Source organism: Rhipicephalus sanguineus, chromosome 6 (assembly GCF_013339695.2).
Source record: "Rhipicephalus sanguineus isolate Rsan-2018 chromosome 6, BIME_Rsan_1.4, whole genome shotgun sequence".
Lineage (NCBI taxonomy): Eukaryota > Metazoa > Arthropoda > Arachnida > Ixodida > Ixodidae > Rhipicephalus > Rhipicephalus sanguineus.
Window position 1 is genome coordinate 45,503,089 of NC_051181.1, and position 117,452 is coordinate 45,620,540.

Sequence of the window (117,452 nt, forward strand, 5' to 3'; positions counted from 1 at the left end):
GAAGTCTCAAAACGATACGGGATGTCGTAACGTTGCTGCACGCTTTCCTGAGCCTATAAAAACAATCGCCCTCCAAAGCGCCGTGCGTCTGCGGCCGGGAGACACTAGCGAGGCGAGCGAGCTGGACCATTTATGTGGCGAAGCCGCCGAAAGGGCGCGGCGGCGAAGAGAAAAGGAACGCGGTACTTTTCCCGTTACAGTGACTTTAAGTAAGCGATGCGTCGAGCGCCACCGCGTAGCAGGAGACGCGGAGGGGTCACTCCGCGCGCCGCAGTTTTAAAGGAAAAGGAAGTCTAAAGGCCTGAACACACGTATGTGTTACGGCGCGTCAGCGCGTGACATTTTGACGCGCCCTCTCCCTATGGAGAGGGAGGGCGCGCAGCTTCGCGTAGCCGCACGCCCTCTCCTCCCATAGGGAGAGGGCGCGACGCCGCGTCAAAAGTCACGCGCTGACGCGCTGCAACGCGTACGTGTGTTCAGGCCTTAAAGGGGCCCTCCAACACTTTTTGTGAAGCGCCTACATCGCTGCCGACCGCATCAACGCGTAGTGGCGCTCGCCAGAACTATTGCGGGCGGAAATGACGAAGATGGGCGCTGGCCTATGATTGGATAAATGTAACGTTAGAAGTAATAACGGCGTTGCCTCACAAAAGGGGTTATTATTGGGTTTAGTTTTTCTTTAGCATGCTTTTTTCACTGAGCTTTAAAACTGCAGCGCCCGGCAAAGAATGCGCCGAACGCCACGGCGCTGGAGGAAACGCACTGGGGACGCTCCAGGCGCCGTTGTTTGAAGAAACTGAAGGAAAGAAAATGTAAGAGCGTTGATATAGACGCCGTTGCAACAAGAAAGATGACTAAAATTACAAAAAAATGATAGAGGCGTTCGCAAATCTGCCTCGTTTCGCATGTGCTGTTCACTCTTAATGCACCACATTGTTTGTTACTACCGCAACGGCGTCATCATTATGTTGTAAAGCACGGCAACATTGTATGCAAGCTTCCCGTACATGGCATCTTTCAGTTCATTTCATTGGGGCGCCATCAGACGTCACAGGGCGAGTGAAACGTGGTCTGGTGACCCCGCGAAACTCGAGTTGAGGGTAGGCCTGCATTTTATTGTATTTTTAGTGTTCTAGGCTGAATAACTTCGGACTGCGTGCCCCTATCGCTGCCGTTCTTGCTGCTCTAATCTCTTTAGCCTTCAGTCTACGCAACACTAAAGTAAAAAATGTAAAACAATGAGGTCTGGAAAAGTGTTGGAGGGTCCCTTTAAGAGCGTTGGTTTGTAGCGCGCTGCTCAAACATGGAGAAGTAACAACCGTAACAGTAGTTCGCGCTCATCCTGTGTGTACCTGTGTGTTCTTTTCGAGTGTCCTACCTTGTGTTTGAGCAGTGCGCTGCAAGTGTCGAGCTGTGGCCGTTGTTAATTCGCGGTCGTCCTGTGTGTGTTCTTTTCGCCAGTCCTTTGGGCTCGAGCGGCGCGTTGCAAGTATCGAGCTGCTTGCCGTCCTTCGTGTGACATTCTAATTTGTTGCTATCGCATTCATTACTTCGCCGTTGCGGCGAAACTGTGACTTTTATTTTTCTCTGTTTTACAGCCAAGCTGTTTAGCTGACGGTTATGCTGTGTGGTGACACCAGAAAAGTATCATCAGTAGCGTAGCCAGAAATTTTTTCGTAGGGGGGGGGGGGGCATCAACTACCCTATGTGCATGCTCGTGCGCGTTTGCAAGTGTGCGAGTATGCATACACATGCAAAATTTAAAAGTCTCGAGGGTGTTTGAACCCCCCATTTCCCCACCTGGCTACGCCGGTTATCATCATCATGAACCGGCACATGCTCTCTTCATCCCCTTCTTCATCCTTTGCTTCGCTCCCGTATCAGGTGCGCCAATTTGTCCGGTGTGGGATGCAATAACTCTGATGGGCGAGAGGACGAGTACACAGAGAGAACAAAAGGAAAGAGAGAAATATAGCGTAAGAGATAGAAAGAAAGAGACACAAAAAAAGAGATAAGAAAAAGAGACAGCAAGCATAGCCATGCATAGTGCGGTATAGCAAGGGGTGGGAAAGGGAAGTGATGGTGAGGAGAAGAGAAAGGAGGAGGGCAATGCCATCAGCTCCACTGCTTACTCAGTCTTCGCACCACTTTTTGTCTCTGTTTCTTTCTATTTCTTCCTCTCTATTCTAGCATTCTTTTTCTTCCTATCTCTTTCTTTTTCTCTCTATTTACTTCGTTCTCTTTGTTTCTTTGTGTTTCTGTCTTGCTCTCTGTTTTTTTCTATTTTTTTGTGTTTATTTCGATCTCTTTCTCCCTGTATTTCTTCTTTCTCTGTCCATCTATCGATTTTTCTCTTTCTAGCTCTCTCTTTCTGTCTCTCTCTTTCTGCACTTATTTTCTCGCCCATCCCAGTTATTGCATCCCACGCCGGACAAATCGGTGAAGCGGGAGAGCGCGCACGTGGCGCACGTGTGGTGAGCGAAACAGAAGATGACGAAGAGGACAAAGAGAGCGCGTGCCGGCCGAGTTATTGCGTTGCACGCGCTAGGCGCAGCTATGCCAGGTGCTAGGCGACACGAGATTCCATATCAGGTAGATGCCGTTAATGACGATGATTGTTTTTGTTACCACCTTATAGCGAACCTCGAGCTTAAACAGCTCCGCTGCTAAAAACATACTTTGCGCCGGGCGTGCACCAAGTCGTCGTTGCAGATCTTATGCAAAATCTGCTGCCATCTAGCGGCCGCCGTGTGCATTTCCGCAATGTTGAAGCCTAAGCGCTCTCCGCATGTGCACACACGGAGCGTACGTATCAACGTGTGGCGGCTGATAGGAACGGCAATGCCGACATATTTTCGTGTGCCACGTTGCTCAGATTGAGGAAACTGGGATGCTGAAAAAAGGTTTGCAGTAAACTAACCACCATGTTATTAGACTTCCTTGCGTCCGCCGCGGTGGTGTAGCGGTTACGGGGCTCGGTTGCTGACCCGAAGTCATTGATTGGATCCCGGCCGCGGCTGTCGCATTTCGATGGAGGCGAAACGCTAGAGGCCCGTGTACTGCGCGATGTCAGCGCACGTTAAAGAACACCAGATGGTCGAAATTTCCGGAGCCCTCCATACGGCGTGCCGCATAATCAGATCGCGGTTTTGGCACGTAAAACCCCAGATATTATTAGACTTCCTCGCTGCCTAGGAGACGCAGCAGATCGTTCCATTGTTACTGCTTACGACTAACGGCATGCTTACGTTCGCCGTTGTTAATATATGCGGTTGTGATAGCATCGGCGCTCACCAAAGAACAATCTTTCGTGTTATGCCGGAACGAGACAGTTCCGTGCGCCACGGACAGGCAAACCGACTTCGTGTACAAGCTCTTCAAAGCTGCATCGCGGCTACTCGCGCATACCTGCGCTGCTGTTGACGGCGTTATTTTGTTTATTACATTGTGATAACAATTGAATATTAGACAGATAGGTCGTGCGCGTATTTTTGTTCTCAGCGAACGGACCGATTGTGCTGGAACGTGTTGTTTGTAGTTAGTTTTCGATTGTGGAGTTTAACAAGGTAGTGTTTGGTTAGATGCTTTGCGCGCGTATTGCTTCACTATATGCGTATTTTCAAGCATTTCATGTGTGTTATCAGTGGCAAATTCACAGCGGCAGCCTGGATGCCCCCCCCTTAAGTTCTTTATACCCCAAGAAGAGGACATATCATGTTATCCCAAAAGCTGATCTCCCTTCGGAAAAATTCTGTATCCTCCATCTCTGTGCAATGAAATGTTAACAGATGCTTCAAGTGTGAGGCACTTTTCCTACGTAGCAAGAAAAAATGCTATTCCGGGAAGTGTGTTACATTCAACTGTGTGTGCGCTATCGTTGGTTACGCGCTGACGTGGATTCGCAGGTGTTCAGTCGGCGACGCAAAATTGTCTTGCTGCAACGGCTTGAAATTGTAAGGCGCCAGTAGGCCCCGAAAACGACTATGTGCACGCGAATATTATTGGTGTATCGTGTTATTTACGAGCCCATGTCCGAAGGATACTGCATAAAACACCAGCTAATTGGCACCTACTTCTTGGAGCAACTAACACTTTTCATGTTCTCTTTTCACGTGCGTGAGATGCGCAATTTGTTTTTTACATTTTCATTGTACAGAAATACTATGCATAAATTACGTCGGTGACTACAGCAGCGAAATACTTTTTATTTCAAAAATTAAAAAAGTACAACGCTTTATTTCCAATTAGATGCACAATACATCAGGACATAGGCTGCCCCTTATGAAATACAGCACATTCTTACCGTCATCGCTGTGCCTAGTCGTGTCGCGCGCTAAACCCTCTTCCCAATTATCTTACACTACACGCAGGATATTCAGCTAGCTAAGAACGCTTTATTCACTACACTGAAAGCAGAGAGACAAAATTTATAGCCTAGCGCATATCTTAATTCTCAACGACGGCAGGCCTACATGTGCCGAACTTTAGAAGTTCGTTCTCGTGGTCGTGGTGCGGCAGTTATTTACACGTAATAACTGTCAAAGCAGTGACTAGGAAATCCCGGTAACGTGTACAGGCCCTTACACACTTGTCTGACATTTTTATGCCCCGATTGATTACTATCAAATCAGATACACGCGAGAAGTCATAGCAACGAGGGCAATACGAATCTGACACAAGTCTCGAACATGGCGCCGAATCGGTAGCTTCGTCAAACCTCCGACAGACGGCGGCAATTTCGCATGCGGTGTATTGCGGATTTTCAGAGAAAAAGAATACGGAGGGCGCTCGATATCCGTATTCACGTTACCACTGTAATTTCCAGTGGCAATGACAGCAGACGCGCGAGTGGTATGTGATTGAAGTAGTTGCTAGGCGCAACCCTGCCAAACAATTCCAACTAGCCCACATAACGTAAGTCAAGCTTTCTGCTAGACCACACTGCTAGACCACACAAGACCACACTGCGAGATTACGTTATTAAGTTCAGTAAAGAAGTTTGTAACTGTTGTGTATGGAGTTCAGGATGACAGTACTACTTGACGGATTGCATTATTTACAGTGAGCAGTACGTGTAATTGAGCCGATCGTTTCGTTTTAGTTTCTTTTTTAATTTATAGTGCCATTTGTTATAATTTACTTCTACAACAATTCGCGCGCGGCTCTTGAGTGTTAATGTCATACAATGGGCAGACTTCATCGACACTTCTAAGAGCTGCATGCAGTGGACTGTGGGATGTTCCGAGAAAGCATGGTGTCCCAGTGACCCGGTATATATCGGTTGTGTTTCTCGACCGCGGCAACAATTCATGTTTATGTTTTCTTGATCATGACTAGCGAAGCATGAATTCATGACAGTTATTATGATTATCTGCTGGAATCCGACCACTATTTCTTTCTTTCTCTGCCTTATTATTTCCTTTGATGCACTACCTGTGAATATAAGCACCGCAAAAAAGTCTGAAAAACTTCAAAAGCATGGGAAAACAAACAACGCTCCCTTCGCGCAAACCCAAGTAAAATGAATGAGCAAAACACTAGCGTCTATATGTAACCGCTCCTCGAATAGAACGCGTAACATTGTTAACAGGACGTGTCTGCAACTCTTACGACCTTAGCGCATATTTTCCGCTTTAAAAATACTTTTTTTTGCATATTATCTGCATGACGATTCATTGCACTACTGTCCACCTATATTCGTTATCTTTATTCTTCAAAAACCGTCGAAATCCATATCAACCAGGTCACTATTCCCTCCCGTTTTTCATTCTCTCTTATCGCCCTTACGTGTGCAGCAGTGCAACTTTTCCTTGGTGTTTTATGCATATCGACTATCACTTTTCAACGTGCTGTCGTTACCTTTCGACAGCGTGGAAGCACAGAAAAGAAAGACACAACGTCCGTCGTCACCCGTACCGATGCTTACCAGATTTCCAGAGATGTCCCTTGCATCATGCGGCTGTGAACATTTCCTTCCGTTCAGTTTTCATGCTACCGTATATGGGCAACACGGAGCAGCGGGCCGGCGGCCCATGAGTCAGGACTCTGATTCAGAAAGCGTCGCGAAACGTGTCGGTCACTTTCAGGTAGTGATGTTTTATTTAATCAATTTTATACAATTGCAGTCTTGGAACAAAAACAAACAAACACAAACGAAAACAAACCTTGATTCTCTTCACGCTAGTAACAAGATTTTTTTTTATTGTCGGTCGTTCTTGACTCGCATGCGTTTACATAACAGTGATCTTATTCGAAACGAGTACCACACATTCGCATGCAACATTCGGTTAGTACACAACGCCGAAAATCGATACACGTTGAATACACTGTCGGCTGTTCTCTGAGAATGGTAAGCCATCCGCGTAATACTTGGTCATCCGCCACTATGCCTTGTAATGGCCGCGCTCGTGCTCCAAAATGGCGCAGGCGGGACTATTACGCTACGGCTAGAATGGCTATGTTCAATAATACAGGTTTAGAGATGTTACCAGCGATGTTTAGGGGGGTGCGATGAGTCGATCGTCTTAGCGCTTGCGTCAGGTTGAGTTCTTACCGGTAACAACACTGAAAGAAAAAAGCTTTACGGCCGTGATTAGGAATAATAGAGCCCTTTCGGCCAGTTCTTCCCAATAACTCCTTCTCACTAAAAATGCATTCGAAGCATAAGCTGTAGATGAGGATGTGGCGTTAATGTACATTTTTTGCTGCACCGACAGATTATTGCTCCTACACAAAAAAAAAAAAACTTTTTAGGCGGAAAGCATGTACATACGAACGTTGCGTTGGCAAGTGATATAATTGATATAAGGCTACAATACAACACTCGCCGGAAATCCCTGAGATGTTATTGCTTCTCTCGTGTGTTTTACGTATGCTATCACGATCGACTCCGGGCACGCCCACAAAGCAAGCGTGGTACAGAAGAGTGTCGTTTGTCACGAGGCCCTTGTTTGACGCAATGCCCACCTAAGGCCTCAACATGCGACACGGATAGACGCGACCCCAAAATGAATATGCAGCGATCACGAGAGGCGCAAAGCGACCCGTACGCGTGGTAAGTACACAGCGTTTTCTCGCTCCCAACCAGGAAGGTATATATCCTGCTTCATAACGCTCATTATTTAGAAAACGTGACTAGCTTTCTGTTGCGTAGATACTCATGTCGCCTGTGCATTTTACAGTGGGAAAGTATGTAATAGTGTTTGGCAAGGGCGCGTACTCGCAGAGCGGAAACATTAAAGCTTCCCGTACAGTCCTGTAAGATAATGGATAGACGGCTGAAACAAGTGCATTATACTGAATCCGAGTTACAGTGCTTCCTTGGAAAACACCTGCATTCCGTTTTAGGCTGTTCATAGTGGCAATAGCGTGATTTTATGTTCGACTTGGTCCAATTGTCAAACCGTTTCGGAGTGTCAATTTGGCTCAGCGAACAGAGCAAGTGGTCTCTGGTACTTTTATGTTATCCTCTACAACAGTGAGGCATCTTTAGCATAATTTAGGTTCTTGCATTTATACCTACTTTAATAACTTAACTTACAAGCCCTTTCTAGCCCAACTTTGTTTTTTTTTTCTCGAATGCAGAGAAGTTCAGGTTATGTTGCAATGTTCCAGATGGTGTGAATGCTGGTGCCGAGTACGTGTCTGGTGTAGCAGAACATTTCACACAAGTTTAACGCCGAGCAAACTGTCCATTCAGCTCGGAAATTGTTGCACGGGGTAATGAGAGAAGATCCAGTAATTAATGCTTCTGACAGTTTCTCCATATTTACGGAGCTCGGTCCTAAAGTCGTTATCAAAAGACGATTATGTAGCATACTTGTTTTTAAACAGCGCATATCCATGGGATCATATGCCATCGTCGAATACATGAGCCATGTACGCACTATACGTCAATATATGCCTTTATGACGAGTTTTAACAGGGGCGACGTTCCTGCGTCACGGTACAAATTTGTAAGCCCCGCCATTCCCAAATAAAATAAAATAAAGAGGACATGGTACGCCCTGCAAACTCTTGTATATTGATAGCGTAGTGATTCACCGATACCTCTAATGATAGCAATCATTTGTCGTGTATAATAGTCAAGTAATAAGCTTCTACTGCTTTCGTACGACGAGTTGGTGATCAAAAGAAACATCGCATTAAAGAATCCAAGGCGCTCTTTGTGCTACGGAAACGGGTATGCGGACTTGCGGCATACATGGCCTTCGGCAATGTTGGTCTTGCCCTGGTAGAGCATCTGTTCAGCTAGGAAGATGGATCGCCGTAGCAACATATATAGATATGATTCTCTTAGAGCACCTGTTAGTTTGGTAACCACACTTAAGGCAACTTCCGCAATAACTAGACAGCTCATTAGGTTCATAGGCAACTCTGAGTAATGAACTTACTGAATACGCTATGTGAGTCGTAGAGTGAGAATGTGTACGCATACCATCGCATATCCCGCCTCCCCTCCCCGTTAAGATAAAAGGAGCTTAATACACGAGGAGAGGACGAATGTCAGGGTAGAACTTGAGGATACACCTGTATCTGAAGGAGCGAAGCAACCGCATCGACATCGTCGCCGCGGCGGCGTGAAAGTTTTGGTCGAGCGCGCGTCCCGAGCGCAAGCGCTGTTTTGGACATTGTACATGTCCTTTAACGTCTTCGAACTTGCCATCTTGTTGGGTTTGATTTGCTAACAGGGGAGCTAGACCGTGCTTCATCGACCAAAGATGTTAACACGGTGGATTTGAACGCGTTTAGGACAGCCCGTGTGGTATCTCGCAGACCTGCAGACTCTCCTCACCTTGCCCGCTTGAATACTTCGCGTGTCCCGCAGAAGAGGAACCACTATAGGTGAAAGAAAGGGCGCGCTGCCACTCACATCATCTGTACTCGGTATGTCAAGTTGATATGTGTACTGGCAACGATATCCAACTGCCAGCTGATACTGGCAACAGATATACTGACAAGTATCCAAGTAATTCAGCGCTACACGAGCACAAAGACGAGCCGCGACTAAAAATGGCATATCGTGTATACAGCACTGTCACCGGTGTCTGTATTCAACAGTTCCTCGCTTGCGAACATATAAACGATTGTGTCACGTGACCAACGCTCTCACGCACAACAGTTATTCCCGCAGAAGAACTGACATTTGGGCGAGTTTGATTCCGTTAAACGTATTGAGTGGATTCAGCGCGATACAACAAGGACAGAGGTGAAGAAGGGACACGAACACCAGCGCTGTGATATTCCCGGTCACATTCGGCTGCACATGCATGGGATGCACGATGCTCGCGATTATGTACACAAGTTTCAGCGTTGGTCACTCATGTGGCGGGGCGTTCCGCGTATTGTATGAAGTGAGAGATGAGCAAGTTTTTCTGTTTTTTGTTTTTAGTCTTCCGGATAGGACGAGGTACTGGAAGCCTTCATTGAGGACACCTCTGCGGGCCAATTGACCAAGCCAAGGAGAGCGGCCACTTGCTATGTCAGCCGTCGTCCTGCGAGGATAGCTCCGTGTCGCTCGCCTGCGCAAACACACAAAGAAAATACCGTCATGCCACACGGTGCCAAAACGGGACTTCTAACGTGCTTAAGTAGCGAAGTCAAGACACGTTTCAAAATGCGCGGCAGCTGCGTAAGCATAGTACCGACGAGCTTGTGTGCGCACGGCACACATGCTGCGTTTATTTTAGACCGTCCAGATACCAGGCTGCTGCAATGACTACTGTAATGCTGACAGCAGCCTGGACACCATGCTGTTGTAATGCTGTAATCGTGGTACAGATGGATGTCTGTTATTCGTGCTTATTAAAGCTGTACGTTTCGACGCTGGCCAATGACACGCTAGAAATAAGCTTTATATGGCTGCCGCTCCTCGTCCATACAGAAGCCTATGACCACGGCTCTCTTGGGCCAGCATAAGGCGATCAGCCCTAATAACACGTATAGAAATAAAGGCGTTATGACTAGAGGCCGGGTTTTTAGGCATTAAAAAAGCTTGTTTCAGGCACCAGAAATAGGCAGGCAAAACAACATTTTAGACCTTCAGTATATTGTAGGCGCAATAAATTTTTACAATAATGCAAATAAGTTCAAACGAAGACGTGAGCGACCTCTGTCTACGATAGGAAAACAAAAATGTTATTGTTTAAGATGGCACGAGGGCGCCAACAGTTTAACATAGCCGCGCAATTGTGTCCAGCCCGGTTTGCAAAACACGGTCTCTCCCGTATTCTCTGCACGGTGAGTCAATTGAGTGTCCCCTGTATAATCAACACATTCCTGGGTGAACACATTCTAATGGCGAATTCCACTGGGAGATCCGGAGCGGCCGCCGAAATTCTGGAGCGAGCACTCGGATTGCACCGAGCCAAATCTGCCAGTGGAACACGTGAATGCTACGCGCGAGGTCGCTCCGGAAGTTGTTAACGCATACGTCTCGTAAACTGGCTCCGAAAACTATTTCTGCTTCCGCTATGTGCGTTCCCATCGGTCGCCGCTGCAAAGCGCGCGTTTCGACCACGCAGTGACGTTAAGCAGGCGTGCCGTTTTCTTGTGTTGCGCTGACAAATATGGACGAGCACATGGAGATCTCTTTTTCGACGTGGCCGATGATCTCCGGGCATGCGCACAGCGGGCCAGGGAACGTTTCTTTACATATCATTTCATAGAGCACATACGGCTCGTCGTCATCGCTACTGCTCTCGCTACCGCTCAGGGCAAGAAGCAAACTCATCAGAGTCAAATGATGTCATTTTAGGAATGTAAACAAGTGCAGAGGGTGATCAGACAACGCCTCAAAAAACGCTGAAGACAACCGAGTTGCCCGACTGTACCGGAAATGACGACACCGCATTGCCGGAGTTTCCGGCGACATCCGCCTTTGCAAGACGGAGCAACGCGGAACGCTCCGTCGCGGAGTGGGTTGCTCCGAATCTGCCAGTGGAAAACGCGAACTTCGAATCTACCAGTGGAACGCAGATTCTCGGCCGCTGAGCAAGGAAACTTGCTCCAGCTCGACCAGTGCAATTTGACATAAAACAAAATGTTGAGCGTACCATGCCCTAGGTAAAAATTTACGATAATCCCGATATTCAGGAATTAAAAAAAAAGGGAACTGAAAGTTGAAGGAAGAACAACTTAGCGCCGTTGGAAGCCGAACCCACAACTTCAGCACTGCGCGCATGTGGTGCCGTACCACTTCACATGAGAAGGAGAGAATGTCTCCGAGCACTGACGCTCGGGAAGGCGACCGGGCCGTAACGCTTCTCACTATTAGTCTGGCTGCACGGAATACGACGATTGAGTGCCATGGCGCCACAAAACCGGTCCCATTTACTTGTGGGATACATCGCCTCGCATTCTTCCACACTATACGACACATTTTCCGTCCCGTGTTTCCTTCAGCTCCGCATTTGGACTCACAGAAACGAAAAGTTACAGAATAATGTGCGCAGCCAAACGATTGAGGTTTCCCCGCGGCACGAATGAGGAAAAAAGCGACTTCCTGAATCATTGATTTTCCTTGGACCAGTGTTGCAAGTGACGCCGACGCCTGCCTTTGTATAAGTGGTGCCCAACTCTCTATAACCGTCAAACCGACTACGGAAGATGAAAGGTAGCGTCACCTCGCGGAGGGCGATGGGTGGCCTACACGTTCCGCACCAGTGTCACCCCACAGTGCCTCGCCGTGCTAGCTGCGGTAGCTTAACTCCTGAGGTGATAAGCTCGGCGGTTCGATTTCCGACTATAGGGGGCCGTACTTCAATGGAGTCAACAAGAAGAACAACCGTGTACCTAAAATGAGGTGCGTGTTAAAGAACGCCTGGCGGTCAAAATTTATTCAGATTCCCACTATACAGCGTACCTCTTAATCATATGGGGATTTTGACCAGTAAAAGCTCAGAAAAAAAAATTAAAGCCAGTTGCACGCCTGCGTAATCTGAGTAAACAGCTGAGTTGGCAAGCAAGCGCCAACACATGGCGAACGCAGATTGATTTCTTCGTGTCTTCATCTTCTGCTTATTTCTTCTTTCGTTCATGTCTCTTTATGTTTTCTACGTCTTCATCTTCTTTCTCCTTTTTTATCCTTTCTTTAATCTTTTTTCTTTCTTTATCTCTTTCTGTGCGCCCTCTCCACCCTCACATCACTCCTCACCCTCACTTATTTTTCCCACCCATTGCTATGCTGTACTGTACATGACTATGCTGTTGTGTACCATCTCACCTCCTACTTTGCCTCTACGTCATGGTTACGTCATGCTTTACACTCTCCCTTCCTCCTTTCCATCCTCCTCACCCTCAATTCCCTTGCCCACCCCCTCGATATACTATACTATGCATGGATATGCTAAGCTAGGGGCTGCTTGGCACGTACCCGCTTCCTGTGGCGCAAACCTGCTTAGGAGTTTACTGCCAACACCTCAAGCACCAACCGCGAGCTTAAATGGCTCCACTGTTAAAAAATAATTAATGCCGTAGCAATATGCAACCACCAATATGGCGATCAAAGATGTTTTCACTTAATCGACCAATCGCATTTCTTCAAGACTGAGCGATGCCAATGTGATTATTACTCTTTTTTCTGATTTCTCCTCTCTTGTGACGTCGTAATTTCTTTTGGTATACGTGGCTTGCTTTGTTAGCAGTGATTTGCATCGACGTTATCATTTTATTTGAACTAACACGAAATTATCCTTTAGCTCAATGCCTCGTTGAAGGCTATGATGGATTTCTAACCAAATATATATATATACTTATGCTGTAACACACTCTGACTGTGCGTTGGGCGAAGTACCCGAATAAGTGCAGATCGCTTAAAACACACCGCAAAACAAATACATTGTACAGAGTTCTCCTAGAGCAGGACTACGGCTAAGGCGGACTCCTTGACAGGGAGGTGAACGGGATGCAGAGTAGGCTGGCAATGTTGTTGTCGTTGATGTTGTTTTGTTGCCGTTCTTGCTGCTATCCTTCAACAATGGCTCTCACCCACTTCGGGGAAATGGCGAAGAATCGGATGAGCTAAAATAGCTTGTCACATGTAGACCATATCAATAAAATATTTTAGAATAATGCCGCCGCCGCTGCTATTGTTGTTGATGATCATGATGACAATGACTAGAATGATGATGATGATTCTTCATTACTGCTGACTTACAGTCACTAAATAGGCCTAAACAGGCCGTGCGGCAACGTACCCCCTTATTCATCTTCTTCCTCCTTGGTGGTGTCCATGCTGAAGACGGCAATTAAACTAACAACTTGGACGTAAACAATGTGAAAAGCTGAGGTTTTTGTAAAAGTGTAAAACGCACAGGTACCAGAAATGACCAACACGGTTCTGACTCTCAACTGCTTGATTCTTTTCGAAGCATTTGCTCTTATAAGATCGACAGAAAAATCATATACGTACATGCAACAATTGAAACGAAAGAAAACCAAAGGAAGCTGTATGAACGAATATTACAAGAAAGGCAACAAACGTATAAGTAATAATAATTGTTGGCGTTTAACGTCCCATAACCACGATATGATTATGAGAGACGCCGTAGTGGAGGGCTCCGGAAATTTCGACCTCCTGGGGTTCTTTAACGTTCACCCAAATCTAAGTACACGGGCCTCAAGCATTTTCGCCTCCATCGAAAATGCAGCCGCCGCGGCCGGGATTCGATCCCACGACCTTCGAGTCAGCAGTAGAGCACCATAACCACTAGACCACCGTGGCGGATAAAGGCAACGAAAATAAACTTTGTAAATATGCAACGTTAATGACGTTCCACGTTCCACGTTTCTATAATGCTTGCATCTGGACTGCTAGTCTACGTCTAACCAACTATAAATTCGTTAGACGTAGCCCGAACGCCCACCCTGAAGACTGTACACGCTAATCCTCTCTCTTCTTTTGTTGGCCCCGCCACGGTGGTCTTGTGGTTATGGCGCTCGAGTGCTGACCCGAAGGTCGCGGTATCGAATCCCGGCCGCGGCGGCCGCATTTTTGATGGAGGCGAAAATGCTTGAGGCCCGTGCACTTTGATTTGGGTGCAAGTTAAAGAACCCCGGGTGGTCGAAATTTCCGGAGCCCTCCACTACAGCGTCTCTCATAATCATATCTTGGTTTTGGGACGCTAAACCCCAGATATTAAAAAAAAAAAAAAACTCTTTTCGTTTGTTGTGGTGCGCTAGTCGTGAATATATGCACTGGCCTTCGAACGAGTGATATTGTTTGGCGTATTGTTTGGTGTCTATTGACTCTACGTCAGCCTATTTTCCAGGGTTGGTCTAGTAACGAAAAAATATTTACTATAGCTTTCTCGCGCGAAAAGTAACAAAAGCTTCATTCATTTTTTTTTTTGTTATAACTGTGCACATTTTTCCTCACCCTCGAATTTCTGCAGGTTCGGTATTGGTCCGTAGCAGCGGCAAAAGGCGCGGTACATAAAACAATGAGCGGCTCTTCACATCGCTTTCAATTTAGCGGCACGCTCCGCGTGAAAGTGAAATCACTCGAAAACTAGGCCGCTTTCGAGCTTGCCGAGTGTGCAGTCCGGGCTGATGCTGCGCATCAGGACCGACGGATAACACGGATAACAGTTCTGTGCCATGAAAGATGCGAGAGCGGCTCGAAAACATTTCGTCCACCATGCGTGTAAAATAGGTGGGAGGCCTCTTGCTCGTCCTTCGGTTTCCTTGGCATTATTACAAGCAACAAGCTGTGACGAGAGAATTTTCTTCTTTCTTTTTTCTTTTTTGCGGCGCGTTTCAGAAGAATCGGTGTTTCTTCGTCCGTGCAGTTATTCCGTGGACTGCCGAGTGAACCTTTAAGACAACCGTTTCATCTACTCTACCTATTTGTATTCTCTCTCTCACTCTCTCTCTCTCTTTGGCGATATGTTGAGCCGGATGCACACTCGACCGTGACTTTGAAACTCAATGCGGAGCATGCGGTTTCGCATTCTGAATCAATGCTGCCTTACGATACTTAAAGCATCTCTTGCTTCGATTGATGCACCACGTTGCTGAACCTTATGACAAATTCTCTGACTTCAGTGAGAGTCGAAGGTGGTTGCGCAGTGCAATGACTTCGAATGACACGCCTTAAACGAAAGGGGTCACTGTTTTTCCTGACAAATGTTTAGGTTAGTTCACTGTAATCTGTAACGGTGACATCGGTTCTTCTCAAGAATTCAAACGGGAAGCTTCCCCTCTTATTGAGGCCTTGAAAGAATAGTGTTAATTAATACGTACTACAGCTCCGTGGTTATTTGCAGCCCCCTTGGGCTTAAAACAGTAAGGGCGCTTGAAAGCATCCTTTTCAGTTGGGAATATATGTAAAACAACACAAATAAGCACGAGCACTCAAGTGCGATGGTTAGAGCATTGTCCAGGAAGTGCAGTTTCTCTTGCATTTACTTCAATTACATTTTCTAAAATGATGAAAATTAATGACCAGCTTTCCCATTCCGTGCAACTCCCAGACCCCGAGAAAAGAATTACAGCTTTCTCGCCGGATTTATCGTTATTACTGTGGCTTCAGCTGATGCGTCCACTACGTCATAAACGGCTCGAGCAAGACGCACCATTGTTGCTAACTCTTCGACGCGGCGCATTTTGCAGGCAATTCCCATTTACTGTCTACGTAATCTGAGTGCGGGAAAACAGTCTGATTCATTACAACGGCGAATGTGGAATAAATGTGTACCATAATTTGACAGCAGCCATGACATCAGACGTCCTCCTTTCATGATCCCACTTTATCCTTCTGACCACAAAATCACTTTTTCTTCGGAGAATAAGCGCTTTAATGTATCCTTGTGTCTTCTGCAATTGAACACCTTGTGAACACCTATGAACTCGAAGTCTGATCCTCCAGCTTATTCAACAGGCGTTCGCCACCTATTGTGGCTAGGATCATGAATGTGGGGCTGCTCGGTAGAAGATACCGCGAGCTGCGAAGTTATATATGAATGGATTTGACAGTGACAGGCGTTAGCTCATAGACGATACGTTGGCAGAGCTACTACCACAACGCCTGCGGGATGACGAGAGCGTCCGTGTTTTTGTTTCCGAGGGAACTACTATATGCCGTGGGTCAAGCTCAAGGGAGGAGAACAACAACGATAGCTTGTGGTTTGTCAGAGTAACACAGTGATCACAACAAAAAAAAATAAACATGAAACAATTTTGAGGACGCCGAAAATCAAGCCATGTCAAGAAGTTAGCCAGTTTGCAGGTGTGAGACATAGCCATTTAGCCAAGGCAGTGAAATACCTGGAAGTCGGTGGGACGGAATTTCGTCCTTTAGTGTGCATAAAGAAAGGTGACCATGATGACTGACCTTTCTTTTTTTTTGTAAGCGAGGGCTCCGACAGCGAGAATCAAATCCCATAGTGATTGACAGTCAAACACGAGTGACATATCACAGTGTGTTCAGATAGCTTCTTTCGAGAAAGTCGCATCAACGCAACCTATTAAAGCGTTAACGCAACGAACACTTTAGTGCGTGGCTTCGACGGATGCCCGTCTGGTCGGGAAGAATCATTGAATAGAAAGACGAAGACGCCGACCACAAGAGAACAAAAAATGTAATAAGACGTCTTGGCACCCAGAACGGGAGCCTCGTTCAGAAACATTGTGAACAAGGCTCCCATTCTGGGCGCCGAAACGTGTTATTACATTTTTATTCTCTTGTGGTCGGCGTCTTCCGTCTTTTTATTCAGACATTTATTGTAACCAACTACTTTACTACTGGTGTGATTGGGCAAAGAAGTTAAGATCAGTGAAACAAGCATCTGTCGATAAAACATTTGTCACAAACCGCATCCGCCTTGAGGAAAACACTGGTTTTTTGGAGGGATACGACTGCGAATTCAACCTTTAAAAAAAAAAAAATACGTGTTACTCTAGGTATTATATTACTCTTGGTGTTACATTAGCGTCACTTATGGTTAAGATTGTCGCTCACGTAAATATGCTGAGATTAGTATGCATAACATTCATCCTGTTGAGTTTTCATACCCGTACGCTGGGACCAGCCGCGATGACGTCAGAGTGAAACAGAGGAAGACGAAGATAAGTGAAATACGGGGAGGATAACAAGGACTGAACTCGACTCGCTATCCTGCGCCGGGGAAAGGGGAAATTAGAGTAAATTATTAAGACAATGTATAGGAGTCACGGACGTAATGAGAATTCCCAGCGCAGTGCGACACTCACTCAGTCCTGGCCCCGAAATCTTCTCAAGTAAGAAATAAGTTATCCGTCTAGCAGGCTTAAAGTGCTTGGGAAGACCAGGCCTCAGCACTCGGCCCTCATACGGAATGTGCACCGCATGGGCGGACGCGTGAAAAAAAAGCGAGCGTTGTTTTCCGGTGTAACCGCAATCCATGCGGTCAAAACGTTAAAAACTCCAATGTTGTACGAATTGCGTGCTCGTTAAGGAAACCCCAGGTGGTCCACATTTATCCAGGTTTTACCCCTACGGCGTGCCTCATTTCAGATAGCAGGTTTAGCAATTAAATAGTAACAGATGCACCTCATTTTTGTAAGGAATTACTCCGGGGCATATCGATGCTTACCCTCTTTGCGGAAGGAAAGAAACGCAGCCGCAAGATATGAAGACATAAGACGGGGAAGCTATAGCAACGCGAGCTTCGGCGGCCCTCCATATCGCTGAAGAACCACCGCGGACCGTGCTTCTCAAGCCAACCGCTGTGTGTCGTTTGTGCGCGGAGCAGTAAATAGACGCACGCGAAAAACGGGTCGCGTGCGACCCCTTTCAGCGACAGCGTAAAAGGGGGACGTACGGCGTAACACCTTCCCACACCCTGCAGCACCCCCTGAAGGCTCAAACGCAACGCATATATAATACGGAACAAACAAAAGAGCGCAACAACGTGGGAGCGGCACGCAAGGAGAAGTTCGCAGCGAGGCGATAAAAATCACCCAAGCTTGAATGGGAGAGGGGAACCGTAAACAGTGAAAGTGCAGAGGCACACGCTTTAACGGACCAAGGCGGGCCAGTGCGGAGAAGTAGGCATCGAAGAAAGACTGCCCGGAAACGATTATGCCATGCGCGAGTTGTCTTCCTCGAAGCTTATAAAAGGCGCCGACGTTAAACAGCGCCCGCTTCTTTCAGTGCCGAGCCGCCATCCGTGCTAAGTGCGCGAAACATGAAGGGAACGGTGTTTTAGGGCCCTTGAACCAGCTACCAGTGCCTCGGTCTCGGAGGTTGCTATGAAACAAAGGAACCAAAAGAGGAGAAATAAATATCGCCGTACCAGCTTGGTAGACGCGCTGCTCGCAGCAGCGCGCTATGGGCATCAAGAATTAGTGTGTAGTGAGTCTAGTCTAATTCAAGAGTTTTTAAATGCGAAGCATTTCTTAGCGAACCTCTGGCACTTTGAGCGTTTCTATCTACGTATCTATCTATCTATCTATCTATCTATCTATCTAGCCGCCTACGTCTGGGGGCTCTCATGATCGCCTCCTTAACTTAGTGCCGACCAAAATTTGCATGGGAGGGTAACATGATTTGACGAATACGACTGTCGGGTCATGACATGAATAAAGTGAAAATCCTGTCGCGTACGTCGTCGAACCCTTTCCTCCAGACACGTGTGGCACATACTCGCTTACCACGGGCCGCGGTGCATGGGTATGCGCCACAGGTGATTGACAGTTTATATCTACCCAGGAACGGCGCGAACAGACATTAAATGCGAGAGCGTTAAGAAAAACCGACATCGGCAGCGTTGACCCGACGAATGGAAAGATTGAAAATTAGGATCCCAGCAGGAATCGAACCCAAGCATTCTGCGTGGCAATCAGGTATTCTACCAGAGAGCCACGCCAGGTCTATAAACTGGTTTGGAAAACGGCCTCTGTAGGCGTAATGTCGGTGCAACGTCAGTTGTGGTTGTGGTGTTTGCTATGTAATTTTACAAGAAAGCAGTAAACACTATACATGATACTCCTACGATACAGACGTCATATCAGATTAACGTCTGTGGTTCCAATGTTAGCTCCGCTTTTATAGCAGTCTAATAAACATTCCATTTGTATCCCTATGATTCAACTGACTGGATTCCAAGAGAGGGCAAACGCGTGAGGGGAAGACAGAAAATTAGGTGGGTAGATGAGATTAAGAAGTTTGCAGGTATAACGTGGCAACAGAAAGCACAGGACCGGGTTGATTGGCGGAACATGGGAGAGGCCTTTGCCCTGCAGTGGGCGTAGACAGGCTGATGATGATGATGATGATGATGATTCAGCGAGCTATATTCAAGCATTGCTTGACTCCGGAGGAATACATTAACGAAAGTTACGTATGATATTCACATCATCGCACCGTAAAGTGCACGACATGAATAACGTTAGTCATGACATGAATAACGTTAAAATCCTGTCGCGTACGTCGTCAAACCCTTTCCGCTAGACACGTGTGGCACATACCCGTTTGCCACGGGTCGCGGTGTACGGGTATGCGCCACAGGTGATTGACAGTTTATATCTTCCCTGGAACGGCGACAACAGACATTGGTAACTTAAATGCTAGAGCGTCAAAGAAAACCAATATCGGCAGCGTTGACTCAACGAATGGAAAGAATGAAAATTAGGATCCCAGCAGGAATCGAACCCATGCATTCTGCGTGGCAATCAGGTATTCTACCACTGAGCCACGCCAGGTCTATAAACTGGTTTGGGAAAACAGCGTACGCAGACGTAATATCGGTGCAACGTCAATTGTGGTTGTGGTGCTGGCTATCTAATTTTACAATAAAGCAATAGACACTACATGATACTCCTCCGATGTGTACTCCTACGATACAGGCGTCATATCAGATTAACGTCTGTAGTTCCAGTGTTGGCTCCGCTTTTATAGCAGTATAATAAACATTACGTTTGTATTCCTATGATTCAGCAAGCTATATTGAAGCATTGCTTGACCCCGGAGGAATACATTAACGAAAGTTACATATGATATCCACATCACCGCACCGTAAAGTGCACTTCGTCCACCAGAACGACGCAGTGTCCTCTTCATTTCTTACGAGGCTGGGCGATGGCCTCATGCTGACCGAGGATGATGCCAGATTGCTTGATAGCCGCTTTGTAGACTAGGCTACGTAGGCTAGTTACGCCCAGGTAGTCTACGAATACGACAAACACCAACCCCTGATGTTGGTCTACGTAGCACTATTCAGGCCTACCAGCCTCGACGGCCTATACCTCACCAACGCGAAGGGTGGCTTCAGGTTCCAACATGACATGTCGCCGGCTCTGTCGACAGACAGTTCGTCGACGAAATGACCGAGGCATCCACGAATTCCAACAGCTCTACTATACCACATACTTCACTACACATGGACCCCTCGTCACCCCGATCACGACCGGATCCTATAACAAGTCATGACCAGCTGCTGGTGCTCACTGATCACGGTGATGATGCCCTTGTTCAAGAACTGTCAAGAACTTCTGGCACACATGCACACGGGTTAGTGAAACGTGCGTGCGTTCTCGGGACACGTATAAGCACAACATATAAGCTTACCGCTTCTGGTGTTGGTAATACCCACGTTCCCATTGGCAGCGTTACCCTACCGTAAACAACTGGTTATATAACACATATGCGGCTCTTCAACATATATAAGTGTGCGTATGAAAGTTATACAAATCTTTAGCGTCATTTTGTGACGTGTCGCTCGGTAAAAAAAGTTACGCCACAGTCACCTACCCGCCGCATGCTTCGCATACATCGACTCCCACGGTACGTGGGATCTGCCGAATTTTTTCTTGTTCGGTTTGTGTAATTTGCAAAGTATGGAGCACACTGGCTCTCAGAGAGTCATTTCAAAGGCGTTGGCGTGGGGCTCAACGAAACAGAAATCTCGAGGGGAATTTGCCGAAAGCCGACCGACGCGTTTGCTGACACATTAGTGAGACATACTGCTGCTCGTTTCTCGCATTTCATTGACCTCAATCGACGTGGAGTCTTCCAGGGGCGAAGCTCTATTACCTAGCGGAGAGCTTCAAGTCAAGTTCTGCCTAATATTAATCCGCAGGTGTTACTTCGAAAAGTTGTTCTTTTTATCTTTTTGTTCTGGCACTATTGATACATTAGACTTTCATTTCCGAGAAATATAGCTGTGGCAATGTGAAAGGTCGACCTGACCTGCTGCCGTAGTATGTGATAAATAGCTGCCTTCCTGATGCGGCGTTTCATGTTTTCTGCAATTCTCTTCATCACGAAGATGAAGTTGCAACGGCTGCGCGGAAGTCATTTAGTACAAGAGTCCATTAGCAACCGCATCTGTGCGTTTCGTACGTTTTTACCTTCCTATTGTGCCTGATCGAATTACTGCGCCCCAATAACTGCGCAAGGCCTGGCATGTAAAGGCGTGGCCCGGGAAATTAGCAAGAGGACAACGAAAGATAGACGGCATTCGCAATATTAATGGTGCGCAGGCGTCACTATAATTTTTCACGGTGTATGCAATGAGGCTACGAAGTTTTCCGAGCAGAGTTCAGCGTGTTCAAAAATGAAGCGCTGCCTCGGGATATGTACTACGTTCTCGGAGGTATTGCTGCAACTGACCTCAATTATACTCCACGCACCGATCATGTGCGACTTACAGCAGGAATAAGAAACTGTCTGCGAAGCAAATGAGAGGCGCTCACCTTGGGGTACCGGCTGAACTTTATCTCCCGGCTGTTCTTGCTGGTGAGGATGTTGAGAGCATTGCCGTCCACGGTTCCTGGTCCCAGGCGGGGCACGTGGGTTCGGCAGTAGACGTCGGTGTCCCGCGTGTCCCGCTGGTTCGTGAAGAACGTCTGCAGCGTCAACTTGACGCCGCACTCGCGACACTTGAAGCAGCCGCTATGCAGGAGCACGCCCGGCTTGGGCGTCACCATCTCCTTGGGATAGACGCGATCGCCACAACGCGTGCAGCCCAGCGGCCGCACGCTGCTATCGGTGGCCTGCACCGGCTGGTGTTGCTGCTGGGTGTGAGGCGGGCTCCTGGGCTCCTGGTCAGCACGGACGTCCCTGCGTTGATGCTGCGGCGGCATCTGCTGTTGGCGGCCATCCCTGTCACTCCACTCGTCGTGATCCTTGTTCCTTTCTGCGGTGTCCTCCCTGAAGATGTGCGATTGCCTGTCAGCCCTGTTTGACACGCGGGGCTCTCTATCGACCTGTGGTCGGTTTTTAAAAGACATCGACTCGAGGCGGCCGTTGGGGCGCCTCTCCACTGGACTGTAGTCGCGTATTCGAGAGTGTGATTCGTCACCCCTGGTGCGCGCTTCACCGTAGTCATGCCGTCTCGAACGGCGGTCATTGTAATCGTCCGCTTCCTGCCGGTAAGGCGATAGCTCCCGACGGTGCGTGGGACCTGCGCGGTCGACCTCCCGCGGTGGGCGGTGGGGCTCGGTCTCGACGGTGGGCCTCGTTAGCGAATGACCCCTCGGTGTTTGTCCGTGCTGCTCCCGGTGGTGAACAGCGCGGTCGGCTTCCCTCGTCGGACGATGGAGTTCGACGTCGCCGGTACCTGCGTGCCTCGCGACCGAGCGGCCTGAGTGCGCTTCGGGGTCCTCACGGCGGTAGCCCGCTTTTTCAGCGTCCCTAGACGGCCGTTGCAGCTCGGCTTCGTTCCGCGTTAACGAGTGTCCCCTCACGACGTCTCTCTCGTCGCGACGATAACTGGACCGTTCGGCCTCTCTGGGTGGAAGATGCGGCTCGATGTCGGAATTGGGTCTCGTGAGGGAGTGTCTCGCCCGTTCGGCTTCTCTGGAAGGACGACGGGGTTCTATGTCGGACGTTGGTCTCGTCAAGGAGCGCCCTCTCCGAGGTTCGCTTTCTTCGCGTCGATAGCTGGTTCTATCGCCCTCTCTGGAAGACCGGTGCGGCTCTATGTCAACAGCGGGTCTTGAATGCGACTGTCCTCTGGGCTGCTCAACCACTTCCCGCCTGTACATTACACGATCAACCTCCCTTGATGGGCGAATCGGCTCCAGCTCGTCCATAGGCTTGGTCAATGACTGATCCGGGAGAGAATCGCCATTCTCGACTCTGGAAGGCGGATCGCTCAAGCTGTACTGTTGCTTCGACGATCGTTGTCTGTGTTGAGGATCATTCGGTCGACGCTGGGGCTCTCGACGGTTGAAATTTTCGTCGTGCCCATTCTCGCCGTAGAAGTCTTCCCGGAAGGACCTCTGACGAGGCCTTCTGTAGACGACCTCGTCTCGGTCGCGAGGCGGACTTGCCCCCTTGTTTCCCCTGGGGGTTTTGACGGGCGCTCGCGCGCTTTTTCGCTGGCCGCCGTGGTCGTCGTCGACAAAGACGTTCTTGAGTCCCCGAGACTCTCTTTCTGCCGGGGACTCCTGTCGCCTGTTTCCGTTGACCAGAAATTCATCGGCGGGACTTCCCGCGTCACCGTTGCTACGAAAGTCCTCTGTCGATAGCCTCTCGTCGGAGTCAAAGTTTTCGGACATGCGCGAGAAGGACTTTGGGCTTTGAGACTTATCCACTGGCGCGTCAGGAACATCCACTCCTTTTTCGATGGACGGTGTCCGAACGAACGAGTTAGGCATTTCCTTGCGTACGGGTCTCTTAAGAGACGAGCGTTCCGTCAAAGACTCGGGCTTTGCCGAAACGTCGTCTTCCGATAAAGGTTCCTTAGCCTTCCTTTCGGGTGATTTAGACAACCTCTTATCTTTTTTCTTGCCGTCTTTCTTTCTAGTGATGAGCCCGATCAGCCCAGCTCTGGACTTGCCCTTGGAAGAAGTCTTCTCCTCGCTTCCCTCGTCCGAGCGGGCAGGTGGACTCGGCTGCGGCACCTCCTCCTGTTTCACGGGTCCGTACAGCTGCTGCTGCACACGGAGGGCCTCCTGAAGGCGAGTCCAGCTGGAGCCGTAGTCCCTGAGACCCAGTTCAAACATGGCCACGTCGCGCGTCTGGGGCACCGCCGACATCGCAAACACTCGAGCTGCACACACACCGCGCACGAGACACAAAACGCGCCCTGCTTCTCAGGCGCTATGCCCGAAGACACACCTAGTCGGGGCCTGGTTTGTTGAACAGAAGCCGGGGACGTTGCACTGGTCACTGGCGCGGCCGCACTGTCAACAAGCGCAGAGCAGCACGGCGTAGCTATTCCGCCGCGGCGGGTGCCTGGCGGCGGACAGCCGCTCGCTGGCGCAGCGTTCCCTCAGGGCCTCCAGCGGCGGCGTTTGTGTGCTCCAGATTCCTTATCGGCACTGGTGGCGGCGGTGTCGGCTGCGAGCCATCTTCTCTCACGGTCCCACCGTCGTCCGCCGGGTATGCGGCTGCTCCTGCGGTGAGAGCCAGAAAGGAAATGGAGACGGGCAAAAGTGGCGCGCCGGGGGAAAATGTGCGACCAGCTGGAACGCGCGTTACATAACAATGAGTTCGGTCCCCCCCATCGCGGCTGTACACCCCCACGACCGTGGAAAAGCGCGCGCGCGCGCTGGCGGAAGCGACGAAGTCGCTGCCACCAGAGGACGCGTTTGTTTGTTGTGTGTGGAATACGCGCTCGTTTTTTAAGTCGCAGTCGAATGGCGGTTACTGGCTTTTGCAGCGCGAGTGCAGTTTTGGCACTTTAGAGCAGGTGCGCGCCCGGGAAAGAGGTTCGCGACGCCAGGAAAGAGGGCGACACAACGGGCGCTTGTCGCGCACCGTGACCGCCTTTGCCCCGGTCCTGCTTACGGAACGCTCACTTTCCCTTTCGCGAAGCGAAAGTTATCCTTCGTAAACAACGCCGCCGAGGGCGAGTGCTCCGGGTGACATTAGGAGTCTACGCGCCGCCTGGACAGTGTAAATTGCTTTATTGTTTCTTATCGTGCGCCGTGACCCGAATTAATGCGTCTGCAAAACCCACTGAGTGCTTCGAATGAAATGCTTTATCCGGTGTTTACCCTGTTGCCTTAAGTAAATTTCAAGAGCAAGCCTGACGCCAGCAATACGTTCAAAACACCCAGCTATTTTCTCTGGCGCAAGCGATCTGACTAGATACCGGTCACAACAACCACAGACTTGCATTTGTAATGACCACATAACCTTGCTATACAGTATGGCATATATATTGTTGTTTTCCCGATTGCGTTTAAAAGTGTTAGCTTGGAGTTTGTTCTCCCACTTCTTCTGCACCAGTTTAAATTTGCCTAAATTAGCCTCGACGCTTGAATCTCTTAGAAGTCTGCTCCACAAAATTGAAGCCACCCTCTTGGTGCCGGCATTATAGCCAGCCTCCCGTGTGAGTTTTTGCTTCTGCAGTATCAAATCAGACAGACTCTGTTTTAAATGCGAAGCATTTCTTAGCGAACCTTTGGCACTTTGAGCGTTTCTGTCTACGTATCTATCTATCTATCTATCTATCTATCTATCTATCTATCTAGCCGCCTACGTCTGGGTGCTCTCACGGTCGCCTTCTTAACTTGGTGTAGACCAAAATTGGCATAGGAGGGTAAGAGGATTTGACGAATGTGATTGTCGGGTCATGACATGAATAACGTGAAAATCCTGTCGCGTACGTCGTCAAACCCTTTCCACCAGACACGTGTGGCACATACCCGTTTACCACGGGCCGCGGTGTACGGGTATGCGCCACAAGTGATTGACAGTTTATATCTACCCAGGAGCTGCGAGAACAGGCATTAGTAACTTAAACGCTAGAGCGTTAAGGAAAACGAACATCGGCAGCGTTGACTGGACGAATGGAAAGTATGAAAATTAAGATCCCAGCAGGAATCGAACCCAAGCATTCTGCGTGGCAATCAGGTAATCTACCACTGAGCCACGCCAGGTCTATAAACTAGTTGGAAAAAACAGACTACGCAGGCGTAATATCGGCGCAACGTCTTTGTGGTTGTGTTGCTTGCTATCTAATTTTACAAGAAAACAATAAACACTACATTATATTTCTACGACATGTACTCCTACAATACAGGCGTCATATCACATTAACGTCTGTAGTTGTAGTGTTGGGTCCGCTTTTATAGCAGTCTAATAAGCATTACGTTTTTATTCCTATGATTCAGCAAGCTATAATGAAGCATTGCTCGAACCCGGAGGAATACATTAACGAATGTTACATATGATATCCACATCACCGCACCGTGCACTTCGTCCACCAGAACGACGCAGTGTCTTCTTCATTTCTTACGAGGCTGGGCGATGGCCTCATGCTGACCGAGGATGATGCCAGATTGACTGACAGCCGCTTTGTAGGCTAGGCTACGTAGGGCACATACGCCCAGGCAGTCTACGAATACGACAAACACCATCCTCTGATGTTGGTCTACGTAGCACTATTCACGCCTTCCAGCCTGGACGGCCTACGCCTCACCAACGCGAAGTGTGGCTTCAGGTTCGGACATGTCGCCGGCTCTGTCGACAAACAATTTGTCGACGAAATGACCGAGACATCCATGAATTCCAACAACTCTACTATACCACATACCTCACTACACGTGGACCCCTCGTCACCACGATCACGACCGGATCCTATAAGAAGTCATGACCAGCTGCCGGTGCTCATTGATCACGGTGATGATGCCCTTGTTCAAGAATTGTCAAGAACTTCAACACATGCACACGGGTTCGTGAAACGTGCGTGCGTTCTCGGGAAACGTCTAAGCACTACACATCAGCTTACCGCTTGTGGTGTTGGTAATACCCACGTTGCCATTGGCAGCGTTCCCCAACCGTAAACAGCTGGTTATATAACACATATGCTGCTCTTCAACATATATGTGTGCGTATAAAATTTATACAAATTTTTAGCGTCATTTTGTAACGTGTCGCTCAGTAAAAAAAAATTGCGCCACAGTCACCTTCCCGCTGCATGCTTCGCATAACATCGACTGCCACGGTACGTGTGATCTGCCGAACTTTTTTTACCAGTATGCGTGCTGCATGGCCATACTGGGCTAAAAGTTAAGTACGAAACTTGACGTAACCCAAAGATCCGACAAGAGAGCAACAGCAAGCAGTGGGTGTACATGTAAAATGATTTATCGCTGTAATTCGCCTACGAACAGAATAGCAATTACTGAGAGCCTAGAACAAATAAAACAAGAAGGCGGAGAGACGGACATCATTTCCATCACGGCAAATTACCAACATTAAAGACATTTCAACATGATGAGTTTTATACAACATCACTTTAGCAATGCTAGCTATAAAAAACAAGAAAACACCATCATACAACGCAGCATGAGTCCGAAATTTAGAATATTGACAATTGCTGTGAAAACGAAATATGTTGCACAGTGTACAGTCATAACAATGCACAAGGCACAATAATAATTGCATCAGATACATTACAAGTAAATAAAGAATGAAAGAATGAATGGAGTTCTTTTCCACGGAAGTTATCTATAATATTGTACTTGTTTAAATTAAATAGTAGGTTATATATTATTGACTGATGTTTATAGTGAGTTCTGAAGTACGGAATTGACCATATCACAGGATTCCTTGAGTGCGCATTGATGCGACGACGCTCCGAGGATGCCAGTTGTTTCACGTATTTCCTGGCAAATTCTGAAGAATGTCGTGCAGTTTGCAATAAACGATGATTGTATAGGTTATCAATTCGAATAACGTTATAATTAGAGAACGCTTCTCTGGTGCTTCAATTATAGTGTCGATTTTCCCACATAGCGAATAGTCTTCTTCTCTAACATATGAGCTTTATGTTAGTTTTGGTGCTCGTACACCACATTAGAGCACAGTATAATGTACAGTCGACCAAATCTTTGCGCGAGCAGCAATTTCTTTCTGTGTATGTTCACCATATGACTGAATTAAGTTCCTTAAAGGTTGAGCGCAAGTGCATGCCCACAATTTTTTTGCAACTTCGTTCTATCATGTGGCGCTGACACACAGAAAAGTCGCCGCTGCGCACGCTAGTTAAAGATTTGGCCGGCTCTACATTGAATAATGCATTGTAAATTCGCCTTATGGCTTTTCTACAAAGTAGATTACGACATCGTGACATCCCTGCTTTTCAGCGACAGAACAAGCTTACAAAGGCTTGAAGTGATGAATAATTCTTGAACCGCGAGTATCGCTGGAGCCGACATTTCGATAAGAGGACTTGCCTTCGTCAGGGCAACGAATGGGCCTGCTTACTGTTGACGTGCGCCCTGCGCGGTTATTATAAACTGCTTCATTGCATGCATGATAAGAGGAGAAGACTAGTCCAGCCATATTTACTTTAGTTGTTTATTTATTTACGTTTCTTTAATTAAACCAAAGGAAGGGAATTTTTGAGGGCTCGCTTCGTTGTTTGACACCACCTTAATGAAAGCCAGCAAATAATGAAGACAAGGAAGACTTGAAGAAAGTAAAGTGGACGAAAAGACAAATTGCCGCTGGCAGGGACACGAACCCTGCGACCTTCGGATCCTTTCATCAAGTCTATATCACAATTGTTACAATACACATAAAACAGTACAATTAACGCCCCCTATACCTTTCCTGGCTTCATTATCTGCTGGTTTTCATTAAGGTTTAATTACACTAAGCGTCATCACGGTGTCACGGAACGGAGTGGCATATCACACGTTCAAAATGGCAGTTTTGAATGATGTGTGATCAGGGTTGCTGGCGATGGAGGCGAGCAGGTGATTCCGTTTCGATGGTGTTTTCGGCACGTACGAGTGCAAGCACATGTTGGTCTGGCAGAACGACCCTTTAACGAATAGCTAACGTCGACGCGAGATCAAAGGTGGAAAGACTGAAGGACAAAGGCACGTTTCAGCTTAAAATTTCTAAAGAATAGTAAACTGAGACTGAAATAATAATAATAATACTTCGGGTTTTACGTCCCAAAACCATGATATGATTATAAGGGACCCTGTAGTTTAGGGCTCCGAAAATTTCGACCACCTGGGGTTCATTAACGTGCACCTAAATCGGAGTACACGGGCCTCTAGCATTTCGCCTCCATGTAAACGCGGCCGCATTTAGATGCGAGAAACTTTTTCAATTTCTGCAGGAGATTTTTCTAAAAAAAGAAAGAAGTTGTACTGTTTTCGCCTGTTAGAAAAGTTGGGGAGCTCGAGAGAAGTTATTTATTGCATTTATACTGACGGCAGAGGATAGTTAGCAACAGTGAACTGATCTGATTAAAAAAAAAATAACTTGTTTAGTCTCTATTTACAGGCCTAATACTTTGAAAAGGGGGCTCTGCTTTTGTTTATTTATTGAAAAATACCTTACAGGCTCGAAGGCATTGAGTAAGGCGGTTTTTAAAGCCTGAATAAGGTTCATCGGTCATGCATTAGTGCACTTTATCGAAACGATTCAGCTCAGCCGCCGTCGAGCACTGTTTTATGGAGCCCATAACATTCGCATATAGTGCTAAAGGCCTTCCCGAGAAATCAGCGGGCGAGATATCGTCTTTATGGAGTGCCAACACGTGGTGAAAGAAACGCTCTTTCTCAAGCGTATTGCGTTTCTTTTTTCCTTATTTTTCCCATAGCAGCATTGACCCGAAGCACGGGTGCCGCCGCCGGAATGCTACACGCACAAGCCGAGCAACATGAAAGCTAAATTGTATCCGCACATGCCTGACAAAACAATCTGCGAACGACGGCCTCGGCATTCTTCTCGCCTTTCAGCGGCTGCTCCCAGGGACACTCCCCGCGCACTTAATCGACGCGCGAGTGACGAGAATTACGAGCAAGCACCGTAGCGGCCTTCACGTGTGACGGGGCAGAGCCCAGGGGGATACGAACACAATAACCCCGCTACCACAACATGATTGCAAATGCCCAACGGATAACATTATGGCCGCGAACTTTACGCTCCTGAGCTGTATTTATTTTTATAAAGGGCTCCGAGACGGCCGTGGTTAGAGTTCCATAAAGGTGCAAAGAACGTACGTACACTCGCAAAAAATAAAAGAAAGAAGTCCTAATATGACGTTACGGGCCCCGCACGGGTCCCACAAGGGTGTAGCCAGATATTTTTTCGGGATTGGGGGTGGGGGGGGGGGGGGGGGGGGGGGGTGTAGTGTTCAACTGCCTTTTACGTACGGTCGTGCGTGCGCTTGTATGTGTGCGTGTATAGAGATACGCATGCAAAATTGAAAAATTCCAGGGATGCGGGGGCGGGGGGGGGGAGGTTGAACACCCTCCTTTCTCCTCTGGCTGCGCCAGTGAGCTCCCATTATTATGGACTTCATTGATTGTCAGATACTTGATTACAGAGTTTCATGCAGGGGCAGTTGAACTATGAACGTCACAGCGTATGCTATAGCACGCCTGGAGAGTTAGCGACGTCATGCTGGTCTAGATTTTTTTTTTACATTTATATACTGGAGACAAACAGGAAGGTGCGCAGCTTCCGAACGGACATTCATTCGAGGATAGACTTAAAAAATGACGTCACTCTTTTCACTCGTACACCACAGACATAAAAACATGTTAAATGTACAAAAGACACGTGAAAGGTTAACTGAAAGGGTGGCCAGTAGGTACTTCAATTAATGTAATGGAAGTTGATATCTTTGTTTCCTTAAAATCTCCGTTATGCAACCACTATGTTCATGTCCTTCGAGTCGTTTAAAGGAAACGCGCGATGTAATGTCTAAAGATCAACTGAAGCTAATTACATTGCAAAATGAAATTCATCAAACCATCAAAAGCACAAATTTGTCTATTAAATGCATGAAACTTGTCCACATACATACATACATACATACATACATACATACATACATACATACATACATACATACATACATACGTACGTACGTACGTACGGACGTACGTACGTACGTACGTACATACATACATACATACATACATACATACATACATACATACATACATACATACATACATACATACATACATACATACATACATACATACATACATACATACATACATACATACATACATACATACATACATAGCGCTCTTCTTGCGATGCCAAATATTCTTGGCAGTGGTGGTCACTGTGAAATGGAGGATCCAGAAAACTGACCTTCGCCCGTTTTGCCTCTCTCGGAGACCTAGAAAGAATCGGTCATCGCAAACTGCTGTCCGCTACAGGTAATCGGGGAATTGCTCGACAGCCGAATCGCTGCTCGCTTGTTTAGAAGGACAGCGGACAATTGAGAGGATCCCAATTTCTCCGGCACGCGTTCCCGCATTACATTTATTTCAAGGTAGCACGCCTTGGATTACTGAGTAGCCCAGCGTCATTCTCGTCAATGCGCTTGGAGCACAGCCAAACGGCCAGCTCGCTTCCGCAGACGGGGCCGACTGCATGGTGCCACGATCGAGTTTTTACGCAATCCTCGCATCCTGGCCAGCAGGGTGGTCCGCACACGCACGTAGCTACACAATTTATATCCGTGCGAACGTCGCGATATGACCCCGCATACTGAGCGTCCATTTCGTCCTGGCGATCTCAGAGCACATTCCCGATCCTTTTTCACGCGCCAGCGAAGAAAAAAAAAAAAAGAAAAAGCGAAGCCGGCAAAGGAGGCATCAGTATTGGAAGCCAGAGTCGTACGATGTCAGGAATTCCGTTGCGCAAAGCCAGATGTGTCCAAAGCGACAGAAAAATAATGTAATTCCTTGTATTTCACAGACTTCTCCTGGCACCTGTGGTGTCCATTTTTCTACCTGATAGAGAACGTGGGGCGCGTGGCGCATAACAATGGCTTCCTGGCACGTCGCGTAGGCGAACATGCTTTGAAATAAATGAATGACGAGGTTTTTTGAGGAGCGACTGTTAGAATTCTATTTCATTTTGTGAAATTAATAATGATATCTGGGGTTTTACGCGCCTAAATCATGATACGATTACGAGACGCACCGTTGTGGAGGGCTCAGGAAATTTCGACCACCTGGGGTTCCTTAACGTGCTCCTAAATATAAGTACGCGGTCGTCTAGCATTTCGCGTCCATCGAAATGCGACCGCAGCGGCCGGGAACGAAGCCGCGTCTGGCGGGTCAGCAGTCGAGCACCACATCCACCAGACAACCGCGGCGGCATGTCTAAACATGCTGTCTGGTCACATTGCAGAGTTATTCTGTTTTCTGTTTCATTGCAAATTCTGTTTCCCTCATACCACCGCGTCGCTTAACCATATCATTGTTTGTGCCTCCAGCGACCGTTACATAATTTTCTTCCAATGCAAGTGCTTTGTTATGCCCTTAAGTGTCCCTTTCGCAAAACAAGACCCTCTGTAATTCCCGACATTAAGTGTACTAGTCGCGAAGCTGTTTCCGTAGGCAACTACACCTTTCCTGTATTGTATACGTGTCACCCCGAAGTATTCGAGTACTTTCCCACACACTATCCTATTCATCACGCCTCAAGTAGTAATCTTGCTGGACAAGAGAGGTTTCTTTGCGCGCCACTATGTCATTGTTGGAATGGCAGCACGTAATGATGTGGTGCAAGTCAAAGAAAGAAGGATATCAGTGATATTCTACAGCAGACATGACTGAGAGGCGACTGAAGAAGTGGCTTTCTGGGCAATGAACGGCCGTTCCACTCTGATGCTGCACGCGTGGAAAAAATACTCTCCAGGAATATCTCAAGGAAAAGCCGCTACTCGACACGTATATAATGAACGACTGTGCGTAGTTTTCATATCGAACCTATTGAACTGGAAGCGTATTCGTCAACTGATCTCAAGCTGTAATTATTCTTAAAATAAAATTGCTCGGTTTATCGTGTTTCTGGACATACTAGCATAGCGAAATGTATTGCGTCAACACGGATATTTTGGCTGGTTAGTGGTTGGTATGTATTCATCTTGGTGGGGAAAAAAATGCACGAAATAACACGAGAATCGTCCGTCCCTTCGTTCGTCCGTGTTGGTGTGCTTTTTTCACCAAGATGATTACTATAGCAGAGGTCGCCAGCGAATGCCAAAATGCGTTCTCGGTCCTGCATTTTGCTTTACTCATTGACAAAACCTTTTTCTCTTGTTTCATATATGTCTCGTTGAAATAGGATGAAATTTGCATATGTATCTATGCATAGGTATATTTACACATGCATCACTTTTGCAGAAGCATATATGCACATGCAAAAGTGAAAAACTTCGGGGTGGGGGGTTGGGGGTGGGGGGCGTTGGGCTTGAAACCTCAACACCCCCCCCCCCCTCCCTCGCCCCTGGCTACTCCAGTGTCAAAAATACTCTTCGATCGCTAACCAGGATGTGTTGAATGTCAGCCTGCATGAACAAACATTCGCAAAACTCTTAAAGATAGCCTAGAACATGACATAAAGTTAATATACAAAACAAGCAGCTGCACTGAACAGTTGCATAGAAAACGAAGCTACATAATCAGATGTGCCGCAAGTAACGGAATACCATGCCGACTGTATCCAACGCCCGAAAGCATACTGCAAGAAAATAAACTTTGTTTACGTAATGGAGCCAGTTGACGCTTGAGAGTGTGTCCTTTTAATGCAGGATGCAGGTCGTTTCTTTCAATCGCCCCCTGTATATCAAAAAAAAAAGAAACAGCAATACTCGATTACCGCGTGTCTTTCGAGAGGGATACAAGAACCGCGCGAGACGACGAACAGGTTGTTTTCTCGGCGGCCGGGCTTTCTTCCTTTTCATTATTAATCTTTTCTCGCTTTTTTTCTTCGGGCGCCAAGTGGGCCAGCGGCCAGCCGCTTCCGCGTGGCCGTACAAGACACGCCGCCAAACCCGCCGGGCGGACGAGCAAGTTTAGCAACGGCCGCCGCCGCATTCCAGCTGACACGCGCGCACACATTTTTCTCCATCTTTCCTCTCCATTCGTGCGCTGCTGCTCACCCCTGGCCGGGTCGTGCGCTTTCTCCCAAAGGGCCAGCGGCGGCGTAACCCAATTGCCAAAGTGGGCGGCCTTGGCGGCGCCTATCAGCTCGATTCAAGGCGGCGAGCGAACCTTTTGGCCGCCGAAGCGAGCACCCGGTTTTTCTTCTGAATAGCGAGAGAGCGCGGTGATATTTTGCGCGCTGGAGCTCGGCGAAATCGTTTATTTATTGGCGAAGAACCACTTCGTCGAACGAACGAGTCGTCACTGGCGACAGAGGCACACCGGCATGTTTGAATGTAAAACCAAACTATTCTGGCATTGTCTGAGTGGGAGGCAGCGCCGCGATAGTGGTGCGGCATTTTCAAACAGTAACAGACGTTAGCACGCCTATTTCAGCGTCCACCTTTATCCCGAGGAATCCAACGAAGCTGGGTTCTTGGCAATTCATCTTGAGCACAACGCTTGCACTTTTGTTCGTCGTGGCACGTTAGGGCACTGTTCAGTCGAAAACTCGAAGCACGTACGTGTGCTACGTATCCATCACATGCCCACAACAATAAATGTCAACACTCATTTTTCCACACAGAGCCCGCGAACAGAATGCCCTTCCTTCCGAGGTAGCCCTCATAAGCGACATTTCTCGTTTAAGCGCGGCCAATCGAAGTAGACCGTCATTTAAGTCAAGCCCCCTGACCTGAGCCCTATTTTTTTCTTTCTGGACACCATTCATGCAATGACCTGTCTGTTTGGAGCTTTGGGGTAATAGTAAGAATACAAAGCGAAAATGAAGACGAGCGGTGACGTTGTCGACACAATATCACTGCACGAGCTGCTGAAAACTGCATTGTCTCCCCACAATTTATTTTCTGTTTTAATGCCTCACTTCCCCCCTCCCACCACATCCCCTGCGCTTATACAGGTAAGCCGGAGAAGGGAAACAACGGGCAAGGACTATGGCCCTTCCCGCGGAATGAGGGAACATCTACAACAATACCTTGATTTGGGCGAGTTGGTCCATCATTAGAGAATGCTTGAAAGGCGCAAACGACAAAGACGAAACACATAAAACAGGACTGTTGTGTGTGTTCCGTCTTCGTCGTTTGCGCTTATCAAGTATCCTCTACCTTATCCAGTGCTAACAAAAAAGCATGGTCATTGAGTAAAGTGTATTCTTCTTCCTCCTCCTGCCGCCCGATCGATGGGCAGTTGCCCCGAGTGGGTTGAAATCAAAACAGGACTTGAACTCGGCTACAGCGCAACACTATAGACAAGGACAGAAAAGAAGGATACGCTTGTGCTGTTCGTATCCTTCTTTTAGGGGCGAAGCTCCTTAAGGCGGCACCCGTTCGTCCCTCGTAGTCGTCGTGGTCGTAGTAGTGAGTAACAAGTCTTACGCTTTGACCTCCAAGGTGGTTCCGGTGGGAGATTTCTCCTGTGCGTTGTTGAACAATAAAAAATTCGCAGCGTGCGCGTTAACTAAAAGCCGAATTCTTCTGTCTCTCATTCCCCATTAGCAGCCATTGGCATGTTCCAGTAGGAAACGTTAGTAGAAGTAGAAGTGTAAGTGTTAGCTAAAAGCCGACTTCTTCTGTCTCTCATTCCCATTAGCAGCCATTGTTTACCTCCAAGGTAGTGCCTGGTGAGATTTCTCCTGTGCGTGATTAAACAATAAAATTTTGTTCAAAACGCCGTTGATTGATGAAATAAACCAACGAAAGACGCCAGATGTTTTGTAAAAGCAGAACGAAAGAACGCCAGATGTTTTTCTTAAAGTGTAGTAGTAGTAGTTGCATGTAGCCACCTCGCCCGATCGTCAACGGGCGAGGTGGACCGGCAACGGCGCGAGGACCCTGCCGTACGAGAGTTAAATCACACTAAAAGACATACTTTGCGGGCGATACACTCTAGTGAGCTTTCAACTTTTCGTCTTAATGTACATGATAAAGAAATTATTTCTACGAAAAACGCAAGGCACACCTTGAGCAATTGGTTTTGGGACGCTAAATGGAACCATGAGGCGATGCGAAGCCGGAGCACTTGCACGATCGCGTTCCGTTGGCTTTCGTTGGGCATGCTACCGACCTCGCGTCGTGGAACGCGCGTCCTGTCTTCCCTCTAGCCTTGCCTTTAATTCGCACAGGGCGAGCGGGGAATGCGGTCGCTCTTGGCGCTCTTTCGCTCGGGAGCGGACTTCTTCCTTGCATTTCACCGATCACAAGTGATAATGAAGGGACCACGTAAACCAACAGTACAATAAAAGTTTGATGTTTAATATATCCACGATGTTTCACACTCTTTATATTATGTACTGGGCGCATTTCACGGAAGAGTTTCACGGTTTACAGATGATTCCCTCCGTAGCTTCGCCCCACTCATCATCATTCACCCCGTGGATATGCTGTGATTTTTTTCTGTCCTTGTCTAGCGTTGCGCTGTAACCGAGTCCAAGATGAATCTCAACCAACTGGCCCAATTTGCCGTCTTGCTGCAAGACAGAAACAATCGAAAGGCGTTGAATAGGTAATGCATAGCTGGAGCCAATATTTCGACAAGATGACTTGGCCAGACACGCAACTGACGAATAGAAGTTCTCTTGTCCAAACGTTGCCTCCAACGACACTGACTGTTCAAACAGTTCTGATCACCATAGTGGATTGAGGCACACCACCTGGACCGAATCAACCGATTTGTCAAAATGTATTTCACGCAACTACTGTTGGTACGCGTGGTGTAGAAGTACGTTAGTTGGCATCTTGTCCGCCGCGGTGGTGTAGCCGTTACGGGGCTCGGCTGCTGACCCGAAGGTCGCGGGTTCGATCCCGGCCGCGGCGGTCGCACTTTCGATGGAGGCGAAATGCTATAGGCCCGTGTACTGTGCGATTTCAGTACACGTTAATGAACACCGGGGGGTCGAAATTTCCGGAGACCTCCACTACGGCGTGCTTCATAATCAGGTTTTGGCACGTGAAACCCGAAATATTATTATATTAGTTAAAATTTCGTGTGGAACAACGCAAAACCGGAGAAGAGACGAAAGAAAATATACGACTCAGATGAGCCCGTACCTACTTCACAATTATTGTATGCGATGTTACGTTCGCTGTTGCTGAGAGATAATCCGATCAAGCGCAATACACGTGTCGGTGGAAATCGCCCTGCTGGTCCTATACGATTGAGCGTACTACCAATAAAACCAAGAAGTTCAGCTACATATTTTTGTCAGATATCAAGTGGACAAGTTACAACACCTCGAACAAGCATCTGCCGCCGCGCAAGACCAATCCGCGACGTCGTACAAGCTAAACGATCCATCCTCTCCGCAGCAATTAAGCTCCCCTCAAACGTTATTCTAACAAGTTCCTTGAGTCATAAAGCAGCTATAGTTCGCGCTTTAGAAACTACCCACTTTGTGGTGAGACTGCTTGTATCGCGTGGCCCTGTCCTTTTTTAGGCCATTGTCATGGCTCGCGAAAACAAATTCTTCCCTTGTATAAATAGGACTTGTCTAATCAACGAAACTGGCCCAGTCAGTTACGAAGAAGTTGCGTCATTATTCAAGAAGGCTAGTAGCCGACAGGTTGACCTGGAGTCGAAGAAAAACAGAACTAATTTCATTTCACGGAGACAGTGGAGTTAACGCAGCTTTTCTCTTCCCATTGAATATCCTCGATTTGGTTGGTGGCATACGAAGCAATATATAAAGCATACATGTCGTAGCAATAATGTATATATGTCTTACCGAATATAGTTCTTGCTAAAAGAACTATATTCGGCTGTACAAAAGGAGTCCGCAGATGGAAAAAAAAAAACATGGCTGATCCCTCCGTCATAGGAATCGGTATAACACGAAAGTGAAACGTGTCTTCACAGAAGTAGTGCTTAATGTGTAGTAATATATGTGTGCTTGTACAATGTCTATTCGTGTTTGGCAGCTATATAGCACCGTTTGACGTGGATGCACCCATGTTGACAGCATTAGAGTTACTGTATATGCTACCTTTAGGTAGTATATCATATACAGTAACTCTAGACAGCATGTCTCTATCGCGACGACTAACGCCCATGATCATGATTAAACCGTTGTGGTAGCTGACGGTGTGAACATATATTTGGACACAGCGAATCGTGAATCCCGCGTAAGGATGATGTCAACAAGCTCATAATCAACACTGGTACCCGGTATGCACTTCTTCAAAGCGTCGTCAATTAAGGAGAGAAACAGCACGGTGTGCGCTTTCTAGTAATGGGTAGCCAACGCCTGTGCTCATGCATACACTAACACACACTGCGTTTCAGCAGCACGGGAGGCAGAGGTTCGTAGCCTGAGCCGCAAACGCGTGCGTCCCGCTGGTTTCTGTCTCGCAGGCGTTGCTCTCGCTCCACCAAGGCACGAAATTCGCCCGTCGAAATCGCGTCCTTTCTGCAACGCGTATTGCAGCAGTTTTGTTAGTCGGTGCTCTCGCAATTGAAGCATTCGGCGGCGTAGAAATCCCGTTGGTGTACGTGGAAGCTGCACTACTCCGATGAGCCGACGCACGCTAACACGAAGCCAAAGGCAAAGAACGTAACTGCGTCACGAGTGCCTCGGCGACGCCAGCTCAGCCAGTCCACCTCTCTGGTATCAAGACGCTTTAACCATGACCTCCGATATCGCGTGCAATCTCGGAGTAAGCGCTAGTAAGTGTCGATCGTGAAGCATTACTTCCTTTCACATCTCACAGACGGCAGCACCGCCCCGCTCCGCCCGCGGCGAAAGAGAATGTGTGAAAGATATAAAGGCCGAACCATATAGAGCGTTTTGGCCGGCGTTTTCTGACGTTGCGTTCCTCGGCGTCGTCGCACCAACGCCGTCAGAGAGGGCGGCAAACCATATGAGGAGCGTCAACTCAGCGTCGCACAGTGTGACCAGAGGGAATGAACCTGACACCAAACCTGGTTCTATAAACATTGCCTGACACCTCGTAAAGCAGTGTACAGTTTCCGTCAATGGACCAACAAGATATATTCCTGATTATAGCTTTTATGTCTCATTTGCAGTTCTGTGGTGCAAAAAACGACTCACAGTGCCACCGAAAAGTCTTTTTTTTTATGACTTGTAGCGCCAGCTATTGGCATTGAGAAGAACCACAAACTCGTAATATATGGCCTCTGAGCTTGAAGCTGCCGCACATCTTTGAGGCCACGTATTCGGCCAATACACTCATTCCTGCTAAGCCTACCGATGAACTTGAGTACGGCGCTCGGAAAGAGTTCAAAGATATCACGAGCGCTTTGCTGTCGAAGCTTCTAGGGAACAAGCTTAGTCAAATACAAGCATCAGTTGAGAACTTAAGGGCCACACAGCGCACGGCGACGACTTATTAGATTCGAGGCGGGCGGCAGCCATTTTGGCTGCAGCAACGACGCCGTTACGTAGCGGAAGTCACTGCCAGCCGCACGCTGATTGGTTCTGCGTCCATCGAACTGCTTCCGGCGTCGACGCTGCCGCCCGTGATGTCTGGACCGTCCAGAGGTGGACGTTTCGGCCACCGTCACCGGTAGCGTCGACGTCGAGGGACGCCGGCGTACGAAACGCCGGGAAAACGCCGGCAAAAACGCTCTATATGGTTCGGCCTTAAGGCTTAGTCGGTAGAGCGCCGGGCGCTGGCCGTCGCGGCCGCAACGTCGTGGGTTCGATTCCCAGCGGGGTATCTTTACCTTGGTTTTTTTCTTTCTCACCCGTTGGCGTCCATTTTATCAACGTCATATCCGTGACGGATGTACTTGGTGGACCCCGGCATAAAACACTTTCGCGTTAAAAAAAAAAAAAAAGACAGCATACACGGTGTGACAAGAGCTTGTCCTCGCCCCGCCACGTTGGTCTAGTGGTTATGGCGCTCGACTGCTGACCCGAAGGTCGCGGGATCGAATCCCGGCCGCGGCGGCTGCATTTTCGATGGAGGCGAAAATGTCTGAGGCCCGTGTACCTAGATTTAGGTGCACGTTAAAGAACCCCAGGTGGTCGAAATTTCCGGAGCCCTCCACTACGGCGTCTCTCATAATCATATCGTGGTTTTGGGACGTTAAACCCCAGATATTATTATTAAGAGCTTGTCCTCATCTGCACGTCCTTACTTGTCGATAATTTCACTCGTCATGGTAGTGCCGTGCCTATGGCACTGCGCTACTAACAATGCAAGATCCCGGGTTCGATTCCAGCCGTAGTTGCCACTTTACCAAGAGTGAATAATGCAGAAACACTCGTGCATTCTACGTCAGGTATACCCTTAAGAAACACGTTTTTTTTTTTTTTTTGGTGGTGAAAATTAGTCCGTCCTCCACCGCGGCACGCCTTATGATAAGGTCGTTGGTTTGGCGCCATTGATTGTCTTATCATTAATTTCCAACCTTTTCAGTCGGGTGTCAGTGGTCTGTACTATCTTTAATTACAGTAGCTGTGAAGCCAGTGGTTAGTGTCGGTGCTCCTGATCGACACGCTGTCGTCCTTGCACTCAAGCACGTAATACACTGTCGTGTCACGTCAAGGCAAGCGCAAACACGTTGACAGCGACTCCTCGCACACGACAGCCACGGAGCTGCACACGACCTTGCCTGTTTTGTTTTCTTTGTTTTCTCAGAGTTCACCCATAGACAAGGTTTTCTTTTCTTCGGATGACAATGATAATGACGTCTCTTTCCCAACGGCACTTTTTTTTCCTGCTTCTTTCTTTTTCTTATATTGAGTTCTTTATTTGAATTTTCTTGCTTCTGTTTTGGAGCTAAGGCGGGATAACATCCTGAAAGCGAGAAAAGAAGACATTAAGATATACCGTAATTTCCGTGTACTTTCTTCCCTTGCGTCAAACGCAATTTAGCTCTCTTTTCTATGTGTTCGTTGGCTGTTTCTACTCTCGACACTGCCGGAGTATCTTCATTTTTTTTCGTTGTCAAGCCATAAAGCCTGCTAGCGTTGAATTTGCTCATTTTTATGATAATGTGACGACTTGACGTTTTTGTGGAGTTTGCGTTCTCGGAAGTTACATTAAAGTATTATCTATTTCGTAATCTTTTATCTTTTTTTATGCACGCTGTAATACAAGCCAGGGCCCGTATTCACAAAAACGTCTTACGATACATATTTCCCTAAGAGAATACTTCAGCCAATCACGGTGCGGGATCTATCATTAGCGAAGCCGGCTGACCAATGTGAAAACGCATTTACGAACGAGAGGTTTTGTGAATTCGGCCCCACACTTTTTTTGCAGCCAATGAGATAGAATGGCGATAGCACAGCGCGATATCTCGTTCCTAAAGAAGCGGCGTATTTTGGCAATGTGCTGTCGTCACATGATTGCGTGTAAGTCGCGGTGCACAAGCATAAAAGCCCATACCGAATAAACTTTGAAGAGCTTATTACTCTTCATATTCAACACACAAGCTGCGTGGTGTCAACAGCTACAACCGTGGTCGAAGACCTTCATATCGGACAGTGGCCGCTTGAGCTTGATCACCTTAAGAGCGTGCGTGATCGAATTTTCGAGACACTGACTGAGACGACGCGAATAGCAGAACGTGCTAGAGTGTTACGATGAGTGGGTATCGCCCATTCACTGCCGCTCTCTTCAGCGAGTGCCTGACGCTTGTTATTCGTGACGCGACAAATCTGGTTGCACAAATAAGTCAGTATGTTCAATGCTCAAAATTCAACACACCCCTGCGCGAAGGTTGCTCTGAGCGGAGCGAGTAAATGCCTCCTCCGCTTATGCCGTAAAGTTGCCTAATTAACATGCTCCACGTTCCTACTGCTTCGCCAATTCAAGAGAACAGGCGTTCTGCTATGAGTGGATCAAATACTCGCAAGATGATGAGCCGTACAGGTATGTCTGCTAAGGATAAGGTTGCGGAATCACGCGTTGCACTGTAATGGAATTTTAAGACATACACCAAGCAAAGCCCGTAGGACACGTTCCGATTCCAGAAGGGTTGGGATTCAAAGCGATGGTCAACGATTGATGTAAGCAAGGGATGTTCTGAGTATTGGTCCAAAGCAAAAGAAGAAAATATGGTGACAGAAGGGTGCCAGTCACACTAATAGGTACCTGCACAATATGTAAATAGAGGTTCTAACAGAGCAAAACAATAATTGAAACACGCAATTCTTTACTGCGAATATAGGGAGAAAATCTGAATAAATTCGACTCGCTAGGTGGCTATTTCTCGCCGCAATTTTTCAAAGGAGACGCCATTCAGCATCGTCATTAGCACGTTCTCGAAAAACGCAATTAAGCGTATCATCGATTGTCGCTGCGTTAAAAGGGCTTTATTGCGGTAACGCCCTGCAAATCGAGGCAGTTGTTCAGCAGGTGTGCTGATTCATCGAGTTTTACACGTGTCCGGCCGTCGCGCCGAGAAAGGGAAACATGGAGAAAGTCTATAAATAACATCGAAAGAAGAGGAGTGCAGTGATTGGTTAAAGTGACCGCTGACGTCACCACAAAAGCCGGTCACTACCAAAAGCCGAAATAACACGTGCCGTAAAGTACCTTGACACCAACGGATTCTTGTCTCATCTTTCTTTGGTGCTCTTTGTGTAGACAGCGGGATGGAACCTTGATATCTCAGCGCGACAGGCCCGTGATTAAAACCATTTGGCACCATATAAGTTAAATTATCACCGCCCGTGCGTCACTTTGCTCAGCACGACTCAGAGAACTTGCGCGCGCTGTGGTTTCTATGAGGTAACAGAAACGCAATATGCCCAATAATGATTAAACATACCCTTGACTCTAAAAATGCATTACCAAAAATCTCGTCGTGATCTTTAGTCTTCTCGTATCACTGAACAAACCCCGGAAACAAATTGAGGAGGTTGGTTAAGTCTTCGAACCAACAAAATTTTGATACGTTGGCTGGCCAACAATTGCAAGCAGCCGAGCGAGCACAAAGAAATGAAATGAGCATATTACGGGTTTTATTTCTTTTTTTATTTTTCAATATAATGTTACAGCGAAGCTTATATGACAATTCGAAAGCAAAGTTCGTCCGTCCTATGCACGCGAAAACTCCTAGCGCGTTTGTGTCACTGAAGTTGGGCAAGTCCCGCTATTCACCACTGGTCTACAAAAAATGAAGGAGGTAACACAGTAAACATCATCACCATCATTTATATACCCGAGTGGGTTAGACAAATTCATTTAAGCAACTGGAGGAATACGCTGCTAGTGCTACCAACCACTGAAACCAACTTTTTTCTTTTTCTTTTTATTTTTTCAATCTTTCTGCTTTTTGAACCTCTTACCTGTTTACCTTTTTATTTACATCGCGTTTCGTTCTTCTCTCTTTTTTGATGTTTCATGGAGTTTACATTTACATTTATAATCGACAGTGTGGCGAATCCCCCTCGTGGGTATGAGTCAGTTTCCTTTAGGCGACAAGACAAAACAAAACAAACATCAATTAAGATTCTGGACAAAGTAACCACCATTGGAGAAAGACTTTGATGAGCCGTCGGAATGAACCCAGTGATAAACACAGCGGGGATGCTAGTTTCAGCTTCGCTGGTTAACGATCTGTACGGAGTGCTTAGGCAGTGATTTTTCAGGATAGTTACCTATTAGTTCGGCGGCCCTATTTTTTTGCCAGTCCCCTAGTATGGATATGTGCCAAGTTTAAAGAACATCCTCGTCATCGGAACGGGAAGCAGAGCATGCATTGACCGAGGAGCGCCGATCACAACAGAGGTGAAGGTGTCAGCAACATATAATCGAAGCAATTCGGCTATACATTAAAGTGAACGATTCGGCAGTACGGCATGTCACTGTATGTGTTCAGTACTACTCGCAACGACGTCGACATTTATTGCGGGATGGATTCTGCCGGAAAATTTTTGTTGTTGCGGAAAAGTACTTTGCTAGCACATCTAAACTTTTGCTAGCACATCTAAACTGAGCTACCACTTTAGCGTCATTTTAACAAGCGCCGTGTAACCATAAATGGCGGTGACTTCACGTGTTTTCCTATCGCTTCGCTGAAGTTCATCAACCTTCACTTCTTAAGGCGCGCTTGGCAGTACGAGGATATTTAATGCGTTCGCTACTGCTGCTCCAACTTGTAAATGACTGTTTCTTTTTTCTTTCTTCGTGTAAGCAAGGCACGAGCAAACAGCCTCTGGCTCTATTCATAAAAAGAACGGTACTGAACGAAAGGCGAGCAGAGCCTTCCATATTCGGCCTTCGCGCACCCCCTCCTTCCCGAGATGCGCCAAAAGTAGAATCACGCTGATGGTTTTTTCGTGTTTCTCGGAGATTCGCTCCGCTACTCTCGGTGCGTCGGACGCGTGTCACACGACAGCGGCTCGCTTTATATTTTTTGCTTTTACAAGATTCTTTTTTATCGCTCCCTGTCTAGACGTCGCCGCCCAACACGTGTCTGAAGAGTTCAGCCACTCTGCTCCCATTTTGATGCCCGCAAGCCGCCTCGTTTGACCCGAATTACCTCGACGTACCCTCGAAATGCCTCTTTACGCAAATGCTGCAAATATGCTCGAAAGGAAAGAGCTAAATCGGGCAAGCAGAGAGTGACGCGCTACTCCTGCGGCACTTCCCTTTCATTCTGTGAAGCTGAAAAAAAGATTGACTACTGCAGAGGCACGGCTCGGCAATCCCGCTCCAGTATTCAGCTCACTAAAAACTAACTCACACTCGGACGAAAACTCCGAGTCTGAGCTCGAGCGAGCCCGGTTGGGTAGAATTTGTGTGAGACTGTGTTTGAGTGGGCTCTAAACAAAAGCGTATCATCTCTCATTGGGTCCCAGTAAAGATTTACTTTGAGAGCGCAACGCAAGAAGAGAGAGAAGAGAGAAAAAGGCGAACGCGTACGACAAAGCGCTTACTTCCAGCTGTGTCGATTGGAACTCAGCGCTTGTCTGTACTTGCCTCTCTCGCCGTCCTTTGTCCTCTTGCGTCACGTTCTCAAACAAGATGGAACCACACCAACTGGCCCGGTCGCATACCTTAGCATACCTTATTGGAGTTTATGAGTTTCGTTTATTTTGCCAATGCACGATCTGAGAAGAAAAATAAAATTCATATACTCCTTATTGAATTTTACCGCGATAATCGCTGTGCGGGTGACGTCACTTTGCAAAAAATTGGCGTGGAGTTCTTGTGCACGCGAAAAATTTTTGAGCCAGAGGGGCTTTACGACTTCCAAACTGACGTGTACAGACATTATGTGATTGCATAGGTTCGAACGCATGCACACTGTCGTGGCTATGTGGCTATAAGTTGCATGAAACAACGCCGGAATAGTGGTTCAGTGAGCGATATGTGTGCAATATTAATTTTTAAAAATTCCCATAAGGCCATATTTAGGAAATTATCGACGTATGCGAAGTATATATGGTTGAAAGAACAAATTAAATTGTTGGGTTACCTGGGTGATATTGCACTCCGCCTGGCTTTTCCTGGTCATGAACACAATATTGCTGTCTTCACCACCGACCATGTTCCCGGAGAACTTTAATCGAATTCGCGAGAGGTCTTTTTTTTTCAGTGCAATTCGAATCTCGCTTTAGCAGAAAACTTGCCACACTGTCTACACTGTTTGTTTCGAAAAGTTGCCTTGTTTGCGACTTTTATGTTCAGGCATTAGACGCGTTCCTGCTTTAGCAAAAAAGAAAAAGAAGAAAGAAATGTGTGTGAAAGAAAATGTAACAGCGATAGACAAGAAATCAAACACATATGATCCACAAACTGCATGGATTTACTAGCGTAAGCGTACGCTATATGACAGGCTACCCCACAACCACAAGCAGGCTGCCGCAATTCGCATTCAGGTCATTCAACGCTTCGCGCAATCTCCGATCCGGTGGGCCGGAAGAAGGATGCCAGTCGTCTGGTTTATTATTAGGCGTCTGGATAGAGTCGTCTGGTTAGTCGCTCGACACTGTAACATTATTTATGTCTGTGCAGAGATCGTTCGGCACTGCATAAACCTGGCACTCGCGGTCTTTCTTCCGAAGCTATGCCAGCTACAATGTTTCCTTGATGAGACACATCTCGTTGTTTCTAGACGAGTAGTAACTGAGTCATTATATGCCTTTTGTTGCGCAGCAATTCTGCGTCGTGGCACGGAACAGCCCACCTTACACACGTGCACACGTATGTGAGATATGTGAGGTGTCGGCTCAAGGCTAGTGGTCATCCGGAGCTTTCAGAGAGATCCAGGAGGCAGCTACAGGAAAAACACCTTTACTGCTCGAAGAGCCGGGCCAGACTTATCTGTCTCCAGTCGCGGGGCGAGTGCGAGCACCGAGCGTGAGCTCCTATATAGGCTACTCATCGTTCTCCTTTTGCTCTCCTTGGCCAGCGCTTCCATAGACGACATACACCAGTAAGGCATACGAGTCCGCTAGGCAAACTGTCTATTTGAACGTATGATGACGCAATAAGACTTGAAAGTCGGTGGCGAATGTCGGAGCCAGTTCGCCGGCCCTTCACTCTTAATCAGGTCCCGCTTAAAGTGCTAGATATATACGAGAACGGATAACTGGGCTAGTTTGTGGGAACTAGATAAGTCTGAGTTTGAAGTTGGCGCTTGTCCTGTGCACTTATTCTTCGCTTGTGTCCGTGTCTCTTTGCGCTACCTGCCTTAACATGAGTGCTAGATATAGCCAGGAAACCGGACATTTTTCGTCTGGTTTGCTGGATATCGCCAGCATTTAACCAGGACCTGACAAAGAGTGTTGAATGACGTATGTCCTTTGAGCGCGAACTTAAATGGACAGTCTGCCTATGGTGTACTCTTAGACTGCAATGCTATGGTGTACCCACCCTTTCGTTGTTGAAGACTTCTGAAGTGAGACGAGACGAGAACATTCCTGTGTATAAAGTCAAGTGCCTGTCTCCTCGTTTGCTGCACAAATTTAGTCGGCACTTGGTAGCGGTGCTCTCAAATATTCCTGACTGGTGGGCAAGTGTCCACGGTCATGGCTAAGCGTCCGCAGTGCACCACCTTGAGAGCGGAGGTAGCCAAAATATTATTGCATGTTCCATTGATAACGGAGTGTAAGTTCGCCTGCATATATGCGGCAATCCCACAGCTAAATAAAAATTCTTTGTTGTAGCAACTATTTTACAGCGCCTTTCAATACGACCGTCGTACTAACTGACGTGGACGTTGCAGAATAAATAAATAAATAAATAAATAAATAAATAAATAAATAAATAAAGGGTTCGTCTACCCATGTCTCGCCATATGGAAGGTTATTGCGCTTTGAATGTTACAATCTTATACGGTCTACTTAATAGGCTTGGCTAAATCGAGGGTTTGATTTGCCACCGCCACCGTTTATTCACTTTGCACGTGTATCTACTATACACGTGCACATACAAAAACACAGACCCACTCCCAAATATAGGGATCGGGCCCCTTTATTCTCCAAACCCCGTTCCCCATTCCATCCATAAACTACTTGCTACGCCCCCGGTGTACGTGCTACCTTGCCAAAAGGTTAAAAAGTGTGGAAGGTACACCAAGTTTTTTAAAGTTAGCACTGTTGCAGCTTTGGAGCGCTGCGCTCCCTTGGGTACCCGTACTTGTTGCATGAGAAGAATGAGTTCTACGCACTGGCCTCACCTCATGTCAGAATGCCACCGCAAATTTGAGCGCTCAATCCAGTGATTCATCAGTGCAACTTATCTTTTATTCCCGCCATCGTTTAAGGGCAAAATTCGTTGGCCCGGAGCGTCGTCATCGAATACCAAAATCCGAGCAAACGGCATAAATACGGTGTCACGAGGGCTCTGTTCGAGCATGTTACAACCGAATGATCTTGCCGCCTGCTCGGCTGTATACGTTCGATACGCGTCGTGAATGACGAACGGCATTATTGCTGGCTGCGGAATCGGCGGCGAAGTCGGGGCTCACACCAGGCTGTATAGGTTAACGGGCCACTGGGACAGCCGATCACAGAAGCCGAGCAAGAACCGTCGTGTTAGACGCCGTTCTCTGCCCTTCGACGCAATGGGCAAAAGGAATCGTTGCCCTGACGGGCGAATAAACGTTTGACCCTAATGCGACCGACAGAACGTGGCCTTATACGAATGCCGGTACGGTTCGCGATCTCGTCAGTGACGTCAGTGCATTCGCGAGGTGGTCACGTGCTATACGGATTTCGGCCCTGCGACCTGCTGCCAACTCTTTAGCTCGGCTCTTTCTGCTTGAAGGCTGGACTCCGCCGCTGTTATGTGGCGTTTTTGAGGCCGAGTGCGAGAGGTCCTGGCTTCGGCACCCGCCCGCGAGCGACCGCATTCTGACGGGTGAACAGTGCGTTAAACGAATCCGTGAACTAATAATAGAAGAAAAAAATCACTCCCGGCAGATTTGGGACGTTGCGAAATTGCCATCCAAAATAGAAAGCAGCGTTGTTCTACGCTGGGTCATTAGTCTTGATGTGACACCTCGTTATAACGGCATCGGCAGTGCTCACCCGACAAAAAGAGAGAGAGAGAGAGAGAGCGACAGAAGAAAATTAAATCGGGTGACAAAATGTTTGTGAAATGTTCTCGCGTACCTTGAGTCAGTCATGAGGCACGGTCGCTTATATTTAACGCTCTAAAAGCAATGCCATTGCTTTGTAAATTGTGCCTTCAACGAGTATATACATAATCACTGCCGTGTGTAGTGTCTGCGTGCAAAATTAGGAGCAACAAGAAATGTAACACCGAATTTCCTCGCTACAAGGCACGTTTTAAGTGATCCGACGACGTCCCAAAAGATGTTCTGCGCTCCCTACGTATGTTTCTTTTTAATTATACCTAAGCTACGAATATTACTCAAGAGGCATGACAGCACACACATTGAATCCACAAAATTTTGATAATCTGAACGTGCTTAGCGTCTGAGAAATGGTAAGGCGCTGTAGTGCTCTGAAAAGCGCTCTGAGCTCGAATTATCACTAATTCGGTAATTTTCTATATGAACATGAAAGTACAAGAAATATTGGCCGCGTATCTGCGTGCTTCGCTGCAAATGTCGTCTAAAGACGATAGAAGAGGCGCTGCGTGAGATATGGACGCCATTTGGCAATACGTCGGGAAACATGAGTGCTGTGTTGCGGGCTGGTAGTCCCGGCGCAGCAGCAGGCGAAGACCGGCGGTGACCAACGCGACCGGCGGGGACGCCAGCCAGCCCGAACACGCGTTTGGCGCGAAGCGCTGAAGCAGAAGAAACGTCCGCACTCAACGAGTACTCTCCACACACTCTTTTATATACACCTCGCCTGGGTAAAACAGGAATGCCAGAGCGGCGTCCCATGGCATTCGTGCAGTGCAATACAGAACCGAAACCGAAACACAACAATGAGCTCGTGCAGAGGGCACGGAGGAAGCCAAGTTTCAGCGAAGTCGCATTTTCAGCGCAGCTTAAGAAACTAGGGTCTTTAGAATTACGTATGTATGCATTTTCTATTAAAGGAACACACCGCCTAATACTTACCTAATGATGTTGCGCCTCAGATATGCGTAATGTTTGCTTTTTGATCGACAATGTACACAAGTATGAACCTAGTCAGCCGTTCAAGATGGCTGGCCCTTGGGCAAGTGGTTCAACTTTGGCCGAGTGGCTGAATCGAGTGACATGCCGACAAACAGAAAGACAGATAGAAAGACAGACCAAAATTTCTCTGTTTAAGTATCCCAAGAAAGACTATCGTCTTTAAAATATCTGCACCATGCTTCTACAGAAAACACACGCACCCACACACGCGCGCACGCACACATACACAGACACACACACGCACGCACGCACACAAACTGTACTCGTAAAAATTAAATATTAACATAATTCGTAAATATCTCAATATGAACACGTCAGCCTCACTTAGTCACAATTTCCGTAGTTATGACACGACGCGCCTTTGAAGTATCAATATGCACGCAAACAGCAGCTGACGACGCAATCAAACGAGACATTCTCAGGTTTACTAAGTGGCATGGCGAACAGCGCTGACAGCCGGACAAGTAAACGAATGCCAAATGTCCCGTACTCCCGAAGATCTTGTACGCTACAGTTTTGTGCCCACCATTGCGTTAAACATTTCATTAGCAGCAAAGCTCCCAGGCCAGTGGCAATGGATACTAACGAAATAACAGCTTCGTGAATACGGCCGAGCCTGCAGACGCGTCGCAGTTGCCCCGTCCATTCGCTGACGCAATACATGTCCCCTGTTCGGGCACTTCTCCGGTCATCCGCACTTTTGATCTGAGCGAAGTAACCCAGCATAGAACATTTGAGTAACCGCTACATGTGTATGCCTTTAATCATACAACGCTCCCAGCTGTGCCATTTTCCTCGAATCTGCCTCGGAGAGACAAGTACTTTCCAACGCACTGCGGACGATCGGCCACTACCCGTGCAGGTGCTATTACAGCACCGTCCACATCTCTCGTCGGCCCACGAGGCATTGAAAGCACTCTCGCGCTTTTTTGTGGACGACGGGCTTGTGCGAACGCCTTGTGGTGCAGTCCCGCACTCTGCAGTGAATTCACTGCCTCTCTTCTCTCCCCCTCTCTCTCTCTCATCTTTCTCTTCCCTAATTCCCCCAGTGTAGGGTAGCCAACCGGAAGCTTTTATGGTTTACTTCCCTGCCTTCTCCCTATCTGCTTCCTGTCTCCTTGCTCCTTCCTAGCTGTGCACAGGACGTTGGTGTGGCCAGCATATCCTCCCAGTTATGTTGGGCCAGCGCTCACGCTTCTTCTTTTAGTTCGTTTTTGGAGGCGTTTGGGGAGCAGTTTTCCCACGGCGTCTAAGGCCAACGCAAGCTTTGATTCAAAACTTTGGTCTACATGCATCTGAGCAGCTTTCGGCACATACATATCAGAAAGTGATCAATTAATGTTAGTGCCGCATAAAACCGGTTACCTATCCTCCACCAAACAATAAGAGGCAAAGGTTCTACAAATAAAGTGTTTACTTATTTATACCTAACTGAAATAAGTAAATAAAAAAATTAATGGAAAAAGAGCATATTAGGTGGCACAATAAGCGTGGCACAATAAGAAAATTTACAGAAAATCTACAGCAGTTTCAGGATTGCTTGACGTACGGGTGAACTGGGGATATCGCGTAATACTTTGAAAACCTGAACAGGTTAGTCGTGCAAGCGCACCGGCTTACGTATCACTCAAAACAAAATGGTTTCGCGCTCCACTGACAACGGTGCACACACAGCGAGAGAACTACACCGCTGCTGCCGCACTTCCACGCAAACACACGCCTTGCCCACCTGGTGTTATATGACACCAAAAACGAAGCAGCAGGACATATTAAACACTCTCGATGAACCGATGCCTGTTATAACCAGGATTTTCTTAGTGGGAGGAAGGGTTGGCGCAGGGAATCGGGGAACCTAATGCGTGGTGTTTTGATTATGGTTGCTCGGGGGGGGTGGAGGGGGGGGTGGGAGGGGGCAAAGAAGGGCAGGCGAAGATTTACGAGGTGACCGGCCTCAGCCCTGTGGCCTCTGTTGGCACCGCCCCTTGTTACAACCTGAATTTAACGTTAAAGGAACGACATATTTTGCCACGTCCATGAGGAAGTCGATTAACCTATACAACTGAATGATGTACGGAAAGAAACATCCTTCCTGCCCTGTATCACTGGATCGCTGGGAAACACAACTGGAGTGTTGTCTTTCCTGGGTTCTTCCGTCAACAAGCGCTTCCGGCCGATTGCTATCCTATGCAGTGCCCCTCCTGACAGAACGGTATTACTCAACCTTAGCCCGTTCATTTGTATCAAGACTGCGCACACACTTTTATTTCAACACCGAAATTCTTCGTCACGAACAGGCACTCGCCCTGGCTTAGCTGTTTCAGGCAGTGTCCTTACGCCTTCGGGCCCACAATGGGTTGGGGTTTATTTTCGTCACACCACTTTAGGCCCCTATCACACCTTCGTCAATTGCAACTCGGCCAACCCGGCAGGTACGTCGTTGGCTGAGCAGCCACTTCCATCCTTGTTCTTTAACTACACACGTCTCTATCTCTTAACCAGCACAAACTACGCCGACAAAACGCTTCCTCCTGTAGGAACCGCGCGTACTTCCGGAGAAAAAGAGAGTCTAGAGGACTCTCTCTCTCTCATCTCTCTATGTGCGAGTCTGGCTCTCACGGTGAAAAACACCGCGTTCGTTTTCTTTTTCTTCTTTTTTTTTTCGGCTTCGGTCGCCCAGCAACATTCCTCGCAGGCCCGCCGCGTAACCGGACCTATCCACGCCTCCGAAGTAGGTCGTAGTCGACGTCGGCCTTCCCCGCAGAGGTGAACGTTGTAGACGTGCACGCACCTTTGGAAAAGTGTTTGCCCTCTCACACGCACGCGTACAAAGCCCCAAGAAAGAACGTTTTTTTTTCTTCTTTTCTCTCGTTCCTTCTCGACTCTTTAATGACAGGCGCCCGCCCAGAACGAAACACTTGAACGGCGGTGAAGGGTTACCCAAGAGGGCATCGCGGTCACGCATTGCCTGTCTCGCCGAACCGCGGCGTTTCTATATATTTCGCCCAGCGACGCTGAGCTAGCCAAACTTTTCTTCCGGGCACTCCGCGGGGCAGTTTGTGAAACTGTTTTTATGAGCTCTTCAAACACTACGTGACGTGGTAAAGAGGAGGCGAAAGTGTTTCCGCGTTTTCGGGTGGCCCTTTCGAAAGTGACGAAAAGAATATATAAGTAAACGCGGCGACGGCACCCCTACAGCTTCGTACTTCCACGGCCGCTACAGCGCCGTGGTACTTCGAAGGAACCTCGCGACGCGGACAGAAATAACGGACACTGATGACATACGCTGAAGGCGTCTCTGTCTCGAAAGCCATGGAGTGGGCTACACACTGATATAAAGCTATATGTGGCCACTTCGCGCGCTATCGCTGAAAGGGCGCTGAAACGAACCACTGATTTGACACGGTCGAAAGTCGGGTTGAAACGATTGCTTATAGAAAATAGGTGGGGCGGACGTTTTGATGCGCGGAGATATCTGGGTGAAATTATCTTGTCATTTTCAGAGTGATATGCGTACCACGGCCCTCGAGAAAAAACTCTCTGGGGTTGTCGATTGTCGGGCTTTTCCGTAGTGCGTGGACAAGATAATAGACGGACAATCTAAATGTTTGTGAAACAAGATTGCCCTATGAAGTGGCAGGTGCTGCCCACCTGTTTATTGTGTTCTGCTTTTCTTCATGAGAAATGCCATTGGTTCCGCCCTTGTTGCCACAGTGACGCCGCAGAAAGCGGCGCATAATCAATCTAAGAAGAATCCGCTTTAATGAAGTTACTGCCGATTCTGGGTGAAATTAACTGATTTTCCAAGCCATACATTTCACGTTTACGCGCAAACTGGCTGAGCAATGCGATGGGTAAACAAATACACGTTTCCCAATGCTTACGGAATAAATAAAGAGACCACCGAATCAGCAAGTATTGCCTTGGGATGCGCAAGGAAATTGTAAATGCATCGGTTTACAAACGGGGCACAAATATGCGCAATCAACGGAATAAAACGCTAACATTCATTCAACGAAACTGGCCTGATCACTTTGACCTACCGCTGGCGAAAGCAAGCAGTTCTTAATTGAAAATCAGCGTTATAAAAATGACTACCATAGCCATCCTGCTCTTGATCATCGCTTTGATCTTATTTTGTGCCTATGCACAAGGAAAGGCCCAGCAGCCTGTAACTGCACCGTTCTTCAGACAATGAACTACATTCTACACCTGAATGTCCCTAATTTCATTCCGACGGTTGTATTTATGCCATAATACACCGGTGCCGATCTGGCAGGCCGTACGTATTCACCGTGTTATGCGCATCGTATAGGACTTCCTTTGTTCCACATCTACTACTTAATCTCAGTTATCAGAGGCGTTCACCCACAAGCTCTTTAATTAAATACCGATCGGCAACGCAGACAGCCCCGCGGCTGTTCCATCGCGTTATGAGTCGACGCCCCCGGCACGACATCTCTCGATTACGCAGCCCGACACAGGCGTTGTCGCGGAAGTAGCGATCTGCGTGTTCACCCTCCCTCTCGCTCCTCCACTCCTCTCCCTCCCTTGTTGCTGCATGGTGCACTGCTCCGCGGCGCCTGCGGAGATTGCACGCTACACTGCGCAGAACAAAACGACACATCCGCCCTTGCGGGCTCACATTTTTCCGGGTGCCCCGCAGGCGTCGCACTCGGAGTCCGATGTGATCCTTTCGAGTGTATCGATAACTTCGCACCCGGAAAAGAAAAGGAAGCAGCGTTAACTTTCGTATCACTCCGCACACTAAAAGCGTGTACTTTATATCGGTTAGCACGCGGTTAAGTGAGCCCGTGGTGATCCAGCTGTGGTCACACTATTCGCCTGAGTGCTATATTTAGAGTAGTACAGAATTCTTGAAGGAAGTGCGCAGAATCATTGTTACATGCGTGAACTGAGACATTCCTATCCGTGTGAATATTTCCTTTTTAGACAGCGATAAAACATATAGCAGCCATTCATCGCTAACGTATGTGATCTATTGCTTCAGGCAGCGCACAGATGGTATCCCGCCATAGCTGGTAGCTCCGAGTGTCATGATAGCAAGCAGGTATACCTCGATGATACAGCATATAAACCTTTTTTTTTTGCCCATTACCCTACTTTTATTCCTACTTTATTCCTACTTTAATCTACTTTTATGTGCAGTAGATTTAGTAGATGCAGGGTGTTCACACAACGACCCAAGTTTTTTTTTTTTGAAGAACAGTGCAGACTATAGCACGAATTATTAATTAGACTTTTTCAAGGGGAAAACGTCAGGGCAGAAGTACTGCGGCCGATTATTATTATTTGCCGAAATCTGAACTCGTTCGTCAGCTTCATTTGCATACATCTATATTACGGTACATTTCGGAATGATCATTCCTGTTTCCTTACATCCGAGAATGAGCGACATCCGCGCCACCTGAAACAATCCACAACAACGCTCAATAACTTTCGGACAAAGCAAACGAATATTGCATTCAGCCACTAGCAGGGTCGGTTAGAGAGGTGTAATGGATAGTGATGGGAAACGTAATCGAGGACGGCAGAGGGTCGCATGCAGCGACGAAAACAGCAAATTTCCAGGCTTATGTACAATACAACCACCTCACACAAGATAAGGTAAATTGCAGATCACTAGGAGAAGCCTTCCTTCATCCTTATGTGTTCATAAAATAAGCTGAAAATAATGATGAGGAGGATGATGATGATGATATGAAAACGAGCTCGAACAGGCACCGATCTTTTGCACAACTACACATGGGCGCTCCGTTACACTTATCCCAATACACGGAATCCTTAAGCGTTTCTTTTCTTTCTCTCTCTCTCTCTCATCGTCGACGGCATTGACGAATGGGTAATGAACCAGCGCGGCGCAGCTAATGTTTCTTTCCGTCGAAGGTAAACACGGTTTCAGAAACCGCGCTTTATCGGGACCGCGCATCGTGTTCATACACCGAGGCGCGGCCTCGAACGAAAGGACCCTGACATCGAAAGGAGGAAATCGAACATCGAGCCACACACCTCCCTCGTTTTTACCTCCGGGCTTGAGAAAACACGGCCGCCGTGTATATACTGCCGATTCCGACCACGGCCGCCACCGCATGCACCTATAATAGCTGCTCCGAAAATTGCCCTGCATTTGGAAACATGACATACTGAATACTCATAAAGAGAGAAGAATTAATTGCGAGTATAGCATGATGCTTTAAATGGCTACGGTTCTGGTACAGAGTCTAGATTAGTTCTGGTGTCCATTAAAACACACTGTTCCGTCAGGAGCTGGCTCTTGTATTAATCGGAAACCATTCTCCTCGCCGCGATTACTGGAAATGTAAGAAAACGCAGCAACAGGAGACAGCGGTGTGCGTACTTATTTAAGGTCGCGTGAATCGCTCGAAGGTCTGGATAAATGCCAAACAAGGATAAAGCGTCGCTTAAGCGTAAATAAGGGTTTTATATGAAGTTTGACTTTCAGGTGCCCAGTTTTCCTCTGCAAGGAATACTCCGCGGAAGGAATCTTTGTTAGTTCTGCGCATTTTTTAGACGACATTCGTAGATTGCAGAACTATTCGAAGTGCAAAATACGGTATGGAGCCAGTTCGTGGAGGTGAAATGGCATACCGACTGCAGAGCTGGAATTCATGATATATTGGTAACACATATCATTGAACCTATCAAGCTGAAAATGTCACTACGCCTGACATGGGAACAAATTTCAGTCGAGGTGTTCTTAAAGGGTGTTAAGGCTAAATACATCGGAGAGGTCGTCACATGGTCGGAAGGTCATTTTTGCACTCTCCACAGGAGGAACTTTGAAGAGCGTGTACGTTAGTCAATGCTAAAGCGTCGTGCGTTGTGCTTGGCACCTCGCCACGCACGAATACTTTTTGTCTTTCTCTGAGGTGGCGAATAATACTGCAGAATACAGATCGATTCTCCGTATGGACTGTGACCTCCAGAGTTCGTTAATATTTAACAAATATTCATCGGTTGTGAGGTCACAATTTCGTTCCAAGACTTAAAAAGAAAAAAAAAAAAACCAGTCGCGATTTTTAATTCATTTCGTGTTATATCAAATTCTATGCCCAAAGCAACGGCGAATATCTAGCATTGCCGAAATTCGATGGCTGTGTTGCTTTTACCGACCGATTCCTTAACCACAGATCACACGTGGTCTGCTAAGAAATGCAGCACGCTACGGAGACGCACAAGAAAAAAAAAAAAAAGCAAACGGAAGCAACACGGAAGCTCGGGTACGAACAGGTCAAAAGAACGCAGATTTTATGCCACTAAATGCGTCACATATTATGGTACGTTATGTCATTTGTGTTATGTCATGCTTCTTGAGCTGTCCCAGCTAAAGACATGACTCCAATGATATCTCGTCATTTACGTTATTCATTTACGTTATTCATTATAACATGTTCGTGATGCACGTATGCACATTCCAACATAGATATGCGTTAATGAAACGACCACGACCTCCTCACTACGTATGCTTCACGTCATCTCGGTCATTCATGTAATTATATAGATGTCATGCATGTCGTGCAGTTTAAGTTGCAACCTGTCATTCACGTCTGTCTCACAGTTTTCAACCGAAGGCAGCCTAAGAGACCAATCGTGATCATCCGGGCACTAGCTCACCACGGCATTCCTGGCAACGAGATCGCCAACCTTGTGGCTCGAGATCTGACCCGCCGAGCGGATGCCGAGGGACCCGAGTCCGGGCGCATGCACCCACGAGATCTCGCAACATTGCAATTTAATCTGCAGAACGTACGTTCCCGCACACAAATGACTACCTAGAGCGATGGAGAGATTACTTCGGTCTCTACGGACCACCCCCAACAACCAAGAATTACCTTATAGCGCCAGCACAAATTCTCTCCACAATGCCGCTTCTGTGGAGAACCAGAGTCTGTTCGAGGCGGGCGGCAGACAATCCCCACTAAAACCCCAATAAATCTTGCCACATCGACGAACTTTGGGAGGGAGCCATGGCCAGCTCAAACCTCGAGGATTGGCTGAGGCTAATAAGTGGGGCTTGCTGGGCGAGTTGGACCATGGAACTTGGTAAGGATGTGCCAACAAGAGAAATGATAATTAGAAAAAATAACAAGGCTCATCGAAAACACCTTGTCGTAACTTATATGTTAGCCTTTCATAACCTACTCCTTCGTGCAATGTCGCAACAAGATACCTTTTAGGTAATAAAATGAATGATTGAATGAATGAATGAATGAATGAATGAATGAATGAATGAATGAATGAATGAATGAACAAAGAAAGGAACCCGGGTGCTGGACTAACAAATAACTTTATCTCTAAGAAAACGGCGTTCCCACACACAAAACGGAGCATGCAACAGCAAAGCAAGTTACTAGAAGGCAGTCTGTTTAAGTACACGAAACAATAGTTATCAAGAAACCGGACTTTTCTTCTCGAGAAAACAAATGGTGCGCTCAGACACTTTTCCAGATCTTGCTCGTAGATGTGAAAAAACTTCCATAATCCATCTTTTCTTTTGCGACATTTCACCCAAACTCTTCACCCAAAATCAAAACGCTTGCGTCGAGGAACGCTGATAAAGATGTTTTTGTCTGAGTCTCGAACTTTGGCCAACATATATAAGCACGTTGCGGAGGAAGGTAGGAAAAAGAACAGAGTGCGACATCGTGCATGTTAATAAGTTTAGTAGTTGCGACATATGTGTTTAGAATAACAGAGAGCTGAGCTAGTTGGTAAGCATTCATGTTAAAGAGACAGGGCGTGCAAACATGGACACAAGACAGAAGTCAAGACACCACAAACGCCGACGTTTATGGTGTCTCGACTTCTCTCTTGTGTCCGTGTTTACACGCTCTGTATTTTTAACATGACATATACGTCATTTATAGAGTTCCTAGGAGTGGTACGTTGGGCAGTCGGGTAGGTGTGTGAATGATGGGAAGCGTGAGCATGCCAATTGACTTCTTATGACACATGAATGCAATCTACCGATACATTGTAAACTATGGGGCTGCGCCCCCCTCCTCAGTAACGTTTCAGTAGTTGGCAAAGCCAAGAGGCAAAAGAGGGATCACAGAATCTTTTCAGTTCTTCGGGGTCTTGTGCGTCATACGTTTTATTGAGAAGAGCTCCGGTTACTTTATAAAGACTGCCGCGCATAGTTAGGTTGCCTTCAAGTGACTAGCTCTGCCGTCACGGATGTTCCGTTTTGCCCGTGTGTTTCGCCAGAGATAAATTCATTCGTTAGTTGATCAGCTCCATCAATTCATCTGCTCCTCACGAGACGAGCAACAACCAGCGGTCACTTTTCGTAGCGCACCTCCGGGCCGCTCTCATCGTGACCTACCGCGTGCTCGGCTCACGGTGTGACGCCTCCTCCTTCAACTTCACTTGCTCCAAAGCCTCTCCACACCGACGTCATCGCCGCCGGGTTCTCGCGCAGCCTTGACTAGGCCTTGGCGACGGCTAACACGGGCTACCCCTCCCTCCTCTTCTTACTCTCCCGTGTTGCATTCTCCTCCGAAGTGTCCGCCGCTTCCTGGTTCGTTTTTTCTGGGCCGCTCCGTTCGCCAGGCCGCCGCAGTGGCCGAAGTGTGTACGCGTGCGCGCGCGTACGCCTCTTTCCGCCACCGCCGTTTGGGACACAGCGGGTGTTCGTATCCGCCGGCTTCGGTGGAGACGCGCATTATTATAATTTGTTTTTTTTTTATTCTTTCCTGAGGACTCGCTAGCGTTATGAGAAAGGGAGAGGGAAAGCAGAGAGGCAGGGACAACAACGTGCACCCACAAATAGCGTCCGCGCAACAGGCGGAAAACGCGAAGCAGCTAGGTCCTGCAGGCGTCGAATGAAGGATGGAAAAACATAAAAACAAAAATAAATGCTGTGCTGTAGTTATTGTATTTCATCTTTCCTTCGCAGACGTCGCCTCGGGCGCCTGTGGTGTCCTATAGTGGGCGCGCTTAATAGCGAATATAACGGGGGACAACCAGCCTTCCTTCGCCCGTATGACGAGGTGGCATTTTTAGCCGCCGACGGAGTTAGTTCTGGCCACACCGCGGGTACCTGTCTCTGCATGCCGCTTCGAGGCGTTACCCGGTATGTGAACGGCGTGGAAAGAAGTACTGGAGATGTTTTAAGCGGCGGAAGAAACGCAGGGAAAGAAAACTACTTTTTATGTAAATGAAGCGCAAAAAGAAAGAAAAAGGATAACGCTGTTTAGCAGGCTAAACTTTATTTATTTATTTATTTATTTATTTATTTATTTATTTATTTATTTATTTATTTATTTATTTATTTATTTATTAGAAGTATTTTCAAAGCTCTAGAGCGCGTCACAGAAATAGGTGGATTAATACACAATATCATGGGCAAAAATATATGTTGCACAACAAATATGAGCATAGCAAGAAGTATCTTCAATTCAAGGTGGCTTCGATAAAGGAAACTACGGGGGCTGGTTCCATGCAGTGTCGATTAGGTTATTTCGACAAGATGGGACCCTATCCTTAAATTTGTGATCCACGCGCGACGAAATGTACGCAGATTGAAGAAGACAATCGTTTCTTAACACTTCACCTTGATGACAAACTTTGTAAAATAGATAGGCGAACACATTTGCTACGCGAAGATGCATCGGGAATGTTTAGTGCATTCCTCATTGAGAGGCAGAGGCGCAACGGGAATAATTTGATAACACAAACCGCGCCGCGCGATTCTAAAAACAGATCCGAAGGCAGTCGTATGATAAACAAGGAAATGAAGATGAAATAAATGACATGGTACCGAGGTCTCACGAATGAAAAGCGCTGCCAGCATACGTGAGCACTTTATGCGGCGTGTGACGAGCTCCTGTTGGCATGCGTCGGTGTTTGCGCCGCGATGAAGGGATCCTGCAGCTATACACAACGTAGGGACTAATGAATGCACGCTTCGCACTCCGCAAGCGGCTCCAATGCCTTCATCGCTTAAGATAGACTCAAATGACAGACTGGGGTGATGAGATTACCATAGACTGAGATGTTCACATACGTCGGAATATTTACACCCCCTCTCCATTTTTTATTACTTCTTATTCTCTTTTCAAAGCTCAGGGTGGCCAGCCAGTACACACACTGACCAACCTTCCCCCGTTCATTCTTCGAGTGCTTCCATAACCCGCCACGGTGGTCTAGTGGTTATGGCGCTCGACTGCTGAACCGCAGGTCGCGGGATCGAATTCCGGCCGCGGCGATCGCATTTTCGATGGAGGCGAAAATGCTTGACGCTCGTGTGCTTAGATTTAGGTGCACGTTACAGAACCCCAGGTGGTCGAAATTTTCGGAGCCCTCTACTACGACGTCTCTCATAATCATATTGTGGTTTTGGGACGTTAAACCGCGACAATTATTATTATTATTATTCCTTACTCGTACCGCGTCGCGCTGTTTTATAGCCTTTATATGATGTGCAGCCAGTGTCAAAAGTGTAGGTACTACGAGACAGAAGAAGAAGTTGAATATTTCCGCTGCCTCGGCAGATAGCCATGAATTTAGATTTCAGATCTGTTCTAAAACCGGCTAGCAATACACACCCTGCAGTTCGACCGAATACAGTCGCGAATTGCTGGGAAACTCAAAGTTTTCTCAGGCCCAATGGTCTCTAAACTTCTGACGAGGACTCTACCGACCAGCCCCAATAAACACGCTGTTGCTTTCGTTTTCGTTTCTTTCCATCAGGTTCACGAGCCCTGGGCGGCCCACATGAAAGCACCCCGACAAAATATACAGAAATCCTCAACTCCTACATGCTGGGTAGAATAACTTACCCAGCCCCGCACCCCAAGTTCACAAGACAAGAGGCAGTTCTCTTCCGGAAACTCCAGACCGGCACATTCTCTCACGGTACCTTTTTGCACGCTATGTATCCTTCAAACTTCCGAAACGATTGCAAATTATGCTCTGTAACGAATACACTCTACCATATGGTACGGGAGTGTGGACGCAACCGAGGAATACCACCTATCACTGAACCAAACGTCGAGCGGTGGACGGCCCAGCTGACAAGCTCAAGCCTCGAAGTCCAGTGACGCCTGGTGAACGGACTCAAGGCGTCAGGTCAAGCACACCGCATCCTGGACTAAGACGCCGCTCACCTTGAACGACTTTGCCATCACACCACTAAACTCTGAATAAAGTTTATTCCTCCTAATCCTCTCTCTCCTCTTTACCAGCCATGGTGACCTAGCGGCTACGGGCAGGGCTGGGCAGTATCGCGATACAAGAGTATCGCGATAGTATTTCGGAGATACTTTTGAGTATCTGTATTTCTGTATCGAGATACATTTGAAAATTGTATTTGTATCTCAGTAGTGAAATACTTTTTCGATGTATCGCTTGCATCGCGATACAATGCAGGACACGGGTATCTCGTTACATTTTCTTTTTGTCGGAAATGAGTTGACGTGTGTTTCCAAAGGGGTATGACGGGTTTTTTTATTTGTTTTTGTGCCAAGACAAGCAAAGGCGCGCCGCCGGTCACCGACAGAAAGGGCGGCGATGGTTGCTCCTCAAGCACAGAATGGCCCATGTGGTAAAGTGCTCGACGCCGCAGACGGCAGAATCGCGGAGGCAGTGTTGTCGGCCTCTGCCGACGAAAGTCGATGTCTTTCAAGGCCAGTGCAGCTCGCCTAGTTATCTTCGGGTGGCAAACCATTACTTCGTGACCCCCCCGCGCGGAAACCGCCTTGGAACAGAGGCTTTGCAATGCTTCGCGTGCGCTCAGTTCTCAAAGCGGCGGCACTTCTAAAAGCAGTTCCCATAGTCACGGCGTAAGTGACTAGAAGACGGATGGCTATCTTTGTCGCACTTTCAGCCAGCTCTCCAGCGTGTCAGGGTGCGTTCCTAATTGATCACAAGCGTGAAACGGTCTTTTCTGGTACCAGGCTCCCCCACCGCCCGAGGCGACTTCACCTGTTGCGGCTTGCTGAAATGGGTGCTGGTAGCATCGGTGGTGGTGACACCTTTATTGAAAAGTGACCCTTTCGGCCCAGGCGACGAGTGCTTGCTGTAGTTTCTGATGGGGCGCTCTGAGCAGCTGTCCCTGATTCCACGTCTGTTTAGAGAGCTTGCAGGAGCGACTTGGGAGGGCTTACACCCTCTCACCCCCAAAGAACGTGATTTTACGAAGCCAATTTTTTGATTGTGCAGTTTCGACATATTGGGCTCCATTGCGCGTATGTAATTATGACGGCCTATATTGGCAGCGGAATCCTCAGTCGTCTGACCCGGCGTCTACCGGGCCAGACGGCTGAGGATTCTGAAATTGGGACCCACTTGGGCTTTTGAGCGGTCAGAACAACCCACGTGAGGGAGGAAGTGTTTCGGTATCTAGATGGCCCGAGAAGAGATGTCGCCGCGCTCCCGGGCTATCCGGCTATGAAGCTGCTATTTATTCACTATAACACGAATTTGTGCCCGTCTGCAGCGCTAGATGACTTTTTTTTTCTTTCGCGAGTCTTGTGCTGAGGCGGAATCGGCGCTGTCTAGAAGACAGCCTCCTTCAGCAGCTCACATAGCAACCTACTCAGCAGAGCCGATCTTATGTGCAAAGTAAAGGTATACTTCTCAATTCACCGGTGTTCATAAGTGATTTGAGTGATTTGCCTAAACTATGCTATTTCTAGCATAGCTCATTTAGTTGTCACCAAGCATGTCGATTTCGGTGCCCAATGCTTGTTACTGTTGCTGTGAAATAGTGTACTTTTTATTGCTATTGATATGTGTAATTATGTCATTGTTACCAATTATGTACTTTGTAAGTCCCCCCCCCCCCTTCTGTGATGTCTTAATGGCGCTGAGGGTACTGTAATAAACAAATAAACTAAACGTTTCAATGCACTGCAACTTTATTTACACCATTATGCTGCACTTATAAATGTCTTTGCGGAGTACGAGCATCTTTGAAATGAAAAAGTATTCTAGTATCTGTATTGCAGTATCTGTATTCCGGAATACTTTTTTCATCATATTGCAAAAGTATCGTCGAAATATCCCGTTACGCTAAAGGCAAATGTATCTCAGTATCTGTATTTTAGGCTTCCGGTCCATGTATTTCGATATCTTTATTCCGGAATACTTTACCGAGTATCTCTGCCCAGCCCTGGCTACGGGCTTTCGCTGGTAATGTCACGAGTTTGATTCCAGGCCACGACGGCTGCATTTCGACGGCAGCGAAATGCAAAAAAAAAAATAAGACTAAGGAATGAAAATAAATAAATAAATAACTACATATAAAGAAATTAAAAAAATAAATGAAACGCTCGTGGGCTTACAGACAAAAGTGTGCTTTAAAGAAGCCTGGGAGGTCAAAACTAATCCGGAGGCCTCCGCTACGGCCTGCGTCCGCAATTATTTTATAAATTATTCAACTTCGTAAGCCAAGCAGGCGTGCGTCTTTCATTTATGAGCCGCACGCTCGTTTGCGTTGAGTTCACGACATTCGAAGCACGTGGAAGGCATAGCAGCAAGCAGCGCGAATCCGCGTCGTGTCTTGTGTATGCATCCCGCCTCGAGGCAGCCGACGTGCGTTGCACAATTCCATACACTGCGGAAGGAGATTGCGATCTCAGGTGGCGGTGGCTGGCCACTGCGCAGGAAGCGTGCCACAGAAACCCAGTGCACGGCCGCGGCCGGCCTTGATACGTCTTTGCGTGGCTTGGGCAACTTGGCAGACGAGAAGGCAGTGAACTCTTGCCAAACTTGAAACCAAAGCGAAGGCCCTCTAATGACAGGATCGAGGAGCGCACGCGCTGAATTAAAGAAAAAAAAAGTGAAATAAGCAAGCCCACAAACACAACACTTCAAGAGAAGCGTGTCGGGTTTTCCAAAGACGTTGAAAAGTTTGTGAAGTGGCATCCAAGTCGTGTTGCTCGCCCACGTCCTTGCTGTCATTTCCGGCATTGCGTCGAACGCGTACGGAGTGAGCTGCTGGCACGCACCTCACTGTTTTCAATTGGGAATTGTATTCGGATGTGAACACTTCGGAGCCGTAGGACGGAAGTGAGATCAAGCAACAGATTGAGGCGCTGACCGGCATACTGTGGAAGCGTAAAATAATAAACTGAATCAAACGTACTATGAGGGGGACAGGACGAGGACAGGAAGCGTTGAAAGTGACATGGTGGTCCCTGAGCTATACGCTGATACTTGAAGGGCACTGAAAAGGAAAGACAGGGAGGCTAACCACAGGAAATCTCCAGTTGGCTAGCCTGTGCTCGGAAAAGGGAAATGGAGTGTGAAAAGATTATAGAGGAGAACAGAGTCCCTAACGGCACTACTAAGTCATGACAATAGCAATTTCTCTCCCTCCCTCTGTCACTCGCTCTCAAGTGCACTGTTCTGCAGATTCACAGCCTGTCCCTAATTCGGTATTGCCGCATGCGATTGGTGACGCCAAGGTCTGGCTGGTCAGCTTTGTTGATGACGAAGGCGTGGCGCGGTTGTTCATATGGTTGGCGGGGCATATGGCTACAGGTGAACCAGCAAGGTGGAATTTTGGGCGAGTTGGTGGCTAATCATCACTAACTGTTTTTGAGGCAGCGTACAGAACAAGACAAAGCGGAGAAGAGCAGAAGGAAGTGAGACACTCGACGCGCTCGCAACTAATTTAGTTGCAAAAACACAGCAATTACTATTTATATAGAAGCGCATTCACGCGTCATGGATAGGCAAGAGATTTAGCGCAGTGTGCTCTAATCATTGCAACACGATCTAATCTTTAGTGCTCGTCCAAGAAAAGCGACCTCATGTCAGCTAATTAGAGTGGATATTTGGCTGATGTTGGTGTCTTTTGTTGATGGACAACTTCTGTGATTTCCGTGCTCAACTTATCATCACAGTAAGGAAGAACTGTATTTTGTCACTGAAACGCGGCAAGCACCCACATTGCGGACGACGCCGTTTGCTATAAACTATCTTACGGATGGGTTTCGGTGCCGCTATAATGAGATGTTGACCTTGCCGTTTTCTATTTGTAACAACTAAGTGAACAGTGCTACTGTAGATGTATACGCATGAAAAAGTTGGGTTGGTGCATTCGACGGTTCATGACCGTATCAATTCACGTCGCGATATACGAAAATAAAAAAAAGCATTTCTTGAACAGTGGCGGTGCCTATATGTCTTACTTAAAATCATGTATACAAGAATGTATGCAACCCCCGGTGACATTTTATATTTCAGTGACATTTCTTTCTTATCGAAACGACCGCCTGACCAATCAAGTTATAGAAGTCTTGGACTCTTGGTTTAACAAACGAAAACAGTTCCATCAATCAGACAGCTATTCTACTTAGCCATCATGACGTCGATCTCTTTTTTTTTTTTTTGGTAGAGCGGCCTCACGTGTGATAGTGCTGTAACGATTATAGCCCACCGTATCAGGCTGACGCCTGAGGGGTGCACGCGCGTATACCGTAGATATGAATTCGCTTTGTAGAATTGTACTTTCGAGTGCAGAGTGTGCCTTGCTTAGTTGTGTTTTTCTCCGCGTTGTCCTATTGCGTGCTCGGCTTCATACCCACATTAAGAAGCTGAACCAGAATGATGAGGAGTTAAGAAGCGCATAGTGATAAAACAGTGTATTATGTAGTGAGTATAAAATACGCATATCCATGAGAGCGAGGGAGATTTCAAAGCGCGTTGAATTCACTTGCTACACCGGTTTCCCCGCACTTCAAAAGAGTGAGAAAGCCCAAAGTGAAATAATGAAAACAGACGTTCGCGGCTTCACCCCTTCACCTATGAGCGCAGTGGCAGCCGTTGCGCAAGGGCCTGCAGATTGCACTGTACACCCCGTAGCTTCAGCGCGAGCATGCGAATGACGGAAGCCCATTGGCTGACCGACCCGGTGACCTCGTGCGGAAGTGAACGCGTGTTAGGTCGTCGCGGTGGTCAGTGCACGTTAGCGCCGCCAAATGGTTTCGCGTGACGGCGCAAATCGAAATCGAATCGCGTGAGCGGTCGTATAGCTGATAGCTCGGCTTTAGCAGCTCCGGGCAGCTTATCGTACGGCGAGTCATCGCGCGCGCTTTGGATTCGCGGCGTCACGCGAGGCCAGTGGCCTTCACGAGTCCGCGGAGGCCATCGATGATGAGGGAGGAACTCAGTGGCGGCAATCTTGTCTCGGCCAGTAAGTTTTCAGCGTTTGTGAAATCCAGTGCTGTTGCGAAGAGGTAGCCGGTGGTCAAGGGGTTATGATGTTTTGACATATTTTTTTTTTCATTTTTTATGCAAAAATAAAAATAAAACAACGTTGGAAACTTCGATTCAACCATTTCGGAAGTGAATCTACCGCAGGAACGATTTGTTTCGGATAACTTTAATCAATTTTTACGTGGTGCTACGATGGTAGTATGTTAGAAAGAGCTGCTTTAAGCAGGTGAGAATATTGTGACCTTATAGACACATTTCACATCACACACAGAGGGCCGAGTTTCACAGGTGGTCGCTCAGTGAAGTTGCTTTCGAGTACTGCAGGAGGGCTCATGTGGCTTTCCGGGCTGATGAATGGACAAATTTGTTATAATCGCCATTCAGAGATGTAACCCGAAGGCATGCACAGCAATAGAGAAAATGGAAAATGCAGTATGTTCCAACTAGCCCCCACTCAAGCTCTTCGGAAGAAAAAATGGCCCTGATTATTTATTACACCGACAATACCGTTTATTTTTTCTCAGCTCCCAAAAAGAATTATGCGAAAGAAATTTAACTCTCTACAGAATTATGTATGGTTTTTTGCTGATATATCTTTAGTTTATGCTTCCTGAAAGGTATACATGCTTAAAAACATTACTTATAACGAGATAACTTTGAACATGGCGCAATTGTTAGCACTTGGGAGAAAAGTTGTGTAAATTGCTTTATGGTGCCTCAGACATGCTGACCGATACTTCGATAAGGGACGCTGTGTTTGCTGAACGTGGTGTTTTCATCGTCGACTTAACAACGAGTTAGTGCTGTCTATAGAAGCAACACAACAAGGATGACCAGGCTGCCTTAGACAAATATAGATCCATCTATAGAAATGTCGACCAGCCTGTCTGAAGGCACCTAAACCCTAGCTGTCTATAAAACTTTTATTCCATAATTTGGGTATGATATTTTGCAAAAGTGAAGCAGCAGCAAGGGAACTGAGAAGCAAAACAAAGTCGAAAAATTCATCCTAATGCAGTGCATTTGCAATTAAAAATTGCTTAGCTATACGGTTCCCGATAGCGCAAGCTGTAGTCGTGCGCGAGCTGCGCTTGCTACATCGCAAGAAATGAAAACATCGAAACAACGAAAACAGGGTGGTCACGACAACCGCGCAAACAATAACAACGATGGCAACAGCGCCACCAACAACAGTGCTTCCTTGCAAGTGTGTAAGTATACGATGAGCTTAGCCCCATTCGGTAGAGCACGAAACCTGTCGTGAGGAAAGGCCTGCGAGAAATTTCGCGCCACGGAAAAACGCTGTACGGCGAACAGAATACCAAGTGTAACGGAGAAAACACCTGTCTTTCCTGCACGAGCACGGGTGAAAGCGGTCGGTGCTCCCTTGAAGAACGAAAGCAAAGCTTTTGCTTCCCATTTCTTCACTCGCTTACGCCGTGGTGCAAGGCGCCTCACGAGGCAGTTGCAGCGATCAATGCCAGCCGGGTTTTCGGGCGGTCAGAGGCGAAGTTGCATTGCTGCCATGAGCGGAGAGGGAAGGCGAAAGTACAAGTTTTGGATAAGTGAAGAAGTGATGCGGATAAACTGGCCTGGTTGGCATCTTTGTTACTTTCTTTTCTCCTCTGTAGACCATGGCAAAAAAATTTACTTCGGTGTATTGCGGGGGATTGACAAGAAACAAAGTTACCTTATCTCGTTTTTACCTCTATTAAAATTTTGTAACGAGTGAGGGGGAAATATTAATGTAGATAAGTTAATCTGAGGAAATAGAAGAGGAAAGCGAGAGAAAAACAAAGAATCAAAGAGCATGATATTACATAGGATGCCCCAGCTAACATTTTTCAAGGTGTTGTTTCTTTTATTATTTTCCTGTCTTTTTCTAGCTAGCTAAGGAACTGATGCCCACAAAACTTCGAAGATGCTTGAGCTTCGCCTTCAAGAACAGAACGAGATAGCGTAATCGGGCCTCGTGCGCATCGCCTTCGGAACTGCTAGCCTGACTTCGGTTCTCGGTGCATGCCTTAACCGTGCCGTGAGGAAACGAACGTCTGTGCGCGTAACACTGGCCGTTTCAAGCTATATCCTAGAATGCCTACTGCAAGTACAGTTGCTAAGTGCCCACTACGCCATACATTTTTCTTTTGCGGATCAGCGAAGGGCCCACTACGCGTCCGTATACGGCAACATGCGAAAACACAGGAAGTATTTCATACACAAGACGACGAACGTTGCAATCAAGAATGGCGAAATTGGCGATTGTTCAACGCACGTTTCTGAACTTTGTTTATGATCCTGCTGTATCTGTTTTGACTGCGTGCTTCCAGGGTAATACACTGATTCTCGTTATTTAATATAAAGCACGAGGGTAGTGACTAGCCCCTTAAAGTCGCTTTAAGCCCATTACGTGAATGAAGACGCAGAATTTCTCTACAATATGCTAAATGAAGTCAATGCATCAAAAATAGATGTCTCTCTGCAAACGACGTTTTTTCCCCCCTTTGTGCGAAATCGATGGTTCGATGATAATTCGTTTGGTCGGTAGGAGGCATAATGAAGAAAGGAAAACAAAAAAAAAACGCCGACCATAACGAAAAGGTTTACAACATTATGACGTTTCGGCTTCCCCACAGAAGCCTTGTAGGCGTTCTTTTTGTCTCTCTTTTTTTTCACCCTTTCTTTGTGCGTATGCAGGGTAAGGGGGAAGGGGATGCATTTTACAGAGCAGCCCCTAGGTATACGGCAACATGCCACAAGTGCCACATTTTTATAGAATCTTAGGGGTACACTAATCATGAAACTTGAAAAAAACAAAAACAAAAAGAAAACGCGCGAGAAACAAGAAGTATCTGCGCAGCAGTTAGAGACGCTACGAAGAGATGTTGACAAGGAGCAAGCATCAGAACTTTGGCGTGGTGTCATAAGATTGAGTACCTGGCACAGTAATCTCCACGCTGTACATTTATTTTGTAAACGCCATTACGCACCATGACAGGTCATAGTCCCTCCACGTACCCTCACACACTTTCAGAAGTCAAGAAATCATCGTCATGCGTATACTGTCTTTCTTTTTGTTTGTGGCATGCTTTTCGCTGTTAATACTGTTATGAAGTTATGGTTTCCGCGCAAGCAAAAATATTCTTTGCTTTTATAGCTGAAGGGTTATGGCCATCAAATGTGCGCGTGCCTTATCGAAGATAAGCGAAGGCTAGCGACTACTAGGTACCGTGATACATGAATACATTACAAATAACGGGTGGACTTGACCCGTGAGTTCAGATTTGGCTACCGATAAATATATATGCTCACAGCAACATTTGCCATTCGAATATGGCTTGTTTTTTCTGGCCACCAGTTCATCCTAATGGTTTATAGATTAACACAGAGCTTCGGCAGTCCGTGCTCTTTCTCCGTCACCGTCGAAAGTGACATCATGGCAATATAAGTTCTCAGAGTCCACTTCAAAAGAGACTGCCAAGATGAAAACGTTGCTTGGACTCTGATACCGGGCAGTTCACCAAAACACACTGAATTGCGCAAGCTAATATTTATAGACTCCGCAGGAGGCTACGTTAACATTCCAACGACGCAGACGTTGCGAATAGCTGTGCACCGAGCACTAACGGCCGTGAGCGACTCGGTACGCGCGTTTCACGTCTCGAAAGTCCTTGTGCACGGGGGCAAGGTGCCAGAAAGGTAAACGCGAACGTGAGGTCATCGGCACGCAATTTTTGGCATCGTAAAGCAGATAGAAGAGAGGCCAAGACGACACAGGAGTGTGCCTTTGCAGGACATCCAAAGAAAGCAGGATTAAGTTGAGAAGGAGTGATGGGTTATATGTAATGAGAAAGTGTTGAGCAGGCAATGTAGCCGACGTTTCGGCAAGAAGACTTTTCTTGGCCAGAACAGTTAAATTGTTGCCGTGGCGAAGACAAGTCATCTTGTCAAAACATTTGTTTTACCGACATTCCCTGTTCAAAGATTTCTCATCCTATTAACATTTATCTGTTTTTTTATTTGTTTAATCTGCGGAACAACGCATTAATATTAGGGTAACAAGTCAGTTCCGACCCCCATCTCCACATCGTCGTTCGGCTAAACCCGGCGGCATTTGGCGGAGAAAAAGACACGTCTCAGTATGGTTAAAGAAGAAGATTGTAACAGCAAACATGCAGAGTTCTGCAAGGAGCATTGACAGACATATTACTTTATTAAGTATCCTTGAGGCGCTAGATAACAAGAAATTTGCTTCCAACCGACCTCACGAATGGTCAATGTCCACAAGGAATGGCTAACCTGCTTGACCAAATTCAACGGCACCGGAATAGATTTTTTTAAGGCTCTTTCAGTTTCTCTTCTCGTGGAGAAGAGCGTGACACGAACTAAGGATGTGGAAAGAGAGAAGGACAGACACGGCGCTCACATTAAAAACTGGCATTTTTTTTTTGTTGGAATCACGCGCAAAACAATGCAAGTTCTTCTTTCTCCCTTTGCGTTTAATTTGTGTCGCGCTGTTCACCGCAACAAAACTTATTGCCCACGAGTTCAGCAAACAATTCGTCCGAACCATGTTTGCTCTATTTCATTTTCTCCTCCTCATCAGCATTCTCCAGTTGCCCATCAGAGGGATAGCGGTGGCCCAGCTCCCAAAGGTCAGAAAGATAAACGGCGAAAATAATTTGATAATGAAATGAATTGTTAGAAGATGCGACCCCAGTTTTTGCATTGTCAATGATTACAAAATGATCGAAACACTGAAAATTATATTATTTCAGCCAGAGGCGTAAGGCCTTGCTGAAAAAATACGTCTTTTCGTGGGAGGGGGTGTGGAGGGTTCCAGAACTTTTGATAACAACAATGTTGCCGTTACGAAATGCTATATCTAAACTACTTGCGTCATTCTAACGCATCCAGGGATCTTCGAGTAAACGTGATTTTGTCGTTTCACGTTGTCTTTGAGTTGTCGCTCTAACAGGAGTTTTTCAAAAGGTAGTGTCGATATGCTATTCATTATGAGAGTAAACTGACTGCTCAGGAGTATTTACTTATGGCACTGGCTGCGGTGGCACTCAATGCCAGTGGGGCGGGGGTCTCAGCATGCGCTCGAGCATGGGAGGGGTGCAGTTTGTGCCACGGAATTTCTATTTAGCCACTCCTCGAGGTTGACCCTGCACACGCCTCTCTGAAACCGCGAGCACACCCGACTCGGGCGAGGCGGCAAAACCTGCTTCTTACGAAGGAGAAGACACCCGCCTCGTAGGTCTAATACGGGAGCAACGAAGAATTCTCGCAGAACGCTAATCGGTTGATGCCACAATCGGAGCAACAGGGGGAAATGAGGCGAAGCCGTAGAGAGAGAAAAAAAAAACAGAAATTCAAACAAGGCCCCAAGGCGAAGGTAAAACGAAAGTGGAAGAAATAAACTGAACTAACTTTGGTATTGAGAGCCATATTTTTTTACCAGTAAATAACGCAAGCGACAAGAAAAATCACTGCCAGTGCACTTGTTCTCAACATCAAGAAGTTTTAAATGTACGTACATCAGGCGTCTTTGGTCGCCATTATGATAACAAACAAGCGTAGCCATAACCCTGCGTATTAAAAGATATGGGGCAAAATTCGCGCCCCCCTGTAGATTATTACGGGGGGGGGGGTGGGGTGCCCCCCGTCCCCCTCCCTCGGTGTACACGCCTCTGACTATTGGCAAATAGACGTCGGTCAGGTGCTTTTGGCCCACAAAAAACTTAGACCGCAAGGTTTTAAAGAAGACAGTTAAGTACACTATCAAGTGAATGTTAATGCGTAAGACCGTGCTATAGTGTTTCTTACACGCCTTAATACGTACAGTTGGCCACAAAGTAATACGGACCACGCCAGCGCATGGCGAAATTGCAATGTGCTATTCAGAGCATTGCTCTGGCGATTGCGCCGCCAGAGCTATGCCTTTGACAGCAGACAGTGCGCCACTAGACGGCGCGGAAGGCAATTTCGCCACGCGCGCGCGTGGTCCCCATTATTTTGTGGCCGACGCAGAAGTCCTTTAGTAATGGCCTGTCATCATCGCTGTTACAATGATCAATATCCCGATTGAAAGTAGCTGTTCTCACGGACAGCTCTTACAAAGTACCTGGTGAATAATGGCCCCAATTAAACGAACGGTGATTGGGGACGCCCACGTAGGAACCACGGCGAATATGAACATTTATTTTGTTTCCAGGTCACTTCAATGGCGACATGGTGTACCGCTACTTGCAGCCCAATAAATCGCTTTGTCCATTCACAGTTTGCAATTCCTTTTAATTTTTATTGACCTTGATATTGTTTTGCTTCCTGGTTTATATGTTATGAGCCTTACGTCTAGAGAAGTACCCCAACCATATGCAGGGCGGCGTTTTCTTGTTCGTGCTGTTTTTGCATGTGCACGCCACCGGCCACGCAATGGTTGTTCTTCATAAACACAAATATGTTAGAATACGGGCCAAGTAACTTCGTGTGCACAATACAATATTCACACTTTGGACTAGTGGGGGGCACAGCTGTGGAACACGGTTCATCAGGGCCAGAACGTCATTGTCAGGAAGGTCAGCTAGGAAGCCATGGCCAGCGCCGTCTTAGATTAAAGGACACTCCCTATCCAAATTATTCTTGAAAGGAAGTTGTTATTCTTCTTCGTATATAGCAACAGCCGTCCTTCCATAAAGATAACAATGACGTTACTCAGCGTATGGAAAAACTATATACATCAGTGTGATTGTCCTGCATAGGATGATGTAAGGTTTGGCCTCCGGGCGGCATTAAACCATTTTAATGATTAACAAGAAAACATTTACGGACAAGGGCCACGTGCTCCTGCAGTGTAAAAGGCCACGAAAGCGTTGACACGCCTTTTGAGACGCACCAACAACGCATGCGAACACGTTTGACGGAATGTATCTCAACGCTTCTTTTTGTGCGTGCGTTATTACGAAGCACGAACTTCTCTCTTCCTTCCGTTCATCTTTCGGTCCCTTTCCTCCCATGCATGGTAGCCAAGCGGCAAACCTCGCTACCTTTGCATTTTGTCTCTCTCTGTTTTTACACAGCACAAGTCAAATAGCGAATGTTCTTAGGGACGAAAACGCCGCTGTCAAATTGAGCTTCCTGGTGAGATATTCACGAATTCCTTCAAGCACTTGTTGAGCTGTACCCTAAACCACTCGGCAACCGATCGTCACACCGAACATACTATAGCAGAAGTACTCACACTGTAGCAATCAGCTCTTACAAATTAATATTTCTGCGGAGTAAACGTCGTGCTTCTAGACTCCTGACGTATACTAAAACGAAAAGAAAACGAAAGAGAAAATGGCGCAGGCCGCCCATTTCACTTCGAGTCCGCGAGACGCTTCGTTCATATGAGCGGTCTGGCTGCCTCTTCTCGCTGATGCTGTGCCCGCTTGTAATACCATCCCGCAACTATATTATTTATGAATCGCAACAAATCAAGCATACCAACTATATCGTGATAACGAGCTCGAAGGTAGTATTGTGTAAGAGTTTATGGCCTTCAATTTTATTCATTTCTTAACACTGCGCCGTACTGTGCAATACTGGCTACCATACTGGCTACCATTATTAATACTGACTTCCATATCGAAGACCTGGCACCATATCAACGAGTCGTAAAGGAAATAAAAAAGAACGAAGGAAAAAAAAAAGCGCAGTATTCACAAATATGGTCACATTTTCTTTTTGTTGTTGTTGTAGTTCTTGCACTCAGACGATACGCGAACGGCCTTTCCTGTCAAGTGTGTCTATTACAGCTCATCTATGCTTCGACGGTTCTTCACGTCGCGTGACTTTCGGTGCTTCCGTGTTGATGTATGTATAGACGCCGTATAACAATAAATTTTGGCGCACTCAATAAGCGCGCCGTTCATTTCTTTCTCCATCCCCCCTACCGCCTTTCCACGCGGCAAGAATAATGGATCGCCAACCGGCGCGATCCTCTCCACCTCGTGCAGCTGGTTTTCCTCGACCGTAGCGTCGTATTTTTTTTTAAATCCGCCTTAGCGACAGCGCTTCCCGTAGAGCAGCACCGGATGGACGAGCAGACGCGCGAGGCTTTTTGGAATCCCGCCGATAGGCGATAAGACATTTCAACCCGCGACCCCCGCAGCCGCATGGACGAAGCGGCTTCGAATATACCGGTTGGCACGACGAGGCCGACAATACTGCGGGGATCTCCGCGGGCTCCTTCGCGCAGCAGCCTCGCGTAACTTTCGAAGAGTCGAATGCGCCGCTAAAGCGACTCGGCGTTACGTGGCGCGAGGCATAATCCGCCGATAAGCTCCTGCATACGCCGGGCTTATATCCTTCAGCTTGCACGTACGCACGCATGCACGAACGAGCCGAAGAGTATAGAAAAAGGGGACAGCGAAAGGGGACCGGGTGAATTCCTATCGGCGGCCCATAAACGCTTGGAAAGGTGATTAATGAAGTGACACGCCTTTGCTTGCTACACGTCCAGCCCGTTACGCGTTACTTAAGCTCGCTTTTTACGTGCCCGCACGTACGTAATCGAATCGCGAGGCCTTTTTACTTTTACCGCGAGACTGCGAGGGACACACGTCCCGTCGGTCGAACACTTGAGATTGGTCTCGATCGGCCCCTTTCGAAGTGTACACCGAGGTGCGGCTACACAGTGGGTGTATTTTTTAATCTCCCGCGTTTCACGTCAGTCAAGAGGTGCGGCGGCCAGGCACGCGTCCTTGCGTTCAGCCTTCAATAAGGGCCCATTATACGCACGCGCACGCGTAACGCGGCCAGCTGTGTAAACTGACAGGTTACGAGATGTCGGTCGCCCTGCTACCTGCATAGGTAGTTCATAACGCGATAACTAGCCGAGGGCACGCGCGCGTGCAGCCGTGAGAACAGCACTAATAAACAGCGGCTGAAAAGCGAAATGTTTTTCGACGATTGGTTGCTTTATTTTTATTTCCTTATTCTTGACACGGTATGCTGTCTTAAATATAGACGACGTAACGACGCTGTTTCGTGACGTGGGGATTGTTAGCAGTACGTGTGTACAGTACAAAATTTCGTGTTCATTTTTCATCATCTTGTCATTGCGTGTTGACACTGTGCGGCGTCGAAATGCACAATCCTCGGCCTCGGTGGCAGACGAAAAAAAATTCTTATACGCTGTCTACCAGAGTGCCTCAGTAAGGCAAGCTGCTGGCAATAATGTATTGCGCTGCTCCGTATGAAGGAAACATAACATAAAACATGCTTTTTGTAGAAGCGACGCATCTACAAGAAGAATTGTTCCGCGAAATTCGCAATTGTGAGACAGGCCCGACATCTTTCTTTTCCCCCTCTATGCCGACTCTGTTGACATCTAATAAGGTATTCTTCTAATTAGTAACTATTTTTTCACTGCAGCTTGGTTCACCAAGCATAACAAGGCCGTTTTAGCGACGCCAACCATGCGTTCCGTACTATACGCACGTAGCGAAAGTTTGTGCGATTGCGTGACGTGAACGAAGCGTTAAACAACCAATGTAGCGTAAGCGTTACGCTGGGTGGTTACTGTCAACGGCTGTTTATTGACAATAAAGGCCGTTGATACAAGGAAATATCGAACCATTGATACGCGATACTTGGTATGTACCAATCAAGGCACAACATGAACAAAAGGTTAGCAACCGACGCATATTCTCTACCAAGCCACCTATTAGGACCTTTTTATTAACGGAAATCATGATTTGGTCTGCGTTAGGCGATCACTGTAGCTTATCCCGCAAACCACGTTGCACAATTGATGTTAATCATATGCTGGTTATTTTCCTACTAAAGCGCATCCTTTCTAGTCGGCTGATCATAATCATGCACGTTACTTTTATAATGCGACGTGCGTCCTTCGCGTTACAGTCGACTTTCCTTAGTGTTCAATACGTTTATAGGTGGCTCTATCGCTAACACGTGTAAGAGTCTTGCAGACTGTACTGCTTATTTTGTCTACGGATAAGGCCGGAAGAGTCGCCTTAAGAATAGCTCTTCTTCTCACATTCTTCAGTCACATCATTAATACGTCTTGATGAACTCACAACTGTCACATTAGACTACCATGGCTTGAATAAGACGAAGACTTCGACGCAGGTGATACTCACCAGTTACTTTCGACGGCGTCGACGTACGGAAAGACGAAACGAAAAAAATCCAGGAGGCCTCAGCGACGTCCGTCACTTGTGGACGGTACACACGCGCACCACAACACCGGTCGGTCCTTCTTCGCGTATGCTCGACAAACCGTGACGCTTCTTCGCAAGCGCAGCCGTCGTGTCGCGCGGCTCACCGCTTCGTGAAGCCCACTGCCTAGCGTACGCAGCGCCGAGCCTTTCGCCACTCTCTCCGCAAGGGACGTGAGGTAAGCTGAACAGAGAGAGAGAGAGAGAAGGGAGGGTTGTGGAGAGGAGGGTCGTGGCCGGTTGGCCAGCTGGCCGAGATAACGGTGGTGCCGAGAGGAGGCCCACCAAAACGGCTCTCAGTCGGGGAGAAAGTGTGCTCGGCAAGGAACCCGTTGGGCTTGTCCTCCACAGGTGGACAGGTGTACTGCGCCTCCTCTCCCACAGCCTCTCCCTCTCTCTCTCGGTAGAAACGGCGGGAATGACTTTCGGAATGCTCGAGCCGCGTTCCAGAGGCGAGTGAAAAGAAACACGCAGCGCCCGACGAGCTGCAAAACCTGCCGTTGACGGGAAGGATGCCGACGGGGTGGTAATCTGACGGGGGAGTCGGTCAACCTTTGCTCTCCGCCCTTTCAATTACTCTTTCGTAACTTCCCGGGCATTGTTTTTCTCGCCATATCCTCGATCGTTTATATTGTTTATATACACGCGTTTCGGCCGACAACCGCGAGCAGCTGGCTCGCAGGGACCGGCGCGATGGACCAGACAAGCGTTTCGGGGAAGTCGTCGACGTTACGCAACACCCATCGTGGCGTCCGCAGATGGCGGGGAGTGCCGAAAATCGTCGCGTCGAAACTGGCTGCCAAGGTTGCTGTTCGCGCCAGATTTGTAGCCAAAGAGAACAGAATCGATATTATAAATAGAAGTGCTATTATTGATCAATCAGTAAGATCACGTTGAATAATGAGGAACTTATGTTAAGGAGCACGATCTGTTCTCCTCTTGCTTGATACTGAAGCCACAGATAGATCGTTAATAAATAAATGGGTTAATGGTATGGTAAGTGCACCTGCACATAACTTGTACAATAGCCAGATTTCTTACTGCAGTAATCTTGGGGCACTGTAGACGAGTTGGTACGAACGTTAAACGGTGAAACAGTTTTTAATAGCGAAGCTGTTAAAGCTCGAGAAAAACGTCCCTGCTTTGCAAGAAACTATCATCATCATGAAAGGCTATGTGCCACAGAATTTAGGCAAATCCCACTACTCGCCGCTACGGTGTGCCCTGTAATAACCCTAATGGGTGAGAGAATGAGTACAGAGAGAGAGAAATAAATAAAGAGAGGAAGTTACAGAGACAGAATGGAAGTAAGATATAAAGAAAGAAAGAGAGAAATCCTTGCCGAAAAAATTTTCTTTTGCGAGGCAGGATTCGAACCCGCGCCCCCTCGATCTAAAGGCAAGCGTCCTCACCACTCGGCTACCAGTGGCGTAGCCGGGGGGGGGGGGGGGGCACGGCCCGGTGTGCCCCCCCAGCAATTTTCTTTGCCATGGCATACACAGCATAAATTGACACTCTACCACATCTGCCTGCCCAGCCCCCACTTCAGATCATGGAGGTGCGATCTCCCGAAACAAATTTCTGCATACGCCACTGGGCTATCCAGGCACGCCACAGAGCATAGCGTAGCCTTGTATAGTATAGTGTGGCAAGGGGGTGAAAGAAAAGTGAGCGTGAGGAGGAGAGATGTGAAGGTGAGGAGGAGGGAAAGGAGGATGGTAGAGAGCACAGCGTAGCACTGAAAGAATGAGAGAGAAATAGAGAAAGAAATAGAAAGAGAAGATCAACTAAAGAGAAAGAAATAGATGGAGAGGAAATAAGATGGAAAGAAAGAGGAAGAATCATCGCGTCGTCTAGCAACCACATACCATGGCCAAGCCGCGCATGCGCAGTAGCTAAGCCACGGACACCGACGGAGGCATCACGCAGAACCTCCGCTCTGCAGTGCATAGCCTGGCTGTGCCCGGTCGGGCCGAGGCAGTCTTGTAGCGTCCTAAGAAAGTGCCTACTCCCGAGAAGGAAGCCGCGCACATCGAAGCTAGACGTGCCGGTCGACGGGGAGTGCGAGCGGCGACGGGCCCGCGCTTCACTGGGCCAAGCTTTGCGCGACCTTGTGCAAAACTTCCCCCATTTTTTCCCCTTGAAGGCGTTGACCGAAATTGAATACCGTAATTAGTGAGCCCAGTAATGCCAGTCCTGCTTCAACTACCGAAATTTGGCTGAAGATAAATACGATTCAGGTTCATCTCTGTTCATGGGAAAGTCACACGGAAACAAGCACAGTGCATCAGCCTTAGAAACTGGCCGGCAGCGTCGCCAGCGGGCTAACATCGTGGTTTCCCACATGGGCGCAACTTCCATCTCTCCGCAGTCACACCGCGCAACTGCTCACTGACGGGGAGAGGACATCGACCAAAACGACAGCAATGCTTGAAAAGAGCATGTGGTAGTCTCAAGGAGGTTGAAAAAAAAACTTCTGGAGTGGAGGCGGCGAGCCGCCGCTGAAGCCCAAGACCGCCATATTGCTCCAGGCAGAAAACTTGTCGGTCGTCGCTTGAGCCCGTGCGGAAGTTCCACAGATGGCGAATTTCTCCGCTCCTTTGGTGACAAGCGAGGGTTGTGGATGTCTCACTTGTTGGACTGCGATCTACTCGATAACCACATTTACAAATTGTCGAAGATTACCAAGATGTACATAAAAAACGCCGGGCCTGCGCGCAGCACAGTCACAGCGAAAGCTGGAAGAGCGGCCTTTCTAGAGCCCGTTCTAAACTCTCTTGGGGAAACTAATACAAGTACACTTTCAAGGTACCCACTACGTCGCAAATCATAATTTTTGTGAAGTACGGAAGCAATCACTATGCCATTATTCGTCTTTCTGCGGATAAGCGAGGTGCCGCTACACATCTGTAAGGCATTATGTGAACTTTGTTGATGCTGCCTGTGGTTCCTGGATGAAGAATTATGGCTGAACCTTTTGTAATGGATTTGAAGCAATTAAAGATCCGGTCACTCGTTGCGCAATTAGCATTATGTGACGCCTGGTCGTTATTTTACTCTTCTGACACGGTATATTACACATTTAACGCAATTCCTTGCCCGACATGACGCCTGTAAGGATGTTTTTGCAAAGGAGTTCCAGTCACTAGCGTGGCTCTGTGGTAGAATACTCGACTGCCATGGAGAGGACCCGGGTTCAAATCCCATATGAGCCTGTTTATTTCTATTTATTTCATTTTTCTTATTTCGCACGATAGTAGTTACGGACACCGGCGGCGGCAGCGGACAACCATCCCACAGCTGTTGTGATTTGATACAAGCTTTCGCTGTAAAATCAGGCTTCACCACATTTCAAAAGAAATCAACCGGAAGAAAATTCGGCAGATCCCACGCGTTGTGGGAATCTGTTTCATGCGAAGCAGTCAGCGAGTACTGCTATGCTGTATTTTATGTTTTATGGCTTTGAGCCAAGCGTTACGAGGTGGATCAACGTGTCTTTATAAGTGTAGTAGCTGTGTGCACATCGTGGGCTTACCAGGCACGTCAACACTGGCGTTTAAATGGTAACTTTGAGGTGGAACGTAACGTCAGCCCTCACGTTAGAACACACACGTCAGTATTATCGAAACTAAGTGCACATTATGGTGCAACCATGTGGATATCATACGTAACTTTCGTTAATGTATTCCTATGGGTCGAGCAATGCTTCAATATAGCGTGCTGAAACATAGGAATACAAATGTAATGTTTATTACACTACTATAAAAGCGGAGCCAACACTGGAACCGCAGACGTTAATCTGATATGACGCCTGTATCGTAGGAGTACATACGTACTGTGCATTGCTTTCTTGCAAAATTAGATAGCCAGCACCACAACCACACTTGACGTTGCACCGACATTACGCCTGCATAGGCTGTTTTTCCAAACGAGTCCATATACCTGATGTTCCTCTGTGGTAGAATACTTGATTGCCACGCAGAATGCTTGGGTTCGATTCCTGCTGTGATCCTAATATTTATTCTTTCCATTCGTCGGGTCAACGCTGCCGATGTCGGTTTTTCTTAACGCTCTCGCATTTAAATTAGTAATGTCCGTCCTCGCCGTTCCTGGGTAGATATAAACTGTCAATCACCTGTGGCGCATAACCGCACACCGCGGCCCGTGGTAAACGGCTATGTGCCACACTTGTCTGGAGGAAAGGGTTTGACGACGTATGCGACAGGATTTTTCCGTTATTCATGTCATGACCCGACAGTCATATTCGTCAAATCCTCTTACCCTCCCATGCCGATTTCGGTCAACACCAAGTTAAGGAGGCGATCACGAGAGCACCCAGACGTAGGCGGCTAGAGAGATAGAAACGCTGAATGTGCCAAAGGTTCGCTAAGAAATGCTTCGCATTTAAAACTCCCAGAGTGCAGTAAGAACGCAGCTGACAAGGACTGTTATTTAAAAAAAAATTGTAAACGAGCGTAAACAAGAGCTGCAGCAAGCTGGTCAATTAATTTGCTTTCGTATCTTTTCTTTTGCTGTGTTTAGTTTTTAAGGGCGCGTGTTTCATACGGTTAGTTTCGTGACTGTGTGCATTATGATGCATTTTGAAGTTATTTTGGATTTGTTGCTTTATCGATTCACGTATAAACCAGATTGTACATTCTTCTTTTTTCTTTTGAAATTGTATAAAAGCCGGGGATGAATAAAATTTTATGTACCACTTAATAACTCCTCCATGTGCTTCATTTCGGGAATGCTGGAAGCGAATTTTACGTGTTATCAGGCACGCTTCAGCCCATGTATTATGGTGGAAAAAACTGCCTTCTTCAATCCTGCAGGACAACAAAAAAATTCGGCCACATAAGTGACACTAACTATCCAGTTCTCACGCTGAAACGCCCCCGCGGAAGCTCACAATTGCGCTGTCCGCGCTCAAGCTGCGCTGCCTCTTGCCTGGAGCAAGATGGCTGCCAACCGGTTTCCCAGGCTTCACCCACTCGCGTGGGCGCGTATAGGGGACCTCCACTCCAGAAGTTTTTTTTAAACCTCCTTGGGTAGTCTCTACGCTTGCTTGCTATTATATCTGCGAATGCTAGTAAAAATGTCAGAAGAACTGTCCCAGACCCAGACGACGCATCAGCAGGGCCATTAAACTACACTGAAACGTTACAACAACACAGACACAGCCGTATGTACTTCCCACCACCACGCAAATCACTCAACCGAGAGGACGCTGTTGCCTGGCGGCAGTTTCAGACTAATTCATTCCCCTGCCTTTTCATACGTAATCGCTTCCACCCCACACAGTATCCCTCATACTGCCCCTACTGTGGAGCGAAGCCCTCAGCGTACCACTGCACCTGGGAATGTCCACGCCCACCAGGCCATCCCCCTGTTCCTTCACCCTTACATTCCTCCTGGGAAACTACGTTCCAGCTCATAATCGGAGGAGCAGCGCCGGCCGATCCAGCGGGCACGTGGGGTGGTGCGAGCCAATGGGGCCCTGAACTAAGGGCTGCACCCTACGAGGTAGAGCTCTAACCCTTGTACAAATAAGGGCTATTCTCGCTCTCTCTCTCCCAAGCAAATGCGCTAAAATATAAGGTCAATGTAGCCAGAAAGTTGCCAGGGAACCAACCTGAAATTTTCACCGCCAGACGGGGTCGTAAAACAACTAATTTGGCGAAAAGCAGCCACAAACGGCAACACTAGCTCTACTCTATGGAACTGTCCATGCGTAATAAAAATCATTGTTTCGCCTCAAGGGTGAAGCAATGTATGCGATAGCAACAAATGGTAATGGTATATGAAGTAAGGCTATCAGCTTTTTTGGATCCGATCTCTCGTAACTCTAAAATATGCCTGTGTATGCGAATACGGCAGCGCCAGGGAGCGAAGCGGTTTTTGTGTTGTCTGTCGTCTAAACGGGAAGCGGTGAAAGCTCAAAGCATGAGCCGTTTGCTGATGTCTGCCGCGATAGCGACCGCGCCCTGAACCAAAGTTCGCAGTTACTTCTCGAACGCAGCCCCCCCCCCCCCTCCCCATTGCTCTGGCGTCTCTTGATGCTCCTTCGCCCGACGAAACAATCGCGGGACCCTTCCTCTCTGTTTGAGGAGAAATCGATGGCAGATTTTCTACGCGGGGTGATGTTATCGCATGTGTCCTCCGTGCGACGGAGATAGCCGGCTCATTTCAGCTTTCCTTCATCCGCGTTTGTCTCCAGCGCTCATCTTGGCCACATCTCCGCCAAGCAACTTGATCCAACTCCGTAGTGTCTTTGGCACCCCGGTATGTTGCGAGGAGCTGAGATTCACGAAAGCGGTAGGTAGAGTCCTTAGTGTGCTCCTAGAACGCGTGAAAGCGGTATTCTTTCTGTTAGCACGTATCGCTGGTCCAACGCAGTAATGACTGCACTGCGCCGAGACGTTTCAGCAGCGCTTCGGCGTAGTACTTCGCTGCACCGCTCCTAGGTAGCGTCCCAACCCCCGCGAATGCAAAGCCAGAGATTTTACATTCGCAGGAGATGGCGTAAAGCCAGAGGCTTTACGCCATCCCTAACAAAGGGGCTTTATGCCAAAGCGGAAAGCAAAAGTGCGTTCGCTCCAAAAAAACCTGTCTGCGAAATTGAGGCATAGTGGTCAGCGCGCCAGGCTTTTGAGTTTCCATCTCGTCATGTCATAATTTCGAACGCTTATCCGAATTTCTTTCTGAGAAACCCGCGTGACCTTCCATTGATGTCGTTTCCGCCACGGAAATGACGCGCGTCAACTCTTGGTGAACGCGGCAATTTAGCACAAAAAGGCAAATGATTCAGATTATTGCGTACACAACTATGTTAGAGCTGGCAGTAAGCTGTACCTGTGTTAAGGTGGTTACGGACATGTTTGCAGGCGCGGACATCTATCTTCACTCTTGAGAACAAGGAAAATTTATCGGTGTGTCTAGAACAAAAGGGAACAATGTAGAACATCAAGTGCTCCACTATGGGAGTGCCGTCCCTGGTACGAAATGCGCAGTCGTCAATATAGCATCATGACCTGGTACTTGGGGGTGACCCTAATCCTTGACATAGGTGTCTAGTACCGACACTCCACGCCGGCGTTCGTCTGCCCTGGTGTATTCCTTGAGTTTGTGTTTCGCTGCTGCCGAAGCGGATATCATAACCACGTGGAAAGAATCGCGTGGTTGAAATATACTCCGCCACGTGCCGCAACAATCCCAGCTGCCCAGAATACTTGGTTTCAATAAGGCCCTCCCCCCTCCCCCCTTCCAATGAACTCAATAACTTCATTATCCTGGTTAATTGGCCCTTATCTTAAGCCAGGTTACGCTAAGATATCATATGTATACATTATGACTCAAGTTGAACGAGAACCATCGATTTCTTTTCTTTGTCTTCTTTTCTTTGTTCGTTGTCTGGCACAGCACCGTGTAAAATCGGAACATCAGGTTTAACAATAGGCTAATACGAATGATAATTGCGACAAAACAATATAAAACACCTACAAGCACCAACTCTTTATGCTAGTTGGCGACTTGAACGTACACATTATGGACCTCAGGACCTAGCGTTGTCGTCGACTCTCACTGTCGGCTCTCACGGTATATAGAAAACCTTTGCTATAGTCGAAACATATATGTGTCTATGTGAATAAAGAAAGGTTTACAATAGACGAACATCAATAATAATTGTGACGGAACAATATAACACACCTACAAGCACAAACCCTTTATACTACTCGGCGACTTCAACGTACGTATTATGGGTCTTAGGACCTAGCTTTGTCGTCGACTTTTATGTCATTGTATGTTACTTTATGTCAGTTTATGTCACTCCATTTACATTACATGGGGCAACGCTCGGGTAACGTACACGGTTACTAACCCAGACGATACCCAGAGCTTCGCCCACTCGTCATGATTCACTTCGCGGAGATACGTGGAATTTTTTTGCGCACTGTTACTGACCCATATTTACAAACTGTATACCGTGTTAGGTTGGGTAGAAGTCTGCAAAACTAAGTTGTGTGGTCGGATTGTATGCCAGACAGTGTTTATTCATACACAAGAGAAGTGCATATCTTGTTTCGTGTTTACAGGCTCACTTCTCGCTTCAAAACCGTTGTGATGTGTACCGCATCAAACTGTATAAAGACTCGTGTGATGTGCTTCTTTCTATTCCCCTGTATCAAACACAGCGCAATGCTGGTCCAGAGCAAGACGTTTTAAAAAGGAGGAAAAGGTGGCAGTTAGGGGAGTTGTGAAAACTTCTTTCTTCAAAATAGCGCATTAACACATTGAACTAAAACATATGGGAGAAAAAGGAATCATCGTACCTTGGGGCAACGATTGCTTTGTTCGCAGGAAATCTGAAACGATCGAGCATGTACTTCAGGATCATGGGGAGGGCATCCTTTGGGGGAGGGGGGGGGGTATTTCGTTTTTCAAAGAAGTTAAAAAAAAAAAAGACCTGCCTATGGACAGTTACGGGATTAGGTTTTTACCAGTTGACAATTCTTCTGGCCTACATTGTATTTGGCTATCGAATGGCCGTACGTCATCCAGATTTAGACGTAAGGCCAATTAAGAGTGATTTCTGCGAATTTCAGCCGAATAATTCGCGTGTAAAAGCTCCATGAACCGGAGCCGGACTGGCTTCCTAGGTTAGAAACGATGATGCACATGCCTGAGCACTGATTTCGTCTTTTGACAGCCTATGGCTGGCTGGTATGTGTATGTATGATCTCTTTCTTTAAAATGGAATAAATGCAGTAAATGAGTGGCATCAAATTTTCGCAAAGTTTCAATTGCCCAGTCGTGTAACATCCTCCATGTCGGCTGTAGATCTTGTCCTAGAAAGGGCTTTTATTCCAATACGATGATATTCAATGAAGTTTTAATAAATTTTTTTTTTTTCACCGCGAGTACAACGCCTCCATAAGGTTCAGATACAAATTCACATTCTGTAAGGACTCGTTCGCACCTGCGACTAGCCCCAGTCGCGCGACCAAGTTTGTCACAAAGAAACTGGTCGAAAATGGCCGTTTTGGCCGAAAAGCGGCTGCTTTTGTTCAGTCGCACGACCGCAGTCGCAAGCCTCTGAACCAATCAGAAGCGCAGAAACAGGTCATCAGCTTATTTTACAGGGCAATGGCAATGCGACATGAGGTGAATTCTATGTAGCGACGGTGCCACAATCGCGCCCCATTGTCGAAGGTGGGGCGCAGTGGTGTCGGGATAGAAACTTCCCACGATTGATTTTGAGGGAACGGCGCCTCCGATGCATTCCCACACACAGGCGCTCCGGAAGTATATCTGATGTGTGGGGGCGACGTCTGTGGGCTGTGATATATATATATATATATATATATATATATATATATATATATATATATATATATATATATATATATATGTATATATATATATATATGTGTGTGTGTGTGTGTGTGTGTGTGTGTGTGTGTGTGTATATATAAACACAAAAAGCGTGAGTTACTTAATTTATTTAATGTGTTGAGCTCAGTGAACGGCACGGTTTCAAAATTCCACGGATTGTGATTGTAGGTTAATATACGTACAATTCTAAAAAAATTCATGCGATATTCAAATAACAACAAGGTGCCACCTCATTCAGATTTCGAAAAGGCCAGAATTTAGCACACAGGTGCAATTTTCGCAGGGTCCCCCGAGTTCTCGTAACGCGCTCACTCTTTGGGAAAGCGCATTTAAAGGAAATCAAACTTGTCGTGCACACCCCCAATAAGCTTTTTCAACGACCACTGACAAAGATCAGTGCGAGAGCAGTAGCGCCACCATACCAGCTCACGAGGTCTATAGGCATATCAGTCGGACAGGACAACTCTGACGGGTCAGCAGAAAAAAACAGCGCTTTTCAATGATTCGGAGGGAAATTGACGAAGACGCTGTTGTGGTGTGCTCCTAGAACAGAAAAGCAAAACTTATAACTACAAAGACGGTTACGCTTACGTGCTTCACAAGAAAGTAGGTTCAGCCGCGAGAAGCGAGGCGAATGCAACGCCAGAGTTATTACTGACTCTACTGTAGGAGGTAGTCACAAGGTGAGCTCGAAGACTGTGACCCACGCAAGTTATGCTCGTCCGCCTCATCGCCACCATGAAAAGGACTAGAATCGAAGGCGATATCGAGGGAACGATTAGAGGCCGACCCCGCCGCTCACAAAGCGAGAAGCAAAAGTTACGCGAAAATTGTTTGGCACTGGGCAACCGGGACAATGAGCTTTTCTACGAAGAATTGCACGCAATTTATCTGTCTGAAATGCAATAAACAAGAAATCGCTGTGCTATGCGATGAGGTATGCAGAAATATATTTTTCCTTTTTCGAAGGCTTGAACGATGTGAAGGAAACGTTTCATGGCTACTGGAAAAGAGGGCGCAAGTGCATGGACATCGTACAGTCGGCCAAATATTTAACTATCGTGCGCGAACGCCGACTTTTTTGTGCGTCGGCGCCGTACGACGGAGCCAAGTTGCAACCAGGGCGAGAGTAAGCGCAAAAAAAAAAATAATAATAAAGAATTTGCGTCGCCAGATCACGGCCGAAAAGAAGCAGAATAAATAGTAACTGGAAACCTAAGAAAAGAAGGAGGTTACCCTGAATGGTAACCTGCTTAAAGAAGCAGGTTACCCTGAATGGGTTATCTCGAGGGCCTGCGAAAAAGTAGCAAAGAAAGTAAAAGCTGGGCAGAAGGAAACAGAAGATAAACACAGTACCATTCGGAAGAATGTATAGTGATTCCTTATGTGCACAGGCTGTCGCATGGAATTAAAAATGTGGGTACCAAGTTGATGTCGTATTCAGCGTTGGCCACAAGTTGCGGCAGGTATGTCCAGCTGTGCAAAGGACGGTAAACGGAGAAAAATTCTGACAAACGGCAAAACTGCGCGGTAAAACACAGGAATAAGTTTGTAGATTTTCGAAACTTGTGCAGTATATAAAATTCCACGTTCTTGCAACAAGTTTTGCATTGGGCAAACTAATAATGCTCATGAACTACACCACGATGTAGTACTGCAGTGGCTGCCCGCTCACTGCGGCATCGAAAGGAATGTTCGTGCTGACTCCGCTGCCAGAGCTGCGCATGACACGGCATCTGAGAAAATAGAAATTCCTTTTTCAAGAAAAGACGCAGCGATTTTGGTATCTGCCTTCGCGCGGAATCTGCAGAGAACAATATGGAGCGATACAAATAACCAATACGGACCGCTGCACAGAATAGACCCAACGTGTAGCTTTTATATTTCATGGGTAAAATACAGCACAAACCAGACGAAGAACACAAGGAAGACACGGGACAGAGTGCTGACTTCAACAAACAGTTTATTCTTGGGCGAGCTTGCCTATTTATGAAATACGATCAAAATCAGACAAGATATCTCCCAACTAGCCAACTAGCCTGCCAGCAAATGTTATTGTAGCTTTTATATGCCACAGGGACTAACCAGGCAAGACAACACTTGCATTCACCGGCTGAGACTCGACGTTGCCTACACGAAATACTTCAAGCACAAGATCAGGCAGTCGGACTCACCCACGTGCGCCACATGTAACACTCGGGAAGACCTAAAGCACGTACTCTGCGACTGTTCCCGTTACGACGCCGAACGACAGACTCTGAAGGCAGCACTTCATTTGCAACGCGGCTCGAGTTTGGAGCTGCGGCACCTTCTCGGCCCGTGGCAAGACAGCAGTTGTGCGATGCGCAATACAAAAGCGCTGTTGGCGTTCTTGAGGAGCACTCAGCTTAACCAAAGCTTGTGAATGACTATTTTTGTGTATATATGTGCGTTTGAGACTGCACGTACTATTTGTGTGTGTATGGTGTATATGTGATCATTGTATATACCATAGTCATCACCCGACACCTGGAGTAGCAAGCCAGGCGACAAACGAGGCTAACCTCTCTGGGAATTTCATTAAAGAATATTATCTCTCTATCTCTCTAGTCGGTGCGTAAACATCGGAATCCAGGATCATGCGCGTAATGTCAAAAACGGCACATGTTCCCGTTTGGCCATTCGTTGCCAAAGAAGTGCTTGTAAACCTTGTCTTGATAAAACGGAAATCTTGCATTGCCACAAAGACCAGCGCTCACGGGAGATCATGGAGGCGTTTTACATGTCACTGGAAGGTGGTAATCGCATCAGTCAGCCTTCGTTAGCACTATCAGATGCGGAAGTATCATACCTCACGGATAGCTTACGTCACGTTCACGTCTCATCAGCCACATAGCCTTTCGTTGTTTGTTTTGTCACATTGAGCATGCGTGATGGATGTTTCTCAGGTTTCCATTTGCTATTTATTCTGCTTCTTTTCGGAATAAACTTTAGTTGCGAGTCAGCGCTGTTGTCTGTCTTTTCTATTCTCGTCCTCGTTTTTATCCCGCTAGTATCGTTCAAGATACCCAATACCACACAGCAGCCTCACGGGAGTGCAGGCCACTATCCTCCGCCGAATTCACGCTAACATCCTTACCATTCCCATCGCTTAGCGATCTTCACGAGTATATAGAAAGGTAGAACCAATATGCATAAATTGCGATAAAAATGGCATAGCAAGCCAAAGTCAGATCCTCTAGGAATGCGAAGGCCCAGAGAGCTTCTGCCAGTTCCCCCAGAAACGACATGGTAGACCATGACACGGTCCCCCTAAGAAAAACAGTACAAAAAGCTATTATTGCCTCGGCATAAGAGGTCGCTAAACAAGCAGCCATCCCCAAACCCCTGACATTTCTCTTTAATAAAGATGTACCCTCCTCCTGCCTGCTCTGACGAAGGGAAGCTGGCGGCCCGAGCGGGTTTTTTCTTTGGGCTTCCAGCAACTTCGTTTCACAAGTGCATGTGCACTTGCATCTAGAAGGGAAAAAAAGCAAAAAAAAAAAGCCTGGAAAGCATGACCAATGTTTTCGGCGGCATGGTGCTCTGGTGCTGCGTGCCACAATTAATGCACCACGCAATCAAAGTAGCAGGGTGTAATTTCACATTTACGGTCTTACCTCAAAGGTAACAAACACCACGACACGTGGCTCACAAATGTTAGAAAGGGAAATGGACCGAACTCCCGCGCACGTGTTTGCAGCAAGCTAGCACTTACGAGAAGGCGACTTTGTCTGCGGACTAGGAACGCAACAGTGAGTTTACACATGGCACCCCCCCCCCCCCCCCGCCGCCAGTAAAGACGCCCACACCACCATGTCTTTTAAAAATTGCTTCGAGAACGTCATGCCTCATCCTCCCACATCCTACGCACGCTGATCAGGGTACAAAACAAGTTTCTGTTTTGAAAGAAAAATAAGCAATAAACCTTGCAGGAAAGCCTATATTTACAGATTTTTTTTTCAAATCATCTATTTATCCTGGCGTCGCTCACTGTATGCTTGAAGGGTGACATACCTGGTGAGTTGACGAAGAGCTTCTCGATCGCAACCCTTCAGCAACAAGACTATAGGCCACGTTTTCTCTTTCCGATGTTTACTGCGGTCATTATGTGCGGAGGAACCAAGGTGGTTTGGGCCGAACCGGAAGTAAACTGACAATTCAAGCTTTTAAGAGATAAGTTCTGTGGCGAAGCCAGTTGGAGGTTTGGGGATTAAAGACCTGCTCCCCCCCCTTTTTTTATTATCGTATTTTGTATGTGTATATATACGCGCACACACACATACAAACACACGTGACGCAAGAACGTAAAGTGAGGTCAGATCCCCCAGAAAAAATTGGCCGCGTATCTGCGTGCTTCGCTGCAAATATCGTCTAAAGACGATAGAAGAGGCGCTGCGTGAGATATGAACGCCATCTGGCAATACGTCGGGAAACGTGAATGCTGTGTTGTGGGCTGGTAGTCCCGGCGCAGCAGCAGGTGAAGACCGGCGGTCACCAACGCGACCGGCGAGGACGCCAGCCAGCCCGAACACGCGGTTTGGCGCGAAGCGCCGAAGCAGAAGAAACGCCCGCACTCAACGAGTACTCTCCACACACTCTTTTATATTCACGTCGCCTGGGTAAAGCAGGAATGCCAGAGCGGCGCCCCATGACACTCGTACAGTGCAATACTGAACCGAAACCGAAACACAACAATGAGCTCGTGCAGAGGGCACGGAGGAAGCCAAGTTTCGGCGCAGTCGCATTTGCAGCGCAGCTTAAGCAACTAGGGTCTCTAGAATTACGTATCCATGTATTTTCTATTAAAGGAACACACCACCTAATACTTACCTAGTGATGTTGCGCCTCAGATATGCGTAATGTTTGCTTTTTGATCAACAATGTACACAAGTATTAACCTAGTCAGCCGTTCACAATGGCTGGGCCTTGGGCAAGTGGTTCAACTTTGGCCGAGTGGCTGAATCTAGGGACGTGCCGACAAACAGAAAGACAGACAGACAGAAAGACAGACCAAAATTTCTGCGTTGAAGTTCGCCAAGAAAGACTATCGTCTTTAAAAAATCGTCTGTCTACGCCCCTGAATAGGTTGACGGTTCGTGGCGTGCTTAGGCGGACTCCTGCAAAGGCTGCAGAATAGAGCGCCAGTTTAAATGCGAAGCATTTTTAGCGAACTTCTGCGACTTTGAGCGTATCTATCTATCTATCTATCTATCTATCTATCTATCTATCTATCTATCTATCTATCTATCTATCTATCTATCTATCTATCTATCTATCTATCTATCTATCTATCTATCTATCTATCTATCTATCTATCTATCTATCTATCTATCTATCTATCTATCTATCTATTGTAACGACGCGGGATCGACGATCAAAAGGAGAACGACCAACAAATACGCTTTATCAGTAGCTGAAATCCCCTGCCAGAAGGTTCCAGCAATCGTCCTTCAACCACCATGGCCACTGCAGCTCCATCGCACGTGACACTGCAGAACCCTATGATTCCTGAGTGTTTTCATGGTGAAGCCTATGAAGACGCCCACGATTGGCTGGACCAGTTCGAACGCTGTGCGAAATACAATCAATGGACCACCTCAGACGACAAGCTTTCGAACGTCTATTTCTACCTCAAGGACAATGCTCAGACGTGGTACATAAACCGGGAGAGGAGTTTGGCTACGTGGGACGACTTCCGCACCCAGCTGCTCGACACTTTTACCATTGTCGACGCTACTGGCACATACGCGCGGCATTATCTATCTATCTATCTATCTATCTATCTATCTATCTATCTATCTATCTATCTATCTATCTATCTATCTATCTATCTATCTATCTATCTATCTATCTATCTATCTATCTATCTATCTATCTATCTATCTATCTATCTATCTATCTACCTATCTATCTATCTATCTATCTATCTATCTATCTATCTATCTATCTATCTATCTATCTATCTATCTATCTATCTATCTATCTATCTATCTATCTATCTATCTATCTATCTATCTATCCGCCTACGACTTTGTGCTCTCCTAGTCGTTTCGTTAATCGGATGTATACCAAAATTGGCACGGCATAACATGACCTTATTAGGAACATAAATGACAGGTCATAACATGAAAATCATGACATCAACAGCATGATTTACATTCCACGGCCTTGAGGCCCTAGCGGCCGTTCCGTTAATTTCATATATACCAAAATTGGTACGGCGAGACAAAAGTTCATGATGAACATAATGACAGGTCCTAACGTGCAAATCGTGACATGCATGTCATGTGCAGCATGATTTACATGACGTGGTCTCGGGGCGCTCGCGGCCGCTTGTTTATGTCTTCCATAACTCCTTCAGCACGGAAGATACGTTGAACCAGACAAAAACAGGCAGTGCATTTTACGCAGAAAAAGCACCAGAAAATAGAGCGCCACAAGTCACAAGCTTCCAGATGTTTCGTTTGCTGAAGGAAGGGAGTCTCTAGCCTCACGATTGGTACGAGGGGAGTAGGTGAGAAAAGGAGGGGGGGGGGGGGTGTCGATGCAGCTGTAAGCGTGGGGGCATGCCCCCACTTATTTCGAACCTGGGGGGGCGACGGCCCCCACTGCCCCCCCCCCCCCCCCCCCGGTTCCGGAGTCCCTGCCCACACAAGCCGCAAAAGGCACCTGTTGGGGGAAAGCATCTCCGGTGGGGGTGCGTAAACCGCGAAAGAATTTGGTTTTCACGTTGAACCAGTTGACATTGAACCAGTTGACTTTGAACGAGTTGACGTTGAACCAGCGAAGAGAGTGGTCATCGGTGTCGCGAGTCTCGCGTAGGCGGCGAGAGCGGAGTGTCCCGCGCAACACAGGGCACCCTCGTCGTCTACCGAAGCTGGTGAAACCATCAGTGGCAGCACGCCGACTCCCTTACGAGCACCACGAGCTGGCATGGTCCGTACGGAACTTTTTTATTGTAACTGTTTGTTCGCGTTTTTTATTATAACCAGCTTTATATATCATTGTAGTAGTGTGCGCTGCGTCAGACAAGAAACTCAGAAGCGGGAGCGCGATATTCCTCATAATTTTTCCTTCTGCAGCTTTTAGTGTCCATCTTCGCTAGTTGTTTTATTAACGTACCACGTTGTCTATATTTTTTTGTAGCTACAGTTATTCATTCAGTGTATAGTTTCTTGTGCCGTTCTTTTTTTCATTGCGCATATTTTTATTCCCTCTTAATTCAGTGTGTATCTCTTGCCAATGCCCTTCTTCTAATTAAACGTTTGTTTGTTCCTTAAATCAAGTGTCCGTGTCTGCTCAATGAGTCCGTCAATCATCCTGAACATCACTACATGTGCAACGCCGCAAGGGTCAACCGGTCCACAAAAATTCTAAATGTACCACTTCGAGGACTTTCAGGCGTCGCAGGCCTAACCGTAAAGTGGAAGCCTGCGAGTCTGCCGCGACGCCATTGTTACATCGGCGGGGCCTCACTGAAGTGTGTGACAGACGGGCACATATAGTACGCTGGTGTCAGGGTTGCCGTTGGTGACTACTTTGCGGTAAATTGGCTTCTTTTTTACAGTCCCGCCTGGCGACGAAAACTTCAGGTTGGCACCATGGCTACTATCTGGATACCTTGAACTTCTGTTTCGGCGCACTTAGTAGCCATTTTTCTTATTATTTGCAGACAGGATAACAAGCAAGCCTAAAAAATACACTTTGTTTTCAAGCTTTTCTGACGTAACAGCCGATGTATGCGCATGTCCTTCCCCCGTCAGTAGTATGGTGCTCATCGATGCACCTCAACGCAACGCGCGGTGCACCTGCCAAGAGGTAATGATCAAGTTCTTGCAGAAGGGTATTCTGAAGGGTCAGTTGGTACATGTTGTGGCAATGAAAACAGCGCAAAAGCGGAACGGACGGTAAGAAGCGCCTGCGTTGTCTGCGCCTTACTCTCCGTCCAGTTCATGATGATAATGACATCTTCCTGATGGCGCCCATCCCACAGAGGGGGATGGGCAAAGAACCGGGCGGCAGGATGCTCAAAGTAAACACCTACGAAGCTAAACGAAGCTGAAAATTTAGATTAAAAATAAAACATCTTCGTCTAGTCGATGTGGCTCATACCCCCGGAAGGTTGGCCGAGAATTAGGGGGTTTTATAAATCAATGGAAAAGTTAAGAATAGAAAAGCTTTAGAATAGAAATTCCAAATTAAAGATTAAATTAAGTGCACCTTTTGGCAAATATCAAACCGACGATGTTCCGCGCAAGTTTGGAAAAACGTGGCTAGCACGCTGTTCACGCTGCCCACCATCAATTCTGACGCTACGAATCAGTTTCCAATGTTGATGCACATCCCGTGTTCTCGCGTTAGTTTCACAAAAAGAAAGATGCGCAACAAAATGAAGCTGTACTGATCATATTCAACCAGATTTCACTACTTGAAGTTGGACTGTCATCATCGCAACCGATCGGCGATGATGACAGTAATCGTTATTGGCCAGCGACTTCATGTGCGAACTGCTTCTGCGATTAGTGTTCCCATCGAGTTGTTGACTGGGACGTTCTAATATTACTCTGTGTTTGGCAGGAGCATTGGCTATTCTAGATAAACTATATGCAGGCGCGCGGGAACTAATAATAGGTTCATTTGCAACTCGTTCATGGCTTGAAGACCAAGCAAGCGAATGAAAAACTGTTCTATTATCTCTATGTCATTGCTGATTCAAAATTATTTATTGTTCAATAAAAACTCTTCTACAATACCGCTTTCGTTCCATTTGGCTACACATTTAGCGATCAAGTTACTTTAGCTTAAGTTCTGGACCCTTTCCAAATCTACCCAACGGGAACCCTGGCGGGTGTGAACATCTGTCATGGCCTTCGAGATTGGCTCCGGCAGCACGTTGCCGCAGCTAATCTCGGAGGCCAGGGATCGGTCGCCTTGAGTCGCTTTTTGATCGCCAGTCGCAAATTGTCGCACGACAGGGGCTAGACGCGAGCATCAATGAGACTTAAGCAGGGTTGTGTTGCCCAATGGTCAAGATCCGCGTCAAGCGGGCAACTTGAGCGTACTTACGGGGAGTACACTTCGGTTAAAGTGTGTTCACGGAACGCACTTTGCGGCATCCTGGCCGCATGCGTCTCGGCCGGCATTGACTTGCGACGATTGTATAAAAGACAGTTGAGCTTATCGGTGAGAAAAAAAATAACAACCTTGTTTTTATTCAGAATTCAACGTGAAACAATCACATTTCTCAATTTCTTTTATCGTCTACATTTTGGAAAAACGCTCTCGCAGGCTGTCGCCCCTTCTTCTTTGCTACAAGTGCGCTCTGTTTCCCCGTTTAGCAGCGCGTACCCAGAAGTTTCACACAGGGTTCCGAAGCGTACTTCCCGTAAGTGCACTTAGATCGCCCGCTTGGCACGGCTATAAACACTTACCTTCGATTAGTTGGGGCTCAAAGCCCAGCACCACAAGGAAACTTTGTTTTGTTTTATACATTTATTTCTTTATATAGCGATGATTGTCTGACGTGACAGCTTGACGGAGAGACCGCTTTCTTGTCGAGTCGGCATAGAAATGCTTGCCCATGCAAAAGGTATACAGACTATTTAGAGTACTACATGCTGTACCATAGAGAAAGTTAAACTTTTTTTTCTTTCTCTATGGCTGTACTACGGCAGAACTGCCGCTAATACTGACGACGTGTTTAGAAGAAATGATTAATAGAGGGACTGCGAAGACACAACCGCGACGGAGCCAAAGTAAAAAGCGGAAAGTCGGTATGTATAATACAGAACGAAGCCACCCTAGGCACACTGGTTTCCAGATGCAAAATTCTGCACGCATTGTGCTATGCTCAAGCCGAGGTAAACTATATAGCAGCCGGGATGGAGTCAAAGCACCTGCAGGTTATACTTCTTATTTCATATCCCTTTCAAAGAGTTATATATATATATACGCAGTTTTTTTTTTCATCTAACAATGCAGCTCTCTAGCTTATGTGAAAACATTTTCAAAGGAAAGGCGATAGTTGGTGGTGCATTGTTACGTGCTAGATGCACGCGCTTAATGGACCGACACAGCGGAACACAGTGTGGTTAGGCGGAAAGCATGCAGGGATGCTGTTTGGCACATTTAAAAAGGAGACAGAATTGAAGCTAAAAGTAGCCAAAAGTAGCCATGTCATTCAATTTTGGCGCCAAGCTTGCCGCCAAATAGAACATAAACAATTATATGCAAAGAGTTTCTATTGTCGAAGAACAAATAATATCATTTTGAACAAGCAAGAACTTACAAGGAGCACAATTTTTGTCCTCACTGAGTGGCCTTCGAGGCAGAGGTAAGTTGCCAACAAATCAATAAATTATTATAGTTTCAGTGTACCTGTACGCAGCTTATTTAGAATAGATGTAGTTCTTGCCAAAGTAATCTTGGAACATAATTTACACGACATTATTTCAAGGAACTCGAGATTCTATTTTAACAAAAATAATGTCTGAATACGTTGATGTACCTGTGTTATAGTAATTAATCCTAATTAAATTGTAAATAAATATCTCTATCCTGAAGTCATTCATGCTCCGTTTTTGCATAAATAGAATCAAATCTCAGGCTAGATATACAGCGCAAATTCGCATTCTGTTGTATGCATTTCAAGCAAAGAAACATTCTACTGTTGTCGCGGCTCGCGGCAAGCGGCCCGTCAAACTACTCGTAGAACATGGCATTGCCTTCAGCAAAGTGACTATATTCAACAGTACACTGAAAAAATGAGTTTAAATGAAGACACATTTATTACACAGGAGGTTCAATTTATCGAAAGGTCAATGTATCACGCGCTTTCTTAGTCACTAGTCGGCCCAACTAGCAAAAATATGCGGTGTACGCAATTGTGTACAAACCGTGTCAAATGGATAATACCAGTCAAGCTTCAAGTTTAGTGACATCTGATTGAAGATGAACAGTCTAGCTTCATCTCGTTGCAGATCCCAGTTTTTTTGTTTTTTTTTTTTAAATTGATTCGATAACACGCGCTGCGCATCAGAATGGGAAACTGGTGAGATGGCGGGCAGCGCCATCAGTGTGTTAGCCACTCGTTCGCCTATACAAGAGCGCAACCTCGCCTCTCCGCCTTTGCAGTCGCGCAGTTGGCTTCGATGCATGCGAGCTCGCTGGATTAAATGCCCGCGCTTCGACCAGTGAGACAGACAAGTCTCGAAACAATAGGCAGTGTTTAGGCTTGCTTGCTAGTTTATCCTCAGAAAATTAGAAAAATTGCTAGTAAATGCGCCGAAACAGAAGCTCGAAGCAGCCAAAATGTAGCCTTGGAGGCAAACCTGAAATTTTCATCGCCTGACGGGGTCGTAATGTAGCTAATATGGCGCAATGTAGCCACCAACGGCAACCCTTTTGCAGTCGATGTCGAATAGGCGCCTTTCCTTCACACCTTCGAAAATTGCAAGTTCAGTATTTTCTTTTGCTGATTTCATTTCAATCTTGAATCTCTCTTCCTTTGCCTAATTATTTGCATACACAAACATATTTCTATAGTTATAGCTGAAGTTTCATAATCATATCGTGTCAGAACCACGATATGATTATGAGGCACGCTCTAGTGAAGGGCTCCGGAAACTTCGACCGCCTGGGATTCTATTCTGAAGATTTCTTCACCTGTGGACCACCTGGGCCTCTAGCATTTTCGCCTCCATCCAAAATGCGCCCGCCGCGGCTTTGGTGAAACAGTTAGCCCAGAAAAGAACGGTGTCTTGCCAACTGGTTCACGTGAAAGCCTTAATAAAAAACGAAGAAATGCCAGCCCCTTTAGCTAATGCGAAAAGAGAGCACATGTGAATGCCTGTTCTCTCCCGCTTTATTGACTTTTAATTCATCTGTATTTATTTATTTACTTATTTATTTATTTATTTATTTCTAGTTTAATTGAACTTAACTCATCTTTGGTTTCCTTTAGTTTAACTTACGCACTTAAGGATCGATTCACGTTTGACTCACCTTTAATGAATTTTAATTCTCATCCGGGAAATGGGAGTATGTGCCACACGTGGATATTGGTACCATTTGGATTGACAACACCGGACGCCAGATTTTTACAGCTAAAGCTGTTATGAGATCACAACAACAGCCTATTTTGGTGGCGTGGTTGTCCGCCGCCGCCGGCGGTGTCCGTTACCGCTATCGCGCGAAATGAGAAGAAAAGAAGAAAAAAAAAAAACAGCACGGCAGTCGAGTATTCCACCACAGAGCCGCGTCGGTGCTTCAAACTTCTTCGCAAAAGGGCACTATACAGGCGTCATGTCGGGCAAGGAACCGCGTTAATATATGTGTACCTAATATTGCGTGGCAGAAGGGTAAAATAACAACCAGGAGTCACACAATGCGAATTGCGCAACGAGTGGGTCGTTTAATGTTTCCAACCCATTACAAAGGGCTCAGCCGTAATTCTGCATCGTGATCAGCCACAGCATCAACAAAGCGCACATAATGCCTCACAGATGTGTAGCGGGTACCTCGCCTATCCGCAGAATGCCAATAATGGGGTAGTGGGTGCTTCCCTACTTCACAAAAATCATGATATGATTTATGGCGTAGTGGATACCCTGCAAGCGTACTTGTATTAGTAGCCCTATGAGAGTTCACTACGGACTCTGGAGAGACCGCTCATCCATCTTTCGCGGTGGCTGTGCTGCGTGTTCCGCGCAGGCCTGGTGATCTTTCTTTTCGCTGAGTCACGTAATGCTTTCGCCGCAGTGGGGGACTGCAGAGTAATGGTGACCACCCGCGGTTCTCTAACGCGCCCCCAAATCTAAGTACACAGGTCGAAATGCCGCCGCCGCGGCCGAGAATCGAACCTGCGACCCCGGGCTTATATAGCTGCGCAACACTCCAGCCTGCTAGCACGTCACGGCGGGTCGCCAACTAGGGCGCTTTCTTTCTGAAAGATCCGTACACGTTTTCTTTGTAGCTTCGTTCTACAGACAGGAAGACAACAATTTCGCCTCATCATCAAAATCGCCACCATCATCCCATGACATGACCTGCGGGACACCGCGCAGACACACACGCGACGCAGGCTCGACTTCGAACAGCTCCGCTGCTGAAAAAAAGAAAAGAAATCGAAGTTCAGGAATAGACCGCAAAATTTTAATGGTTTGTGTCTTCAAGAACGTTGACAGTCCAGACAGTCGTCGTAACCCGGTAAAACCAAACAGCAAAAAAGAAAAGCTACCAGGAAAACAGTCCTATCAGTTACAGCATTCATCCATCCGTGCATGCAGGCGTTACAAATCGAGCGTAACCGACGCAATCACGACCCAAATCGTCCTTGTCCGAGTGAGTCAGGAAGTCGCGACTCATGCCGCGAGACTCGCAGCGTTAAGCTCCCGAGGAGATCTCCAGCTGTCACGGGGAGCGCAAACTGTCCGCTCAAACGGACCGCCCGGGGCGTTGCGGCCCCATTAAGGGACGCTTGGAAACGGGCCCCTCTGCATTTCATCCCTCTTATGAGCATGATGTATTCAGCTTGCCGCTTCTCAAGGAATCTATTATACCTTGCAACGCATGGCGTACGCCCTCGAAAGTCTCACTTATAGCATTATTCTTTTTTTGTTGTTGTTGTGTGTGTCTTTCGTGCTCCTTCGTGGAAACATTGGAACGACCTCTCGCATTTAGAATTACTGCTCGGCAGTACGACGGTCGAGTGTGCAGATGATGCAGTTTGCTCTACTTGGCGTACACACCCACCTTATAGTGTCGTTTCTGTAACCCTGTCATAGCCTCGTCTTTTCTTTTTTTATGCATTCGCAGCGTCAGTGTAAGTGGCGGAGTCTGGGGACTTTAAAAACACAAACAACATAATCCGAATAAAAGAAACGAAAGATACCGCTCCTGGAGTGCATAACGCTCGGCTGGGTCATTCGGTGAATCATGCATAAGGTGGAACAGTGCGGGGCACGGCTCGAGACGATGGAAGAAAAAAGGACGCTCGCTGGCTTGCTCGCCTCGAGAACGCCTTTTCTGCCGCTCTCCTTTATCCGCGAGACTACGACGACGACGTAAGACGAGGGGAGGCAAGCGAGAAGAGAAGCGAATGCCGGTGGGCGTTGATGCGCAGCGGCGGCAGCAAGTCGCACGACGGGCCTCGCCCCGTCGCGTAGCCGCCCAAGCGATCTTGGCGTTGTCTCGCAGCGGGGTGGCGTCGCTTAGCGGGTCTTCTTCGCCCTAATGCAGCAGCCACGCAATGGGGTCGCCGGGGGTCAGTGTCGCCTCGGCCGCCTTTTTTTGCGCAGCAACCCTCCCCGGAAGGCTGCAGTGCCCGCCACTTTTCCTTCTGCTCCACGAGTCGCACTCACCTGTCGCCCGTGGCACACACGACCGACGTCGACAGTCGCGTCGCTTCACTTTCTGTTGTGTTTTCTTTACGCGTGTGCGTGCAACCCAGCGAAAATGTAAGCCAGGTTGCACCCGCGCGCAGCGGCGCAAACGCCGTGGTGTGCTCGGTGTGAAAACCATAGAGAAAGGTCACATACGGCACGCAGGAAACCGCGGGGACCGTGCGAGCGTCACGATTGCCGAGACATGGATGCGGCAACAAGAGCGGGCGTCGCACCAAAGCGTCGTAATGGACTGAGAAGCGAGCGCACGATTAGGCAGCTGGCTCGCTCGAATGCCTTGTTGGCACTTGGTCACTCGACCAGCGAATTTTCCGAGTCGTCGTACACAAGAACACACTGGCACCCCGGAAATCATCCGGAAAATTGGTCCGCTGCGAAGCCGGGGCCACTGGACGCTCACTTTCCTCCGTCGCACGGGTGCACCGCAGGAAACTGAAGAAGGCATGTCACAGCTCTCTGGATGCTACGAGACATTCCCGAGTATCCGAAATGCACGCTTCGACGAGTGAGGTGAAAGCCCGTTGAAAGGTCCCGCGTTGCACCAGGAAAGTATGAAATGGTGGAAGCGGCAGGTATGCATGCGCCTTCACCTCTGTTTTGGACGAAGACAGCAGACAAGAATCATGCACAACTGCTGCTATGGCCTAAGGAACTAATCCACATTGCGAATGAAAGCTTAGTGAAAGGGGATCCTGGCGGGGGTTTGAGGGAGGCAGCTGTAGCGATGCGCTGATTGAAATGGTCGGTGGACAACTTTGTAAGGCACACAAGCATAGAAAGATATAGGAAACATGCTGGGTAGGGTGGCACAGCGGTGGTGAGACACAGCTAGATGGTAAAAAAAAAAAAAGAAGATAGTAATAAACTGGGTGCGCTAACAAGGGTTGTGTGTGGTAAATGGGATAAAGTAAGTGATATTTGGTGGTCGGAGATGCATCTGTCCCTTGATCATGTCGAAATTATGCTACAGCTTTTAGAGATTCCACATGGCCATGTGCCAGATTTATTCTTGAGAGGTGTCGGGACTTAAATTTGTGTGTGAGGTATGCCTTATGTCATTTGCTAGGAATGTTCGAAGCGTGAGTGAGAATTGTAGTAGCCGGAGTGGCATTGTTTCAGCAAGGATTAGAAAAATGCGTTCAGGTAAGAAAGTGTACAGTGAGCGTTGACGGAGTGTATGTATTAGTTGCAGTTCTCAAAGAGTCACTGGGAAAATAAATAATCATGAACAAATAAGAAATTCCTACTAAACCTTGACAGCTTAGGCGGGGCTGCTGCAGACGAGAGATAGCTTCTTCAAGCTTAGTTACCGTGCTTCATGCAAACTTCGGTAGGTTGGAACGCTCTCCTGAGAACCCCAGCGTCAGTTATGAGATGCGCTAAGAAAACTTCGCAGGCTTTCAGGAGTTCCCTTCCACTATTTGGTATAGTGTTTTTGATGTCTATATAAATTACTTTTAAAGACAGTACCCGTCAACTTTTTCTGTAGTAGAGTTTTAAGAGGTATACATACGCACAACGCAGTGCACCTTCTTGAAACGCGTATGACGCGTTGTTTACGATACGCAATGTATTGTTCGTAGTGGGACACTTTATCGCATGAAGACTAGCGCGTCGTGACACCAGAAATTAAAGGAACGTAGTAGGATTGTTATTTCACTCTCATGGTTCGGCTCCGCGGTTACTGCCTGTCCTAAGTAGACGTACTCCTTTACAACTTCCAGTGTCTCCCCACCTATCGCAAAGCGCTGTTCTCTGCCAAGACTGTTCCACATTACTTTAGTTTTATGCATATTAATTTTCAGACCTACTCTTCTACTTTCCGTATCCAGTTCAGTAATCATGAGCTGTAGTTCGTCTCCCGCGTTACTCATCAGTGCAATGTCATCAGCGAATCGCAGGTCATTGAGATACTCTCCATTAACTCTTATCCCTAATTCTTCCCAATCTAGGGCCCTGAAAACCTCCTGTAAACACGCGGTGAATAGCAATGGAGAGATCGTGTCTCCCTGCCGTATGCCCTTCTTTATTGGGGATTCTGTCGCTTTCTTTATGGAGCACTACAGTGGCTGTGGATCCGCTGTAGATTTCTTCCATTATGTTTATATAGGCTTCGTGGATGCCCTGATTCCGCAGTGCCTGCATGACTGCTGATGTCTCCACCGAATCAAATGCCTTCTCGTAATCTATGAAGGCTATGTATAGGGGTTGGTTGTATTCCGCGCATTTCTCCATCACCTGATTGATAGTATGAATATGGTCTATTGTTGAGAAGCCTGTACGAAATCCTGCCTGGTCCCTTGGTTGATTGAACTCTAACATCCATCATTCTTTTTTCTCTCCTTTCCCCACCCCCGGTGTAGAGTAGCAGGCTAGAGCATACTATCGTTCTGGCCGACCTCTCTGCCTTTCTATAAATAAACCTCTCTCTCTCTCTCTTGAACTCTAATGTCGTATTAATTCCGTTAGCAATTACTTTTGTAAATAGCTTGTAAACAACGGACAGTGAAATAACTAGAAGAATAAGGATGGGATGGGGCTCATTCGGCAAGCATTATCAAATCATGAATGGTAATCTACCACTATCCCTCAAGAGGAAGGTATATAATAGCTGCATCTTACCGGTACTTACCTACGGAGCAGAAACCTGGAGACTTACAAAGAAGGTTCAACTTAAATTGAGGACGACGCAGCGAGCGATGGAAAGAAAAAATGATAGGTGTAACCTTAAGAGACAGGAAGAGAGCAGAGTGGGTCAGGGAACAGGTGGGTGTTAAGGACATCTTAGTTGAAATAAAGAAGAAGAAATGGACCTGGTAGGTCATGTAGCGCATAAGCAAGATAACCACTGGTCATTAAGAGTAGCTGACTGGATTCCAAGAGATGGCAAACGCGTGAGGGGGAGACAGAAAATTAGGTGGGTAGATGAGATTAAGAAGTTTGTAGGTATAGCGTGGCAGCAGAAAGCGCAGGACCGGGTTGATTGGCGGAACATGGGAGAGGCCTTTGCCCAGCAGTGGGCGTAGACAGGCTGATGATGATGATGATGAGTAGGATCGTATTTATTATAGATTCTATCTTGCCCGCACTAACTTTAATCTACCCACAATACTCCTTTTGAGATATATTATGTCGGAAGAAAAAAAAAGACACGTTCGTTCAGTCAAGACACCAGCTGCAACGCCTAGGAGCGCTCGACCAGCTGTCGTGTGTACACATGTTAACAGTCCCCCCTCTATGCTCTCCCTCTCTCCCTTGCTACTCCCTCATCCAGAAATGGACGCCGGTCAGGTGTCAACTTCTCGAGCTAGACAGTTACGGTGCGATACTAACTTTTCCTTTTCCTTGTCTCCTTTTGTATATACATTTACTCAAATAACAACCATTTGTTGCTACTAAGCTCACTTCCTGAATTTTGCTACCATGTATAAGCGTCGTAGTCCCTTAACTGAAAATGAATTACGGTGGTTAAAATCTCAGTGCTGCTATGCCGGCGAAATGTCCTCAAATATGGCAGCGTATCCTGCAGCTTAACTTCTAAGGAATTGTGCTGCTAAGGTCGAGGACGCGGGTTCGAATACCAGGCACGGCGGCCGAATTTAGGCAGAGCTAAACGCGAAAACGCCAGTGTACTTAGATTATAGTGCACGTTAAAGAACTCCAGGGGGTCAGAGTAAACACCGGACACCCACCACGTCGTGCCTAATAATAATTTCTTTGTTTCAGGATGTAAAACCTCAAAATATAAATTTTCGTCAACTTCTGTAGCCTCGCACGGTGCCACTACAACTCTATTGCAAATACTTTTCGACGTAATACTCGACTGGTGGCGCTAGCACTTCACGAAGCGCCCTGCGTTGCATGTCTGCAGCAATGCCTGCGTGTCTTCTTGGACGACGAGTACAGAACTTGACGTTGTTCTTGCCCGACGCCATTTTCCTCAAGTGTCCTCGGCAATTTACCATGAAGCGTCGCTCACTCGCTGTCCTGTGTGACGCGGTTTCTCAGAGCATGAAAACGACAGTCACGGCATCCACCTTGTAAACAAAACAACAAGTGAAGACTCCTAACTGAAGTGCACGACTGCAGGACGTGCGTAGTGAAACGCAGAAGAAAGGTTGCATGAAACACGCGAATGCGGTATGAGAAGCCTTCGCGGCACTTTTGCCGAGTGTGCCGAAATCCGGGCTTTTGGTGGCGGCTGCAACATGCGTGTTACCTACGTCAGAGAAAAGGACGTGTTTACATGGGATGGGACTCTTGCGGGCATCTCTTACCTAGCTGAAATTTCTACCGCCAGTGCACGCCCTGCTTCACCATGCAAAGCCTCAACTAATTCCTTTTCGCGAAAGAAATATAAAGCGCGCGTGTCGATACAGCCCCGCAAAATGCGAGGGCTATTTTTTTGTCTAGGTCTGATCAGTCGCGAAATAAAAACCAGAGTCATAACTAAAGCAGCTTTTCTTGAAACACTTACGCACATATACCGGCTACTTCAATATAATCGCCGTTTTGATTGAGACGTTTGTCACAGCATGGCCCCAACTTACCTATTCCTTCCTCGCAGTAGGCCGCCGCCTGTGCTTTCAACCAGTTCAGTACGCCGGTTTGCAGCTCGCCGAGTCAAAGTACTGTCCTCCTAGCCAGCGTTTCATGTGGGCTGGTAATCAGATTGAAATTAGATATGTAATCAGACTGGTAGAGGGTAATCAGAGGGAGCTGAGTCTGGTCTGTATGGGTGACACTTCCCACCGAAAACACCGCAAGGGCTTCTTTGTTTCCTGATGACAACATTCCTCTTCAACCGTTCTTAATTGCCCTTCGTAGACGCTCAAGAGTCACGCTGAACGAGGCGCAGTGATGGTCGTGCCAGGTTCTATGAATTCCACCAAGAGAACACGATTGCCGTTCCACAACACAGTAGTCATACAGTTCTTGCTGGGGAAGGTTCGTTTAAACTTATTTACTCTCGGAGAATCAGAACGCTTCTACTGTTTCGATTTCACTTTCGTTCCTTCAGTTTCGAAACGGACCTGCTGTGACAATTCTGTTAAAAACATCTTCTCCTTCATCATGGCAGCGTTGGAGAAACGCAAAGGCAGCGCCCATTCGCTGCGCTTTGTGATGACCGGTCAGCATCTTGGAAACACACCTCGCAAAGAATTTGCTGTTTTGGAGTCTCGCACTCACGATAGTGTAGAGGCATGGCCTCGAAATTTTGGGAAAAGGATCACTCAGAGCAGAAACTGTGACCAGACGATTTTCTCGAATGGCCTGATCCCCTCGATGAAAAAGACCATAGGTTGACGCCCGCTTCTTTCCCTGTTCGCCTGCATTATGAACGTCTGTGCGTCTTGCTTCAAATTCCCTAGACCTCTGCCGCACCTTGACGTCACTCGTGAGTCGTGGAAGTTGTGTCGTTCACATTACTCATTCGTCGATGAACTTCAGCTTCACTTTACCCCTCAGCATGCAGAAGTCGAATTACAAGGTGCACTTCACAATTGGCGGCAGACTCTATTATCCGAGGCATATCTATACATGCCCGCTGCGCTCTCAGAACTGAGAGCTGCGACTTCATGCGGTAGGCGGGCATACTAGAGAGATTGCGCAACATATGTACGGGTTGCGTCATCGGATTTTCACTGTGGTATTTGTTCCGTAGCGAATCATACCTTGAAAAAAATAAATAAAAAATAGGCCTCGTATGTTCCTTTAATAAGCGCACGGTCATGTGCGCAGTTCCCGTAGAGCGCCCATAACAACACTCATCAAACTTCTGCGAGAAGCTGAGCAATGTGGTCCTCTTATGTACCTGATTAGTTAGCTTACTATGCATAAGCCATAAAGGAACACTAAAGTGAAACAATGAATCAGTTTAGACTGATAAATTGCTTCTTTGAACAATCTGGTGTCGTTGATTTCACTATTACGCGTTTACTCACAGAAGAGCAAATCAAAGTCAAAGTTTCGTTCTTAAGTTTTGCGCCGAAATCTTCATGGGTGACGTCACGGGTTTCGATTTTTTTTATATTTTGTTCACACTGGCTGAACGAAATTTCCTTAAACTTGCTATCAGACTCTGGCCCTTTTATAGGACAATGTACTTCATTTTCAGCGATTTGGAACGGCGTAGGCCTAGCAGCCGCCGTCAAAATGCATAACGTCACGGCGATTGGTGCAGAAACTACAAGGTAGCATCGCCCACCATATTTTCTTGTACGTTTTCTCGCTGGTCAAGCGTCTCCTCGAGGCAAGCGTAGTGATTTTAGTATTATGAAGGAGTAATCTACTAATACGAAAAAAAAAGTCGTTTTCCTCTTTAGTGGTACTTTAAACCGACATCTCGCAAGACGTGCGACCTCTGTCCAGAGCATCCTTGCACATCTATTTGATTGACGTAGCCGATGTGTCGGCGAGGACATCACTGTACTTTGACCAACACACGACGTAATAGCACGTTACCCCACATGCTCTTGCAACGCACGGCGCTGCGCGACGGCGAGCCTCTCAGCGCAGAAGCCGCCTGGAGGACGGCAATCACCAGCTCGGACCGGAAGGTCCGAATGCGGGCTGTCCAGAGGGCCCGCAATTTGGCGGAGGGGCTCGCTCTTCTTGTCCCCACGTGGGTGCGGCCCGCAGCCGACCCTCCCTCTTGAGGGGAATCAGCTGCTCAGGACAATTTAAAAATGAAATTCATTGACTGGCTGACTGACGACGTCATAGGCCCTCCCTTCATCACGCCTAACTTCTCGCTTGAGCTGCTTGACGCATTCTATTACACTCACTGCGTCGCCAGAGCGTATTTAAGAAAGAAGAAGACGATACTCATTTATTAAGATGTGAGAGCAGGTCGTACTGAAGAGCGTGTCTCTACCATGCTGCTCCAAAGAGCGTAAAATGTTGGAGACAGGGACAGACAAAGGCATAAAATAATATTACCTGGACTTTTACGTGGCAAAACTAGGATACGATTATGAGGAATGGCGTAGTGGAGGGCACTGGAGATTTGCGCCATCTGGTGTTCTTTACCATGTAGGGTAAGGCGGGGCAAACGCGAGAAAAATGTGAAAATAGTGAATATCTTTTTTATTTCAATCGTTACCATAAAATGTCAACACAGGAACTTTCTTTTGGGTACAAACTATGTGCTGCATAAATATGGCCATGCTGCGACTGTTCAAAGTATTATTTTAAAAAGAAACAAAAAATGCACCACATGTCTCAGTTTGCCCCAACCTGCGGGGCAAAACGAGACGTTGCGTGAGGCAAAACGAGACAGTGTGAAAAAATTTTATCCTTTCAGTTCATGGAGTAGAAGCACTTCAAATTCACTCCGTGGACCGTCACGCAATCTTCATGCGCCCAGTTTTTGCACTCCACGCATTGAATCCACACAGAACACGGCGCTGTGCTGCTCCGAAACTCCTGAAAAGCATTCAGTGCTTTTAAAGACGATATTAATGACGATAGTCTTTCTTGGGGAACTTAAACGCAGAAATTTTGGTCTGTCTTTCTATCTTTCTGTTTGTCGGCACGTCCCTCGATTCAGCCACTCGGCCAAAGTTGAACGCCTTGCACAAGGGCCAGCCATCGTGAACGGCTCACTAGGTTCATAGTTGTCTACATGGTTGATCAAAAAGCAAGCATTACGCATATCTGAGGCGCAACATCACTAGATAAGTATTAGGTGGTGTGTTCCTTTAATAGAAAATACATAGATACGTAATTCTAGAGACCCTAGTTTCTTAAGGTGCGCTGAAAATGCGACTGCGCCGAAACTTGGCTTCCACCGTGCCCTCTGCGCGAGCTCATTGTTGTGTTTCGGTTTCAGTTCAGTATTGCACTGTACGAGTGCCATGGGGCGCCGCTCTGGCATTCTTGCTTTACCCAGGCGACGTGAATATAAAAGAGTGTGTGGAGAGTACTCGTTGAGTGCGGACGTTTCTTCTGCTTCGGCGCTTCGCGCCAACCCGCGTGTTCGGGCTGGCTGGCGTCCCCGCCGGTCGCGTTGGTCACCGCCGGTCTTGCCTGCTGCTGCGCCGGGACTACCAGCCCGCAACACAGCATTCACGTTTCCCGACGTATTGCCAGATGGCGTTCATATCTCACGCAGCGCCTCTTCTATCGTCTTTACACGACATTTGCAGCGAAGCACGCAGATACGCGGCCAATTTTTCATGTCGTTTTGCTCCCAGGAAACTCTAGATGATATTCTCTCGTACGTCCGCACCATCCTTAACAAAAAGATATCATATATAATGAGCGTAAATAAATGGTTCACTTAATAAGACACTCTCTAAGGCAATTCAATGCCTTTTTGTCGCGTTTTGCCCCTCTCACATGCCCGAATTCAAAAAAATGTCCCCTTTGGCCCACGGCACCAAATGAACTAAACTTTTGGTGGCATGTAGCCAGTAGTATAATGTAACAACATAAATATTTACGTTGTTGTACTGATGCGTAGTAGCTTCATGCACGGATCCGAAAATTTGGCTGAGCAGAATTTCGCCCCTTTTTGGCGGGTCACGAACACACTGACATCAGCCGCGCAACTTATCCTGCGCGAACGCTGTGAGCAATCGTCAACATTTACATATAAAATGTCGAACACTACCGGCCCATATCACTGAAATAGAGAAACAAAGAAAATGTACTTTTTGTATTAGCTATAGAGGGCGGCAAAGTCAAAATGTCGCGTTTTGCTCCGCGTCTCATTTTGCCCCGCCTTACCCTACTGGCATCGCACTGTACACAGGGCTCCAGCATTCCGCCTCCATCGAAATGCGGCCGCCTCGGCCGGGATCGAACCCGCGACCTTCGGGTCAACAGTCGAACACCCTAACTACCATACCACCGTGGCAGACCTCGACAAAAGTAGATGCAGGCGACAATGGTATGGTGTAATGAGTTACTTATACATATATTGCTATTGCGAAAGTTGCGTACGCGGGTTGCTGGTATCACAGCACGATGTAGCGAGATATTGCGTAATTAGGCTACCTTTTCAACGCAGTCGTATTCAACGCAGTGTTCTTCCGGCAACGCACACATAAATACTACCTCGTGCAAGCGAAATGTGCTGCTAGCGGCGTATCTACGAGCCCATGTTGGCACTTATGCAATCGCGGCGCTTTCGCAATGTTATTCGCGCATGTGTAAACACATGTGCAATGTAAATGGAGTTGTGTGCTCGGCGTGCCCACCACACGTATTATAACTTCACTTGAATTACGGCTTACAGTAAGCGCGTACCACATTTAGTAGTAAAACGTTACTATTGCCAAACGTCTTCCCTGTGTAGTCAGAGCAGTTCTTTACTAGACGATGAAAAGGTGCAAGAATTAGGATAGCGATAAAGTGCCTAAATAAATCTCACGACTAATAATCATATCTATTCATTCTGGCAGAGAGGCGATGCTTCAACTGCGTACACTGGTCGCCAAACTTTTTGGTAGAGATGTGCAGGCTGCGGTAATCTTGCTTAGATGGATGTAATTTCAAAGTGCTGTCCTTCTAAATAGAAGCAGCAATGCCTAGATTGCAATGTACCGGCTATGCTCTAACACGCCACTTGAGCGTGTCAACATATGAGCGCCAATATACCAACCATACACCTAACCATACAACACAGGGAAGCTTCGGTGCCTAGCGTTAACAACAGGTACCTACTCGATCTGGTCGCGAGAGCCCGCACAACGACCGCGGCTGCTGGGGTACTGTACTGAGGACTCTACGCATGCTCAGGTCCCGTCGAACGTTCCTGCGGTTTCGCCGTATACTATTGCGATTGCCATTATGTAGACACTCTCGATGGGCATATCAGGCGAACAACCAGACAAACATCTCCAGCTTCATTAAAATGTTTATCTCTCTCTCGACGGGTTTTTGCCGTCGACATCATGTTCGGTGTAAAGCCATGTATGGTATGTTAGAGCGAGGGTTGAAAAAGGGGAGGAAGGGTGAGGAGGATGAAGAGTATGACGTATTATAGCGGAGGCGAGTGGAGAAAGGAGTTGGAGGTTGGAGGCATGCAGGTGGTCAAGCGGAGAGGAGGTTCCTTCAATGCTAAACCACGCCCATGTTCGCCTAGCTTTGCATCATTTTGCATTTCATCACTGAGGGTTCTCCTCAGCTCCACTTCATATTGGTATTTATGACGGTAAGTCAGTTAAAGCCACGAATAAATTGTAGAGTTAGGCGATATCTGATCCATAAGTGTTAGCTGCTAGCCTTCATTCGTATAGCATTAAAATTTGCTGCTATCACATTCATTGCTTCGCCCTTGCGGTGAAACTCTTATCTTTAAAAAAAGTGTTTTCGTTCACTTATTCATTCTGATCAACACAGTACGAAGGCTTAACCGCAGTACTAATGCGTAATGCAGTGAATGCATCAATGCAGTGAGGTGACACGCGAGTCTACGGATATACTATATTTAAATATTTTGCCGTCGCAAAATCTAAGCGTAAACAACGTGTTGCTCTCAACAAATCCATCCCACGGACCTTTTTCGGCTTTCAAAGCTACTTCACGATGCCGTGAAGTTCTTGCGCAGTGGCCTTTACTAAAGGACCCCTGACAGGGAAACTTTTGTTCGGGACTCTTTTACTGTAATTTGTGCCTTTGTGCCTGGTAATCCCGAAATTGAATCATAAGCGCTGTAACGTATGGTATAAATAATGCTAGCGTCGTCAATTGTGATCAATTTTAGCGTCACTTCCAAACGCCCGCCTCAAATCATGAGAAACTAGAGCCCTACCGCGAGGGAGCGCCTAATATCACACGCGCTCAAGCATTTGTGACGTTGAAAGCGCAGTTTTTAAATCGGGGCCCCACATGCGATGAGGAATGAAACGATGTGGGAGGTTCGATATGAGTTAAGCCTGTCAAGAGCGTGTCCCCTCAGGTAAATGCTTACGCCAGAAAAGCATTTCTGGCGTAAGCAGCCCTAACGCCTTGAGAGCAGCCTGACAAGCGAGCGAGAGGAGCGAGGGACAATAGCCATCGTCGGGTACCAGTCGTGGTATTATGTGCGCCCCGAAAATTGTGTATGACGTCGACAATAATCGATTTGCTCGTAGAACGTCACACAGGGCCCTTATCTACGTCATACCAGCGACGATGTCGTGAGGTGCTGCCAGCTCGGATGAAAAGTCACGCTTACTTTAAAACCAAGTTAAGATATCTTAAAGGCAACGTTCGCCTCTTATAATCACTCAGAGAGGTCAGCGTATATAGGGCAATCAGTTAAACACAGATATCTCGAGCTTTCAGTTTTGGTGTCAGGGGCCATTTAAGATGTCAGGCCTGCGGTTATTGGTATCTTTTACAGCGGATCTGTATATGACACACCTCACTGATTTCTTCGTGTACCTGTTCGTATAGAAATACCCCTAGAAACCTCTTTCTATGGGGCAGTACAATAACTACTTTTATTTGTTAGTTCTTCGAACGCTCCCTAGAAGGCAGCAGAGGTTTTACCTTTTCAATGCTTCGAATGTGTATATCATAGAGTTTCATACAATAACCTAGAGAGGAAACTGGCGCTGCGATCGTTCAACCACCACGGGAATGATGGGAAGTACAGGCTTCGGATTCGACTTCGTTAGCTAGCGAACTGTCTGCGGATCTTTTTCTACAGTTTCAGTTTCGTTCTTTGCGAGGCGTGGGCAGTGAGGTGCGTTGCAAAGCACTCAAGCAGTGCTTTTGTTGCTCAAAGAGGCTGAAGACCGCTAGGTTTCTTGGTTTGCTGCCCCGTTGCAGCTTTACAGGTTGTATTTGACAGTTTTAACAACGCGTCGTACACTCACCGCTGCGGATAGATGTAGCGTCCCATGCCAGTGCAGGAAGTTGCATAGAGTTCACGTTTTGTGGTGTGCGCTACTTGTCAAAACTCTTTCAAATCGACTGCAAAACGATGGCAAAGCTAAGTAGACGCACCGTCACGCTCATCTGACTCGACTTCACAACAAAATGAGAGATGCGTTGGAGGCAGGCCACTTGGACAGACGCACCTGGCATCGCCGCAGACGATAAGTTAAGTGTTTCTTACTCATTACAGTGCTGTTATTTCGTTAAATAGATAATGCGTGCTTTCGAGGGAAAAACAAGCGTGCTTGTTTTCAAGTATTGTAAAAAAATAATTCATTGTTTTGTGATGCCAAATCTAGAACACAATTCCAGAGCAGTGCATACCCTGGTGGTTGAATTTGTCCAGGTTTCAGTTCCATCTCACGGTCATGCTAACTTTTTGCAATAGGTTTTACGTACAAAAGAATGAAGCAAGTTTTAATTGGAAATAAATTCATATCGCTTCGTTTTACACTCGGCAAACAAGCGTCGCGAATCTCAAGAACCTAATCCATCCGAAGCAAATCCGAAGCCTGTACTTCCCATCATTCCCATGGTGGTTGAAGCGCCGCTCAGGGAGCCCGCGTAAACACTAGCGCCAGATTCCCCTCTAGGTATTATTGTAAGAAACTCTAGGGTGTATATGAAGCGCAAAACTTATAAAACCCTGCTGCCCTCCAGGGAGCTGCGGAAGAACTAAGGTATTAGGGTGGTAAAAAAAAAAGCCAGAATGTGTTTCACACTCGTCAGTCGAGTCAAGGCGTTGCGTTGGTCACGGTCTTGCGTGCCAGCTACGGGTCATTGCGAACCCCTAGCCGCAGCGCGCTTATGAAGAACGGCGACGGGAGCAGAGAGTCCCGTCAACACCACTGGTCACTCACTTTCACGGAGTGGAGTGGTCTCGAGGTTTCTGTTTTGGCAAGCTAAACGATGGTCCCGCAGCAGGTAATTGTATTGCGGTGAAGCTTACTAAAGCGCATCAAATGTTACACAGCACGTATACTGGGCTTTAGAAAAGTGGCTATTCAGCGGAAATTAGTTTGCTGAAATCACAATTTCCACCACTGGCAGCTCAGTGATGGCCGCAAGAGAGGCGGAAAATGTACACTGCCTTCTTGAAGACATACCTGCACACGATACAGCGTTATGTTAATAAACGGGCGATAAATGGCTGCTGGGGTTATCTTTCCAGTGGGTCGACTAATGACTAGCTCCTCCAGCATGTTTGGATTGTTCTCATGCGCCCATCTTTCTAACTCACCCGACAGAGTTTACCAGACAAATTTTGTGAAGTGAGAAACTGTAATGTAGTTCATGCGATTAATCACATTCTGTGTGGTTTGTCTTCACCACTGCATAGATAATTTCTAGACACCCAGTGCAAGGCGTCTGCCCACACCTCATCAATAGTTTCACCACTCAACGAGGGTGCGTTGTGGCGAAGCTTTTATTCCGCATCAGGGACGATAGCTTTGCATGATATATTGAGAAATTTATGAAACAGCGTGAAATTTAAACGACGGTTTACGTACATTGGGCAGTATTTACACCAGTAGATTTCTGACGCATCTGAAACAAATTTGTAGTCTTTATCCCGTGTCCGTACTCAGACGCAACTGCAACCTAACATGCTCTGTCAGCAGTAGTATTGGCTTCTTCGCAATATACGTCTGCATTGCAGTGAAGCATTATATAACAACACAGCTATGGGTTAGGTTTGAAACAGGAGAAAGTGCCTCAGAGCAGGCTGGCCGACGTTTCGATAGGTGGACCTATCTTTATCAAAGGCGCCTTGTCATCCCTGGCGTGTTAGTTTTAAAGGGTTCGTGTTGACGTCACATCCAGCGGTGGCGCTGTTGGTAATTTCTGCCTGGAAAGAAAAACTCGGAAGCGGCAGAGTGTAGCTCTTGCCACATCATTTCAAGAATGTTTGCAACGGCGATCGGGGCTCTCATCTCAGAGGTAAGAGGAGCTGGGCAAAAAAAAAAAAAAAGAGGAAGAGCGGGGGGGTGGGGGGGAGGGGTTGTTAGTTCAACGTTATTACATGTCGTTTCCCTGGTTCCAGTGCCATGCCCTTCTTTAATATTCGCGTTTAATGTCGCGTTTGTGGCGAAACCGTCGACAAACACCGCAATCTCGTTAGGGGGCGAAAGATGAGGCCTTGAAAATTTCGTCGGTGGCGCAGCTCTTGCCTCAGGAACTGCGACTGCTAGTTTTCCTCCTGGGCGTGGTTGGAACGGCGAAGCATGGGGGAAATAGACCGGCGGCGGGGCGAAGGAGATCGACGTGAGGTGAAGTCGGGCCGACGTGAGGTCAATTCGGGTCGACGTGAGCGGGAGTCAGGTGCATCAGGTGTAACATGAGGTTCTGCTTGCTGAGGGATGTAGCCGGAGGGCTGAGCATCACGAAAATAGAGTCCACGGCGGCGACAATAGCGAGCAACATGCCCTGGAATACCGCAGGCGAAGCAGACGGGCCGGTTATCTGGAGTACGCCAAGGGTTCACAGGTGCTCGGGGAGGCGAGAAGGGTACATTTACCGTGTGTACCGGAAGTGGCGACCTGTAGTAGTTGGTGGTTGGGCTGAATGAAGAGGGTGTCGTTTGGGCACGAGCTCGGGTGACGGCTTCCGCATAAGTAAGCGGCGCAGCAACTTGTGCTGGCGGCACCGGTGAAGGGAGAGCCTCAGCAACTTGTGTCTGGATAGCACGACGAAGTGAGTGGATGATGATGATGATGAAAAACATTTATTATAAAAGAAAAAAAGAAAGAGTTTGGGGGCCAAAGCATGACCCCGCTACATGGTCGGCGTCCCTAGTCCGGGACACCGCATGACGAGGCCCCGTCTCGCGCCCGTCGCACCAGAGCCCGTTGCGACTCCAGTGAGGAGCAGTTGAGGAGGGCAGTCTCCCATGCCTCTCGTGAAGGGGTAGGGGAAGGGGGCAGGTGGGGATTTTTAGTACATGCCCACACCATGTGGAAGATATCACAGGTCTCCCCACAGTGTGGGCACCGCCCATCCGTGTTCGGATCATAGTGTTTTAATATTGCAGGACAGAGTAGAGTACCTGTCTGCAGGCGCCTTAGAGTTCGCTCATCCGCCTTACTCAGCCCCTTTGCAGGAGCCGGGAAAAGGCGGTGAGTGTCGCGATAATACGCGAGAATTTCTTTGAACCGCAGCAGCGGCGTATTGGCCTCCGAGTCATAAGAGCCAGGGTGAGGAGCCCGGTGGGTAAGCGCTCGGGCGGCCGCGTCAGCGGCCTCATTACCTCGTAAGCCCTGATGGCCTGGAGCCCATATAATTCGTTTTGGGGTCGGATCAATGGCAGCCCGTTTTAGAATTTGGCCGGCTAAGGGGGATATCTCTCCTGCCAAGTAGTGAGCACATGCTTTACGGGAGTCCGTGATGATTACTTTCGAATTGGGATCCGCGGCAGCAAGCGCTATCGCTACTTCCTCAGCTCGCTCTGAATTTTGTGCTCGGAAGGAAAGCCCATTGACGTGTTTTTCCTGGTGAATTACAGAGGCCGTGTAAAATCCCTTGGGCGAAGGCCCTGCTATGTCCACGTAGAATACACCAGGTCGGGAGCCGTGTTGTCTTTCAAGCGTCCGAGCCCGCGCTTGTCGTCTGCTTTCGTGCGTGTGCATGTCCATGTTACTGGGGAGCGGAGAGACCGAGAGCATATGGCGCCACAGTTCCGGAATACGCTCCGCCTCCTCTGCAGGGCAGACGTGTTGGATCTGTAATCGGTTTAGCAGGCGGCGCCCGGGGGCCGTCTGCATGAGCCGCGTATATTGATTCACAAGGTGGGCCTCCCGCAACTCCTGGTAGGAGTTGAGCACACCTAACGCTCTGAGTTTGGCGTTGGAGGTGGCCACAGGGAGATCCAGAGCTCGCTTAGTCGCCTTACGGATGATGGCATCTATTCTTTCGTCTTCGTGCTTGTTAGTGCGAAGGTATGTCCAGTGCAGTGGGGGGCTCGTTGATGGTGGCCACAAGGGAGAGCTGACGAGCAACTTCCTCACGGATGTATTGCTGAATTTGTGGCAGCAATGCGGTGTAGTCAGCACCAATACTCCTGGACCCCAGAGATGAAAGGTCAGCTGTTTGTATGTTAGCGCGACGTGTAGAAATTCGCTGCTTGCGCAGCTCATCGAAACTTTAGCAGAGCTGAATTACATCGGTTACAGTCTGTGGGTTTTTGGCCACAAGCATATGAAATGCGTCATCGTCAATGCCTTTCATTATATGTCGTATTCTGTCAGCCTCCGACATACTCGCATCCACCCGCCTGCAGAGGCCGATGACATCCTCAATGTAGCTCGTGAAGCTCTCACCAATTTGTTGAGATCGTCCCCGCAGGCCGTGTTCAGCGCGAAGTTTACGCATAGCTGGACGACCGAAAAACGACGTCACGGTCTCTTTAAAAGCCGACCAAGTGGGGATATCGGCTTGGTGGTTGATGAACCATAGGTTGGCTAAATCAGTCAAGTAGAAGATGACGTGAGTCAGCTTCGCAGGGTCATCCCACTTGTTAATCGCGCTGGCACGTTCGTAGTCTGCCAGCCAGTCCTCGACATCACGGTCTTCAGTGCCGCTGTAGACTGGAGGGTCGCGCAGACGAAATACACCAGAGCACATGACCGACGGTGGGGTGGAAGAGGCTTGCGAGGGATCGACGCGCTCAGTCATTCTGGAATCGGATGGTAGCGTACGGCTGCGGAGCTCCAGGGCGCGGAAGGGGACTACCCCGCACCTCCACCAAATGCAACACGCGTGTTCTCCCACAAACACTTGTTATTATTTTGTAGAAGGCGTGAGTAAACCAAGCTGGTTCCGGCAGAAACCCGGCAAGCACGAACCACACGAACGTCAACGTCTTCTTTCACGCTGGCACTGAGCTGACACCGATATGCTCCGGTACATCAGGCACAGTTAAAAATCAGACTTTAAGTAAGCAGCTAGAGCTGGGTGAACTGGCCCGTCTCTCTCTAACACTGCAAGA

General features: G+C 47.3%; 1 protein-coding gene across 1 annotated transcript; it reads right to left on the reverse strand.

The window, feature by feature from the left end:
- Positions 1–6,077: 6,077 nt before the first annotated feature.
- Positions 6,078–76,763, reverse strand: LOC119395745 (serine/arginine repetitive matrix protein 1). Its single transcript, XM_037662748.2, has 3 exons — positions 76,698–76,763; positions 21,676–24,324; positions 6,078–9,521 (listed from the first exon to the last, which is right to left on the reverse strand). Exons 2-3 carry the CDS (start codon positions 23,962–23,964, stop codon positions 9,483–9,485), a joined length of 2,328 nt encoding a protein of 775 aa, XP_037518676.1. The 5' UTR covers positions 23,965–24,324; positions 76,698–76,763; the 3' UTR covers positions 6,078–9,482.
- Positions 76,764–117,452: the final 40,689 nt, after the last annotated feature.

Bases quoted from the DNA above. Each gene is read 5' to 3' on its own strand.
- LOC119395745 (XM_037662748.2), bottom strand. From the start codon at position 23,964: ATGTCGGCGGTGCCCCAGACGCGCGACGTGGCCATGTTTGAACTGGGT. The intron at 9,522-21,675 runs GTGAGCGCCTCT...GTGTTTGCGCAG, and splicing joins AGTTCAGCCGGTACCCCAAG to GCGAGCGACACGGAGCTATC.